The sequence below is a fragment of the Myotis nattereri genome (genome assembly GCF_964212035.1).
Source record: "Myotis nattereri genome assembly, chromosome: 7".
Taxonomy (NCBI): Eukaryota; Metazoa; Chordata; class Mammalia; order Chiroptera; family Vespertilionidae; genus Myotis; species Myotis nattereri.
Window position 1 is genome coordinate 85,120,756 of NC_138082.1, and position 144,179 is coordinate 85,264,934.

Below are 144,179 nucleotides of genomic sequence, written 5' to 3' on the forward strand. Positions count from 1 at the left end.
GGAGGCTCTGCTCTCAGAGCATTGAGAAAAGGGTCTGAAGTGCTGTGTGAGAAGCCCTTTTAGAAGCCTGGGATGCATCAGTGGCTTTGTAAAACCCACTGAGAAAACAATTTCATAACAGGGGTTGGGGGAAGAGGTAGGGAACGAACACCATACTTAACACCTGTCATGTGTGAGGGAGGCTTGTAGGAATTTAGGGTGTGTTGTCATACTGGATCCTCCAAGACTACAAGAGAGAGAATCCGTCCTTTGACTAGGAGGATGAAAATTTAGGCTTGAGGAAGATAAGCACTCGCCTCCAACAACACAAATAAAAAGGGGCAAGTCCAAGATTTGAACACAGGACAGACCACTGCACTAGGATTCCTCTCAATCATGAAGATGACTTCCTTAATGCTGGCCTTCCGTAGTTGTTTTGCACACATCATCTCATGTGGTCCTCAAAGCAAGTCTGTGGGTTAGGGAGGGCCCAGCAGTCAGTGCTGGCAGGAGAGGGAGCAACCATTGCTCAGAGAGTTCAAGAACCAGACTGTGTGCAGAGGTGTGGGCGAGGTTAAGAGGACCAACAAGGGAGCCGAGGAGCCAGGGATTAGCAACAGTGGGCCTGCCGCTGACAAAGACACCCTCTGGACCAAATTTCACTCAGTTCTCTGAGTCCTCTTCTGACTCAGTCTCCGCCTTGGCGCTGTCTGTCTTTGGCCTGCCTAGCCGGGTCTCAGTAAGAGTCCTGCCATCAGTTTTGTGAGAATCCCCCTACTCCTGATATCTGATCACCCTTCATATCTGATCAAGTTCCTCATCCCTCACCTTTCATGTCTAAATCCTGTCAGTTTATCAAGAACCCCCCTATTCTTTTTTTAAAAATACATTTTATTGATTTTTTTACAGAGAGGAAGGGAGAGGGAGAGGGATACAGAATTAGAAACATCGATGAGAGAGAAACATCGATTCAGCTGCCTCTTGCACGCCCCCTACTGGGGATGTGCCGGCAACCCAGGTACATGCCCTTGACTGGAATCGACCCTGGGACCCTTCAGTCCACAGGCAGACACTCTATCTGCTGAGCCAAACCGGTTAGGGCAAGAACCCCCCTATTCTTGATGCTTGATGTCTCCTCTTAGTCATCCTCCATCCACTGACCCCTTACCTGCTTCTTTTCTATAAATCCCCATTCGTCCTTTCTTGTATTTCAAGCTGAGTTCAATCTTTCTCCCCTATTGCAATAGTCTTGAATAAAATGTTCCTTTATTAAATTTTGGAATAAAATCTTACATTTTATCAAGTGTCAGAATAATGCTCTTTTCATATATATATATAATTGATTTCAGAAAGAAAGGGAGAGGGAGTGAGAGATAGAAATGTCAATGATAAGAGAGAATCATTGATTGGCAACTTCCTGCATGCCCCCTACTTGGGATTGAGCCCACAACCAGGGCATGTGCCCCAGCCAAGAACTGAACTGTGACCTCCTGGTTCATAGGTCTTTGCTCAACCAATGAGCCACATGGGCAGGCCTTTTTTTTTTTTTTTTTGTAATAAAGGGCAGGGAAAGAAAGCAGTGTTCTCAGAAGCTGGCTCAGAAGCTTTGTCCACCTCAGGAGAGGAGCCACCCATATGAGCTTAACCATGGAGAAATGTAGCCACTGTCAAAAATGCAGCCTGGCAAGGGCATCCGGTGGTGGGATAAATACCCTGAACTCTCTCTTCCCCTGTCCACTGGTCTCCCAGCAATGTCTTCCAAGGGCTGACCCAACCTAAACCCAGAGACAAGGCAGGCAGATGGGGAGTGAAGCCACAGGAAGAAACTGTCCACAGAGTTTAATCTCCTGGGTGGAGAAGGTTGAAAATGGGTTTGGGAGGGATGAGGCAAACAGAGAAAACCCTACTTGGAAATATCATTACACCCATTTAATAGATGAAGAAACTGAGATTTGATGAATCTGTAACTCAAGACTACACAGCTGAGAGGTAGGACTGCTAGTACTAAAACTTGGGGCTTTTGATTCCCAGACATAAGTTGTTTCCATCACTCCTATACCCATCGACCCCAAGTCTAGCAATGAAAAACCACCTATTGTTTTTAATCATGTCCCAGTTCTAGGGGTTGACTGGGCTTAGCCAGGTAGTTCTCACTTGGGTTCTCTCACACAGTTACGTGGATGGTGGCTGGGACCAGAGTCACCCCAAGATATGGTCGCTCAAATATCTGAGCCTGGGCAGAAAGACTCCTATGTCTGGGGCTGGAGCAGCTGGGGGCTCTTCAGCCCTCTTTCCTTATCTCTCTGTTACAACCCTCTCCCCAACCCTCTTCCCCTCCACCATTGAACCTGGGAGAACAGGGTGTCGGGTGGGGAGATTTTTCCTCTTCTGTAATACAAATTCCCTCAAAAATTAAAAATTTCCCTGTTGTCAAAGGGAAAGACATCTTTTCTCCTCTCCATCTTCCTTCAGCATTTTCTTTAGAAAACTACCCTTAGAAATGCTTTCCCTTTCCCATGCAAATCTTGTTAAAAGCTGATTAAGCTTCTTGCCAGTTTTGCACCCGGGCATTCTTCTCGAAGGCCTTGTCATCTCTGTGAAATGTGAGCCTGAGGAAGATAGAGCTCCTCCGTTCCCCTCTCACTGTGGGAGAGTGGCCCAGTCATGCAGTTCCAAGTTGTAATTTCCTGCTTGTGGAAGAGCTATGCGAAGTTCCTTTTTTTCCTTTAGACAAAGACAATTAGCAAATGCGTGCCATGGATTGTATCTGCCTGGCTATATAAAAGGGTAAGATTTTTATTTGTCTTTGCAATCTCTTTTGTGGATTGCTGGTGATGTGCTTCCCAGTCTAGTTTAACACTTATCCAATAATAAAACTGGTTTGTTCTTCATTTTGTGGAGAGGATTCATCTGGTTTGCAGGAGATTTTGTTTTTAATTATTTTTCCAACAAGAAGTCATGTCATTTTTTGTGTGTGGCATATTTCCAATAGCAATAAGCAGTGTTAGAAAACGAAATAAGCACATTCATTCAATGAATATTTATGGAGTACCTACTCTGACTCAGGTGCTGTGTGCAGGATGATAGCGGCCTGGGGAAGTTGCCCTTGGTAACCTCAGCCCCAAGCACAAAGCCAGAGGTGCTATGATTGGGCCCCCTCCTGGGAGCCCTGGAAAGATGACTGAGGCTGGTGGTTAAAACTTCAGAGGCTTTAATAGGCACACATTGAACAAATCTATCGGTTGGATGGAATAAGCAACTGCAGAACATATGGTGGATGATACTCAAACTGATAAATTCTATGGGAGCATGTATTGAGGGACCAGAACAAGCCTGGTAATGTCTTAGGTTGGGTCATATCGATTACCGTATTTTAGGTAAAATACATTTGAATATTGACAATTTTATAAGGTTCAACCTAACAGTCCGTTGGTTGTGTCTGGCCAGACTTTATTCCCTTTTTTTTGATACAAGACCCCTTTCCCACTCTCAGACCACAGAAGCTTGGGCGGGGGGGGGGGGGGGGGGGGCGGGAGGGGCTTTCACCACCAATAGCCCAGGAGTGAGCACATGACCCTGGCCTGGAGGAGGAGAGTCACCTCACCAACTAACCACAGTGATTGGCTCAAGAATGGGCACATGACTGAAGTCGGGCCAATAGGGATGACACAGCAGCAACAAAAACAGTATGTGTTGGCACTAAGCTCAAGTTGGGAGCAAGATGACAGCCTTTCCATCGCATGAAGAGATTCTGGCTAAGAATGGAGGCAACACAGAGTGAGAGAACCAGGAAACAAAGAGAGACCAGATCTTGAACTCATCACCTGTCACCTAGATGCAGCTGTGGCTAAATCCTCTCTCAATAGATGATAGATTATTTTTAAAAAAAAATTTGCCCACTTTTGAATCCATTCTGTCACTGGTAACAGAAAGAGCCCTGACATGCACTTAAGGAAGGCTTCCAGGGAACGTAATAAATGAGCTGAAGGGGTTGATTTGGGGTGGGAAGGGGGAGAGCATTGGAGTGAGGAGTTGGCTGTCCCTGGTTTAAGGCCTTTACCGAGTGGCTCTACCAATGAAATGAACTTGCTCTGCCCTGTCAGCTGCTCAATAAACCAAACAAAAACGTCTGTACTAGCCTGAATGTGAGCTTTACTGGGAGCCGAGCTAATGTATTATTGATGAGCCATAAATAATGGGGCATGCGTGATTTCCTATTCAGTGTTGAAGTACAAAGATGTAACAATGATATTTTAATGAGACTTTTATGGTCCAGGTTCACTGTTTACACTCTGGCAATGTGGGCTGGCTTTGTCCGGAAGGCAGTTTTTCCTTTACTTTTATTATTCCCTCCTCCATTTGTCAGCATCCTTTTGAGCATTTATATGAAATATTATGGTTAAAACAGATCAAAAGAGAGCAAATAAAACTGTACATGAGCTATTGCTCCCAAGGCCTTACCTCCCAACCTCCCAGGGGCTCCCCACATTTCTGCCCATAAGGCAGTTTGGCTTGGCATACAGAAAAGAATATTCACAACAGACAAAACTGGGTTCAAATTCTGACCTAGTCATCAATTAGCCATGTGACCTTGAGCAAGTTACTCTGGCCCTCTAGGCTTCAATTTCTTCATCTGTATAATGGGAAAAGTAATACCCATATTTCAGCATTGCTATGAGGTTGAAAATAATTCAGTGCAGTTAAATTGTCTGGACACATAAATTAAGATGCATTTGGCTGCAGAAAATAGACAAACCAACATAAACAGGGTGTGACAGCAATAAGGGTAGGTATCAGCTCACCTGGTGGAAAGCCAGAGAGAGAGCACGCTTCAGGGTGGACTAGTGCATGGCTCAGGCTCCTCTGCCCTTTCCTCTCCGTGGGATGACCTCAGGCGAATCTTGCTCTAGGCAAAATGCCTGCAGCAGGTCTGCAGCCTCACAGCCAGTCAATGCCAGAAGGAGACACACTTCGGAAGCTGACCCTCCTTCGCCAGAAGGCCGAGTCTATGCAACATTCCCAGCTGAGAGAATGAGGCAGCGGTGCTGCTGCATAACGTCCAAGGCCAGGTCGTAGCAGATATGCAGCCCAAGCCTGGCTCTCTCCTGGAACCCAGCGGCCACGGTGTGAGGAAGTTCAGGGCACGGGTGGGTGTTTTGGTCAAGAGCCTTACCTAGGTTCCCAGCTGGCAGCTTCAGCACCAACCACCAGGTGATACCTTCAGACTCTCCCGCCCCCTAGCTTTTGGGTCTTCCTCCTGAAACCCCAGACATTATGGAGCAGAAACAAGCCATCTCTGCTTGCCCTGCCTGAATTCCCACCCCACAGAAAATGTGAGAGATACTAAACGATTATAGTTGCTTTAAGCCACTAAGTATTATTCAAGATATAATGAACACAATATAATAATTTTAAAAAGCTATTAAGAGCAAAGGACAAGCTGGGAGACATTTTACAACATCACAAACAATAGACTAATATCCCTAATATATGAAGAGCTCCAACAACTCAATAAGAAAAAGATCAAAACCCAATGGAAAAATGGGGACATGGATTTATAGAAAAGGAAACACAAATGTCTCCTAAACATATAAAAGCATGCTCACCTTTACTTATATTAGAGAGATAAAAAATAAAACCTAATGAAATACTATTTTTATCTATCAGATTGGTAAAAATATAAAAGCTTTGTAATATATTCTGTTAGTGAGGTTGTAAGGAAACAAGTGTTCTCATGCATTACAAGTAGGAGTGAATAATTAACACAAAGTCCATGAGGGGAAATTTGACAATAGTTATCAGTATTACCCATGTACAGACCCTTTAACCTAGCACACTTCAGGGATTTTTCTTACAGACACAAAGGTATATATGAATGGATGTATGTACATGTTTGCAGAAATGCTGTAGTCACTTGTTTAAATCATTACAATCTACACTAATAAAAGAGAAACATGCAAATTGGTGTCACTCCGCTATGCACACCAGCCAATCAGAGTGACTATGCAAATTAACCCAACAAAGATGGTGGTTAATTTGCATATGCAGGCACAGAGTGAAGACTGAAGACGACTGAAGATGGTGGCGACCACAGAGCTGGAGCGAGCAGGAGGCTTTGGTTGCTCCCGGCAATGGAGGAAACCAAGCTTCCTGCAGGCCCTGGACTCTGCTCAAGGAGTGGCTGAGGGCCTGGGTCACTGGGGGCAACCCAGGCTTTCAGCCAGCCCTGGCCTCCACTTGAGGAGGTGGAAAAATAAAAAAAGGAAGGGCTGGGAGCAGCCGGAGCAGAGAAGCCAAGCCTTGCTGCTGTAGCCGGCCTAAAGGCCTGGGTCCCGGGTGCCGGAGGAAAACCAGTGCCGGCAGCCAGGGCAAGGAATGCCTATTGCGTGAATCTTCATGCAACGAGCCACTAGTACAGTTTATAATAGCAAAAGATAAGGAACAATGCAAATATCTAATAATGGGGGACTTATTATATAAATCATAGAGTATTTATAGCCACAAAAAGGAATGAGGAGGTACTTGAACAATGATATGGTGATATGGAATGATCATCCAGATATATTTTTAAGTGAAAAAACAGGAGTCGGGAGAGTACGGTACTTGGGCTTTTAAACAGGGGATGAACTTTTCACACACGTAAGCATAAATATAATTGCCTCTGTATGTGTAACATATCCCTGGAAAGATATAAGAATCTAATAACATGAGTTACCTCTGGGAAAGGGAACCTGGTGGCTAAGGACAAGAGTCAAAAGGGAGAATTTTTACTTCTTGAATTGATTAAATAATGGATAACCTAAAACAGCTTTAATGTGTCTATGAATCTCCTGAGAGGTCTTCTTAAAATGCAGAATCTGATGCCTTAGGTCTGGGGTGACCTGGAATTCTGCATTTCTAACAAGCTCCTGTGCCACAGTTCACACGTTGAGCAGGAACACGCTTTTAATTGTATGTTAGAATGCTTTCAACTGAAAGAAAGAGATATGGAATGCAGGTGCCACACAATCAAAGGTGAAATGCGGTCCTCTAGGTCGAGCCTTCTTCCTGTCTCCTGCTGTCCTCACCAGCCTCACCTAGTGCTGGGGCCCCCGTGGCCTCTGCTGGCTGCAGCAATTCCAAGGATTCACTTCTGGACACTGCAATGTCCAGGCAGAGGAAGGTACTGTATCTCCGCATGCCTCTCTCTTAGGAGAGAGGAAGCTCTGCCAGAGGTCTCCCAGAAGCCTCCTCCTGTCTGTGACCAGAACTGGGTTACAGACTCAGTTCTAAATCAGCATGGGCAAAAGGGCCAGGAATTCAGTGACTGGCCTACACTAGTCAGGATCTACTGCTGGAATTGGAGATGTGGGGAGAAACCTAATCAAAGCTGAGGTTCTGTTGGTAAGAAAGTGGAAGTAGGCAACCACGCAATTTGGTTAATTGATTGTACAGAGACCTGCATATTATAGCATATCTATGGATAAAATAGGGAATTGGGCAATTTTTCCAAGGAATAAATTAAGTAAAAAGTTTTAGGTACTACTCAATACTCATTTTAAAAGTTGTGTGGAAACAAGCATTTGATGATTTGAGCTGGGTGGAAAATTCTGGCACTATTGGAAACATAGTACCTGTCCTGAAATCTACAACCTTGTTGGGACAACAAAACAGAAAGAACTAAAGTGACCTACTCTAGAAGCAAATGAATTTTTTACCCACTTGGCCAACAGTTACTGGGTAATCACTATGAACAAAGTACTATGTCAAGGGCTGTGGGACAGTGGTCGGCAAACTCATTAGCCAACAGAGCCAAATATCAACAGTACAACGATTGAAATTTCTTTTGAGAGCCCAATTTTTTAAACTTAAACTATATAGGTAGGTACATTGTTATTAACTTAATTAGGGTACTCCTAAGCTGGCCTTTGCTAAAAACGTCCTCAATCTGATTGAGGTCCGTTTGCTGAGGTTGACCCCTTCCAACTCTCCCATCCACACTGTCTTGTAGCCAGTCTACCTCAACTCCTGCATGAATCGAGCTCGCTGCCCCCGCACTGTGTATCCCACGGCCCCCCTGCACCCCGTCTCCCGTCGCCTGACTGACAGACATCCCCCGCTTCTTCTAACGCCACTTCTTCAAAATAGACTCGCCCAGGCCGAAAACCGACTTCTGCGCATGGGCCACGAAGTTTCAATCGCACTGTAAGTGCCCGCCACATGTGGTATTTTGTGAAAGAGCCACACTCAAGAGGCCAAAGAGCTGCATGTGGCTCATGAGCGGCGTTTGCCGACCACTGCTGTGGGAGATCCAAAGATAAATGGATTCTGCAATTTTTTTAAATTTTATTTTATTGCTTACAGTCTTACAAAAGGTATTACATATGTGTCCTTTTTTTCCCCTGCCCTTGACAGTCCCCTAGCCTCCCCTGTCCCCCAGTGTCTTATGTCCATTGGTTATGCTTATATGCATGCATACAAGTCCTTTGGTTGATCTCTTACACCCCTCCATCCTGCCCCCCACCCCTCCCTGGCCTTCCCGCTGCAGTTTGACAATCTGTTTGAGGCAGCTCTGCCTCTGTATCTATTATTGTTCAAAAGTTTATAATGGTTTCTATTATCCATGAATGAGTGAGATCATGTGGTATTTTTCCTTCATTGACTGGCTTATTTCACTTAGCATAATGCTCTCCAGTTCCATCCATGCCGTTGTATTCTGCAATTTAAGACACATACACAAGTAATGATGGGTACAACATGTAAAAAGATGTATTAAAAAAGATGGTGGAACAAAGTGTATGAAGACCCAGAGAGGGAAACAGCCCTGGTGACCTGTAAGGCTATGGGAAGGGGAGGAGATACACCATCTGTAGCGGTAACCTTGAAAGATGGGCAGATTTTTAACCAGTGATGACCGTAGCCAGGAGGGAGGGATTGGAGAATGGGAAGATGGAAGAAACCAAGAAACCACAAGAGCATAGCAAGTGATGTGGGTGTGAGGAGGCAGGTAACCTCATTGAAGTCCTACTGTCATCTCTTATCAACACGAAGCCGTAAATGGCATCAAACAAGTGTCAAGTGATAGTTGGAGGGAGAGGACAAGGAGAGCTCTGGGCAGAGAGGCCTGAGCGGCTGTGTGAGGAACACTGTCCTCGGTGGGCAGGGTGGCCTAGACAGGGCAGGGAGTTAGGGGAGCCGACCCAGTTTCACGGCCTAACCCCTAAATATCAGTAGCAAGGACAGAAACAACTTCTTTAGAGAATAAATTGCAATAACAACAAAATGATACGGAGGGAGAATCCATTGATTAAAGGCGACCTGAAACATATCAATCTATCACAATGTGTGGATTTTATTTGAATTCTGATTCAAACAGGCAAACTCGAAAAATATTTTATGACATTTATGAGACAGTTGAGTACAGAATATGTGATGTTAAAAGTTATTGTAATTTTTTAGGTACTGATATTGTGGTTATAATTCTCACGATTTGTTTGTTTTTTTAATTCTCACCTGATGACATTTTTTCCATTGGTTTTTAAAGAAAGAGTGGAGGGGAGGAACAAGGAAGGGGGGGGGGCGGAGAGAGAGAGAGAGAGAGAGAGAGAGAGAGAGAGAGAGAGAGAGGGAGAGAGATATGAGAGACCTGTGAGAGAGACACATGGATTGGTTGCCTCCCGCCCCAGGATCCAGACTGCAACCAAGGTACATGCCCTTGACTGGGAATTGAACTTGAGACCCTTCAGGTCCACGGGCCCACGCTCTAACCCTGAGCGACCACTGAGTCAAACCGGCCAGGGCATCTTGTGGGTATGTTCTTTAAAAGAGTCCTTACCTTCTGGAGTTATATTCTGAACTATTTACGGGGGGAAATGATGTCTGGGGTTTTCTTGAAATAATGCAGGGAGTAGGGGAAAATGTACAAACTAAGTAAGATTGGCCATGATTTGGTCATTGTTGCAGGCGAGTGCTGAAGGTTCATCATACTATTCTTCCTACCTTTGCATATATTTGAAACTTGTCACAGTAGAAAATGCAAAACAAACGATATTAAAGTAGGGCGTCCTTGAACCAACGTGTTGGGGAAGCTGCACCTACAGCGCCGGGAGGCCACGCCCCTTTCAGCCCGCCCCTCTCCCGCGATCTGCTCTTCCAGGGGCCCAGGTTATAATATAGCCTCTCCCGACTTCTCATTTCCCCTCGGGAACCCATTGGCCTTGCGCCGCCCAAGTGGCTCTCTGTTCCCCCAGGCCCCACAGCCTTCTCAGGGTCCCCAGAAGACACTCAGGGCCTCCGGACCTCATGCTGCGACGGCACGGTTCCCCCCACGTTTCTGGGGAATTTGGTCCCGCCCCGTCCCATCCCCCGGGAGCGCGTCCCGTTGTCATGGCGACACTGCGCAAGCGCTGGCGCTCGCGAAATCCTGCCGGGGACCACCTCCAGTGTGAGCCGCCCTGGGACTGGGGCGGGGGTGGCCCCCATCCATGGCCTCCGAGCTGCTGGGGCAGCCTGACCCCCTGGCGGTGTCCAGCCGCAAGTCAGCCTGGCTGGGTCGCAGGAGAGGCCGGGCCTAAAGGATTAGTGGGGATGTGGTGGCCGTGGGTCGAGGGCCCATCCCAACCCCTAGCAGGGGATGGAGTAAAGCGAGCGGAGGGAGCAGGGAGCAGCGTTTGGCAGGGAGGAGAGGACCTGCCCGGAGGATGGGGGAGGGGACCGAGGGCGGGGGGCTAGGAGGGGGGCGCTGTGCAAAAGGAAACGGGGTCATCCTGGCGGTGAGTGAAACGGAGGAGGGTTTGCTCAGGTATCTGGGTGCATGTGTGATGCGAGGAGATTAATGGGAACTGTGGTGGAGAAGGGTCAGGAGTGTGGGGAGGTGTCAGGGCTGAAGCAGGTGAGGTGGCGGCTGGGCCGAGGGCGGGGGTGCAGCGATGCCAGGGAGCGGGATGGCCAGTGAGGGGAAAGGAGCAACTTCTTTCAGAAAGTGGTTGTTAAGCACCTCCGGGTAGTCAGCCTCCTTTTGCTCAATGCTGGGGACTTTTGGGGGATCTAGTTATGAACCTACTCAAAAACCGAACCACCACCCAAACACACAGGACATACGCGATTTTACATTAAATTTCAGGGCCTTCATAGAGCTGTCCCCGTCTGTACAAGGGCCCCGGGTTAGACACTTAGCTGGGAAAATACAGAGATGTGTGGGGTTTGTAAGGTGCCATTACAGGGCAATACATTGTTTTTGTGTAGCTTCCACTTCGAACCGGACATTCTTAGTGAAGCCAGGGCAATACATTGTTAATGCCAAAGGAGGAGGAGAGGCAGCCATTGCTAACGGATGTTAGAGTGTTGGGATCCGTGTGGACTTTACGAAGAAGGTGGGACTTGAAATGACTGTTAGGGAAGGCAAGACTGGCAAAGGGTATGATATGCCCAGGACCCTTCCTGGCTTCTCAGACAGCTCCTAGGAGGGGCCAGTGGAGGCAGAGGATGGCTGGGGCGTCTCCCCCTCTTCACTGCCACAGAGAGCAGCCCAGGAAGGCAGCTCAGAAATGCCCGTGTCCTCACAGTGTCTCCGAGATTAAAGGGTTTCATGGTCGCATCTGAGAATCTGCTTGGGAGAAACCTCAGAAAGAACAGGCCTGTGTAACTGTTTACTTCAGCATTTTCCAAACTTACTCAACCGTGAGGGCCCTTAACTTTGCTGCCACTCGCCTCTACTAACAGCGCAAGAAGCGTGTCAGGACTACGTTTTGGAAAAAGCTGTTGAGAGTTAGGACACAAAAGGGTGTCGAGCACTGGCACGATACTGGGTGCATGTGTGATGCAAGGAGATTAATGGGACAGCCGCGTGTGGGAATGGGGTGGCCGCGGGGACCGGAGGCCGGGAGGGCCTCCACACAGTGATGCCAGGGGTACACTTGTCAAGGGCTGAGGACAAAAGTGTGTGGTTTCTCACGGGTGACTGTCCTGCTACTGTGATCTTCCCAGGACATGACCTTCGGCTCTAGGAAGAACACTCCATTTTTCATGATAAAATGGCAGCAGTGAAAACCCCCGGCAGAGAACTGAAGGATGTGGAGGAACCATTCAATGACGTGTCGCCCCTCCTTTTGAAGAGCCTCGTGGAGGAGCCCCAGAAGAGGAGAGGAGTGCCCAACCACCTGCTAGAATCAAGTACGCGGCTAGGAGCAGACTTGCTTTACAGCTCACACCTCCCAGAGGCGCCGAGGCCCAGGAGGCGCAGTGGGTGCTTGGTGCTGATTTGTCCTGGTTCTCAACCTTCCTAACGCCGCGACCCTTTAATACAGCTCCTCACCTTGTGGTGACCCCCAACCGGAAAGTTATTTTCGTTGCTACTTCATAACTGTGATTTTGCTACTGTTATGAATCGTAATGTAAATATCTGATATGCAGGATGTATTTAGGCGACCCCTGTGAAAGGGTCGTTCGACCCCCAAAGGGCTCACGACCCACAGGTTGAGAACCGCTGACTCTAGATCATTTTCTGGGCGCAGAAGAGTTTTTTTAGGAACAATGACCCTATTTAGGTCCACTTACCGGATAGATTTTTGAGGTGTGAATTAGTCACCAAGTTCTATTGCTTCCACTTCCTCAAATAGCTTTCCTCTGTGTCCCCGCGGCCTGGTCCGCGGTCCTCAGCAGGTCCCAGGGCTATGGCAGTGCTTCCCACGCCGCCACCCTCTCCCCCAGACCACCCTGCACACCCCAGCCAGTTTCCTTTGTGGAACCCCGGCTGGCCTCTGCCCCCCTCCTGCTGGAATATTCCGAGAGGCTCCCCTTGCAGACAGGACAGAGTGACAGCTCCTCCGATTGGCATTTGGCCCGCTTTGCTGTTGGTCTGAAGTTGCACCATCCCCGTGCATGCCCCTCCCATCCCCAGCTCCAGCCCTTCCATAATACGCCGCCTCCAACACCTCGGCATTTTGTAATGTCTTGCCTTTTCCCCTGCACATCTCTTAGCCTGGAAAGCCTGGTAAATCCTATTGCTACTAAGTAAAATGCTAAAGCATTTTGCCTGCATTATTTTCACTTAATCTGCATGACATCAGCATTCTATTTCCATGTTCCTGTTGGGGAAGCTGAGACTCAGAGAGGTCAGACGAATTCCCCAAAGTGGAGAGTCAGTGTCAGCTGTTGCAGCCCCATGTCCAGCTTCCTTCCATCACACTAGGTTGCCTCCCCTCGTCTTCCCAGGCCCACTGCGAATGCTGGGAATGTAGTATTTGGTGTGGCTCTTTTGTCATTGTAGAACTTGACTAATCTGGGTCTGAAGAGAAAAATGCTCATTTACATGTATTTTGTGGCCCTAAAAACAAAAACAAAATCTTCAGTGTTAAAAAGAAATTATCAAGGAATGTTAAGTTCAATACTTACAAATTACCCAGTAACCTGCAGAGATGGTCAATCTCCCTGAAACACCATCCTAACCCCATCCCAGCCTTCAGTTTGGCCCAAAGCTGATGACAGCAGCAGCTCGCCCGGTGAGAAGCAGAAACACCAAATGTGCCACACCCACTTGAGGTGAACGCTGGAATCGCAGCAGGCGAAGGGATGATCAGGGTGTCCGTGGCGCACAGGACTGGGAGATGGCCAAAGTTGAAAGGTGATCATTTATTTTAAAAAAAAACTGGGCAGTGCTTTCATATTGAGGCAGTTTAGTGGTTAGAATAACACAGACCTGGGCTTAAATTGTTTTTTTAATCCTCACCAGAGGATATTCTTTTCATTGATTTTTTTTTAGAAAGAGAGAAGGAAGGGATAGAGGTTGAAGAGAGAGGGAGAGAGGGAGAGAGAGAGAGAGAGAAACATTGATGTGAGAGAGACACATTGATTGGTCTGGGGCCATGGTCGGCAAACTGTGGCTTGCGAGCCACATGCGGCTCTTTGGCCCCTTGAGTGTGGCTCTTCCACAAAATACCACGTGCGGGCGCGCGTACAGTGTGATTGAAACTTCGTGGCCCATGCGCAGAAATCAGTTTTTGGCCTGGGCAAGTCTATTTTGAAGAAGTACTGTTGATATTTGGCTCTGTTGACTAATGAGTTTGCTGACCACTGTGGGGGATTGAACCTGCAACTGAGGTATGTGCCCTTGACCAGAAATCAAATCCAGGACCCTTCGGTGCGCAGGCCAACGCTCTGTCCATTGCGCCAAACTGGTCAGGGCTAGGCTTAATTTTTAACTATCAGCTGTGGGCGAGTTGCTTAATCTTGTTGAGTCTCACTCAGCTCTCTTAGCTACAAAATGGAGATAATGCCTGCCTCAGAGTGGTGGAGTGAGATTGCAAACGCACGCCTGGCTTAAGGCACTGGAGGCACGGGAGCTATGGCGGAGTGGGTTCTCGGTGGCCGCCACACACCTCACTGGTGCCGGCATGAGGAGCCAAGGAGTTTTGTAGACCCGGGCACTTTTGTGAGCACAGCAGTTTTAACCTTCCTTTCAAAACTGGGGGGGGGGGGGAGCGGGGGGGCAGGGAGGGAGGTATTTATATTACAGTGACAGTTTGAGACTTTACTGTCCAGAGCGATGATTATTCAGAGCCTTAAGATTACATCAAATAACAGATATTGCGTAGCATCCATTTAAAAAAGATTTCTCTGTGTCACATTGTAGTTCTATTCAGAGGAAAACAATAACAGTTAAATACGCAGCAACACAATTAAACGGCATTTAGATTCTTTAAACTGAGCGTTCACTGCACAATAAGCACGCACAGTGTTAACCAGAGCAAAGACGGGTGTGTGCACGTTGTGAACTCGTGTTTTACTGCAGAGACTTGTACAAAACGTGAAGAGCAAATTATTTTATTTATTTACTTACTTATTTATTTCTTTTTATTCCTTACCCAGGGATATTTTCCCATTGATTTTTAGAGAGAGTGGAAGAGAGAGGAAAGGACAGAGAGAAATATCGATGTGAGAGAAACACATTGTTTGGTTGCCTCCTGCGTGCACCCTGACCAGGGCCCGGGCCAGGGAGAAGCCTGCAATCGAGGTACCGGCCCTTGACTGGAATCAAACCTGGGACCCTTCAGTCCACAGGCCAGCGCTCTATCCACTGAGCCGAACCGGCTTGGGAAAGGGCACATTATTTTAATAGGTAACAAATGATACACAGGGATTTGTATTGTGATGATGATCTCTCCCAAGTCATGTGTAAAAGTAGGAGGAGCGGCGCGACAGTTTATCTGAAACAGACCGTGCATGTTGTTGACAGCTCTGTCCTCCAGCTGAAGCCTTCATGTGCTGGAAATATCCTTAACTAAAAAGAGCCGTGTTCACAGGATCTGCTTTCATTTAATATTTTATGTCTCATCTCACGATGTACTTGTCTGCATTGTTTTTATAGAGGTTTATACAAAACTTCTGAACAATAAGGTCTTACAAGCAAAGCCTGGCATCCTGCATTTTGGAGGCTACCAAGTGGGAAAACAACAGCAGCAGATTCTGGTAGGTGCTGCGTAAGCGGAATAATTAATCATAACAATGAACGATGTGAATTCTCTGCATTCATAGTACTCATTCACCTAAAGAGCAGCGGAAGTGCAGGTGTAAATCGGGCCAGAAAGGTCGTTCAAGGACAAGAGATGCTGAAGTTGCACGTGTCCTTGGACCCGTTGCTGTCCCGGTGCCAGAGGCTCCTCCCAGCACTGTACATGCAGGTGTTGTTGCTGAGTGTCTCTGTACATGCAGGTGTTGTTGCTGAGTGTCTCTGAGAGGCAGGGACTGTGCTTTGCGTGCCTCAAAATTCAATTCAGTCCTTATACCAGCTCTGTGGGTGCTGTAATGTTCCTCTGTATACATGCAGACCCAAGATTCCAGAGTTTAAATAGCTGGCTCAAGCACACTGAGCTACGAAGTGGTGGAGGCAGACTCTTAGGCTGCCTTCCTCCAAGCCAGTGCCCGCCCGATGGTGCCTACACCAGCAGGGAAAGCAGGTTCCTCCCCTAAGAGGCCCCCCGACCAGGGTCCTGTTTCCTTTGCCCAGATCATATGCCCATGCCTAAATCAGTCATTCTGGCCAGACCTGGACGGCAGGGGCCAGCTCCACTGAACAGGCCTCGGAAGGGACAGTGGGAGCCTGCAGTGACTGCAGTCCACCACAGAGCCACACCGAGGGCCAGTCCTTGCTGCGTCCTCTCCAGTGACCTGGATGTTCAGACTGGAGTAGGTTATGGGTGACTACAGCATTCCCAGCTCCCATACAAAGGGGACCCAAACATTCAGATCTGCCCCCAGCACAGTCCCCTGAAGTCACACAGAGCAACACATGAGAATCACTCCACTGGGCCTTGGAACTGAGCCAGACAGGTCTCTGAGCATGTGCTGGAGTGGGCGGAGGTGGGCTCTGCTCCTGTGGGCCCTCTGAGAACTGGCTTTGTGTGATGTCACCTCTGGCCCTATCCCCAGCCACCACAAGAGTCTCTTCTTTTAAATGTAGTGAATTCTTAAAAGCCATGTCTTTTTAAAAAAGATTTTTCATTGATTTATAGAGAGAGAGGAAGGGAGAGGGACAGAGAGAGAGAAATATCAATGTGAGAGCAAAACATCGATTGGCTGCCTCCTGCACGCCCCTCAGCCGGGATTGAGCCCACAACATGGGCATGTGCCCCGACTGGGAATCCAACAGGCAACCGTTTGGTGCACAGGACAATACCCAACCAACTGAGCCACATCGGCCAGGGCAAAAGCCATGTCTTCACATGGATCGTTTTAAGATAGAATTCTGACTGCTGTGTTAGATGCTCCGAGTGAGGAGACTCTGAGAGACACTGACCAATGGTGAAGCTCCTCAGGGAGTGGGGTAGGTTTCGTCATAGCCCCCAGTGAGCAGAGGGGCGGTTTCCATGAGTCCTTATGCATTGAAGTGGGGAGAGAGGGCAGATCAGGAGAGGAACCTGCTAGGTGCCAAGGGTCTCCTCTCAGGAAAAGGATTAGGATTTGAAACTGTGACTAGGAACTTCACCCATCAGCCTATAAGGCAGCGGTTCTCAACCTGTGGGTCGCGACCCTTTTGGGGGTCGAACGAACCTTTCACAGGGGTCGCCTAAGACCATCGGAAAACACATATATAATTACATATTGTTTTTGTGATTAATCACTATGCTTTAATTATGTTCAATTTCTAACAATGAAATTGGGGGTCACCACAACATGAGGAACTGTATTAAAGGGTCGTGGCATTAGGAAGGTTGAGAACCACTGCTATAAGGGCACACTTCTTAGAACATGGCATCAAAGACCACGGTCAAGAATACATTCTGAGGCTTACTTTTCCTGGTTATTAGGTTTGGTGTTTAGATTATAGTAGGATAGATCTAAAATGATTATCATTCATAAATATTCATTGTTTATGATGAATAAACAATTCCCCACCCATCCCTAGCCCCCTCACTCTCCTCATCACCCTACCACTCCACCCCTACCCTAGACAGCTACAGTCTGCTTTCTGTTGGTATAGATTTGCCTATTCTGGACATTTCGTATAAGTGGAATGGTAAAACATGTGGTCTTCTGTGACTAGCTTTTTTCACTTAGCATGTTTTCCAGGCTCATTCAGCTTGTAGTATATATCAATATTCCATTGCTTTTTATGGCTAAATAATATTCCACTATATGGGTATACAACCTTTTTTTATGCATTCATCCACCACGGATTGACATTTGGGTTTGTACTTTGGGGCTATTATGAAGAATGAATGCTGTTATGAACATCACGTACATGTTTGGGGTGGGCATATTCTTTTGGCTATCTATCAAGGAATGCAATATTAATTTTCTGTGGCTGCTCTATAAATCACCACAATTTTAGGGGTTTAAAGGACAGAAAATTGTTCTGGATGCCAGAGTCCAAAATCAAAGAGTCAGGAGTGCTGTGCTCCCTCCAAAACTCTTGAGGAGCATCTTCCTTTGCTTCTTCCAGCTTGTGGTGCTCCAGGTTCTTTGTCTTGTGGCTACATAACTCCATCTGCACGTGACTTTCTCTTCTGATTCCCTGCATCTTCTGTCACTGAAACGGGCTCCTTTTATTGGACTTAAGACTCATCTGGGTAATCCAGGATGACCTTTTCTCCAGGTCCCTAACTTAATCATATCTGCAATGACCCTTTTCCCAAGTAAGGTCACTTTCATAGGTTCGGGTATTAGGTGTGCACATATTTTTTTGAGGCCACCATTCAGCTCGGTGTTGTTTTATTTGCATTTCCGTAAGGACTAATGATGTCAAACATCTTTTCATTCACTTACTGGTCATGATGTAAAAAAGGCTTGGGCGGAGAAGCCATTTGGGATAGTCCAAAAACAAAGTGAGAAGTGGGGCAGACACACTCTGGAAAGAGAGGAAGTCATGAAGAGAGGTGCAGGGGAGCAAGCTCGCGGCGTATTTGGAAGCCAGAGGCGATCTGGTTTACTGGGTGGGGGGTTTCTGAAGAATAGGCGGTTTCTGCCTTTTATACAGCACAGTGCCCAGCACACAGGAGGCACTCGGTAAACACTTATGCAGATACTGCACTCACTTTATTGCGTCAACTAATGGTTGTTGGTGCAAACTCAGTGCCAACAGGAATCCCCAAGTTGGGGTGTTGTGAAGAAGGAAACTTTAGTGCAAACAGCTCACATGTGATGCAGCGCATCTGTGGAGCAGCACAGCTTGGAGCAGCACAACTTCAAGGTGGCCCTGGGCAAGGTGGCCCCAGGGTGAGGCAGCTCTGCTCTGCTTTGCTTTAGTGTCTGCACTGGCTCCAGTCTGCTCTGCTCTGCTCTGCCCTGGTCCTCGCCTGCCTGCTCTGCACCATTCTGGTCTGCTCTGCTCCATTCTACTCAGGTTCAGTGAGACTTCTTCCATTTCAGCTCCATCCCGGGAAACACAACCTTCTGTCTTCAGAAGAAAGGGAAAGTGCTCTCTCCGAGTCCAGGTGCTGACTTATATAGAGAGGAGTCCCTGCCCCCTCTTCCCTGATTGCTCTACACTCACGCAAATGCAGACTCCAAGGCCTCACAGTTTACTGGCCCAAAAGGCACTGTCCTGATTGCTTAAGATGGAGTCGCTCTGCTTGGTTGGTGAAGATGCTGATGGGGATATTGCTGTGCAGCTCCAATTGGACAGGGAAAGCCTCAGTCCTATTAGTTGAAATACATCCCCAGGAACTCCTTTGTAAGGGCCGGCTCAGAGGGCAGGAGCACGGTGCAGGCACCCTGGTGGGAGGGAGGCAGTCGGGGCAGGCTTCTCCCTGGAGTGTGGCTTGTGTTGCTGTTTAGAAATGGCTGCTAGACTCTCTCTTTCGAGGTGAGCCCAGCCAGCCACCAGCAGCCCTCCTGGGTGGGTATCTTCTTCCTCAGGGTCCACAGTTAGAAGTGAGTGACGTGGCAGAGACTCGGTAATTCCAAATAAATACAGGGGAAAGCCTACACGATCACACTGCTTCTACTGGACATTCAGACAAACAGAAATAGATAAAAGTACAAAACGATTTCATCTTAGTAACATTCTGGGAGCTTTTAGGAGAGCCAGCCTCCTGTTTCCATCAGCAAAGTTAAGCGGAAGCTTAAGGCAATTGCCTTGAGATTCCTGCCAAACCAGGGGGAAATCCAACGCTGCCTTTATCTTGGTTTTGCTACAGGAAACTATGCAAATTGCCCAAGAATGGAATGATTGAACGTGGGTTTAAAACCACAATAGATTGTTCATTAACGTTTGAGCTTGATCCAGGCCTGGTGGAAGAAGTGAACACATTCTACGTGGATTCATACTGAAATCAATGTTTCAAAATACTTTAAAATTTGAAATAATGATGTCCAGTTTTCTCTTAAATTCCTTTTTCCTCTCTGTTAAGGCTTTGTCTGGGAAACTATATTTATTAATTAAATAACCCATTTCCCCATGAGACGTCCAGTATTGATGTCGCTGGCCCAAAACACAGTTGTTAGCGTCTTACAGCCTGACCTCACGTCACTTCGCAGTCCTCCCGGGCTCTGAAACCAGAGTGCTGGTCTTCAGTTTCACAGTGCAGCGCCGGACACGCCTCCCCACCTGGGACCCGCAGCCTCTCCCCCGGGTGCCAGGGAGAGAGGTGAGGCCCCGGGGTAAGCACATATTTCTGGAGCATCAGTTTGCTCTCTTGTTCTAGAGAAATATATTACAGGGCAAAATTTTAGAGTAAAATGCATGACCAACACTTTGAGAACGTAAGTCTGCTTGAATTTTGTCCCCAGATCCCTGGGGTTGAGTATTAACCTTCCCTGACTGAGAAGCTGTGCCACTGAGGGCAGCTATTAAAAGACTCCAACTTCGAATCTGAAATATGGGGTTTGGGAAAATACTATGGCAAGTGCTTGGGTTAAAGCCCCCTTTAACCCAAGCCAATACTTCACTGGGGGTGGGTGTTGCACTGCCCAGTAGAGGGGAGGGTGGAATCTCCAGAGGGGACACAGGAGGGGCCTGTGAGGAGCAGAGATCGGAGGGGGAGTGGAGAGAGCTGTGGGCAGTTCTTGGGAAATCTGAGTAAAACTGTTTAACCCGTTGTTTGTGTGGGGTTTTTTTTGTTGGCTGTGGGGATCCATTCTAAAACACTGAAGCAGAAGCTGAAGTTCATATGGTGTCCTGTGGAGGCAACATCAAGGTCATGAGGGCCAGGAGAAGGTCAGCCCCCAGAGGACAGGAGATCTTGGAGGGTTTGGGGACATCTGTTGACCCCTCAAATTGGAAGGCAGGGTAGGATCTTAGGCAGTTCTCACACTCAGTTACTCATGTTCTCAAATAAACTTTTATTATTCATTGAAAATACACTTTCTAGCCATGCCAGTGTTGTGCAGGGGTTGGCGTGCTGGCCTGCACACACAGAAGGGTCCCAGGAGCCAACTGAGATGTGTCTCTCTCCCATCCATGTTTCTCTCCCTCCCTCCCTCCTTCCCTCCCTCCCTCCCACTCTCTCATTTTAGTCCTGAAAGGATATTATTTTGAACAATTTGAAGCAACACTGACCTGCTGGTAAAATACAAAAAGAAAGATAGAAAGTGCAGTCTGGGCACTGGGCTGTGCTGAGCTGAGGCAGCTGGATGTAGCGGAGGGAACCCTAGAGCAGAGCTGGGCACAGGGTCCTAGTGCTGTGAGCAGAACCCAGCCGCCGTCTGCATGCAATAAGGGGCTGTCCTCAATGTCTCTTCAGTCCTCCTGGGCCCAGACAATAGTCTCCAGTAGGCGGAGAACATGACTATTACAGCCTGCAATGAGTATTTGCACCCGAAAGTTGAGAATTGCAAAACTTATAGAAGCTCAGTGTTCCCAGTATATTTTAGAAGTCAATCTGAGATGTCGATTTTGTTTTCTAAAAATGTAGAGAGCAAGTTGTTCATTTCTTGCTTTAATTTGTTAGATTTTTGTATTGTTTTAAGTTTGTTTAAAAACTCATTGGCAAACATGTCCCCTGGAATTGTCTCAGGAACATTTGGTTTAAAAGTCCTCGTGAGAGGAAGGACTGGCCCTCCCCATTGCGAGGGTCTCTTGGCTGCCTTTGAACACCCACCCACACCCCACTATCCACCGTCTGGAACCGTGGGCCCAGCCTTCAGGCTTAGCGAGTCTTCCTTTCACTTCGGATGTCAAGTAAAGGCTGAACATTTTCTTCCTCTTCTTACACTCCCTGTCTAGATAACCCTAAATATCTACATTTTTGTGTAAATCTGTTATTTCTTATTTTTTATTGATCCAAATGCTTAATTCCAGATCAATAATCTTTTAACGGTGAATATGGGAAATGGCAGCCCAATCATAGCCCCTGCACTATCTGAATGGGGTCTCTGAGAAGTCTGAGCGCGGCCCTCCCCTCGCAGGGGGGCCCGAGGGCAGCCGTCCTGACTAGGACTGGCCCACCCTCGACAGCTGCCGCTTTTTTTGTGCAGCGAGAAACACAGGGCCCGAGGGGGTCCTGGGGCCTTTGAATATTGTTCCCAAGGACACTGGGCTCAGGGCTCACCAGATTCTCACAGCCCTTTTGCTCCAGAGCAGAAGTGCCCGCATGACATTTCTACGCAGTATCCTGAGCACCCCTGGTGCTAACACCGGAAACCCTGAGAGCCGGGCTGCAGCCCTCTCAGCGCCCGCTGGCTCTCCTGGGCCCCTGCGTCCTCACCGCCTCCTTTGCCGCACTGTCCCTCCTCCTTCCTGACGTCGTTTAAAGTGCGTGACCACAATGCAACCCCCCTGCTCCCAGTCCTTCCTGGGCTCCAGCATGAGGCGGTCACAGTCCTCCCTCGGGGACAAGTATGGGGGCAGAGGTCTCTGGGAAGGTGCCACCACCCAGATTCCCGCTCCAGCACATGGTCCTCTCGGCCTCTCCTGGAAGGACCGCCTCTCAGGTGGAAGGACCTGGGCCCCACCTTCACCAAGACTGCCCTCTGCAGGCCCCTCAGAGGGCAACAGATGTCTTGGCAACTTTTGTGGGTTTTTGTAGGCTTTGAAGGAATTGAAACAAAGAGGAAATATGCCCAAACAGGATCACTAAAAGTGTACCCCGAGAATGTTGGCAGATGATAAATGGGAACCTTTAACAAACGCAAACACCAGCTTAACCTCAACAAGAAATACTGTCTGAAGTCTAATCCGGGGCTTTGAGAAAAGTGACGCCTCGGGCAATGGGTCAGCGACAGGCCCAGCCTCTGGCCCAGACTTTGGAAACCAAAGGCCTCTCAACTGTCCCTTGGCCCAGGGGCAGCCCAAATCCTCAGGGACGACTTCATTCCCCGGCGTTGTCCTGCGTCACTGGGTTGGCCTCCTGTCACCGTCAGAGCATCCCGACCTCGAGTTCCTTTAAGTTTGCCCCAGGGCTGGGTCGGAGGCTCTCCTGGCCACACTCTTTCTCCTGAAACTTTGACTACCTAAGTGTGTCAGGTCCCCAGACCAGTGGCATCAATCAGAGAACCTGCAAGCGTTGGTGGGTGGCTGGCTGCTTAGCTCAGTGAATCGCAGGGCTAAACGGAGTTCAAGGGGAAGGCACACGCTGTAAGCTGTCAGGACCCGGAAGGATACAGGCCCAGGGGGCACCCCGAGGAGAAAGGGTGGTTCCTCTGGCCCCGCCCTTCAGCTGGGCAGAAGGCACATGGGCACAGTTCACTCTTCATTCAATGGTGTTTGCTGTGCTCATTTTATTATTCTTTAAATGGCATATGAGAGGTTTACGGTCTTTTACAAATTAAAAAATACAGCATTATCTTCTCGAATTGCTTTTGGAATAAGATGGGGGATAACTAAATGAGGAAATGACTGCACATAGATGAAACGGTGTGTTTACTCTGATTGCTTCTTTTTCTCTCCCAGCAACTGATCAATATTTCCAATGAGGACATCCATGTTCATATTTTACCCCCACAAACCAAGTACTTCCAGATCAAGTACGTGAAAAAGGTGAGCGCGCTGGCTGGACGGCCCCTCTCTCGTGCTGTTCCTTGTCGGGCCCTCGTTTTCCGTCACCCGTCACCTGGGGACGGCGTGTGGAGGGCTGTCCCCAGATCCTGCGCTCTGGGTGCCCTGGGGCTTGTCCCCACCAGAGCCCCTTCTCTCCTAGGAGCACCGCCTTGTCCCTGGCTTATCCCTTGCGGTCACCGTCACGTTTTCTCCGGACGAGTGGCGATACTATTATGATTGCATCCGTATTCACTGTAAGGTAAGTCTTACAATCAGGCTTTCGGGGGTGGGGTGATGTCAAAACTAACATCTTCAAGGGAAGCAGAGGGAAGGAATGACGGGTGTGAAGTTTCCCGGCCCAGCGCCTGGCGGCCCTCTTCGGCCAGTCTGATGGCACGAGGGTCCCTGTCCAGCGGGTCCCAGCTGGGAGGGTGCGAGGCTGCTGAGAACTGGGGCAGAGCCACGAGACTCCAGACGGGTTCGCAGCCGGGCTCCCACCTGCCCTGGCCTACAACCCTCATTGATCACACGGCGCTGGGAGTTGGTGACGGCTTTTCCAAAGAGCGCAGCCACACTCTTTAAGTGCTAGATTAGAAAGTGAGCAGGAACCCCGAGCTGTGTTTATGAACTGAGGGGACGGGATCGTATCTTGTGTGGGAATGTCCTCAGAGGCAGCCCTGGGCTCTGCGGAGATGTGAGAGGGGGTGGCCTGACCCAGGTGGCTGGCCGTGCTGCATGACTTCTTAGGAGCCTTTCTCTAGGTCACCTAAGTCATGCTTTGGCCTCCAGCCAGAGCCAGCTCCGGTGCCACCCATCCTTCTCTTAAAACGGCCACTTCCATACCCCCTTGCTCTATATCCCAGCCCTACCTCCTGTAAGTCAAGAAGCCTTAAGGTTAACTAAATTTAATTTTTCAAAACTAAAATGGAAGAGTATGCTTTAGTAACAAATGAGTTTCAGGGTTTTTTTATTGATTTCAGAGAGGAAGGGAGAGGATGAGGGGGAATCATTGATCGGCTGCCTCCTGCATGCCCCACACTGGGGATGGAGCCTGCAATGCGGGCATGTGCCCTGACCAGGAACGGAGCCATGACCTCCTGGTTCATAGATAGATGCTTAACCACTGAGCCACGCCAGCCCAGCAACTTTCAATTTTAAAAAAGAAAAAATACCTAAAACTGAAAATAGAATATTGTTTCCAGAGAAATATTCTGCACCAAGAACTCAAATCCCTAGGCAGGCCTGTGTAGGGAGCCCAGCACGTGTCCTGCTCTCAGCAGCAATGCTAAGGATAGCCGGCATTTATGCAGTCCTTTTCACTTTTTGAGGCCACCATCTACTTTAATTCTCAAACACACCTTTAAGGAAAGGCAGAATATCCCCGTTTTGCAAAGAAAGAAACAAGAGATTAAAGGTCATGGCTGAGGTCGCACTGTATGCAGGACTAGCAGCAGGCGTCTGCACGCTTCCAGTTGTGTTTACTGCTCCGCTCTGGAGCAGCTGATTCTGCGCTGGTTTCCCTTTCTTCCCTACACCTTCCTGAAATAGAAGCAGACAGGCTACTGTCTTCATATCGACATGAAGGCATCACTGTCTTTGGCTTTTCTGCATAATAGTGAGCATTGTTTAACTGAAATATATTTAAAATTATTTACATCTTGGCATAGCAAGGAAAAATCAATATTTTAAATATTGTATTTAAATACTCAAGTTTCTTAAAAATATTTTTTCTAGAAATATTTTTTTAATGGCAGAGAACAAAATAAATATCTACCAGTTCATCTTTTAAAATCCTGGTCCTCGGTGTGGTAAACTGGACTTTCTCCATTAATTTTAGGATGATGAGACTTTGCTTATTCCCATCCATGCCTATCCTGTCATGAACACATTGGATTTTCCCTCATTTATAAACCTATCAAATGTTCTACTTGGTGAAAGGTGAGTTACCGAAACAAACTACCAAAATGTCAAAGAATGTGAAAAATTAAGAGAGTCATATATAAAGATTTCTATTTTCCCTAATAGAAGGTTATCTTTCTAGCTGAGTTAGACCAGACTTGTAATTGCAAAAGAAAAATAAACAAAGTCAAAATACTATGAGCGAGAAATGGAATTACTTTGGTCATTTAACTGGCAGGTGCGAGGTGGGTCTTCAGGCGTGGCTGGGTCTGGGAGTTTAAATCAGGATACAGGAACCTGACTCTCCCCACATCAGGGTCTGCAGGCTTCATTCTCAGCGGCCCCTCTTCCTGGGGGCACAGCTACCAGAGGCTCCAGAGACTGTTGGCAACATGGGTGGTTGGTTGGAGGGGCTGGAGGGGTTGGGGTATTTAAGCAAAAATCTCAGGACTAAGTCTTATTGAACCAACTCAGAGCTTGTGCCCCTCCATCAACCAATCTTTATTTTGAAATGAAGGGGGAAGTAACTGCAGAGATGACAAAGACAATAGACAGTCACTATAGACCCCAAACTTCAGATTCCTCCTCCTCCTTGTTGGGAAAATAGTTGATGATTCCAGTTGTAATTTATTTGTGTCTTGTTTTTTCAATAAATGTCTATTGAATATCTACTCTCAGGCATAGTGCGATTTGTCCCTAAGGATATAGAGATGTATATTGGGCTGTTAGATATTGAGATATAATGGCCATGCCAGCTGTTGAAATATTGAAATACTCCTCAACTGGTTGGGAAATCTATACTGTCCTGAGCCCTGTCCCCAACCCCCCAATCCCAGCTGCCCATTCCTTCTCTCTTGCCATTCCCTGACTTCCCAATGATGCAGAAATTAAGTTGTCAATACCTAGCATTTGGGGTTGAGGAAACACCTGCGGGACCTGCTCCCGCCTTTTATCCATTCTAATTGAGTGCTGACTGTGAAGTCCTGATTGAGTAGCCAAAGGTTCTGATTCTGGAGGTCTTGGAGTCTAGTGGGGATAGAGCCATGCCATCAGTAAACTGTACTAATTACTGAGTGCTGTCACAGAGGCACACATGGGGAAAGTCCCCGTTCATTTGGGGATGGCATGGTTATCCTAAGAGGACACCATGGAGTGGGCTGGGAGGGTGGCGTTCCAGGCAGGGAAGTAGCCTGTACAAAGGCTTGGTGGCAGCCGAGGGCAGGGGCTACATCTTTAGGAGCCTGAAGGGCCACTGAATAATTTCAGTCCACACGGGACCTGGCAAATACTAGATGCCTCTTGATATAGCCCCAGACGGTGAGCAAAGACACTGGGCTTCAGCATGCTCTGCAGGTCAGGGCCAATTCAAGTCTCTGCAGCCAGCACTGAGCAGGGAGGGGTTTCAAGGCTCTGGAGGTAGAGACAGAGCAACTGAACCCCTTTGGAGGTGGTGGGAGGACTGGTGTATAGGAGTTTCAGGACCTTTCCTTTTCACTCCCATCTGTTGTCCTTGAGAGAAACCCCCCAGATTAGGTCTGGATCTGGAACAATGGCCTTGGTTCAGCTGGTGGGTGCCCCTCTTCTCTCACCTCCCACACCTTCCCATGAGCTCTGACTCACCATCTCTGTGCACTCAATTTTTAAACAGCTCTTTAGGAATTGTAAATAAATAATACAAAGCAATATATAATAATCTGTACAAATTAAAGAATGATAAAAATAGTATAATAAACAATAGTTTTAAGACATAAAACATTACCAGTAACTTTGCAACCACTATTCTGAATTGTGTGATAATCATTTTTTGATTTATTTTAATAGTTTTGACACACACATATGTACCCATAAATAACACATTGTTTAGCTTTGCCAGTGTTTTATCTTTATATAAATGGGATCATACTGTATGTACATTCTTTTGTGACTTGCTTTTGTTCATTCTATATTCTGTTTTTGTGGTTCAGCCATGTTAATGCATATGGCTGTAGTTCACAGCTCTAGTGTCTTGCTGTATAGAGGTGCCATTTTTTTCTGTCCTATTGCTAATAGACCTAAGGGGTTGTTTTCACTTTTTTTTCTTTGCCCAACACTACTGTTGTGTTTCTTTGTAAATGGCCTGGGACACATGTTCTAGAGTTTCCCCTGGGGATATACATAGAAATGAAATTCATTGTTACTGTCGAATGTCAAATTATTTTCCAAAATGGTTGTACCCATTCATACACACACCTGCAGTGCATGAAAATTTGTTTTCCACATGACTGCCAACAATGGGTATTATCAGACTTTTACATTCTGGCTCCTTGTCCTTTTGTTTTCTGTTTATTTGCCCCAAAATATTCTGCCAGAACTATACCAGGGCTTCCTCCCTCCCACTCATCAGCCCTTCCTGCCTTCACCTGGTCCTTCTCAGGATTCCGTGCTCTGTGCAGGGAGCCAAGATTCACCTAACAAAGGTGAATCCCTTCTGGTGGGACCCACTCACTCTATGCATTTTGAGGCCAAACATAGCTATTTCCTTTAAATGGGCGAATATTGCAATTTTTACCAAAATCCAAGTGGCAGGAAAAAACTAACTTCATTCTTTTTTCCTTCCTTCCTCCCTCCTTCTCCCACACCTCTCTCTTTCCTCCCCCCTCTTCTTTTCTTCCTTCTTTTATTTACTTTCTTTTTTTCTTTCATTCTTTCTTTCCTTCCTTCCTTCTTTCTTTCCCTTCACAAATTACTTTTTGTTTAGACCATAAGCCAGGCTTATGAGAATGATGGTTTAATAAACTGGTGAAAATGACATGCCTTAAAATGCAGACATCAATCTTGGTTCTTACAACACAAATCTACCAACTTCCCTAGAGACTTTTCTAGAACTATTTTGTATATAATTCCCTTCATTTATAATCAGAAATGAACATTTCAGCTAAACTGTTTATTAAACTGAGTTATAATGTATAATGATATAATATTTTTAAAGATCTTTCAAACAATAAGCATGCTACTTTTTTCCTACTAACCCTCTGGCAGCCCACAGTGCCTCCCAAAGACTTTAGGCACTTTACATATGGGTTTCAACCAACTTGTAACTACCCAATCATCTTAGTCTGCATTCAATCCAGAATGTCTGGTAGCATGACAGTGTTGAGTACATGAATGAGTTTCACATGAAATGTTTCCTACTAAGCCTAGGCCGCCTTGGGGATTGCAGGTACCATTTGGGTAGATTCTTTATTTAGCATTATTCACTCAAGAAATCTTTATTGAATGCCTACTGTGTCTCAGGCACAGTGTTCGGTACTGAGGGTGCAGAGATGATTAAGACCTGATGTCATGATTAAACGGATGATTGTAATTTCTAATTCAGTGTATTCTGAGTGAGGGCACCTAACCCAGCTCAGTGTGAGGGGAATTAGGGGCATGTGAGATGGGGAAGCTCCACAAGGCTTCCTGGAGAACACGTCTGAACGAAACCAGCCAGCAGAAGAAGGGAGCGGAGTAGGAGAGAACAAGGTGTTTTAGGAAATTCTGTAGCTTGGGCAAAAGCAGAGGTGTGAAATGGTACAGACCTTTGAGCCTGTCTAGAATATTTGTGTGACTGGACATGGGTTGCAAGAGCTGTGGCAGGGGAAATAGAAAGAGGGCTGAGCAAGATAGGCCTTACAGGGATGTGTAGCTTGTACCCTGAGACTGTCAGAGAAAGACTTAAGCAGAGAAATGGCATGATCATGGCTACGCTGTAGAAACCTCATTTGGTGACCCATGCAGAGAAGTGAAGGAGGATGGGTAGGACTGCTGTGGTGAGCCAGGCACAAGACAGCAGAGCAGGGGAGTGCCTGGACACTTCAAAAATAACCAATGAGGGGGGTTCTGGTCAAGATGATGGCACAAGTGAACGCAGTACTTGAATCCTCCTACAACCACATCAGAATCACAACTAAACTATAGAACAGCCCTCATTCAGAACCGCCTGAAATCTAGATGAACGGAAGTCCAATAACTAAGGCTATAAAGAAGCCACATCAAGACTGGTGAGAGGGGCAAAGACAGGCTGGTCCCACTCCCACGTATGGTAAATAAAAGTTGGGAGGAATATCTTGACTGCAGTGGTCCCCCCTGAGGAGCAAGGGGTACAAGCTCTACACCAGAACCTCTATCCTTGGATTCCAGTGCCAGGAAGAGAAGTCTTCATAACTTCTGGCTATAAAGACCAAGGTGATAGTGCTGAGTGATACAGAGGAATGCTGGCATCCCAGGCATTTCTCTTAAAGGGCCGGCACATAGACTTACCAGACTCACTTGTTCTGAACTCCAGTGCTGGGGCAGCAGCTCACAAGTCACCAAGGATATACAGGGAGTAACTGAATTGTCTGGCATCAGGGTAAAAGCTGAGGGGCAGCTTTCTCCCAGACAGAAGGGCTGCAGAGGCCATTGTTCCTTTTCTGAGCCTTCCCCTCACCAAGCTGGCCTGTGAGTGCCATATCTGAATCTCCATCAACCTGGCTTACACTATTCGCCTGCCAGAGTGATTCCCTGAGACTCCACCACACCCAACTTATGGACCCACCAAAACTGTTTCCAGTGACTTTACCGAAAAAATGGCCTGTATTAGCTCATGCTGGGAACTGTCCTAAAATCTCTCAAACAAGCAGCATCTGGCCTTGGCGTACTATGTACCTCTTGCTAAGTGGCCCCAGGCCTGGTCCTAGCAGCAGTTAGCCTTGGTTCACAGCTTGGCTGCTGCTAGGCATCTCTAAGCCCTGCAACAAGCATCAGCTATCTGCAGATCTCTCTGTAGCTCATGCTGGGTGGCCCTATGCCAAGCACCACCTGTGTCTGCCCCAGAGCTAGTGCAACCAATGAACAGCTTTGGACCACATCAAAGCACCACCCAACCACCTCCACCAAGGGATATACTCAAGGAGCAGACTCAGCAGACACCAGAGCCCCACTGAAAAGTCCTGATCTGTGGGGTCAACCCCTGCACGGTTGAACCTCCACAGTGGTTGAGACAGTCCGTGCAGCTTATCATCCTGTGGTGAATCCCTCCCATTGAGGTGCCAACAGCAATCAAGGCTCAATTATGACAGGAAGGTGTATGCAACCCACAAGGGGGGGTCCACCTAGAGTCCCAGCTTGGATGATCAGGAAGGCCCTACAGGATACTTACTACATACGGCCAATCTACAAGCTAAGAAAACGTAGCAGCTCTACTTAACACAGAAACATAGGGAAGCAGCCAAAATGGGGAGATAAAGAGACATGTCCCAAATGAAAGAATAGAACAAAACTCCAGAAAAAAAAATAAAACAAAATGTAGACAAGCTACTAGACACAAAGTTCAAAAACAGTTGTTATCAGGATGTTCAATGAACTTAGGGTAAGAGTAGATGAACTTAGTGAGAACTTCAACAATGATACAGGAAACATGAAAATGGAGATAGAGAATATAAAAAATAATGAGTTATAATTGAAGAATACACTATAGGAAATCAACAGTGAAGTAGATGAAGCAGAGAATCAAATCAGAGATTTGGAGAATCAAATCAGAGATGGTATCAGATGGATACTATATTTATTGGGATGATCACTTAGTTATATAATGTCTAATGACTGGGTTATATGCCTGAAACTAATATAATTTCATATATCAACTGTGATTGAAAATAAAATGATTATTTAAAGGAAACAAAAGCAATGATTACAAATATTTAAATGTAGCTTAGGTCCTTAGGTCAGGTTTCTAAGAAGCAGAAATAAGGATTCATTGCACATGATTTATTAAGGCATAACCCATAAAGGAGTGAAGGATATGAATGGGGTTCCCAGCCCCCAGCCAAGGGTACTTCTCTGGAGAAGGTCAAGGTGAAAGTCATCAGCCACAGCACTCCTAGAGCTGGGTGATGAGTGCACCAGCTGGTGAAGAAGCGTGCCAACAGCATTCACTACAAATCTTCAGCAAGCAGGCTGATCTTGGACTTACACATCCACTTATCAGCACTCCATCCGGCTTCATCTAGCTCTGGTATTGTACTTACATGGAGTGATGATATGGATTCCATGAACAGTTGAGCTGATATAAGCTATTGCCTGGCAGAGGTGATAATGTCCTGGTAGATTTTATCAGGATTGGAGAATGCAGGGCTGGTAGACACCAGGTGACCCATCACTAGGCTGCCTTCCCTCCCCAGGACAGGGAAGGAGGCCTGGGCAGCCTCCAGAACTCCCACTGGGTCACATCAAGGAGGGGTGGTGGGAGTGGTCCTGCCCACATGAGAGCTATGAGAGTTGATTGTCTGTAGAAAAAATTTAAGACAACAGAACCTACTAGAAGTCATTCTGCTTTTGAATATCTCTACGCACCAATTTAAATATTATCAGCGATAAAACACTCCTCCCTACAAGCCACTGTTGGAAGCATAAGCAGCAGCGATCATCTCCTCTGCGATCTTTGTCTGACTGTGGTCTCCACGCTTGCCGCCCTCACGTTTGTTCCTGAGTGCTTCCTCACCGTGTGGCCCATGGAGCCTGCTCCCTCTAGTGCTGTCAGCTCCTGCTCTTCCTCTGCCTCGGCATGAGGCCCTTACCATCTGCACAAGAATGCCTCCTTCAGAGGCTGTTTGTGAGTTCAGGCTGTGGGACCAGAGCAGATGTGCCTCTCAACCCTGCCTGTCTAAGCTTGTCCCAGCTGCTCAGCAACTTCTGAGTCCAACCTCACCCATTTCTGCCCGCCCCTCCGACCAGAGGGCAGCTCCAGTCAGCACCTCCTTCAGCTCTACCATCTATTGTCATTGTCTTCATAGATGGGATGCCAGCTGCTTTCAGTTTGGCCCCTGGCTCATTCTACTCCCCTCCTAGCCCCTTTTTTCATTTGTACCTCCTCCATGGAAAGCCGAAAGCCCAGGGTGATCTTCCAGGAATTTTTAGGTTGTTGGAAGAGAATGAAGAACTGGTCTATCAAATCTTCAAATCTTGTTTATTAAAGACTACTTTATAATCCTTAACCTGTCATTGCTTCATCATTCATTCATTTACTTACTCATTCATCCATCCATTCTGATTTTGGCCTGCTGGCTTCCAATTTGTGGCTTCTGATTTAATTAAACTATTGACCTGCTTGGTTTGGTCCACATGGATGTGGTCCCAATGTTTTATTTTTAAAAAACATTTGAGTTAGCTGCCAACATTTAAAAACCAAAAGATTTCACATCACATTTTAGATTTCTACATATAAGAAAGGAAAATCCAGCAATACTGGGGCCACATTCCTGGATGATCACCGTCAGTTCAGCTGGGATGGAAAAGAAGCACCTCTTAGAGGGCAGTGCCTTGGCCAGCTCGCCACACTCCCCACCACTCCCTATCACCTCACACTAAGCCCTCTTCACTCATTTCTGCTACCTGCCTGGCCCACAGGACTTTCAATAAGGAAACTGAAAAGGAGACGAGGAGATACAGTGTTGTGTTTAATGCATAGACCGCTAAGGTTCTGGAGTCATTCTGCCTGGATTCCAATGCAGGCTCTACTTCATGATGGCTGTGTGACCCTGAAAAATGGCAACCTCTCCGTGCCTCTCAGAATCCTCATCTTTAAAATGCAATTCCTTGCCGGGGTTCTTGTCCCAGCATCAAGAAGGGTTCAGGAATCTGGAAAAGGCTGTGCGTAGATGACATAGGAATCCAGGGACTAATAAAGAGTCCGGAGACGTGATATAATTTTGAAAGGCATTGGGGGTCAGAGGACCTTCAGCTAAAGGAACTGAAGAGTCCCTCCTTGTCTAGGACCCTTGCTTTTATTAACACACTTTGTCCTAAGGCAAGGTGGAGATAATACACTTCAAAGGGTACAGAAGCATTGTCAGTTTGAGGCAATAACATGTGGATTAAGATGCCCTTTAGCTGTCTGGCAGCCACAATCAGTTTCCTATTCAGGTTGGGGGAAATGCCGTTAGCCATTTCCAACAGGTGACTACATGTGTGACTCAACCCTTTTGAGTCCCCAAGTTTCATCAACCTTTTGATGAAACTCTTAAAATTATGACATGCTGGAATTGGTTCCTGGCAATTCACAAGCATAACTACCTTGTAGAATCGTTCTGAGGATTGAGTTAAAATAGAACTTTAGCAAGAATAGTTAGAAGTTTTTAATATTAAAAAAATTTGTTAATCCTTATCCTAGGGTATTTTTCCATTGATTTTTAGAGAGAATGGGGCAAGGGAGAGACAGAGAGAGAAACATCAATGTGAGAAAGAGACATTAATTTGTTGCCTCCCATGTGGGGGATCGCGCCTGCAACCGAGGTATGTGCCCTTGACCGGAATCGAACCCATGACCCTTCAGTCTGCAGGCTGACGCTCTATCCACTGAGTCAAATCGACTAGAGCAAGTTTTTAATATATAGTAGTAAAAACACTGCTAAGCATACAGTTAGTGATTTGTATTAGCCATCATCATCATCATCATCACCACCACCACCACCACCACCACCAAAGAGAATTTTACCTAAAGAATGCACAAACGAGACCCAGCCAGTTTGGCTCACACAGTAACAAAGGTAGACAACATAAATTCTAGTTGCAAAGGCTGGTGGTCAAGTTGAAGGTGGGCTTATGGCAGATGGGGACGTGGAGGCCCCCAAAACAGCCTGCCAGAAACTGCACACGCTAACGGCCCAACGGCAGTTCCACGGGGGCACCGAGCAGGGACTGAAGGGAGGGTGTGCCTGCAGGTCTAGGAGGGACGAGCAGCTTCTCGCTCTGGGCTTTTGCATGTTAGGAAAAGTTTGGTTGAGATAATCTGCATGTCATAAAATTTACTAATTTAAAATGTACACGGCAACAGTTTTTGTATATGCAACTATCGCCATCATCAATTTTAGAACATTTTCATCACCCTCAAGAGAAACCCCACACCCATTCCTTATTTTCCCTCCAAACTTCTCAGCCTCTGGCAAATTCTGATTTACGCTCCATCGCCATAGGTTGTCTATTCTGGACACTTCCTTATGTGGTCTTTTGTGACTGACTTCTTTTATTTGGCATCAGGTTTTCAAGGTTTATCCCTCTTCTAACATATATCAGTACTGCATTCCTTTTTATTGCTGAATAACATTCCATTGTGTGGATGGACCACATTTTATTTATCCATTCATCAGTTGGTAGACATTGGGTTGTTACTACTTTTGGCTACTTTGAATTCCTATTGTGAACATTTGTGTGTATGTTTTTTTCAATTATAGTTTACATGAAATATTATTTTTTTGTGTTTTTTGAAATCTTTGTTGTTGAAAGTATTACATAGGTCAGTGATGGCGAACCTATGACACGTGTGTCAGAGGTGACACGCAAACTCATTTTTTTGGTTGATTTTTCTTTGTTAAATGGCGTTTAAATATATAAAATAAATATCAAAAATATAAGTCTTTGTTTTACTATGGTTGCAAATATCAAAAAAATTTCTATATGTGACACGGCACCAGAGTTAAGTTAGGGTTTTTGAAAATGCTGACACGCCGAGCTCAAAAGGTTTGCCATCACTGACATAGGTCCTCCTTTTTCTCCCATTAACCTCTTCCAAACCACTCCCATCCCACCCCCAGACCCTCCCCACACCATTGTCTGTGTCCACGGGTTATGCATATATGCATACAAGTTCATTGTTTGATCTCTTCCCACCACCCTCCCCTGCCTTCCCTCTGAGGTTCAACAGTCTGCTCATGCTTCTATGACTCTGGGTCTTAAGTACAATTTTGTATTAGTTTCAGGTGTACAGCATAGTGGTTAGACAATCATATATTTTACAAAGTGTTTCTCTCGATATTTCCAGTACCCATCTGGCATCATACATAGTTATTGACTATATTTGACTATAGTTATTTGACTATATTTCCTTTGCTGTACTTTACCTCTCCATGACTATTTCGTATTGAACTACCAATCTGTACTTCTCAATCCCATCACTTTTTTTCACCCAGTTCCCCACATGCCCTTCCCTCTGACAACTATCAGTCTAATCTCTGTATTTATGAGCCTGCTTTATTTGTTCATCTATATTGTTCTTTAAATTCTGCATATACTAGTAAGTGAAATCATATGGCATATGTCTTTCTCTGGCTGACTTATTTCATTTAGCATAATACCCTCTAGGTCCATCATGCTGTCGTAAATGGTAAGATTTCATTCTTTTTTATGGCTGAGAATATTCCATCATTTATATATGAACCACTATGTTTTTATCCAATTGTCTATTGATTTTCACTTGGGTTGTTTCTATATCTTGGCTATTGTAAATAACACTGCGATGAACATAGGGCTGCATGTAATTCTTTTGAATTACTGTTTTGTGTTTCTTCAGATGTATATTCAAAAGTGGGAATTGTTGGGTCATAAGGCAGTTCCATTTTTAATTTTTTGAGAAACCTCCATACTGCTTTCCACAGTGGCTGCACCAGTCTGCATGAGGGTTCATTTTTCTCCACATCCTTGCTGACACTTGTTGGTTATTGACTTATTAATGCTGGCCATTCTGACAAGTGTGGGGTGATACCTTATTGTGGTTTTAATTTGCATTTCTATGATGATTAGTGATTGTGAGCATCTTTTTCTGTGTCTATTGACCACCTATATGTCCTCCTTGGGGAAGTGCCTACTCAGGTCCTTTGTCGATTTTTATTATATTATTTGTTCTTTTGATATTGAGTTGTATGAGTTCTTTATAAATTTTGAATATTAACACCTTATTAGTTGTATTATTGGTGAATATATTCTCCATTCAGTGGGTTGTTTTTTCCTTTTGTTTTGTTTTTAATTGTTTATCTTTTTATTTTGTTGATGGCTTCCTTTGCTGTGAAAAACTTTTTAGTTTGATGTCTTACCATTTGTTTATTTTTCTTTTGTTTCCCTTACCCAATGAGATATATCAAAAAAAATATTACTAGGAGACATATTTGAGATTTTACTGCCTATGTTTTCTTCTAGGAGTTATATGGTTTCAAGTCTTACATTTAAGTCTTTAATCCATTTTGAGTTTATTTTGTATATAGTGTGAGAAAGTGGTCTACTTTCATATTTTTGCATGTATCCATACAGTTTTCCCACACCATTTATTGAAAAGACTGTCATTACTCCATTGTATGTTCATACTTCCTGAGTCAAATATTAATTGCCCATGTAAGCATGGGTTTATTTCTGGCCTCTCTATTCTATTCCATTGATCTAGGCTGTTTTGATGACTATAATCTTATAATGTTGTTTGATATCAGGTAGCATGATACCTCCAACTTTATTCTTCTTTCTCAAGATTGCTTTTGCTGTTCAGGGTCTTTTGTGGTTCCATATAAATTTTAAGATTATTTGTTCTAGTTCTGTGAAACATGACATATTTTGATAGGAATTGCATTGAATTTATAGATTGCCTTCGACATTATGGACATTTTACTGATGTTACTGCTTCCTGTCCATGAGCAGGGTATATGCTTCCATTTATTTGTATCTTCTTCAATTTCTTTCTCCAATGTCTTATAATTTTCAAAGTACAGGTCTTTTACCTTCTTGGTTAAATTTGTTCCTAGGTATTTTATTTTATTTTTGATGCAATTGTAAATGGGATTGTTTCTTAGTTTCCCCTTCTGATAGTTCATTATTGGTGTATAGAAATGCAACTGATTTCTGGATCTTTATTTTGTATCCTGCTACTTTACTGAATTTATTTATCAGTTCTAGTAGTTTTTGGTGGAATATTTAGGGTTTTCTATATACAGTATCAGGTCATCTGCTGTATATATGTTTTTATGCAAATATTATGTGAGATTGCTAGTTTATGTGATAATTCTGTGTTTAACATTTTGAGGAGATGCTGAAGTGACTGCACCATTTTTTATTCTTTTTTTTTTTTCTCAAAACACCTTTAATTTAAAAACACCCAGCTTCAATACCAACTCAAATCCAGAGGTATTTTAATCTCCCTGCCTGCTGACCTCAGAGTCCTCAACGGGTCAGGGATAGGGCCACTGTGAGGAGCATGGAGGAGGGAAGCTGGAAGTGGGGGCTTACCCGGAGACTTGGACCCAGGTCCCATTTGGGGGGAGCCAGCTTGGAGTGCCTTGGGGGACAGGCAAGAACCTAGGACTACCTTGGTTGCTGGCTGGCTCACTGGCCTCCCCTCAGCATCCTGTCCTCTTGAGGAACCATTTGCACAGGATCCCAGGTGGGGCTCAGTGTCCCTGTGCGGCCACAAGGGCCCTCAGCCCAGGAGGGCAAGCACACAGCCTGCCCTGGGTTCCAAAGAAGCAGCAGGTAGGTTTCCAGGGTTGAGCAGATCACAGCAGGGCAAGCGGCCAGCAGGCCAACTGCCTGGGTAAGGTGGTTACAGTCCATTTGTCTGTCTCCCAGGGGCTGGTAGGTGGTAGGATGGCTACTGCACCAGCCGGTAGGTAATGTATCTGCCTGCGGTTTCGCTGGGCCGGATGATCTTCACTACCTGCCCTCGCTTTATCCCAAAGTAGCGTGCCACGGGGTCTCCAGCCTGGATCCTGGGCAGCTGGTTTTCTCGGAGTTTATATCTGGCCAGTAGCTCCGTCACCTCCTCCTTGGTCATGAGGACATGCTCTGGGACCAGCTCGTGCTCCGTGATGTTGATGAGCAGCTCCTGCTGCAGAAACTGTTCCAGGATGTACTTGGGGGCCATGTCGACCAGGGACTGCTTGGCAGAGGGTGTCATGCCCTGTTGCACCACGATGAGGGCTCGGGTGATGTTTTCCTCCTGCATGCGCTGGCAGTACACCTTGATGGTCTTGATCCCCACTTTGGGCTCCTCTGGGAAAAAGACAAACATCTGGTCAGTTGGGTCATCATTGTGGGCCACCAGCACTGTGAGGTCCGTGTGCCATGGCCGCCCTTCACTTGGCTTGTCCCCAAACTGGGCCTTGAACTCCTCTAGTGTCTGGTCCAGCTCATCCTGAGTCACCAGGTAGCCTCGGTCATGGCACAGCTGCATAATGGTCTTGCGAATCTTCCACAGCCGGTACGTCTCCTCCTCGTCATCCATGCCGACCCACCATTTTTTATTCTTAAAAATGTATGAAATGTATGAAAGGTCATATATATATATATATATATATATATATATATATATATACACACACACACACACACATGTGTGTGTGTGTGTGTGTGTGTGTGTGTGTGAGTATATAAGTATGTATATGAAAGGAGAACCTTTTGTTTTATTTATAATTTTTTATTTAATTATTTTCCCCATCACCATATGTCCCCCCCTAATATTTTGTTCCACCTCCACCTCCCACCCCATTTCAACCCTCTCCAGCTAAAGAAAACATACTGCACATTATGGAGAAGGGCAAAGGTGAAGGGAGAGCACAAAGTCAGCAGAAGGAAAATTCAGAAGGATATATTTCTCTTTGCATCTAGAATTGATTTGGACAAAATGGCCAGAAGTTGTAGGTTTGCATTTAGTGCCACTAAGTTTGTTTTCTTACGCTGAGGCTGTGTTGTCTGGGCAGAGCCTCTCTGAGGCCTGGATGGCACCAGTACATTTCCACAAGGTCAGGAAGTGGACTTGTGTATATTCATCAGTTACTTTTCCATTGTCTGGGTTTGGTGCTTGTACATTTTCCATGTGGACATTTGCCAGCTACCTATAAACAGCCTGGGTGGGTTACGCTCTAGTGAGATGAATTCTGACAGCTTCTCTAAATAACAGAAAGTTGCATTCCAGTTTCTGTCAAATGTCCCAAAATCAAGCACTGGTGCAGAGGACGTCCAGCTCTCTCTCTCTCTCTCTCTCTCTCTCTCTCTCTCTCTCTCTCTCTCTCTCCCCTGTGAGTGGAAGTTATGCTTTATAACTGGGTGAACCTAACCATCATAGCGGGTTAAATTTTGTCATCGCTTCATATCTCAGAAAGCTCTGTGGATAAAGTACAATCTTACCCTTTCTATACACACAAGGAAACAAGAACATGCTCATGTTAGGTACTGAAATTTTATCTTTCCTTCTCATGGTCTTGGAAAGACTTGTGTGAATTTATTATGCTCTGTGGTTTCTCCCGCAGAGTCGACCTGGCACCAAATAACTGGTTAGAGCAAATCCAGGCAGTTGGCCAGTGTTCTCTCCACGAGTCATCAACTGACCCTCCTTTGCTACAAGCTGACTCCTCTGCCAGTTGGTTCACGTGTGCTGCAGACAAGCTGCCATGAAGTCAGCGGGGTGCTCCCTGGCTTCCCCCTCACTTTCCCATTTCTACTCTGCACCTGGTCCCATGGGCAGGGCAGCCATGCTGCTCTCACAGCAAGTGGAACCGTGTGCGCATCTCAGGGCTGCAGACAACCGGCAGACCACAGGCCACATCCACAACACTAACAGAGAAGGTCCCTGCTGCTCCATTCAAAGCCAGGATATTTTAGTCTCTGGAACTTTCCCATCATTAATTTAAAGAGTTTACCAAAGGATGCTTTCCCTTAAGTGGTGAGACTGTGTCTGATTTTAGAAAGTGTGGGAATAACCAAGGTCAGAATGGGATGTCCAACTGGAGCCTTGGGGGATGGGAACTTACACCAGCCCTGGGAGGGCAAGATTGATGCGAGCAGTTGGCCCAGCTGGAGCAGCAGGGGGGCCCGAGAGCCAGCTGTGACTGGCTTAGGATGAGGGTGTCAGGAGAAGATAATGTTGACCTTCAGGAGGATACTAGAAGCCCGCTCAGAGAAGGAATTGACATTTCTCAGCTCACCAAGGGAAATACGCTTCTTACTCATGCTAAGGTCTCATGTGTCCTAAACTCAAAGTGGATTTGAAGGAACAGCAGCGCTTCATGAAAACATTCTGACAAGGATGACCTGAACTCATCAAAAAACTTGTTTTTTACTTCAGCCCCTACTAGGGTTATTAAGCAGGAGTGACGTGCATTTTAAAATTGCTTTGAAATTTCGATTCAGAGAAAGCATCACTATTAACTCACAATAGCCTGAATTTTTACTGCATGAAAAATTCTCCCATATTTTGTAGTTAAAATGCCGTTGATTTAATATCCCTTTGCTGACCTAGTATTGATTGAGTTACTCATCTTGACCATGTCTTTTTTTCTAAATTTTAGCAGGAAAAGAAAATTATCCAACCCCTAAATCACAAGGATCTATAATAACTAGAGGGCTTATGTGCTTCACTCTTCGTTTATTATTTTTTTATTTCATTAAAAAAAATCTTTATTGTTGAAAGTATTACACGTGTCCACCGTTTTCCCCCATTGACTCCTTCTAGCCCGCCCCCGCCCCCCACCCCAGGCTTTCACCACCCAGTTATCTGTGTCCATGGGTTATGCATATATGCATACAAGCTCTTTGGCTGATCACTTCCCACCCACCCACACTCCCCCTTCCCTCTGAGGTTCCACAGTCTGTTCCATGTTTCTATGTCTCTGAATCTATTTTGATCATCAGTTTACTAGTATTTTGTTCATTCTACATATGAGTGAGATCATGTGATACTTGGCTTTCTCTGACTGGCTTATTTCACTTAGCATGATACTCTCCAGGTCCCTCCATGCTGTCTCAAAGGGTAAGAGATCCTTCTCTTTTACTGCTGCATAGTATTCCATGGTATAAAAGTACCACAGCTTTTTTATCCACTCGTCTACTGATGAGCACTTGGGCTGTTTCCAGATCTTAGCTATTGTAAATAACACTGCTATGTACGGAGGGGTTCATACATTCTTTCTGGTTGGTGTTTCAGGTTTCTTAGGATATATTCCTAGAAGTGGGATCACTGGGTCAAATGGAAATTCCATATTTAAGTTTTTGAGGAAACTCCATACTGATTTCCATAATGGCTGCACCAGTCTGCATTCCCACCAGCAGTGTACTAGGGTTCCCTTTTCTCCGCATCCTCGCCAGCACTTGTCATTTGTTAATTTGTTGATGGTAGCCATTCTGACGGGTGTAAGGTGATACCTCATTGTCATTTTAATTTGCATCTCTCTGATGATCAGTGACTTTGAGCATTTTTTCATATGTCTCTTAGCCATCTGTATTGTCCACTTTGGAGAAGTGTCTATTTAGGACCTTTGCCTATTATTTTATTGGATTGTTTGTATTCCTTTTGTTAAGTTGGATGAGTCCTTATATATTTTGGATAGTAACCCTTTATCAGATGTATCTTTGCCAAATATGTTCTCCCATACAGTGGGAAGCACAAATTTATGGTCATCATCTAGAGCAAATGAAAGTGTGTCCAGGACAGTAATTAAACATGGAGGATTTTTCTTGTTTCGGGTCTTCTAGTCTTTGTATAAATTCTTGGACTGATTCATTAATTTCAAAAGCATATACATTTGTGGTTTCTATGAAACTAAGTATCATGATATAAAGCTGTAAGAAACTTTAAAATATTATTATAAAATATAGCCGTGAATTAATTCTCAATTCAATATTTAAGAATATAACAAGGAATTTCAGTGTTTACCCAAAGCACATTCCTAGAAGAAGCAAAGGCAGAAACTGTGGGTGGCCCTAACCTGTTTGGCTCAGTGGATAGAGCGTCAGCCTGGGGACTCAAGCGTCCCAGGTTCGATTCTGATCAAGGGCATGTACCTTGGTTGCGGGCACATACCCAGTAGGGAGTGTGCAGGAGGCAGCTGATCAATGTTTCTCTCTCATGGATGTTTCTAACTCTCTATCCCTCTTCCTTCCTCTCTGTAAAAAATCAATAAAATATATTTAAAACAGAAAATAAAAAAGAAATTGTGGGTGATGGTTGGTCTTGGAGAGACACCCTCAACTGAAAGTGTTTTCTGGGCTCTCCTCCTCTTTGCTTGGTTTGCATGCTGTTGAACCTCATACCAAGTACTGTACAGGCGGCCCCATCTGGTCACTGCTGCTTCTGCTCTGATGCCCAATGTCACTGGTTGTGATACCTGCACACACACACACACACACACACACACACACTGTTCATATGAATTCAGGAATGTGATTATTTAATGGTGTCATAATATTTAGAGTAGAGTAACAAGCAACCATTCCATTGCATTGTGACTTTTTTCTTAAATAGTTGCTTTCTCTTACAAATGCCCACATTTTCTCAATAAGAAGTCGTATATACTACAATTTTACACCCCAAAGTATTTGAGTTTAAGCTGCTTTGCTTTAAAAATGTGTTTCCTATTCCACTGCCAGGTGACCTTTCTGTTCTGATACTTGCTGGTGGGTTGGCCACAGGGACCTGCAGGCTGGCAGCTGCCTGCGGGCTGTTTCAGGCCAAATGTCATGACAGGTCATTCCGCCTCAAGGAAGTCTGATTGAACGCAGTTAGCACGAGGTTCCTCCGACCTCGGCTATAAAGGTGCCAAAGCTACCAGTGGTTCTGGTGTATTCTTATCGTCTCTGAATAAATGCTATGTTTTCCTCAACAAAGTGAAATCCGTCTGCAGGAGGCTTGTCCCCTCCTTCCCCCCAAGGCCAGACCTCCCTGCTCTCTGGCCGCGGGCCCTGCTGTCTCCAATGAGCCGCCCCTGGTTCCACACCTCACCCCACATCATCTGCAACTTTGGTCAGTTGTAAGGTGTTATTTTCTATTAAATGTATTATTCATATTAACACATATTTTTAAGTGGAGGTAGCTGTAAAAGGTATTTTATACTGTATCATTCCACTGATGTGAGCTACCTAGGGCCGTCAAATTCAAGGCTGGTTGCCAGGTCCCGGAGGGAGCGGGGGATGGAAAGTTATTGTTTAATGGGAACAGAGTTTCAGTTTTACAAGGTGGTAAAAGTCCTGTGGATGGATGGTGGCGATGGTTGCAAAAAACAATGTGAATCTGCTTAATGCCGCTTAAAAATGGTTAAAATGGTAAACCTTTTATGTACATTTTGCCACAATTTTTGAAATATATAAATAGGGTATATAGTATCTCCACAAGTGACAGAGTGTATCCCTGGTCACTTGTACCTTTTCCTGAACCCATTCCTTTCATTCCTTTCCAATCTCCAGAGAAAATAAGATAAGCAGCCCAGCAGGGTGGCTCAGTTGGTTGAGCACCGCCTGGTGCTATATAATTAACTAGCAACTAAAGGGATGTCTGGCCCTCTGCTAGCATTTATTTAGGGAAGGGACAAGAAAGAAATTTGAATTTATATTAAATTATTTTATAATATTTGCTTACTATAAGGCAAATCTATGCCCTCTTCTAATGGGCACAAAATGTGTACATGATCATAACATAAGTTTAATTTTGTTTTTTGTTTGTGTTTAAATCCTCACCCGAAGATATGTTTATTGATTTTTGAGAGAGGAGGGGAGAGGGAGAGAGACACCAATGTGAGAGAGAAACATTGATCAGTTGTCTCCTTGTATACGCCCATTTCAGGGATGAAACCTGAAATCTAGGCATGTGCCCTGACTGGGCATCAAACCCGCAACCTTTTGGCGTACAGGATGACGCTCCAACCAACTGAGCCACCTGGCCAGGCCCATAAGTCTAGTATTTTAAAGGTTTGGGTTGGGTTTTATTCAAAATAGGGAATCATTCTCTTAATTTTTTTTTTTAATCTTCATCTGAAGATGTTTTTCTATTGATTCTTAGAGAGAGTAGAAGAGAGAGGGAAAGACAGGGAGAAGTATCGATGTGAGAGAAACACAGTGATTGGTTGCCTCCTGTAGCCGTGTCACCGTGAGCAGGACATTTATTCTCTTTTGTGCCTGTTTCCTCATCTGTAAGTGGGGAGATCATAGTACTACCACACAGGATTAGAACCGTTGCTGTCTGGGAAATGTGGAGCAGGCTGGCACCCAGGAATTATTGTTCTGGCGTTGACTGTTGTCATTGTTGTAGTTGTTTCTTATACATTGAGTCTCTATTCTTTGCAACCAAAGAGCTAGCTATATGTTGACACTGCAATGCCCAGGGTCACTTGTGCTGAGCCGCTTGGGAAGGGTCTGGTGTCCTGTAGAAGAAGGCAGTGCATGCGTCCACTCTGTGGGTCCAAATCTCACCTCCGCCACCTACTACTGAGGTCCTTGGACAAGTTACCTAACCCCTCTGTGCCTCATTCCCCCCCCCCCCCCCCCAGTCATTCTGATGTAGACATCTCAGAGTGGAGTTTGGAGATCACTGTGTTATGGGTTAGCTCAGCGAGATAGACCACTGACTCAGAATTTAAATTTTAAGAGCCTTTATTAAGCTGACCAGCTGACTGCTAGCCGTGTCCTTCCCATAAGAGCCCACAGCTTGCAGTGCAGACCAAGAGTACAGCAAGACCTTTTATCTGCAACACTGCAAAGTATATTTTTTTAAAAAAAAAAGAAAAAACAAACTGCAAAGCGGTTCATTAGCCGTTCCTGGTACTGGCAGGGTAAAAAGTTTACATAAAATTTACAAGCAGGGTCACATCTGCCTGGGTTCAATCATAACGCATTGCTTTTCTGGTGAGGTAATTAGCCATTTTTCTTTCCCATGGTCCCTGTCCCTCAGTCTACTCAGTAATTCTTTTTTTTTGTCAGGCCCCTGCCCCTAGCACAACTGTACTAGTCCACCCTGCCTGGTGGCCTGTAATTCTATTCAGTTCCGTAGGCGGAGGGGAACTGCCAAGATTGCTGATATTTTCTATTTTTCTTTTTTTTTGCAGCAAAAGATACATTATTCCTCTGCAGTGCAGCTGCCCTGTAGATTTTGAGTTCCGTGTTGCTGTGATTCAGTCTCATCCGGCCTTTACTATTGAGCCAACGTCAGGTAAGGAGAGGCAAATTTTCAAGTTTCCAATTTCCTTAGAGTTCTTAGACCAAAGAGAATTTGGAGAGTAGGTCTCAAGTTACAAAAGAGAATAAACCACACTGGGATATGTGCCGGGGTTCTTGTCCCAGCATCTAGAAGGGTTCAGCAATCTGGAGAAGGCTGTGTGTAGATTAAATAGGAGTCCAGAGATGAAGCATAATTTTGAAAGGCATTTGGGCGTCAGAGGAGCCTAGCTGAAGGAGCTAAGTTCTAAGTTCTAAGGTCTCAGGTCTCCTCGTCCCAGGGCCCCATGCTTTTTATTAACACAATTTGTCCTGAGGCGAGGCAGAGATAAACACTTCAAAGGGTATACACAAGCATTGTCAGAATGGGGGAATTAGCCTATGGCTATTCGGGTATTTGGCCAGTAGGAGGCAATGACATGTAGATTAAGATGCCTTTTTAGCTGTCTGGCAGCCAACAATCATCCCTTTTCAGGTTTGGGGAAATGCCATTGCCACTCCAGATGATTCAGCCCTGCTGAACATGCTGGAATTGGTTTCCGGCAGATATGATATTTTCAAATGCCTAACGGTGACAGCTTTTACATATCTGGCACAGTGTAAATTGGAAATAGACACTTGGAGATAAAAACACTTAGGATCATTTGTGTCATGCAGATAATTTAAAATAATGCCCAGGTACATTTTTTTTCCAAGATCAAAACTTGAATTGACTGTAATTCTAATTTTGCCTCTTGGTACCTTATATTCATCTTTCAATTCAATGTCAAATAAAATGAGAGTATTATTTCCCCCAAGCCTCCGAGTCTTAGTGAGGTTCTGATGAATGTGGACAGTCCGTCTCTGCATGCCCCAAGGACCTGGGTCCCCGTGCAGCTCAGGGCCTTTGGGAGAGAAATCCCCCCTGAAGTGGGTGCTGCGCCCCAGCTCCCGGCATGTGGTGTCTGGGTTTGGGATGTAAATAGCTGTCCACAGTGGTCCGCTGTGAGCACTGGAGGCTGTTTTTAAATGTCAGGGGAGTTGTCCATTTGTTTCCTGCCCTTTCATCTTTGCAAGTGCATATTTTGTCCAAAATGAGGGTTCAAAGCAGAAACTTTGAATCACTTCTATATTATAAAATGTAACTTGATTATTTCCTAGAGAACCAGGAGCCATTCTGAGATTTTTGCAATACACTGTAGCCACTATTTATATTGCAGAAAACGGCTTGATTCTCTTTACAGAGAGAAGAATTTTGTTATTTTTAAACTTTAAAAAGAAGATAAAAATAAATGGTTACAAAAAATAAACTAAGCAAGGTAATATTTCTGCTTTTACTACAGTTGATGTTCTCACAATCGGCCTTTTGGTAGAACAATAATAATAACACCTAGTGAGGCACTCTTCTATTCTAGGCTATACATATAGACAGAGATACATTATATACATACATTCAATCTGTACCAGAACCACATAAGATCTACCATTATTATTTCTATTTTATAGACATAGAGATGAGGCACAGAGAGGTTAAGTAACTTGTCCAAGGACACTCAGTAGTCAGTGGCAGAGGTGAGATTTGGACCCACTCAGTCTGGTTACAAAGTGTGTGCGTGCACTGCCTCATATGCACAAACTGAATTTCACCTTCACTCTGGAGAGGTCATAAAAATTTCACCCACGAGGTGTGTCGGTCAAATAAAATAGCTCCTGTGATCTTAGTCTGGACTCTACTCAGAGAGGTAGAGATTGTAGCAAGAAAGAGAGGGTACTCCCGCCCACAGTGGCCCGTCAGACCACACTGAACCTAGGGGTTGTCCCTGAGAGCCACATTCTAAAGCAGGTCGCTGAGTCCTGGTGAAAGGACCTCGGGTCAGGGAAGGCATGGGGATGACAAGCCTGGAAAAGAGAAAGGGCACTGGAGGCAGGTTAGCTGTGTCAGTCTTGAGAGTCGCCGTGGAGAGGACAGGAATGGGCTTGTGCCCTGAGACTCCAGAGGGAAGAGCTAGAACCAGTGCATCATCTAGAGGCTCAAAGATGATCTCACTGCTTAGCCATCACTGGAGACTGGTGGGAATGCAGCAGAGGGCAGTCAAACCTCCGATGGGGGCTTCAACTCGGTCAGTGCCCCAAAGTGTCCAACACTGCGATGCCCAGGATGACCTGGGCTCAGCAGCCCCGGGCTCAGCCTGCCCGGCCTGGTGGTCTATAATTCCATTAAGTTCCACAGGCAGAAGGGAACCGCTGAGCTTTCTGGGCAGTCTTGATGGGAACGACTTTGAGGAAGGCCAGTGGAGCTGCAGTGAGAAGGTGTGACCGAAGTGTGGGCAGGCAGGGGAGCCGGAGATCATGGTGCTGGGAATGAAATCATTTAGGCCTCGAGAGTCTGAACTAGACTGGTGGCAGGGGCAACAAAAAGGAAGGGAGAATTTGGGAGAAAGCTAGAGAATCTTATGGCCAAGTCATTCTTTAAAAAAAAAATAATTCCCAAGACACAGAATATTAGTTTACCAAAAGGGTTTTGAAGCACAACCTATTAAACACCTGTGGCTGTGTCCATAAACAGAGACAGTGCTCGCACCTATGAATAACAACTGTACGTGAAACACTAAAACACCACGCAGGCCTTGCCACAGGCGCTCAGGTTGCGCACTGCACAGCCACACAATTCAGACCAAGGGTGATACCTGCGCACATTTCCTTCTCCATCTGATAAGCTTTTGTGGTTGCTCTGGTGCTTTGTTGGTTGCTTGTCTTTTAAATTCCTCCTTTAAGTAAATTAAATTGAATATACCAGTTTGGAGTCGAAAGAGAGATGAGAACTAGGGACATAAATGTTGGCACCGCCTGAATATTGACGGGTCGTCGGGCTGTGGGACTGGCCATGAGGTCACCCAGGGATTGAGTAGACTGAGGCCCGAGCCCTGGACACAGGCACTCCGAGGACAGCAAAGGGAAGTGGGTCCGGGGCAGAGACCAGGGAGGGAATCAGGAGAGTGTGGTGCAGGAGAAGACGTGAGTGATGAGTGAATGAATGAATGGATGGGTGAAGGAACAAGGGCAAGCCCGCGCCCTTGAACTTGGGGAACCCCGCCTCTGTGGTTTTAAATGATCTGCTTCATGTGGATGGTGCTGCTGACCTGGCTTTACAAGCTGGTCTCCTAGGCTGACCACTGAGCCTCCTGGGTAGCTTTTTTTTTTTTTTTTTTTTTTTTGAGGCTTCGCCCATCACTCTGCTCCACTGGTCTCGGCATTTTCTTGCTTTGGTTTCCCACTTTGTTGGTGTAGCGATACATCTTGGCTGTTATTCTTTTGAGGCTGTAGAATTCAGTGATGGCTTTTATTCACCTGCAGTGAAACCTTTTGGCTGCGTGGACAGTGAATGCAGTTTGGGCGGCACGTAGCCCACGGGAGCTTTGGGCTTTCCGGGCTTGTCAGGCATCTAGCTTGACCCATAGGCCTTGCAGTTGGACAGTCCAGGGTCACTTTTTCGGCCAGTAAGTCATCTTACCTCCATTTCACAGGTAGACTAGGAACTATAGGCTGATTTTACACAGTGAGCAGGAGTATTTTGTACACACTGTTTCAGATACTTCTTCGCCTTCAACTGATTGCCTGAAGGCCTGTGGAGCTGCCCATTGGCCCATTATGTTATAAAGCAACTTTGTCTCTGGGAACTGGAAGCACCCAACATCCATGCCTCCCAGGCATTTTGTGCTCAGCCTTGCCCAGTGCCAACATTTGAGTAAAGCTAATCCCCCTTACAAGATCTGAACCTGACATAGCGCCCTTAACTTCAACTCAGCTGGCCATCCGACCATCCTCATGCATGACGACTGCACTGCCAGGAGTTGGGTCTAATGGTGGCGCCCAGATTTCCCTGAGCTTGGGGGACATGAGTAAAGGATTCTGTGACCTGCCTTGTACTGTTGACAAGAAATCATACACAATTAAAACAGCAAGACACTGTTGATAATTTTGGAAGAGCCAGCAATACATGAGTTTGGTCAAGATCTTATTACTGTTGGAGACCAGCCACATTCCACAGAACTGTGTTACACTTGTTTACTTTTGACTACTGTGAGCTCTTGGACATCCACCTGGTGTCACACACTCAGGGAGAACGAATCCAATTCACATAAATGGTAATGTAGCATAAAAATGGCTAGTTTAGCAAGAGTTCCTGGGGCTATATTGCCCAGTGTTCTTATTTCAATACTTTCATTCTCTTTTCTTTTTCAACTATGATGAACACATCAGGCATTTACAAATAGTTTCCTAATTTCAAAATGTACATTTTTATAACTTTGTATGGATTTGGACATAATCCCAGAGCCTTTGCTCTCACTTTGGCCTCAGGCTACTTTTTGGTTATAGGCATTACCCACAGCCCGGGGCCACCAATTCAGCAGGCAGCACATCCAGCGAAGAGCAAACCCCTCCCCCGGGATCAGCACAAGGAGGACACCGTAAGCACTGCACCTTGCTGAAGAGGCCAGGTCCCCCGGGGGCCTCCTGACTTGGGCGGCCCTTTTGGACTCAGCCCCTAGTCCAGCCACAGCCTCTCTGTCGAACCCATTCATGCTCCTACAATAGCTGCCATGCGCTGCCCACCTCCCAGCACTTAGCTTTCAAAAGGAAGTGAGTGTCACACCCTGTTTGCCTCTTTTTTTCTCCAAAAACCCCTTGACTAACCTATCTTATCGCGTAACAAGCCTCACCTGCGGGGTCCGGAAGCCGTAGGGCGTCCACGGGAAAAGCCACTCCTTCCCGACAGGAATGGGAATAGGAAAGGTCACCCCGCTGCTCCTCCCTGCCTCACCACACGCCTGTGATGGGCGAACGGACAAGGATTGCCAAGGGGAGGGCAAGACCTTGGGATCTCCAGACAACAGGAGGCTCCGTAAAGTGTTTCTTACTGGTGGTCAGGACGATCGAGAATAGCGTCATCCCAGGAAATATTTGCTGACTGCAGGGCTACACAGAGGGATGGAGACGCAGTGGTATCTTTGGCAAGTGACACAGCTGAGTGAGATACACCAGCAAAGCGCTTCTGACAATCTCCCAGTTCAGCAAGCGGAAGACTAGCCAGGCCACACGCAAGGATGGAAAAGAATGCTCAGGAGAAGTGGAATCAGGAGATCAGACTTTTTCATGACTTTCTCCAGCACCAAACCTAATGGTGAGGGAGAACCGCTGGGGACAGTTAATATATAAATGCAGACGCGTTCCCTGTGTCCCTTATTGAACTGGTCGATGGTGGCGTGCTGAAGAAAGCGGGGAAGCCAGATAAGCAAGTGGTGGCTCTTGAGGCACAGACTCCGGAGCAGCCCTGTCCCTTCGGCGGCGAGGCTACATTTCGCTAGGCGCGCAGTACGCCCTGGGGGCGGCAGTGCCTGCACGCAGCCGCTGGCACGATGTTAGCACTCGCTCCCGCCGACTAACTGTTAGCCACATGCCGGGCACCTCATTACACGCACTGCCTCGTTTCACCCCCCGCCCTGTGAGGAGGGCCCATTGTCAGCACCTTCCACAGCTGAGGACACTTGAGGTGCTGGGAGGCCAGCTGGCCGGACTGCAGACTTAAGCCTTTGGGGCCACCCTAAGCTGGAAGAGGAATGGCACCAGGAGGCCGTGAAGTAGGAGAGGGGGCCAAATAGAATGTAGCACAGACTAGAGCTTAGGAAACTTGTATTTTGTGAAAGAAAAGTTAGAGAAATTAATAGTAGCTCTCAACCAAGCTTATGTATTCTTCTTGCCTTCAAGGGCCCTTGGTATCACCTGTTCAAGATGACATGTCGATTTGGGCTGGGTACACGCAGTTGACTACCGTGGCGGTCAGTGAACTTCACCCAGGGAACGATGCCTGTGCCCTGACCAAACTCTGTACCCTCCATTCTGAAATGCCAGTGCCACTGGGTTCGGGGAGAGGTGAGGCAGTTTTTGGCCCAGCCTGGGTCCTGCCCAGAATGGCAGCCTGTCTCTACTGGGGAGCAGGCCCTTCCGTGGGCCCCACAGAGCTGACTGGTGAGGGCAATGGTGCCAACAGAGGGAAAAAGAGGCTCGGGGTGTAAGTAAGTGTGGGAATATTGGGCTCAACACATATAAATATGTTTCTTTAAACGTGGCCTCATAGAAAGGAAATGTGTTTGTTATAAAAAAATCACAAAACTGCAAAGAAGTACAAAATCCAATTTGAAAAATATTACCCATAATATCGCCACCCCAGAAAAAGCCATCGTTGGCATCTGTTGGGGACTGTTACACGGTCCATGCTTCTGTGCAACGAGCAGAAATGGAGGGGAACTGCGCACAGACAGTGATACAGAGACAGGTAACAATAGTAAAAAAGCAGGACCTATCCACAATAATAAAAGCGTAATGTGCTAATTAGACCAGACATCCTTCAGGATGAAGCCGGGGCTGCGAGGGAAGCCCAGGTCCCGGGTGCCAGAGGGAAGCTGGTGCCAGCATGGGGTGAGGGGGGCGGGGGGAGGAGGCCTACTCTTGCACGAATTTCGTGCATCAGGCCTCTAGTTGTACATAAAAATACTGATTTTGTCATTTGATATTGATTGAAGAAAAGCAGATGAAACCGAAGGAATTGATGAACTTCCTTGGTATAAGTGATATTCATTCCTAAAATGTATGACTACAAGTAAGAAAGATTATAAAACATGAAGAGGTCAGAGCCACTTTCTATTTCAATTGCGGGCTTCAACTTCAGCCAACGTCTTGGCTGTGGACGAGGGGGAGTTCGCACCCGTACACTCTCCCCTCCCCTCCTTACAGCTCCCAATTCTGGTTGGCTATGCCATCCAGTTCTGTAGCATTTGTATTCTGACTAATGGCCGTAAGTGCCTCAGTTACTTCGTTTCTATTTCAATGGAACTAGGAGCCCTGGCCAGTGGACTCAGTGGGTTGGAGCATCATCCCTTACACCAAAAGGTTGCGGGTTCATTCCAGGTCAGAGCACATACCTAGGTTGGATCCCTGTTTGGGGCACATATGGGAGGCAAACAATAAACCTCTCTCTCCCTTCCTCTCTCTAAAAGGCAATAAAAAAACATACCCTCTCATGAGGATTAAATGAACAAATGAATGGAACTAGGGTTTCACCTCCATTCTTTGCTCCCTGTTTTCTCCATGTCTGTGTTTCAGTTCTTTTTCTGGCATTTGGGTTTTCTCGTCTAGTGGCTTGCTAACCGAGGTCCCTGGGCGCTGCACTCCTGGAGTGCTGGCATGTCTGGGTGCTGCACTCCTGGAGTGCCAGCATGTTTGAGGTCTCTCTGCTGTCTGTCATCTTGAAGGGCAACTTGGCTGGTAGAAAAGGCAGAGGAATGAGGTGGGAGAAGGGATGATGGTAATAATAACAGTAATAATAACAGAAACAATAGCGAATGTCTACACACGTGGCAGACTCCACTCTGAACGTAAACGCACTCAATACCCCCAACAACTCTTGGGAGTTGATTCCGTGAGAATGCCCACCTTCCAGATAAGGAATTGGCAGCAGAGAGTGTTAGGGAAGTTTCCCAGGGGTGGAGCTGGGATTGGCACCCAGGGCATCTGGCACCACACTCCAAGCTCCCTGGGAGAATGTCTCCCACAACTGCCCGGTGCCCACCTGGGCCGGGTGAGTGGTAGGAGAGTCTACAACAGCATCTGTCCCGTGAGCAATGGCAATTCTGTGGTCGCTCACTCTCTGCGCGCCTCCCCGTCTCCTCCAGCCGCCTTCTGGAGTGGGCCTGGGGTCTCAAGATGCTAGAAGTTGCCGGGTAGCCGGTGACTGCATCCGCTCCCCTCCCTGCTGTCTGAGCTGTTGGGGTTGGGTCTTTGTCATGATCCCCACTTCTCCAGGGCCCAGCCACACTCCCACATTTTGTCACGTTAAGCAAAGGGGAGTTGGATGTGTTTTCAGGGCTGTGACTCTCACTTGAGGGGAAATCTGCTGCCCCCCGAGCTCTCAGGTGCCATGTGCCTCAGTGACAGTAGCCGGCAGGCGTGCTGCTCTGCTGTGCTTTGCGGTTGTGGGCATCCCCTTGCTTAATAGATCTCTCTTCTCTTTCATTTGGCACTTTTCCCCTTGTTGTTTTGGTGAGTGTGACGGGATGGTAGTCAAGTTTAAGTAGCTTCTTTTCTTCCTTGTTCACCAGAAGTGCTGCTGGGGTTGTTTCTGCAGGGTTCGCATCCTCCCACTTCCTCTCCAGGCCTTCGCTCAGAGCCCGGTCCTCAGCACCTGCCCAGCATCAGGCACTGTGACAGGAGCTGAGGTGCCAAGGGAACAAGACAGACACCCCACTCTGCTGGGGCTGGCATTCTAGTGGGGAAGAGAGACCAGCACCCCAAGAATGGCATTGCCCAGAGGAGAAATGATTGGGAAGAAAAATAAAACCTGGTGATGGGATCAGCTCACGGCTCTCACCCAGGCGGTCAGGAAGGTGTCTGAGAAGGAGTGTCAGCTTCGACCTGACGGAGTGAGGTCAGGCCGGAGCGGAGCCGGGGAGGAGGATTTCAGGCAGAGGGAGCCGTCAGCGCGAAGGCAGCAAGGCCAGGAGAGGCTCGCATGGCCATGTTGGTGGGAAAGAGGGAAGCCCAGCGTGTCTGGAAGGTGTGAGCAAGGGCAGGAGGCCATGAGACCAAACTGGAGAGGGTGATGGGGACTCAGTCGGTAGGAGTTAGGGTTTGGTTCTCAGCTGGGTGTGAGTCCATTGGAGGCTGCTAAGCAGGTGGTGGCATGACCTCACTTGGGGGAGAGTGTGTTGGAGCAGCAGACAGTCCCTGGGGAAGGCGGCTGAGGTGGGCCTGGGTGGGTGCTGCCATGGAGATGGGCGGGGTGGTGGTGGAGTGGACAGGCTGAAGGGCGGACGAGCTGGCAGGGTCAGCAGGGGGCTCCTGGTTTAGTTTGCGCAGTGGGCGATGCGGGGGCTCTTCACTACGCTGCCAGCAGCTCCTTGAGTTCAGCAATAAGCACTCCTGTGCGGTCACCCAGCCCTCCCAGGTGGCGCTGGGCACGCTGCCCGGCACAGTGGCAGGCAGGACACGTGTGCTGCACGCACTGCTCCCCGCAGTGGTTGTGGGCCCGGCGTCAGTGACCTGCTGACCGGCTGAGTTTTCCAGCACCTTCTCCTCAGGCTGCTCCTCGGCTGCCCACCCGAGCGGCAGAGCCCGTCTCTCAGCCTGCTCCCAGGGCTGTGTTCTGGATGTTTGGTGGACGGGGAGGAAGGGAAGATTTCAATACTACGTATCCCTGGTTCCAGTCACCAGCGCTGGCTGGAGGGAGAAGGGATGAAAGATTAAAATGAGGATACGTTTTTCCAAGAAGCATTTCCTATTCTTGACTTTTTTTTTAAAGTGTATTTTTATTAATTTCAGAGAGGAAGGGAGAGGGAGAGAGAGAAATAGAAATGTCAGTGATGAGAGAGAATCATTGATCGCTGCCTCGTGCACGCCCCACACTGGGGATGGAGCCTACAACCTGGGCATGTGCCCTGACTGGGAATCGAACCGTAACCTCCTGGTTCATAGGTCGGCACTCAACCACTGAGCCACACCGGCTGGGCTCTTCTTGATATTTCAATGATCATTTCTTACACAAGAAGTTACAACTTGCTCATTTGGCTCAGACATCAGGAGAGCACATTGACAGGACACACACCGTGTGCCAGGCATTATCACAGACCCTGTGCATTCTTTTCTCCTCACCCCATTTTACAGATGAGAAAAATGAGGCTCAGGTAAAGTAACCACACCAAGTCACAGGGTTCATAGAAGGCCGAACAAGGGTGTGAGTCCAGGTCTGTATGGGCTCTGGCCTTTCCTTGTCCACACGCTCTGGGCAGCAGTGATGGCCTGCGATTGTGCCAGGGAGGCGTGTGAGTCAGGTGGAAGGAGCACCTTGCAGCCCTCCCTTCTGTAACCCAGTGAGTCAAACAGCTGGTAGAATTGTCAACAGCTTGTTCATGGACAGTTTCTAAAGTATTAGCTATTAAATTCCCAGCTGGGGCTTGGCGAGGTTAAGAAGTTTGCCCCCAGCCGAAACCGGTTTGGCTCAGTGGATAGAGCGTCGGCCTGCGGACTGAAAGGTCCCCGGTTCGATTCCGGTCAAGGGCATGTACCTGGGTTGCGGGCACATCCCCAGTGGGGGGTGTGCAGGAGGCAGCTGATCGATGTTTCTCTCTCATCGATGTTTCTAACTCTCTATCTCTCTCCCTTCCTCTCTGTAAAAAAAAATCAATAAAATATATTTAAAAAAAAAAATAAAGAAGTTTGCCCCCAAATCATAGCTAGCGAAAGCCTAAATTTGGAAGATTAAGGCTAATACCTGCTGACACTCCACGCAAGTGGGAGAATGGTCTATACTTCCTGAGCTCTTCGAAGAAAAATGTTACTTAAAAATTATAACGACATTGTAATAACACTATATGGACACGTAAGAAAATAATTTTTTAAAAAATAATCCCCATCCTGGGCCTATGCCCTAACAAATAATGTACTTTTTACTTTCCCTTTTCTTTTAGTAACTGCCAATATTTATGCCTGTTTTACGTAATTGTAATCAAGGCAAATATATAGTGGTATTTTCTGGTGACTTCATTTATAATTTCTAAGTGTTGTTACATTTTCTTCATAATACTCTTTTATTGATAAACTGGGGTTTCCTTAGCCTTTTCTCTGCCTCATCACCCTCCCTGCCCTGGACTTACCATTATCCCTGGTTGTGTTAAGGGTAATGATCTGACTTGAATGGAAGCCACAGAATCATGGTTTGGGGAGGTTTTAAATGAAGTAGTAAATTTTGGGGCGCTCTTCTCACTTTTAAAACATGCAACATTCTCTCATTTCTCCCACCATTCATTTTTGCCAAGCAATAAGCTAGAGCGCTTGTCACACCTTTGTAGCTGTTAACATTTGTCAATGGGCTACGACCCAGTTCTGTTAACAGAGCTGTGTTACCTGGTGTCCCTGTTGATGGGAAAGGCCGTGTGTACTCCGGTTGCCTAGGTGACAGCCCCAGTGTGCTTTATGTATTCGAGCTGGGCTGGGAGCACTTAAACATAAATCAGCCAGGTCAAGGCAAACATTAATCCTTGCTCCAGAGCTTGTCCTTATTTTTTAAGTTAACGAGCTGGAGCAGAAGCACCAGAATGTTCTTAGTTTAAAGTCCCCAGTGAATTGCAGGTCAAACAGGTGTGTTTTCTGGTCAAGTGGGTGGCCGAGGCACTGACCTGCCGGGCATCATGGCCTTTCTCGGCTGATAGGCTGACGGACAGAGCGAGCGCTTCTGATTACCTCTTCCCTCCGCGGTCTCTTGAATCACTAGTGCCTGCTACTTACAGATTTTCATTTCTGCCCTCAGGAAATTTACAAATACCTATTTCTGAAGCACTGGGCTTGGGATCCATGAAGATAAAAGAGTTTTGGGCCTGTTGTCTGCCTTGGGGGCTTGCAACCTAGTTAGGAGCTTGTAAGCTCTGAAAGGCAACCGTTCAGGCAGTACTGGAGTCCTGTAGGGCTGACAGAGCTGAGAGGGGGTTCCCTCTCCTGGACAGAGAGTCAGGAGGAGTTTCGTGTAATTGGCGTTGAAGTTTGGATTCATTTACTCATTCAGCAAGTATTCATTGGGTCGGAACACAGTTATGAGGAGGCGCCTGCTTTTGTAAAATTTACACTCAGATCCAGGGGGAGGTAGACGGTAGAGGGGTAAACTTTGTTTTGTTTGTTGCTATTTCTTGAGTGCTATTTCTTGAGCGCCTGGCATACAGTGAGTGCTCCAGGAATGCTTAGCTGGCAGCGTGGGGTGTCCATGTGGTTAAGCATAGAGAGCACGGGGGGGGGGGGGGCGGGGGGGGGGCGGGCGGGGGTCAGGGGGGTGCAAGGTTCAGAGGAGAGTGAAACGGGAGGGAGGGGCGCCAAGAGTTTATGAGAGAATGTGCAAGGCCCTGCAGGGGCAGGAGAGACCGAGGCGCGGGGTGGGGGGGGGGGGGATCATTTGGAAAGCAAACGGGAGAGCCTTCAGTGGAGGCCGATCATTGGCCCGTCTCACACGGAACACGCCGACCCTCCCCTCCGCCCCCTCCCCGCCCTCCCTTTCATTTTTCCTTCTATGTGTGTTAAGCACTTGCTGTGTTCTATCCCTGATGGCCACAGAGGCACAGGGGGGACTAAGAGATGGTGGGATATTTGACTTGGAGGAGAACAGCTGTCCATCGTGAAAGTTTTAAAGTGAAGAATCCAATTACACAACAATATAGGGAGTTTCATTATGTGGACAAAAACGTTCATGTGTGTTCCGAGCTTTTCTTTGTTGCTCACAGCATTCACATTGACATCTGGTAATTAGTTCAAAGACAGCAGTTCTGGGAGTTCATCTGTGATTTACTGATACTGATTGATATGCATGTATTTATGTAACTGACACAATCCAATAATTATTATGTAAGAATCTATATATATGAAAGCCTATGTGACCATTATAACAGAATGACCAGTCGCTATGAGGCTCACTGACTACCAGGAGGCAGACGCTCAACGCAGGAGCTGCCCCCTGGTGGTCAGTGTGCTCCCTCAGTGGGAGCGCCGCTCAGCCAGAAGCCCGGCTCACGGCTGGCAAGCGAAGCTGCGGTGCTACCGAGCTGCAATGGCAGGCGCAGCAGGGCCAGGATGAGCGGGAGCAGCACAGCATCGGCCCTGGCTCAGGCTCCTCCCTGGCCACCTGCAGCTTTGGCACTACTACATCTCTCCTGGCCTGTGGGGATCGGGCCGAAACTGGCAGTCCAACATCCCCCCTGGGGTCCCGGATTGTGAGAGGGCGCAGGCCAGGCTAAGGGACCCCGCCCATGCACGAATCCATGCACCGGGCCTCTAGTTAGTAAATAAAATCGATGTAAACACCAAAAGGCAATTCACGTGTTTTTATTGAAAAGACTATGTAAAGAGGATAGAAAACTTGTGCTTATCCTGGGAAGAATGTGTGTGCACAGGGACTTTGGACTTTGCAGAAGAGAAAGTATCAGTTTTTTCTCATTTCTTCCCTCAGGGATAATCCCAGCTAATGGGAAGGTGAACGTGGCTGTCAAGTTTATGCCCTTTCAGTACGGGATGGCACAAGTAAGAATGCAGTTGAGGATTTCCCAGTTCAACTCTCAGCCCTACGAGTGTGTCTTCACCGGAACTTGCTATCCCAACATGGCTTTAAAGTATGGCAGCCGTGGACTGTTTGTGTTTATCCTTAAGCCCTTTTTAAAATCCAGTCTCCCTTCCATTCTGTTTTCCTTCCTTCTAACAGAATGCCATCGAAAACTTACTTCAAATGCACTTTAAAGTATAATGGTAATGCATAGAATGTCTCTATGCTGTAGCACCAATTGCTCTGCCAAGAGGGGAAGCACTGACTGAGATAAAGGGGCTTGGGGGAGGGGGGGGAATATTCTCTCACTGATGATTACTGGTGTGCTGGTTGAATTTTTGACCAGATGTATATGTTACTGTTCACTCAAGAAATTAACCCATAAGGCCAGAACAACATAACTCTTCAAAGTTTCAATACACTATTATAACCTATTGAGTGTCTCTCTGGGCAGTCCCCACTGCTACTCCCATGGGAAACCCTGATCACACCCGCAGCAGAGGAGCCGAAAGAAGTCCCGTCTCACAGTGACTTCTCCGTAAGGCTGAAAGGGAAACGTGCCACGCGGGAGGTTGTGTTAAAGCACCATCAACATTCAAGTCAGAGGAAAGATGTGAAATGGGCTTAGGTTGTAGATCACTACAAATTTTTTCTGAAGTTCTGCTTTCATTTGAACGTGAGCTCGTATTTTTATATCCCCATGTATCTAGTTAACATTATGTTTTATCCTAGTATGCATGATTTTATCAAAGTTAAAAGGAAAATTTGCCACAGTATAAATACTAATTTTGGAAAATCCTTATAAATATTTCAAAAATGATAAAGAAATAGCTTGATATTCCTCTTCTTGTCACACATAGATATACATTACCTATTTACATCATAAGGCATATTAAAAGTGTAACTTCATGATTTATTATGTATTTATATCATGATTTTCTTCCTAAAGACATCACTTGAGTAGGATTTTTTTTTAATATATTTTATTGATTTTTCACAGAAAGGAAGGGAGAGAGATAGAAAGTTAGAAACATCGATGAGAGAGAAACATCGATCAGCTGCCTCCTGCACATCTCCCACTGGGGATGTGCCCGCAACCCAGGTACATGCCCTTGACCGGAATCGAACCTGGGACCTTTCAGTCCGCAGGCCAACGCTCTATCCACTGAGCCAAACCGGTTTCGGCTTGAGTAGGATTTTTACTTACATATCTTTCCACAGACAGGTTCTTAACTACACAAGAGCATTGTATGGAAATGCTGATATACACTATTTCTAAACTGTCATTTTTGGTTTCCCAACTCGTTTAATATCTCATTTTGCACACTCAACGTTTTCAAGGACTATGTTTCAATACCTTCATCTCACCCCACATGGCACATAACATATAAATTTCACCATGAAGGAGAAAATTATCCTGCATCCATGTTCTCTGAAAGTTTCATAGGTTGCTTTTTGTTTCACTATTGGGCGTGTGATGGACTTACTCGTGTCCTAAATTTGGCATGGCCAAATGTAACTCTCTGTCACTATCTTAGATCCCTTCATTTATTTTTTTTGTCAACACTAGCAGTTAGATTTCTTGAGGAGACTGTTTTTTAACACCCTCATTTGTTATTGTTGCTCCCCTATATTTACAGCAGAAGTGATGCCAAGGCTCTATAGAGATGTGGAGGCTGAGCCACAGCTCTCTCCCTAACCAAGCGCCTCATCTCTGCACATCACAGCATGTCCATCAGTGTGTGTGTCACCAGCGACAGGTGCTCCCATGCCATGGGCCTTGCGGGATGCCCTTACCTGGGCGCCCATGCTGTGCACTGGGCCTGTTCAGTAGGTGCTCAGCAAATGCACATTGACAGAATGAATGAATGTTAGCATAGTCTTAACTTCTATCTGTAATACCCAGGAAATCTGTAATCCTGTAAAACAGGTGTTCAGGTATTCTTGCTTAAAGAAATGCTCCATAGGTAGCACTTAGGAATGTAACAGAGTCCTACTACATCTCCTTAAATATAATTCGAATAGTTTCCGTGGTCACGTTAGCAGCACTATATCTACATATGGCCAAAGCCAGTTTGCAGTTGCAGAAAAGATCTCAAACATTTGAATCACCTTTTGAAAGATCTTATTACAAACAGTGGTCATAATCATTCTTTTGCTGTGAAGATAAATCAATGTAAGATTTTTTTTAATATAGTAAATTTAGCTAATGAAACCCAATAGCCTAAAAATAAATTATGCTAGACGATGAGAGCAATTTTTAGCATATCATGTTTCCACTTGTTTTGTTCTTTGTGAATGTAAGTAACAACAGCCATTGGTAAACTATTTTGATGTAAATGGTTATCCTTTGGTATACTGACATTGAATTTATTTTAGTAGACCAATGTTTTAGCACACCAAATTGACCTTCAATTACTAACTAATGGACCGTAAGTCATGGTATTATTAGAAGGAAGATAGAAATGGGAATCTTGAGTTGTTTGATTATATACTAATTTAATATGTTTTAAACTATAGATTAGAAGAATTTGAAAGATTAAATATTCTTTCTAAGAAAGTAGACGTTCCTGCAGAGAAGACAATGACACAGATAAATTTTCACCGACTGCCAGCAAAGTTAAAACCTCCAAAGGTTAAGGTAAGTGGGCATCATGTTAACCATAATGGGAGGAGTGAGAGAGAAGCAAAATAATGACTTTTTCTTCCTGATTTGGTCCCAGGAAATTGAATATCAGAACTTGAGATTTCCAGTAGATTTATCAAATCCATTTGCTGTGGCAACTGTTTTAAACCAAGAACCAGGAAAATTGAAAATTAAAGAATTAAGAGAAGGTAACCAGCTGGGCAGCACCTGGGCAGAATAGGAATGAATTATTGCCCGTGGCATTTACTACTCATGCGCAATAACAACAAAACCCAATTAGGTCGCTGAGTTTTATATTTAGAAATGTGTTTTCCTCTCAGCAAATGATTCTGATTTGATTACCGGTATAATCATTGTCTGCTCCTGTCCTCAGTTTTGGACCAAGGCAATGAGATTTCAAAAACAAGACAGATGAAGGAAGCACTTTTTGAACAGAAAGTCAGACAGGACACTTGCGAAGAGATTGAAAATCACCTTAGATGGTAAATATTGAGCAATTATTTGTATCAAGTGACAATGCTTTGTTTTGAGTAATGGCTTTTTTATATGAGACTGAAATGTCATAACTCTTGAAAATTTTGGTTCTTTCCCTCCACTGGACCCTCTATTTCAGAGCAAAGTTACTTTTGGGAATAAATCAGTGTGACCAAGCTATGCCCTTTCCTACGTGTGGCCAGCCAGTGGCAGAACCAGCGTGCACATGAAGAAAAGGGACACTCCTTGCTGCCCGCTGCTGCCCCGGCCGCCCCCAGTCCCACCACACCAGGAGCCCCATGGGTCTGCTGGGAGCCCAGCAGTACAGGCTGGGGGAGGCTGCTGGGGGAGGTTTTAAAACTCAGATGTGAGACTGCTGCCTGTGCTCCTGCAATCAAGATGGAGCCCTTTTCACAATTTCTTACCAGGTCACACCAGGCATTTCCATGTGTTCAGATTCAGCTAAAAAAAAAAACTTCAGAAACTCTTAAATTAAGCTAAAAATAAAGACTCCAGTAAAGGTCTTTTAGAAGCCATCTTGTCCATTCCCCTGCCTAAGCACTCCTCACCCAGCCACCCTGCTTGCATGGGACGGGGAGTGCTCTTTGTTCTCATGGAAATACCTTCTACGTCAGCATATGTCTATATTCAGGGTGTGACCTCAGCTAAATAGGAAGTATGCCAAGTAACTGAAGAGCAGTTTTAATAATTTTTTATTACAGTTGACATACAATATTATATTAGTTTCAGGTGTTCAACCCAGTGATGAGACATTATATAACTTACTAAGTGATCATCTCAATGAATCTAGTACCCATCTGTCACCAGACATAGTTATTACAATATCATTGACTATATTCCCTACCTTGTACTTTACATCCCCATGACTTTTCTGTAACTACCAATTTGTTCTTCTTAATCCCTTCACCTTTTTCACCCAACCTCCCACCCCTCTGGCAACTGACAAAATGTTCTTTACAAGTCTGTTTCTGTTCTGCTTGTTTCTTTATTTTGTTTTTTAGATTTAATTATTGTTAGATATGTATTTATTGCCATTTTATTATTCATATTTTTAATGTTTTTCCCCTTCTTCTTAAATAAATCTCTTTAACATTTCTGGTAATACTGGTTAAGTGGTGATGAACTCCTTTAAATTTTTCTTGTCTGGGAAGCTCTTTATGTGTCTTTTGATTGTAAGTGATAGCTTTTCTGGGTAGAGTAATCTTGCTTGTAGGACTTTGCTTTTCATCACTCTGAATATTTATTGCCAATCTATTCTGATCTGCAAAGTTTCTGTTGAGGAATCAACTGACAGTCTTATGGGAGCTCCTTTGTAGGTAACTCTTTATCTTGCTGCTTTTAAGATTCTCACCTTATCTTTAATCTTTGGCATTTTAATTATGATGTGTCTTGGTGCAGGTCTCTTTGGGCTCATCTTGTTTGGGACTCTCTGTATTTCCTATTGAATGTATGTCTATTGCCTTCAACAGGTTAGGAAAGTTTTCCATCATTATTTTTTCACATTTCCTCCTATCTCTCTTCTCCTCTGGCACCCCCATGATGCAAATGTTGGTTCGCTTGAAGTTGTCACAGAGGCTCCTAATACTACCCTCACTTTTTTGGACACTTTTTTCTTTTTTTCTATTCTGATTGGGTGTTTTCTATTTCCTTGTCTTCCAAATCTCTGATTTGATCTTCTGCTTCATCTACTCTACTGTTGATTCCCTGTAATGTATTCTTCATTTCAATTAGTGCATTCTTCATTTCTGACTAGTTCTTTTTATGTTTTCTAGCTCTGTTTTTGTTTCCTACCTCTTTGTTGAAGTTCTCAGTAGTTGATTTATTCTTCCCCTGAGTTCATTAAGCTTCCTTATAACCAGTGTTTTGAACTCTGCATCTAGTAGATTACTAGTCTCCATTTTGATTAGCTCTCTTTCTGTTCTTTCACTTGGGACATTTTTCTTTATCTCCTCATTGTGGCTGCCTCCCTGTGTTTGTTTCTATGTTATGTAGATCTCTCAGGCTTCGTACATTGGCCTTGTGTCATAGGTGTCCTGTAAGGCCCAGTTACACAGCCTTTCCAGTCATCCAAGCTTGGCATTCCAGGTTGGTCCCCATGTGGGCTGTGTACACCCTCCTGTTGTAGTTGAGCCTTGATTGCTGTTGGCACCTCAATGGGAGGGATCTACCACAAGCTGACCAGCTGTACACACTGTCTGCAAACACTGTGGAGGGTCAACTGTTCAAGGGTTGACCCCACAGAGCAGGACTTTTCAGCAGGGCTCTGGTGCTTGCTGAGTGTATCCTTTGATGGAGATGGTTGGGTGGAGCTTTGATGTGTTCCAAGGCTGGTGCCCACCTACCGGCTCAGTGGGGAGGGACTCAGAAAAGAAACAATGGCCTCTGCCAACACTTCTATCTGGAGAAAGCTGACCCTCCAGCTCTTTCCCTGATGCCAAACAATTCAGTTCCTCCCCATATGTCCCTGGTGCCCTTCCAGCAGCTCTCCCAGTGCTAGAGCTCAGAGAGAGTGAATCTAAGGAAGTCTGTGGATGAGTCCTTTAAGAGGAACACCTGGGACTCCCTCTTCCCTTCATCTCACTCAATCATAATCCCCATTGGTTTTTACAGCCAGAAGTTATGGGTACTTCTTTTCCTGCCACTGGAATCCTGGGCTGGCAGGCCTGGTGTGGGTCTGGGACCCCTCACTCCTCAGGGGGGACCTCTGCAGCCTAGATATCCCTCCCAATTTGTATTGCCACATGTAGGTGTGGGACCTGCCCATTCTACCAGTTTCAATGTGGCTTCTTCTTTGTATCCTTAGTTGTAGGACTTCTGTTTAGCTAGAATTCAGGCAGTTCTGAATGATGGTTGCTCTATAGGTTAATTTTTATTTTGATGGTGTTGTGGGAGGATTTGCATACCAAATTTACCTATGCACCATTTTCAAAGAGCGTTTTAAAAAATATTAATTCCCTATTATAAAAATGAACACATTGTCATGGTAGAAAACTTGAAAAATATTATTTATAAAGTATTGGGAGGGGAAAATAATCACTATATTTTATCACTCTATATATTCTTTTCAAATAATTATAAAAAAATAAAAAATAATCAGTATGATGCAATGGCCATGTCCTTCCTTCTGTGTTTGAAATCACATCCTAAATTCAGTTTCTCCCAACTTTTTTTGTTGAAAGATGTTAAACCTGCCAGTAACACCCGTATACAGTTGATGGAGGTTCCCCAGTTGTTAACATTATGCCACATATACTTCCCCTTACTTTCTACACACACACACACACACACACACACACACACACACATACACACACACACACACACACACACACACACCCTTTTTCTGAACCATTTGAAAGTAAATTGCAGGCACCATGAAGACTTCAGCATGTAGTTCCTGAAAAGAAAGACATTCTCTAACATTACCATAATCAATTCTGGGAAATTTAACATTGTTACAATAATATTGTTATAATCAGCCCATACACAACATTACCCAGTTGTCCCATTAATGTCCTTTATACCTGGGTTTTTGTTTTTGGAGAGGAGGAATCCAGGGTCCAATCAAAGCCCATACAATTTATATTTAGTTTTCATTTTTCTTTAGTCTCCTTTAATCTAAAACAGTTCTCCAGAAACACCCTTTCATTCTTTTTTTTTAAATATATTTTTATTGATTTCAGAGAAGAAGCGAGAGAGAGAGAGAGAGAGAGAGAGAGAGAGAGAGAGAGAGAAACATCAATGATGAGAGAGAATCATTGATCAGCTGCCTTTAGCATGCCTGCAACCCGGGCATTTGCCCTGACCGGGAATTGAGCTGTGACCTCCTGGTTCAATCACTGAGCCACGCCAGCTATACCCATTCCATTTGTAAAACCAGAGCTACTACTTATTTTTAACATGTACCACGTTTCATGATAAATATATTACATACCAGATATCTTTAAACTGTGATAAAATGCATAAAATTCACCATTTTAATAATTTTAAAGTGTGCAGGTATATTCACAATACTGTGTGACTATCACCATTAATTAGCTCCAGAACATTTGCATCACCCCAGAAAGAAACTCTATACCCATTGAGCAGTCATTCTCATTCCCTTCTCCCCTAGGCCCTGGCAACCACTATAGATTTGCCTATTCCGGACATTTCATACAAATGGTATCACACAATACGTGGCCTCGTGCAGCTGGCTTCTTTCATTTGACATGTTTTCAAGGTTCATCTATGTCATAGCATCTATCGGGACTTCATTCCTTTTTATGGCTGAATAATATTGCATAATATGGACAGACTGCATTTTGTTTATCCATTCATCAGTAGATATTTGGGTGGTTTCCATTTTTTGGTGATGGTGAATAATGCTGCTATGAACATTTATATACAAGTTTTTGTATGAACATATCTTCAGTTCTCATGGGCAGAGAGCAAGGAGTAGAATTGCTTGGTCATGTGGTAATTCTATGTTTAACATTTTGCAAAGCTGCCAAGTTTTCCAGCATGGCCAACCATTTGATATTCCCATCAGAAATGTTTAAGCATTCCAATTTCTCTACATCCTTGACAATACCTGTTGTTTTTATTATTATTATTATTATCATCATCATCATCATCATCATCGCCATACTAGTGGGTGTGAAGTGGTACATCATTGTAGTTTGATTTTCATTTCCTTAATGACTAATGATGTTGAACATCAGATTTTTAAAAATATATTCTTACTGATTTTAGAGAGGAAGGGAGAGGGAGAGAGGGATGAAAACATCAATGATGTGAAAGAATCATTGATCGGCTGCCTTCTGCATGCCCCCCACTGGTGATCTAGGCTGCAACCCGAGCATGTGCCCTGACCAGAATCAAACCGTGACCTCCTGGTTCATAGGTCAATGCTCAACCACTGAGCCATGCCAGCTGGGCAAACATCAGATTTTTGTATTCATAAATATTTCAGCACGCGTCACTAGAAGATAAGCTTAATTTTATCTTCTAGAGCACATTATTCATCTTAATTATGTTGTTTAAGTCTACAACTTTTCTTCCCCATGATGTCTCCTCCAATATTTCAGCATCCCTTTTCCGTCGTAGAGTATAGCTAAGAGACTCCATTCTGATGGGTTCTGGAAGTTGTGTGTGTTTTTTTCTTTCCAGGCAGGTGCACCTTGGTAAAGAACATATGGCTTTTAAATTTATAAAAGACCTTGCTGATGAGCAGCAAAAAATAAACGAGAAATACAAGGTCAGAATTCCTTCTAATTGTATATCATGTAGTTCACTAACTATTTTGAATTCCCGGTATAGGCAAGATGCCATATCAGGGGAAAGAAAACTTAATGTTAAGTTGGGAGGGGAGGAGGCTGATGACCAGTTAATTGTTACCTGTAAATCAAGGCTGGCTGTAAGTGTCACAAGAGACTTATACTAAGTATTAGGGGGATGCAGAAGCCAGAGAGGAGAGAGAACTCATCTAATTGGAAAGCTTTCTTTAAGACATGATGTAATTTTGAAATATTGTAAAGAGGACAAAGGCATTCAATTGAGAGTGATGGAATGCTTCAAGTTTGGGCTGGAATTCTGGGTGTGAATTGCACCCGGATCTGCAGAGCATGAAGGCAAGGGAGGCCCAAAAACAATAACTAGGAGCCAGGCCAGATCCAGATTCAAATGAAAGTTCCAAGTCAGAGTCATTCAAAGAGGTTGAGCAGAAAGGGGAAAACTGGTTAGGGGAGAAGGTCACATCTGACTCACCAAGTCAGCACTGCAGGTTCAGGGAAGGGAGAGTAAAGAGGGGAACTATGGGACTATGCAATACCCCTGGGATCCCTGTGGCATAGGCATTGTTAAGTGCAAGGCAGGCCCAGAGAACAGCAAGGACAGGTCCATACTGGCTGAAGCACAGGGGACACAGGGACCAGAGGTGATAGGACTTGGCTAGGGCTCCATGTTGCAGGGGCTCAGACTTGATTGATAGGACTTATGGAATCATCACTTATTCTATTAGTCAGCTAGTGCTGCTGTAACAAAATACAACAGGCTATGTACCTTAAACAACAGGAATTTATGTTCTCACAGTTCTGGAGGCTGGAAGCCCAAGATTAAAGTGTTGGCAGGATTGGTTCCTCCTGAGGTCTCTCTCCTTGGCTTGTAGATGGCCATCTTTTCCCTGGGTCTTCACATGCTTTTCCTTCTGTGTCCAAATTTCCTCCTACCCTAATGACCTCATTTTAACTTGATTACCTCCTTAAGTAACATATCTCCTGACTAGGAGTTAGGATTTGAACATATGGATTTGGAGGGACACAATTCATCCATAATACCCTGGTACATGCATTTAAGCGTGGGAGTCTGTGTTCCCCACACTCAGTGCTACACATAGTGGCAGTACTGGGTAGGAGGGATTGGGAAAATCATGTATCTTGTCATATGTGAATATATTTCTCATATAAAATATATCTTCTTTCTAGATTTGAAGTACAAATCAGATATTTGAATAAATTTGTTCCTTTTTTATTTTTAAAGGATGTTAAATCATTACATTTGTAAATCTTAGCATTAGGAAAGGCACATATTAGATTGGCATTTAAATTTAGTTTGGTATGTTATTCAGATCCTTTGCACATGATTTTAAAAACAAAATATCAAGTGTTTTCTGTGAACCCCACAATGGAATATTTTCTAACCGTTTTAAAGATGAAGGTGACACAGACATGCCACAGCCAGGTCAATGTGAGAGGTAAGGCTGTAATCGCCAGCATTTGGTTGACAGACAAACTCAACGGTTTATTCACTTGGCCAGTGCATTGAGTGAATGCCTAGTGTCTGTAAGATTCTGTGCTAGTGAATAAGTGATGGTCAGTTCAAGAAGGTCAGTGCAGAAGTGGCACAGAACCATTAAGAGATGATACAAAGTGTGCTGAGTGCAGTGATAGAACTAGAACCTATAGATAAATTGGAAATGAAGGCTAAGGTTTGTAGGTTCCCAGCTTGGGTGCATGTGTGTTAAATGAGATCTCAAATATGGAAGAAATGCTGGTTTAGTGGCAGATGAAAAGTTTAATTTGGGCTGTGTTACATCTGGGGTGACTGGAGGGCTTCCAGGGGGTAGCTGAAGGAACATATCTGAGCTGGAGACAGAGGCTTGGGAGTGACCAGGATAGAGTAGAGACTGGCACCAGAACAAGTGTGGTGACCTGTGGAAAGTAAGTATCTTGAGAAAGATGGTAGCTCAAGGCAGGAATTCTAGAGAACTTCATGATTTAAGGGGAGAGCAGCGGACGACGAAGGAGATAGAGCAGAAATGGTTGGGAGGCCAGGGGACCTGGAGAACCCAGAGAAAGCAGACGTGGAGGGATCAGTCAAGTGCAAAGAGGATTCCAGGATCATGAGGCCTGAAGAGTGCACATTGGATGTGGCCACTTGGAAGTCCCTGTGTGCCTCGAGTGATAGCAACTCCAGCAGACTTGAGGAGGGAAACGCCGAATCGGACTTCTCGGGAATGGGTGGGAGTGAGTAGTTTCTTGAGAAGTTAAGATGAGCAGGGGCAAAGAGTGATGGAGCCATTACAGAGGAAAAGGCTGAAGAAGCTTGGGAAGAGGCCGTGGTCAGACGGAAAGATTGAACAGGAGGAAGGACTGGAGAAGGCGGAGTAAGGAAGGCTGCAGTCAGGCCGGGCTGGCATGCAGAGGGGGAGCTGCTGGGGAGTGCTGGTGGTCTTGTCTTCCCGGTGACGCAGGAAGCAGGCCACTGCAGAGACTGTGGGGGCAGACACTGGAGAGAGGCTTGCAAAAGCTATTGAGGGGAGCAGGAGAGGAGCTGTCTCGTGTCCTTGCTATCAATCAGCAGGGCAAGCAGAAGGAAGAGCAGGCCACCCTGAGAGCCCAATGTAGTGGGAGAGCAAGTGTTGCGGGGACACCGTTCAGTGTGTCCAGACTTCATCTGGTAGCTGAATCCTGGCTGGTAACCCAGTGGCGGGGAACCCTGGAGGCCCAAGGCATGTGGCAAAAAGGGAGCGGGAGAGGGTGGGAGCACATGGAGGGAGTCAGCATTCTAGCTGGAAGGCACAAACCCGAAGGATGACAAGCTCATGGGAGATCGATACACTAACTTCAGAAGTGTTCACCATATAGTAAGTAGAGTCTTAATCAAAATGTAAGGAATCGCCCTCCTTTCTTCTCGCTAACAACCTGTTTGCCAATCCCTTCGCTGGCTGCCTGTTTTATTTTACGTTTAGTGGTTGTGAGGGTCTGGGTCTCTCCCCACAAACTCTGTGTTTAGAACTTAAGATCCACAATCTCAGACTCCCTGACGTGTGCAAATTAGAGCTGGACAGATCACCCCTACCCCACTCCCACCCCCCGGGGACAATATCGTACCCCTCTTATCTCTGAATAGGGTGTTATTGTGGTAATCAGAATAGATTTCTTCTGGTTCAGTCTTTAAAAATGATTATGATCAGTATACCTAAGGGCCAAACTAGTTTTGGACATTACCTAACAAACAAGTAATAAACAGCACAGACAGGCAAAAACTGTTGCAGTGTGCACGGTGGCGGGCATGGGCAGACACTGGTCCCAGCCCAGTCAGCCTTCCTTGGGGTGACCCAGGCTCCTGGGGTATAGGAAGGAGATCTGGGGTTGGGGGGCCACTGGAGAAGCAGTGGGGGAAGGGGAGCAGGAGGGGAGGAAGGGAAGCAGGCGGGGGTGGGAGCAGGAGGGGGGCCCTTAGGCCCAGGAAGGAGCAGACCCCACCAACCTCCACCACGCAGGAAAGGGGAGGCATCGTTTGCCTTTTAAAGTACCTTTAAAACCTGGTACTTGGATAATCAGCTCTGAGGAGCTTAAAACTGGGACATTGCATTGCTTTTCAAAGAAATCTCTGTAGTCCTGTGGTTACATGGTTCCTTAAAATCCTTCCTGTGACTTCTAAATGCCTTGGAAACAATTTCTAGACACTTTCCTCTAGTTACAAAAAGAAGGTATTAGTTTTGTGCTTCTATAAAAACTTCCTATGTGTAAACAGTGAGTATAATTACAATGATACCTTTAACCTAGTTATGTTGCCACCCCTCCCAACAGAACTTCTTGGGTGGATTTGACCAATTGTATAATGGGGCTCTAGCAGGTTTTTTGGTTTTTTTAAAAAATATATTTTATTGATTTTTTACAGAGAGGAAGGGAGAGGGAGAGTCAGAAACATCGATGAGAGAGAAACATCGATTAGCTGCCTCCTGCACATCTCCTACTGGGGATGTGCCCGCAACCCAGGTACATGCCCTTGACCAGAATCGAACCTGGGACCTTTCAGTCCGCAGGCCGACGCTCCATCCACTGAGCCAAACCGGTTTTGGCAGGGGCTCTAGCAGTTTTAAAAAGAAATAAAGTTGTGTGCATTTGTATTCAATTTTAATATTTTTGATGATTAAAAACCCAGCTAGATAGAGGAGATCCTGTCTTGGAGGAGGAATTTCAGCGACTGACGACGGAAATTAACCAGAAGCGGGTTGTTCACAATCTGGAAGAAGTGGGTAGCTTTCCTTTATTTTGAATCTAACTATTGGCAGCTCTTTAAATGCTCACTTTTAAAAAGCTCAACAATGTTAAATAAATCCTCTTAGCAAGAGATCCTTAATAACCTTTAAAAGGCTTATGTTTTCAGAGTGTTTTTACTACATACTCACAGTAAAACATCACAATTCACATACTTTGGCTTCTCCTTCCCACCCTCACTTTCTCCTTCTGTTCTCCTTTGGCATTTCCATCCCCTCTGCTCTCCATGCCGCTGTCGCTGTCGGAAGGTCGGAAGGTGGGCCTCTGGGCCTCTCTTCATCGGCCCTCCCCTTGGTGGGAAGGATACAGACAGGAAGCCAGAAGCCAGACTTCAGGTCCCAGCTCTACCACAGGTCTGGGACCTTGGAAAAGCCCTCTGGGCCTTGATGCCTTCGTTTCTTCAAATGTCCAATGGGGACAGTAGCCCCTCCACCTGAGTATCCACTGCCAGGTGATAGTTCCTGATTGAACCCCAATTTTTAATGTTAATGGCAAGATTCTTCCTAATCTCCCACCTTCATCACCCCCACTTTCTTTTCCTGGGTTTGCCACATCTGAATTATTTCAACCTCTTTTCTTCTCCCCCACATTTAACCTGGCCACCAAGTCTCGCCAATGGCTCTTCCACAAGGTCATACCCAAGCCCAACCTCCAGATCTCACCCCCACTAATCCAGCAGACTGTCTGTTCATATATCTGTCCCTCTGCCCTCTCCTCTCCAGCCCACTGCATGTGCAATGTGAGACATTCATTTCTGATATATTTTTCTCATATTATTTCCCTGTTCAAGAATCTACAGTGCCTGAGGCTCTGGCTGGCCTCAGTACACCCTCAGGCACCCTGTCCCCTGCATTCACTGACCCAGCACCTCCCACTGCGCCCATGATATGCAGGCACTGCTGGTGCTGGGGGAAGGCTGAGCATGGCAGTCCTCCACCGGCATCATACAGTCTGCTCCTCTACGTCAGGATACAGTGCTGGCACCCACCACATCTGACTTCATTCTTCTCCCTCAGGGTCACATGTGTTTGCTTGAGCTTCCTGAACTAGACTATAAATTTTTTAAAGCCCAAAACTCCCACTTTTAGATCCAGCCCAGTAAGTATTCCCTATGATGATGTGTATACTAAAGCGCTTAATAAATGCTTATTATAAAGCAGAACAAACAACAAGTAAACTAGTTTGGGGATCACATGCAAACATGTTTATCACATGCTTATATTAGGGGTTACATTGTAAATCTGAGATGTGCTTTCATGTTATGTCCACAGAAAAGCAAGAAATTTGAACCTGATTTTGATCCACTTGTTAATAACACTTGGGTCAGCAGGTTCAGGGCACAGAGACGGTTTCAGCAAGCAGCACGCAAGGTAAGTCTCAGCACCAGATTGAAATTTTAATTTGCTTAGTCATCAGCACAAGGAAATCAAACACTGAGTTCTTTTGTAACTGCTTTATTGAGATATAATTTGCATACCATAAAATTTACTCTTGTAAAGTGTACAATTCAGTAGTTTTTAGTCTATTCACAGAGTTTTACAACTATCACCACTATCTAATTTTAGAACATTTTTATCGCCACAAAAAGGCACCTGGTTCCCATTAGCGGTCATCTCCATCCCCCGGCCCTGGAAACCACTAATCTACATTCTGTCTCTGCGGATTTGCCTCTTCTGGACATTTCATATAAACGGAATCATACAATGCATGTCCCTTGGCAACTGGCTTCTCTTTAATGTGTTTTCAAGGCTCACCCATGTGGTAACATATATCAGTACTTCATTCCTTTTTGTGGATTAACTAGCATTAAATTCGTGCACCGGGGAAAGGGTGGTGGGAGTTAGGTGGAGGCGGGCAAAGGTGGGGGGAAACAGGAACAGAAAGAGGCTTTGCTGTGGGCGTTGACACACTGCCGTGTGCAGACGATGTTTTGCTGAGTTGTACACTTGAAACCCGTATGTTTTGTGAACCAATGTCAACGACGCAATAAATTCAATAAAAAAAATAAAATAATCTCTTGCATAATTATTATCAAGGCTACAAGGTCAGGCTGGATTTCTCTTTGTCTCTTCAACATGTCTCCTTTGGTCCTTGCCCAGGGTCTTTGTACTTGCTGGTTCCTCTGCTCAGAACCTTCTTCCCAGGATCACTCTCTCCTTATCACTCAAGTCTGAGATCAACCCTCACCCCCTCAGAGTAGCCTCCGCTAATTATTCTTGCATAATGGCCAGACCACTCCCTTCCCAGCCCCCAGTCATGTCTTCGTGCATTTACTCTCTTATGTTCTTCATGGTGTTGATCTTGTTTAAGTGTTTACTGTCATCCATTCCACCCCCCACGCCCCAGTTTACACACACACGTGGACCATCACCTCTGTGCAGGCTAGTATTTGTTTGCTCCCACTGTATCTCCAATGCCTTGCACAGAACTGGCCACAGAGTAGCCACTTCATAATATCTGTTAAGCCAGGGGTGGGGCATGTCCAGCCCGCGGGCGGTATAAGGCCCTCGAAATCATTTGGTCTGGCCCTGCCGAAGTATCAGGGGTGAGTTAATTAAATGTTTGACCAAATACAGCAGGCTAGTTTTTAAGTTGATAATTTTGTATGGCCTATGGTTTATGTTACAAATATCCAAATGGCCCTTGGCAGAAAAAAAAGGTTCCCCACGCCTGTGTTAAAAGAATTTTCACAGGATGGAAAGGAGTGTTGGTTACGGAATGAATAATCATTCCAATAACTAGGACAGATTTGCGCGCATCCGCTCTGAAGTCAAAGCACAGCAGTGTGCAGTGAGCATGGCCCATACTCCACAGCCCCATTTCTACAGAATTGTCCCTTCCGTTTGTCCTTCAACTCTGAACACGACACAGTGGGAGCACTGCTATTCAGATACACTGGAAAAAGGAAATGCAGAAATAGTCATTGTTTCCACTCTGGAAATATGGGGAAACCGAGTCTCGTAAACTGGGTAAGGCAAGGCTAGATGACAGCCCGGTCTCGTTTGTATTCAGGGAAGTCAGCATCACCCTGGTGTTGAATTCCCAGCCTCGGCCTCAGGCAGCAGCTTGCCACTCTCCTGGTGAATTCTGACTTACAGCGGTGGCCTTAGCCCTTAGCGGTGGTTGGGAAAAATGAATTAAATCAAATGACGAAATGAGCATGTGTCAACGACTCGTTTGAAACCCTTATTCTTTCTGATTCTAGATCATGGTTCACCGACGGTTACTTAAAATGCTGGACATCATGCGTTTCATGGACAGAGAGACCATATTAAAGAGGCTCAAGCACAGCAGACAGTCGATAGCACAAGGTGAGATACGGCCGGGAAGTCAGCGATGCTTCGGCCAGCTGTCGTCACAGCATGAGGTTTCTTTACAATGAAGTTGGCTGCGTAGAAATACGATGTTTTCATAAATCACACGTATGTTTTCTATGGCTGCTAAACCAGTCACCATAAATGTGTGGCTCAGAACAAACGTGTGGAGGTCAGAAATCTAAAATCAGGGATCCACAGGGCTGGGTCCCTGAGGCGCCAGTGGAGAATGTGTTCCTGGCCTTTCCCGGCTTCCGGAGGCCACTGGCACACTTGGCTCCTGGCCACTTCCTCAAGTCACTGACCTCTTGCCTCTGTCATCACGTCTCCTTCTCTGACTCTGACCCTCTTCTCTCCCTCTTTTATGGATCCTGTGATTACTTTAGGCCAGTGGTTCTCAACCTTCTGGCCCTTTAAATACAGTTCCTCATGTTGTGACCCAACCATAAAATTATTTTCGTTGCTACTTCATAACTGTAATGTTGTTACTGTTATGAATCGTAATGTAAATATCTGATATGCAGGATGGTCTTAGGCGACCCCTGTGAAAGGGTCGTTCGACCGCCAAAGGGGTCGCGACCCACAGGTTGAGAACCGCTGCTTGAGGCCCACCCAGGTTACCCAGGACAATCTCCCCATCTCAGTCAAGATCCTTAACTTAATCATGCCTGCAAAGTCCCTGTACCATGTAAGGTCGCCAGAGACTGGGACAGTCAACACGTATACTTGCTGGCTGGTTGGCTGGGTCTGGTTTTATCTCAGCCTAGCATTTACACACACAGTGTTTTACCTCATATTATCTTTGCTATTTTTAAAAAGTTCCAATCCACAGGTGGGCTGGGGCTGTTGGAGGCCCATCCTCAGTAGCTCTAGGAGCCCAACAGCCACATCACCATCTCCTTCCAGAAAATGTATTTCCAATCTGTGGCTCAGGTGCAGACCCACAGGCGGGCCTGGTCTCTCCAGCCCTCCTCCCTCCTGAGCCCGAGCCCCTGGACCTGGCTCAGGCTGCCCTGTCCTCCCCAAAAATAAAGTGAAAATAAAATGACATTTTTTATACTTTGGAGCGGGGTGGAGGTAAAGGACAAAGGAGACATTTAAAATGGGAATAAATACATGCACACATAGATACTGTGATTGGAATGGCATGTAGCAGGTACCACATGGTGTGTGACAGATAAGCAACTGAAGATGGGGGTTTCACATAGAAATACCTTAGGAGTCTCCCCAAAAGTGCTGTTTTGTTTTTCCCTCATAGAGAAGACTCCCTCCAAATACCATCTGCTGCGGCACAGTCAAGACAATCACTCCAGCTGGGGCTTTGTGTCACCCAAGCAAGTGCTGCCCTTCGCCTTCCCATCCCACAGTCCTCCCCAGGGCTTCGATGAGCTGGTGGGTGCTGCTGGGCTGGGGAGGGGCCGGGCTCGGTCAGATGGTTGTTCGGCAGACACCAAGGCAGGCCCTATCGCTGTCTCGGTCCCTTTGCCTCCTCTGAGAGGCTCCCCCGGGAGATCTGTGCCCAGGGACTGTGGCCAATGGGAAGCCAGGGGTCATGTACCACCACGGCCTGGCATCCGACACACTTGTGCAGAGCTTCTGAGAGCCGGGGCTGGCCCTTTCCAGCCTGGGGCCCAGCAAGGGCACTGAGCGGAGCTTGGCAGCCCAGGTTCAGGCCCGAGAGCAGCTGGGCAGACGGAGAGACCAGAGGACCTGGCCTGGCCGGGAGGCAGGTCCTGCTCCGCTGAGTCCTTCTGCGGCGTGAGCAATGGAGAGGCCAGAAGGACGGCCCAGAATCCCACAGTCTAAGCTCTAACCCATCAGGCTCATAATTCCCCCGTCCTCCTTCCCTCCCTACCCCCCTCCTGCCTGTTCTCTCTCTCTCTCTCTCTCTCTCTCTCTCTCTCTCTCTCTCTCTCTCTCTCATCCTGGCAAGAGGTGTGGTATTTCATCCCTCTTGCCCAATGGGTGCAATGATGCATTATAATAAAAAGAACAGCCCTGCATTACATCCACCATGAGTGAGGCAGTGTCCTAAGGGCTTCAGTTGAACCATCTCTTTAATCTTCAACAAATCTATGTGCTGCGTATCATCTCCCAGATGAGCAGGAAACTGAGACACAGGGACATCGCCAGAAATAAAATGTTGCCCCCGTTCACATAGTTGGCAAAAGAAAGTGTGTTTAAGTTGATATTGAAAGTGCATACGCTGAAAAAAAAAAATCAGTTTCAAACACTAAACTTGCCATTCACATCCTATAATGTGTGTTAAGCATTGCAGGACTGACTAGAAATTCCATGTATTTTCTGCATTAGAAAGTAAATGACTTAAAAGATTAGAATATTTTGTTCCTAGGAGGAAAAAAAAATCTGATTTTCCAGCGAGAACAGATATCTGACACCTAATCATTGAAGGCAGAGATCGCCACCGCGCTCATTCCTTTTGAGCAGCTCAAAGCTTAGGCATTTCATTCGCTGCTTTAATTAGTTCTACAAAGGCTGCTCTGCTGCTCAGAGCTGATGCAAAGCAGACTGCTCAGCATTCTTGCCTTTAAAGAGTTCTCAAATTCATTTCACGAATACTCTATTTTATCAATTTTAAAATAACTTTTAAAATGTATTTAGCATCTTTGCCCAGCCAACGTGGCTCAGTCATTGAGCATCAACGTAGGAACCAGGAGGTCACGGTTCAGTTCCCGGTCAGGGCACAAGCCCGGGTAGTGGGGCTCAATCCCCAGTGTGGTGGGATGTGCAGGAGGCAGCCGATCAATGATTCTCTCTCATCAGTGATGTTTCTCTTTCTCTCTCTCTCTCTCTCTCTCTCTCTCTCTCTCTCTCTCTCTCTCTCTCCCCCTTCTTCTCAAAAATAACTAAAAATATATTTTTAAAAATATTTAGCATCTTTGAAATTAGGAAGTGTCTTATAATTGATGGCATATTAACATGCATCACACTAATTTAATTATGGTGTCTTAGATCTGGTGAAATACCGTGTTTATTGAGTGCCATAATACAGCAGGCGCTGTTTCAGATTCTCTAGGTGTCTGAGGCAGCTTGGCCTGCAGGACGTTGATTGGTAGTGCTTTAGGGATTAGCAGCTGTGGGAGGGTGGTGGGAGCGGGAGCAGGAGTGGACAGAGAGAGAAGCAGCACTGCAGACCTTCTTGACAAAGGCCTCAGCTGAATTCATGAGGAGCTCTGATGCTGAGATAGGGTGAGAGGACCCAGCATTAGACCTGTCGCTGGAGGTGGGCTGCCCTCGGAGGGGCACGTGGCCTTCCCTGAGGCAGCGCCTGCAGCCCGGGCACCTCCTGAAGAGGGCTGACCCCAGAGAGTTGTTTGTATGAACTGGACTCCTAGCAACTGGGGGACTGAAACCTTTGAGCCTAAAGGTGATTCTGGGTGGCACCTTGCAGCATCCACCACAGTAGAAAATGAAAATGAAGAATCACTTCTACTAAGAGACAAGGAGGGAAGGTTGGCCACCGCCACCTCCAGGCCCCACACGTGCAGTAGCGACTGTGGTCGCGGGAAGGGATGCTTTAAGAATAGAGCTGTTCACTTCATGTTCAGAGTGTCAGGGCCAGCAGCACAGCCACCGTTGCTTAATGTGGTTATGTGTCAATTCCTTGCATTTTCCCCTTTCAGGCTCCTGGCGGCCTTGGACCTGTCCCAATTAAACCTTCAGACATTCAAGTCAAGCACCATCATTCCTTCTTCAACCTGCAGGTCAGACCGACTACATGGTATCGTTAATTAGGCTCCTTATGACATGAACGAAACCTTTGAATTGCATTATTTTAATAGCTTATTTTACTATGGACTGTACTGTGTCACATACTGTGTGTACTTTCCTGTTGTCATTTTATGGTATGTGTGAAGCTAACAGACTCTGTTTTCCTGATGTGGCTTATGGGATCCAGGATCCTTCCTTATTCTGTGGAAATACCACCTATTATGCACACATGAAGGCACACAGGTTAGAAACTTTAAGAAAAAGCACAAGATGAGGTGAACAAAGTTAGTCAGTCCTCCTTGAGTATATATGACCACTTCTGCTTTTGAAAATATAAATATTTTTATTTTTTCAACTACAAAGAAGTATAAAGATAATTCTTTATTGTTGAAAGTATTACATATTCCCTTTTTTCCCCCCATTGACCCCATCCAGCCCGCCATCATCCCCGACCCCAGGCCCTCACTGCCCCACTGTCTGTGCCCATAGGCCATGCATATATTCATGTAAAGTCCTTAGCTGATTTCCTCGCACCCACCCACCCTCCCTCGCCTTCTCTCTAAGGTTCCCCACTTCCATGCTTCTGTGTCTCTGGATCCACTCCATTCATCAGTTTATTTTGTTACTTAGATTCCACAGATGAGAGCGATCATGTGATACTTATCTTTCTCTGACTGACTTATTTCACTTAGCATGATATCCTCCAGGTCCCTTTATTATGACTCAAAGGGTAAGAAATTCTTCTTTTTTACTGCTGCATAGTATTCTGTGATATAAATGTACCACAGCTTTTTTATCCACTCATCTACTGATGGGCACTTGGGCTGTTTCCAGTTCTTAGCTATTATAAATTGTGCTATGAACATAGGGATGCATATATCCTTTCTGATTGGTGTTTCTGATTTCTTGGGATATATTCCTAGAAGTGGGATTATTGCGTCAAATGGGAGTTCCATTTTTAGTTTTTTGAGGAAACTCCATACTGTTCTCCACAGTTGTTGCACCAGTCTGCATTCCCACCAGCAGTGAAGGAGGGTTCCTTTTTCTCCACATCCACACCAGCACTTGTCATTTGTTGATTTGTTGATGGTAGCCATTCTGACAGGTGTGAGATGGTACCTCATTGTTGTTTTAATTTGCATCTTTCTGATGATCAGTGACTTTGAGCATTTTTTCATATGTCTCTTAGTCATCTGTACGACCATTTTTGAGAAGTGTCTATTTAGGTCCTTTGCCCATTTTTTAATTGGATTGTTGGTCTTCCTTTTGTTAAGTTGTATGAGTTCCTCATATAGTTTAGATATTAACCCTTTATCAGATGTATCTTTGCCAAATATGTTCTCCTATACAGTGTGGTCCCTTTTTGTTTTGTCGATGGTTCCTTTTGCTGTATAGAAGCTTTTTATTTTGATGGTAGTTCCATTTATTTATTTTCTCCTTAAGTTTCCTTTGACTTATGAGATGTATCCATAAACATATTGCTATGAGAGATGTTTGAGATTTTGCTGCCTATGGTTTCCTCTAGGATTTTTATGGTTTCCTGACTTAAATTTAATTCTTTTAATCCATTTTGAGTTTATTCTTGTGAATGGTGTAAGGTGGAGGTCTATTTTCATTTTCTTGCATGTACCTGTCCAATTTTCTCAACACCATTTATTGAAGAGAATTTCTTGACTCCATTGTATGTTCTTGACTCCTTTGTCAAATATTAATTGAGCATAATGGCTTGGTTCTATTTCTGGGGTCTCTGTTCTGTTCCATTGATCGATATGCCTATTATTATGCCAGTACCAGGCTGTTTAGCTTAGAGTGGTTTGTAGTATGAGTTGATATTTAGTATTGTGATTCCTCCAACTTTGTTTTTCTTCCTCAAGATTGCTGCAGCTATTCAGGGTCTTTTTTTATTCCATATACATTTTTGGAATATTTGTTCTAAATCTGTGAAATATGCCGTTGAAATTTTAATAGGGATTGCATAGAATCTATAGATTGCCTTGGGTAGTATGGACATTTTAATGATGTTGATTATACCAATCCATGAACACAGTATATTCTTCCACTTGTTTATATCTTCTTCTATCTCTTTTTTCAATATCCTGTAGTTTTCTGAGTACAAGTCTTTTGCCTCATTGGTTAAGTTTATTACTAAGTATCTTAATATTTTTGTTGCAATGGTAAATGGGATTCTTTGTTTAATTTCTCTTTCTGAGAATTCATTATTGGTGTATAAAAAAGCCATCGATTTTGGGGTGTTGATTTTATATCCTGCTACATTGCCAAATTCATTTATTAAATCTAGTAGTTTCTTGGTGAAGTCTTTAGGGTTATCTATGTACAATATCATGTCATCTGTGAATAGTGAGAGTTTTACTTCCTCCTTTCCAATTTGGATGCCTTTTATGTTTTCTTCTTGTCTGATCACTGCAGCTAGAACTTCCAGAACTATGTTGAATAAGAGTGAGGAAAGCAGACATCCCTGTCTTGTTCTTGTTCTTACGGGAAATGGTTTTAGTTTTGGGGTATTGGGTATGATGGTCGCTGTAGGTTTGTCATATATGGCCTTTATTGGGTTGAGATATTCTCCCTCTATTCCCACTTTGCTGAGAGTTTTTATCAAAAATCGCCATTGGATTTTGTCGAATTCTTTTTCTGCATCTATTGATATATCACGTGATTTTTGTCTTTCAATTTGTGTGATCTATCGCGTTTATTGATTTGTGAATATTGTACCACCCTGCATCCCTTGAATAAAACCCACTTGGTCATGGTGTATGATCCATTTAATATATTTCTGGATCCAATTTGCTAATATTTTGTTGAGCATTTTAGCATCTATGTTCATCAGGGATGTTGGCGTGCAATTCTCTTTCTTTGTAGTGTCTTTATCTGGCTTTGGAATTAGGGTAATGCTGGCCTCATATAAAGAGCTTGGAAGTGTTCCTTCCTCTTGGATTTTTTGGGAATAGTTTGAGGAGGATAGGTGTTAGTTCCTCATTGAATGTTGGGTAAAACTCTCCTGTGAAGCCATCAGGACCAGGACTTTTGTTTGCTAGAAGTTTTTTAATTACTGCTTCTATTTCATGAGTTGCTATTGGCCTATTCAAGTTTTCCGATTCTTCCTGATTCAGTTTTGGGAGTTTGTATGTTTTTTAGGAACTTGTCCATTTCATCCACATTGGCCAGCTTGTTGGCATATAGTTGTTCATAGTATTTTCTTACAATCCTTTATGTTTCTGTGGTGTTAGTGGTTACTTCTCTGTTTTCATTTCTGATTTTATTTATTTGGGTCCTCTCTCTTTGTTTCTTGATGAGTCTGGTTCATCAATTTTGTTTATTGTTTCAAAGATGAGCTCTTGGTTTTCATTGATTTTTGTATTGTTTTTTTGTCTCTATGTTATTTATTTTTGCTCTAATCTTTATTATTTCCTTTCTTCTACTTACTTAGGTTTTCTTGTTGTTCTGTTTCAAGTTGTAGGGTTAAATAATTTACTGTTGCTTTTTCTTGTTTTTTGAGGTGGGCCTGTAGTGCTAGGAACTTCCCTCTCAGGACTGCTTTTGCTATGTCCCAGAGATTTTGGGTTGTTGTGTATTCATTTTCATTTGTTTCCAGGAAGTTTTTGATTTCTTTCTTGATCTCGTTGGGAACCCATTCATTGTTAAATTACATGCTATTTAGCCTCCATGTGTTTGGATGTTTTGGGTGTTTTTACTGTAGTTGATTTCTAATTTCATTCCACTGTGATCTGAGAAGATGCTTGATATTATTTCAGTCTTCTTGAACTTGTAGAGACTTGTTTTGTGTCCTAACATGTGGTCTATCTTTGTTAATGATCCATGTGCACTTGAGAAGAATGCATGTTCTGCAGCTTTGGAGTGAAATGGTCTATAAATGTCAATTAAATCCATCTGGTCCAGTGTGTCCTTTACAGTCACTGTTTCCTTGTTAAGTTTTTGTCTGGAAGATCTATCCAGTGAAGTCAGCAGAGTGTTAAAGTCCCCTACTATGACTGTATTGTTGTCAATTGTTCCGTTAAAGTCTTCTAGAAGATTTTTATATATTTAGGTGCTCCGATACTGTGTGCATATATGTTTACCATGGTTATATCCTCTTGTTAGATCAATCCCTTTAGTATTATGTAGTAACCTTTATTGTCTCTCTCTTTTTTTTGCCTTTATTGTCTCTTGTGATGGCCTTCATTTTGAAGTCTATTTTATCAGATATGAGTATTGCTACTCCAGTGTTTTTTTATCTTTTCCATGTACATGGAAATGTTTTTTCCATCCCTTCACTCTCATCCTGTGTGGTCTTTTGTTCTGAGGTGGGTCTCTTGTAGAGTATATAGTTGGGTATATAGTATATAGTTGGGTCATGTTTTTGTATCAACTACCCTACACCTTTGATTGGAGCATTTAATTCATTTATATTTAATGTTATTATTAATAATTACTTATTTATTGCCATTTTAATTCTGTATGCCTAGTTTTCTCTCTCCATTTCTTCTCATTACAGCAATCTCTCTAGCATTTGTTGTAATGCTGGCTTGGTGGTGATGTATTCCTTTAGCTTTTTTTTTTCTGGGAAGCTCTTTATTTGACTGTCTATTTTGAATGATAGCCTTGCTGGATATAGTATCTTGGTTTCAGATCATTGCTTTCCATTACCTTGAGTACTTCATGCCATTCCCTTCTGGCTTGTAGAGTTTCTGATGAGAAATCAGGTGTCTGCCTTATGGGAGCTCCTTATAGGTAACAGTTTGCTTTTCTCTTGCTGTCGTTAAGCTTCTCTCTTGTCTTTAATTTTTGGGATTTTAATTATGATGTGTCTGGGTGTGAGCCTGTTTGGGTTCTTCTTGTTTGGGGTTCTCTGAGCCTCCTGAACTGTGTGACTTTTTTCTTTACCAAATTAGGGTAGTTTTTTGCTATTATTTCTTAAAGCATGTTCTCTATCCCTTTCTGCTTCTTCTGGCATGCCTGCTATTCGAATATTGGTACGTTTCATGTTGTCCCACAGTTCCTTTAAGCTGTCGTCCTGTTTTTTAACTGTTTTCTCATTTTGGTTCTCTGATTGAGTGATTTTTTTCAACCCTGTCTTCTAATTCACTGATTTGACCCTCACCTCCCTCTAATCTGCTGTGTATTCCTGCCAATGTGTTCTTTATTTGTGCTATGTCATTTTTTATTTCTGTATTTATAGTTACTATATTATTTCTCATGCTGTTGAGCTTCTTTACCATCCTTATTCTGAACTCTATGTCAGATAAATTTCTTATCTCTATTTCATTTAGCTCTTCTTCTGGATAATTCTCTTGTTCTTTCATTTGTGGGTTGTTTCTTTGTCTCCTCATTTTGGCTGCCTGTTTGGATTTGTGACTATGTATTAGGTAGATCTGCAATGCCTCTCAATCTCTAGTGCAGGACAGTGTCAAACACTTTTTCTGACTAATTAGATCAGGCAAATACTCAAAGCCTCCAGAGACTGCCTCGATCTACAGCAATGGTTCTCAACCTTGGCTGCACATTAGAATCACCTGGAAATATTTTTAAAATCCTGATTTCTGGGCTTCATCCTCCGGAAATCCTGTTTCTTTGTTATGGGATGGGGCCAAAACATTAGTAACAAAGAAACAGAATTTCCGGAGGATGAAGCCCAGAAATCAGGATTTTAAAAAGATTCCCAGGTGATTCTAATGTGCAGCCAAGGTTGAGAACCAATGATCTACAGACTTATAGGATTCTGTCTTGAATTGCCCTCAGGCAATCATCCACAGGTGTTGCAAGAGGTTTTTTTCAATAGGGTGGGGCAATTGCTTCTGCCTAGAGGGCCAATTGTTATTCTCAGTTTCTTAATGGGCCTCAGCAACTTTGCACTGTGGGGCAAGGTGTTTTCTAATAGGGTGGGTCAACTGTCTTCCCACAGCAAGGCTGCCTGTATAACAAATGTCTGTGTGGGAAAGATGACCTCCACAGCATGAAGGAATGACAGCACAGGAAACCAGGGTGTCTGCCTTCTGAGCTCTAACCCCAGAGCCCCTGATCCTGCTCACACAGTTCCAGTCCACTCTTCCCTCCCTTTGCTGGAGAGCAAGGTGGTTGGCTCCATAGGGAATTCTGTGCATTGGCCCTTTAAGAGGGTGCCTGAATTTCCAGCTGCTTCTCCCTGACAGACAGCAACCCTGCTGCTTTTCACAGCCAGTTATTATGTGGGTACCCTTCTCAGCTCTGGTGCTCCCTGCTAGGGGAGCCCAGGTTGAGGATTAGACCCCAGAGTTGTCAGTGACAACCCCTTCCCCCAATCTGAGGTATCTTTCTAGAACTTCAGTTGCTGTCTGTGGGAGCCCAGCCAGCCCTTTCATGCCTCCACCCCTCCTACCAGTCTCTGTGGTCTCCACTTTCAGTCCACAGTTAACAGGGTTCTCTCCAGCAAGTCTTCCATTGATTATTCAGGAACTTTTTCTGTGTTTCAGTTGTAATTCCAGTTTGGTCATAGGAGAATGTCTGTGCAGCATCCACTTATTCCACCCTCATTTTTAATCCTCCCCTGAAAATATAAATATTTTTAATTACTAACCAGTAGTTGAGGTCTTTCTAAGCATGTGGCACTGAAGGGTACTTGTGGGGACTGGCACCAAGTCACCCAGCACAGTCAAATGAACCATTGCCACAATCTTGTGGCAACAGCATGGAGCTTGTTTTCTTTTACCACCAGGCAGCTCAGAAGTGTTATCGTTGAGAGTAGACACCATTAAATGGTCACAAACTTTTAGGAATATTGAATCAGTCATCTTGTTTCACCCCCAGGTTCCTCAATTGTACAAAATTAGGGGGTACCAGCCATTCTCTGTTCAGTTGTCTTCAGCAAGTTACAGACCTCAAAAGCTTGCTCGAGCCCTGAAGCAAGGAGCTGAGGTAACACATCCCCCCTTTGGGAATTGCCCTCACCTTTCCCCTCTTGTCCCAGCATCAAGACTCACACTGCTCTTGGTCCTTGCACAGGATGAAGCCACCACCGTGATAGCTCTGCCAAAGCAGGACGTCACCCCTCAGTCCCCTGGCAAGATCTCAATCTTGAACATGAAGCCACCCAAGGCCTTAGCTGTGTCTCCAGATTATGACCCACTTTACATCTTTGTAAGTGACCATTGGCAGAAGTTTTGTGTTCTGTGTTCCTTTATTTCAGCAGTTGCTTTATAAGAAAACAGATGTATTAATTGGGAATGTTTTTACCTCTTTGGAATGTCAAGGTTTAAACAATATGTCATCTTCAAAATTGCTTGCTTGGAGAATATCAATGCTTCTTTTTTTTAGTAATCCCAGCATTTATTTTTATAACAATAGCTTTGTGATCTTTTCTAATTATATATCATATATAATATATTAGAGGCCCGATGCACGAAATTCGTGCAAGGGGCTTGGCCCTCGCAGCCCCGGCTTTGTCTGGACAGTCGTCCGGAAGGTTGTTCGGCTGTCTGGTCTAATTAGCATACTACACTTTTATTATAGATTACATGTATATACATGCACACACACATAATGTTTTAAAAAAGAGAAAGAAAAATCACAAGGGAAAAAGAAAGTAAAATTACCCCAAATCCCATCATTCAATGTTGGTTCCTATTCCACCCTTGGGCAGTGCATCGCTGCCATACTCACGCCTCTGCCTACCAGCTTTCTCTGTCCTGCTTTGTTTCTGTGGCTGCACATGCTTACCCACCAGAAGCACCCTAACCATTCCACTTCCTGCGCATTAGTCTTCATGGACCCTGCTTTTCTACCAAATTAAGCAGACACTCCTGGAACTGTGAGGCCAGTCATAATGCCCAACCCCGTGCGTCCCTGTCCCCCAACACACATCCCTGCCAAACTCTATGTCCCTCCCATCACCAGGTCTTTGCTTATTCTGACCTGCGCTCATGGGGTTCTCTCTCCGACTCCACATTTCCAGCTGCCCAAGTCCCATCCAGACAGGAAATCTGGTGAAGTTCTACGCCATGATGGCATCGCATACACACAGAGAACAGGGGGCCTCAAGCGCCACTTGAGAAAGTCCCCTTTGTAAGAATCTTCATGTGGGCAGAGGTGCTAATGGTCACACCCCAGGGCACCCAGCCAGTTGGTGGGGAGCTAGGACACCGCCTGCCTGTCTCCTGCCTGTCCTGAGGGCTCCCCTCAGAGCGGTGCTGCTTCTCTGTGGAGAGCTGTGGTGTTGGCCGTGCTCTGGCATTTTCTTGTCTTGTGGGTTGAGGAGAATGCTCCTCAGAGACATGGAATCTTAGAACTAGAATAACCTCGCAGGACATTTAACTCAGTGATTTTCAAATGTCCTTTAGTACCAGAAGCCTCTCAACAGCTGAAATTTTATAGAGAAAGGCAAAATGTAAAACAGATAAAGCTCTGGTTGCTCGGATGGCAGTGGGGCAGGGGCTCTCTGAGGGGCCATCCCAGCAAAGCCCTGGGGTCCCCGCAGCAAGGTCTGAACAACCAGTGTTTGTTCCCCAGCCCCTCCCCCCCCCCACTGCCATCTTCTCATTGTTTTCAAAGTGAGAACACTGCTCTGACTGGTTTGGCTCAGTGGATAGAGCGTTGGCCTGCGGACTGAAGGGTCCCGGGTTTGATTCCGGTCAAGAGCATGTACCTTGGTTGCAGGCACACCCCCAGTGGGAGGTGTGCAGGAGGCAGCTGATTGATGTTTCTCTTTCATCAATCTTTCTAACTCTCCATCCTTCTCCCTTCCCCTCTGTAAAAAATCAATACAATCTATTTTTAAAAAATAAATAAATAAAAGTGAGAACACTGGTCTGGAAGAACTGAGGGATTTTCCAGTCATACCAAACTTCCTTAGAAAACATCAGTAGTTATTTATTAATTTATTAATTCCACTAATACTTAGGGTGTGCCTGCTATGCATAGGATAGGAACCCAAGTAAAGGAGCAATTCATCCAAGAGGCACAACAGCCCTAAATATCTATCCACCTAATGCCAGAGCTTCAAACTGATGCAGCAAAAACTGATTGAACCACAAAGGGAAAAGTAGAGAAATCCACAATTATAGTTGGTGAATTAAACACCCCTCTCTCACAAACAAGGCTCAATGAAATGGTAAAGATTCAAATTAAAGGAAGTATTTTTTTCTGACTTGGATAGATTAAGTCAGAAATAAATAGCATAAAAATATCTAGAATATCCCCCCAAAATTTGGTAGCTAAATTATATACTGTAAAATAGCCAAAAGGCCAAATAAGAACTCAAAAGAAATTACAAGGTATTTTTAACTGAATGAAAATGAAAACATAACACAACAATTTTGTGGGAAATTTATAACACTATTCACCTACATTAAAAAATGAGTTCAGGCAAGACCCCTCTTCCGTCTTTCTCCCTGGCCCTCTGCAGCAGCTTGCAGAGCTTGACTGGACCATTCAATGCTGGCTCCACACTAGGCTCTCCTTCCCCCACTTCTATGCCTCCCTGGTCGGCTGCAGTTCCCTTAAATCAGTGGTTCTCAACCTTCTGGCCCTTTAAATACAGTTCCTCATGTTGTGACCCAACCATAAAATTATTTTCATTGCTCCTTCATAACTGTAATGTTGCTACTGTTATGAATCGTAATGTAAATATCTGATATGCAGGATGGTCTTAGGCGACCCCTGTGAAAGGGTCGTTCAACCGCCAAAGGGGTCGCGACCCACAGGTTGAGAACCGCTGCCTTAAATTGAGAGACATTTGTTTCTTGGCAATGAGATTGGGTTTCTACAAGCCATGTGTTTTTGTTGTGATTTTTTTTTAATGTTTTAGAAAATTATACAAACAAACAAATAGAACAAACTAGTTCTCAACCTACTACTTCTTAAACATCTGAAATTAAACAACTGTGAAGGGGCAACAGCTATGTTGTTGTTTGCGACAAGAATGGAGCTGTTGTTAGAAAATCCTGGAAGGGTCACTGCAAGGCTCTATGTTCTCATACTTTGGTATAATTGCTCTGTGCCTCCATTAGTTCTGCTGGAAAACTAATAAAAAACAGGATCTTCCCTAAAACCAGATACTACCTCTCCATGGAGCCTTCCTCAATTAAAAACATCACCAAAACAATGTTAAATGTTGACATTTCCTGATAGAGCAAATGGCACCCTCTTCTTTGCCTTCTTTTCGAAGTAGTTTTTCAAAAGCTACTTCTGTTTTCAAAGCCAGAAGCTTACTTGCTTTTTAAAACCACTTTGCTTATTTAATAAATCCCCCTAATTCATTGAATTAAGAAACAAATACTTTAAGCTGTTTTAAGCTGTGATTTCAGTTGTACTTGTTTCCATGTGATGAGCTGAGTGCAGCCACGTGGTATGTCATGCCGGAAGAGGGACACTGATGAATGGCTGACATTTGGGACTGCCAGTGTGAAGACACCTGCTCTCCTGCTCCTCCCCAGAGACGCTGCCACGGAGGCCCTGTTAGTGCGAGTGGAAGCCACCGAGAGCAGTAGCAGTGCCTGCCCTCCGCCTGGCTCATAGGCCAGTAAACAAACGAGAATCGTTTTCTCTCTCTCTCTCCTGCAGAATCCCAACCCAGGATTATTTGCTGTGAAGCACCCTCTGGCCTACACAGAAACCTTGATAGATTACTATCTGTGCACTCACCCCAAGTACAAGTTCACCAAGGAGTCCCACAGCGGGTCCAGCATTCCTCTCACCCAGAAACAGTTTCTCCATCACACGGTAATGCCGTCCCCAGGCTCTTTGGCAGAGCACGCCTGGGGCTGCAGGGAAGGGCGGGGAACAGGGATGGAGGGGCACCACTGGAATTGAGACAAAGAAGGCTTGCAGCCACAGCTGAGGAACGAGAAAGCTAACAACGATGGCTATGTGCACGCTCGCTCGCACTGACAGCCCTCCAGAGGTCCTGGGGGGGCGGTGGGGGGGGGGGGGAGTCACACCACTCTGGCCCCATCCAGACCCACCTCTACGGCTGCAAGTTGCCCTTTTTCAATATTCACACTCTCTCTCTCTTTTTCCCTTGAAGATGACACTCCTATGCATTTTTATTCCTATTTCAACCCCGCAAAAACCATCACATGGCAGGCATAACCCCATGGCCTGATTGCCTCTTTCTTTGTCCCCAGTAAGTGTAGAAACCTCAGAATGGACAAGGTGCTGCTGGTATGACAAATGCACACTAAGGAAGAAGCTCCAAAGAATTCCTTCTTTCCCCAGATAACCAACCCGAATATCCAGTGACACCTCTTGGGAGTTGCCCTCAGGACCTTTACACTCAATAAATCCCTAACTCGGGTCATTATCGATGCCCTACTGTTGCCAACTACACCTCAAACAGCTCCTCCTCCGGCCTTACCTTTTGAATCTCCCTCTAGCTCCCGCTGCCACCACCATGCTGTCAGCCCTCTCTAGAGAACTTCCTTCGATACGCATCCCTCCAATCACGTTGTTTGTTAGGTTGAACTCTCTCTGCAGTCCTGCTGCCCCTGAGACTAGCTCCAAGCTCATTAGCTTGGCCCTCGGGCCTTTCACAACCAGCCTGCCTCCCCAGATGTATTCCCTTCAGCCCCCCTCACACTCAGCCCTGCGGGCGCCCTCCTGGCAACACCCCCTTGGACCCCCCTGCACTTGCAGGTGCTTCCCCTGCCTAGATGCCCTTTGATGAACCACCAGCCTCTTTGACTGTGGCTTCAGCACCATAGTCACCATAACCAAGCAGATGGTAAAGCCACATCTGCCCTCCCGCCAGGGCCTGCTGAATCATGATGTGCCTGATGAATCAGGGGAAGGAACGCTCCGTTGGCCCCATGTTAATTGTGTGCTGCATTGTTGAATGCCTTTTGCTGGAGCACTTGTCTTTTAGCTTCATACAAATTCAATCAAACTGAATGAAATTATAAATTTTGGAATTAAGATTTAAGCATAAACTATAGTCAATTGAATGAAATGAAAGTCCTTCCTAGGCTTCACCTCACCAAACAGTTCCTTTACATGCAGTGCCCTGTGCCGGCTTCCATTCCAGGACATTATTCCCGGAATAATGCACTGGAAGAGGTTCCAGCCCCTGGTTCTCGCATCTCTGCCCGACACCTCCAAGACAGAGACAACACAGAGGTAAGCACAGCTCATGTCTCACGGAGGCTGTGGTCCCAAAATGTGACATGCCAATCGGTGGCAGGTTATACTTTCTTAATGCATGAGGGAAGTTTGCTAGTCACCGAAAAAGATGATGTACACTGATTTTCAAATTTTGAATTGGTCTTAAGATACACGTTAAAAACAACTAGTGCCACAGGTGGCTAGGTGGCCATCCTATATAATAAAAGTCTAATATGCTAAGTGTCTGACCATTCAACCAGTTGGTATGATGCACATTGACCACCAGGGGGCGGACACTCGACCAGTATGTTAGCTTGCTGCTGGGGCCCAGCCAATTGGGATGGGTGAGACAGGCTGGACATGCCCTGGAGCCCTCCCACGGTCCCTCCCTGGCCCCGATTGTGCACCATTGGGGTCTCTCAACCTGGACTGCCCCCTCTCACAATCCAGGACCCCTCAGGGGATGTCAGAGAGCCTGATCCCACAGGCCAAGGCAAGGGACTCCACTGGTGCACAAAGCTGTGCACCGGGCCTCTAGTATTTTAATAAAAGTGAACAACCAATCCATACAATTCAGCTGAAATATTCATGGTTAGTTTTTCACATTTTAAAATTGCCAAGATGAGCCTTCTACACCGTTCCAGTCCGGTTCCAAAGGATCCATGTTTCCCTCGTGCCACAGCCTGTGAGAGAGCCACAGCAAGGCCCACAGTAATCATCATGTAGAGGCATAGCTCAGCTCCGGATTCAGCCTATCACTCAGCTCCAGAAGCAGAATGGGGAGATGAGAATATTGTTGGACCAAAGAAATTTGAAGTCACCCTCTTTGTCCAATCTGCTTATATAACACCTCTTCAAAGCCCTGAGATACCAAACAAGAAGACTGCTGCCTTTTCCTTAAGGCTCTGCCTGATCAAGAACCCACTTCTGAAACCTTGAATTTGCATCTTCAGTTCATTATCCTTATAAACATAGTTAAATAAGTTGTTGGTGAGCAAATTTGACTAGTATCCTGAAATGATTGTTATCACCTTATGTTCAAATCCTTGCTTCAGAATGAGGCCCACCCCAAGGCGACAGAGCCCTGCCATGGCCCCAGGCTCTGCCACCACAGGATCAGCGGGGACCTTTGCCCCCGGCTCCCCACAGTGTGTCCAGTCCCTCTCCCTCAGCAGAATGCCACGCCGCTGCCTCCCGCGGCTGTAACTCAGCCACGCCCCCGGCCACCTCCGAGCCCAGCCCTCCTGTCCAGAGGGGGGGATTGGACCTGTGGCAAGACCCTTCTCAGCCTTGACATTTTCATTTAGGAGGAGGAGGAGAGCTAAGCCAGGGTGCAGCAACCTCAGGGGTACCACCGTCCACCGCCCCTCCCCGGGGCCGGAGCAGCGAGTTGAAATCCAGTGTGTGACTCCAGAACGTTTCATTCACTTCTTCCTTTTTCGCCTACGGAAAAGCTTTTCCTGAATTAAGGAAAATCCAGACTTGCTTCCAGAGATTTTCCGAATACCATCCCTTTGGGGTTTCTCCTTAATGTTTCTCTACTCCTCCTCCCGCCTGGAGAGTAACATGACGCCAAGCATAGGACATGTAGGACTTCAAAAACAATCATTCTTTTTCTCTGCATTTATTCATACCTCATCCACCCCACTGCCATCTCAAAATAAACTAAGCTGGAGCACTTGTCTTTTAGCTTCGTACAAATTCAATCAAACTGAATGAAATTATAAATTTCTCTGTTCTTCACTTAAGCATATCTCCAAAACCCAAAATCCCCATAATGGCAGTGACGCTGCAGACAGAACAATGTTTTGGCGTCTGAGAGACCTGCTCCATTACTTGCTAGCTGTCACCAGCTCTATGTCCTTGGGCAAGTTACTTGTTACTGAAGCACTTTGTGCAACAGTTTCCCCGCCTGTGAAACAACAATGGCGATGGCATCCTCACCCCACTGCTGTGCGGATTAAAGTGAAATGATGATGTGAGGCATTAGCACCATCCTATATAATAAAAGACTAATATGCAAATTGTCCCCTCGACCAGGAGTTCAACTGGGAGTTCGACCAGGGAGCGGGGCTGGGGAATCACCCAAGGCCCTTATCCCCAGCCAGGGCGGGCCAGCCAGAACCTACCTGTGCATGAATTCGTGCACCGGTCCTCTAGTCTTCAATAACTTCCTGCTCTTCTACCTTCCATACCCACCCACTACAGCTTGCAATCCCCCTGTTTCCACCAGATGGCGACGGTCTGCCATCACCTGACCACCTCATTTTGCTGTGGGGTCAGGACACTTCAAACTTACCCTTATAATTCGTAAATATAGCTGGTGTCAGGTAGTCAGGAGACTGACTACGTGAGATGAGAAATGGTGAGAGGTAGAGACTGCCCTGTCCACCAACTGGCCCCACGCACAGGCCTCCAGAAAGAAGGGGGGGAAATCTCCCGAGGCTGTTCTTTCGAAAAGCAGTCAGAATGCAGTTACCTGGGGCTTGAATTAACCATGAGTTAAACATGAATTCTACGTGAACTAGAGAAAAGTCCCCGACCATGAGCTGTCACTTTCAGCTTCTGGGTCTGAGTGCTCTGTTGGGCCAGATTGTTTCCAAATAAACCGTAATTGGTAACAGATTATAAAATCAAAAGAGGATTCTATATTCCTTTCCTGGATTTTCATGATACAAGATTCTAGATCAGGGAGTTGTTGTTTTTTTTATTTCTAATAGGAGTTATAAAATAATAATGGCATTTCTTTTTAAATTCCTACCAATCCATTAATGATACTTCAACTTTGCAACCATTTTGCTTGAATAAATTAACCTACTATTTGTGAGGCGTTTCCCTTGTGTCTTTTTCCCCTGAGAGTTACCTATTTGCTGTTAAACCCTGTGATATAGTTAGTGTTTATTCCAAGTCATTTTGGTATTCAGAATAATCAAAACACCTCAACTTGGTTTTACTCTTTAATAAATTTAGAGAGAATTTGTTGAATATCTAGGACTTTCATAAAGTCGATGGCAACTGAATGAGTTATCTAATCCAGTGCCCAGACTTCTGGGTTTTATAGGTGAGTGAAATGGCCTGAGGAATTTTGGGACTGCTTTAGCATTGTCAGCATTTACTTTGCTAAGTAAGGCATTAAAACAAGCAAAGCAGAGCAAAACACCCATCCACCCTCTGTCGTTGCCATTACTTCAATTTCAGAAGAACAAAAAGTAAGAGGAGCCCTGGCTGGTGTGCTCAGTGGTCAGAACACCTACCTGGGCACTGAAGAGTCGTGGGTTTGATTCCCCGTCAAGGGCACATACCTGGGTTGTGGGTTCGATCCAGGCCGAATATTGGAGGCAGCCAGTTAATGTGTCTCTCTCCCATTGATGTTTCTCCCTCCCTCCCTCCCTCCTGTCCACTCTCTCTGAAAAGCAATGGAAAAAAAATATCCTCAGGTGAGGATTAACAACAACAACAACAACAACAACAAAGTAAGAGGAACATAGCCTCAAAACTTTAAAATCGGGTAATCAGGGAAAGCATGGGGCGGTTGCCAGTCCGTCTTCCCAGTGCTGCCTGCTTCGGAGATAGTCCGGGCTTGCAGCTGCTGGGCCCTCTTCCGGGCAGGACCCCCCGACTGCCCCTGGGAGGCCCAGCGCGCTGGCAGCTAGAACCTGCACTTGGCCACGGTCAGGCAGTAAGCCACTCCCTGGGTTCCTTTCAGTGAGGAAGGACATGAAAGCCAGTGTTGGGCGCTCCCTGTACACATTGCCCCTGGGGGGCTTCTTTCTTGGCCTCTTCAGCAGATAAGCCAGGGTGTGTATGTAGGGAATACACACACACACATACACATGTACATACCAAAACACATGCACACACACATAGTGTGTACATGTGTACGTATACATGTGCACATGAACACAGGTACATATACATGTACAGTATATATATATCAGAAATCATGACTTCACACCAGCGCTTATACAAATTCTCTACCCACAGAGTATTGCCTCCTTCCCCCGCTGGTATTTGTACGTTCCTTCTCTCACTGTGGGAACCCCGGCTCCTAACACAGTTACTTGCTCAGTTTTACAGCACATCTAAACTCATCTCATAATCACCGCGCCTGTAACCACTTTAATAAGCAAGCACAATGGAGTTCGGATTTATTTGTAGTTTTCCCCTCTCCCCACCACATTCAAAGCAGGAAGTATATAGTCAGGTACTGTATTTGTAAATTGCTTGGATGACTTCTCCTTCCCACCTCCCTTCCTTCCCTTTTTCCCCCCTTTCTCTTTCTCTTCCTCCCTCTCTTTCTCTCCTGTCCCTCCAGTGTGGCTATGGAATTCATGTGAAGCATTATTTGTCTCCGTTTGCTTTCCGTTTAGGGCTTTTTCTTTCCTTTCTTATAGATTTAATGTCATTGTTTTATGTGTAGAGCAACGACGTGCTTTCCAAACTCAGAAGGACAGGAAAGGCACAGGGAGCAATGCCACACCCTCCCGCCCCCCTCCCAGCCTTTGTGGCAACCAACCAGCTTGGTCTTCTAACTTATCCGCCCTTAGCTTCTCTTTATAATGCTAAGCAGAATATATGTATTTTCCTCACTTTCCCTTCTTTCTTATACAAAAAAAAAAAAAAAATCTATGTTTCTGAACCCTGGGAAATGTCTTATTTGGCAACATATTCTTGGATTTGACTGGGACCTGTCACACCCCGCCTTTGCCCCTAGGAAAACGTCAGTGGGATTTCAGGAGCACAGGAGGACAGAATGGTAAAGGCCTCCGCGGGGGTGCAACAAAAGTGCTTTAGGAAATTACGCAAAGACCCCAAGACTGCTAACGTGATCGTTTACCTTTGGCTGCTTGTGTGATTTTCCCACAGCTGTGACTCCCTCAGTTCAGTTATGCTTCCTATCGACGTCCCTGCGACTCTTAAAGCCTTACCGGAAGAAGACAGGCTGGATACAGTCGAACGGTACAGTCCTCACCTTTGTCTCTAATGTAGTCTGTTTTCCACAATTATGCTGGATGCTGCGAGAGATTTCAGAGGAGCATTCAGTGCCTGAGCTTGCAACCCAAATGAGACCAGGCTCACAGCCAGCCGAACCCCTAAGTAGTTAAGGTGTTAAATTCATTGCAGGGGATACACAGTCTCTAGGGCTCAAATGTGCTGATCTTTAGGTGTCTGGGAGCTCAATGGAGGGGAGAGCAGAGGCAGTGTGGGTGGGTGGGAAGACTTCAGTGGTTGTGTAGATTTGGGTCAGTATTTGAATGACAGGTAGGACTTGGAGAGGGATAAAAAAAAACAGGCCCGAAACCAAGGCACTTACATTTAATTTCACTGATGAGCATCCAGCAGCCAGCGGAAATATGTCCTTGAAGCTCCTATTACTGTGCCCACTTAAGCATTTTTATATGTAAATAATCAATTAGTGAAATGCCCAGTATCTGAGACATAGCTGATCTCCTGTCATCAGTTTTACTGATGTGTGAACAAAGTTTTACTGTGACATAACCACACCCATTTATTGGAGTATTTTCTACTTCCTTTCGTGCTACAAAAGCAGAGTTGGCAATTACACAAGAGACGGTGTGACCTGCAAGCCCTTCACAGAAAAAGCCTGCTGACTCCGGCCTGAGGGACAGCAGACCACAGAACACTAGGCTCTTTCCCTTTCCTTTCTTCTTTCACCATAAATGATTTATAAACATATTGTTTAATTTTCAAACAGTTGTGGATTTTTTTTAGTTATCTTCTTTGCAGTTGAAATCTATCCAAATTCCATTGTGGGCAGAGATTGTACTCTGAATGACTTCAATCTTTGGAACTCACTCAGGCCTTCTTTACAGGCCGGGATATGGTCAATATTGGTAAATGTTCCATGTACACTTGAAAAGAACATGAATTCTGTAATCCTGTTTTAAACATTGCTTTTTATTCTCTGGTTATAAATAATGACTCCTACTGTTGTTCTTTGGTGGAAAGCAATTTATCAGGCCTCTGCTTCTCTTAACATGGACTCAACACAAGTAGGTAGAACTAACATTGAAGACCACAGGAGTTGCATAACTCTTAAATGATTCAGTATTTCTTTTATTTTGGGAAGGAAAAACTGTTCCAGCTAAACAGTTTTCCTATTCCTTTTCAGTGAGCTCTGTGAACAGAATATAGAAATTATGTTGACTCCAGAAATGATCGAAGTGGAATTCCCTATGTTGGAACAAAAGGACACCAAAAAGGAGAAGTAAGTGGATGCTTTTATGCCTACTAAGAGGTGGCCTTGGATAAAATTTGCCCAACACGAACCACAGAACTGTCATGTTGTCTGAATCTACATATCTCGGGTTTTAAGAGAAAGAGGTTTCCTATGCTTTTGGTAATTAGATATGTATTTTTATTTTAGGCACGCTGCATTCCTTTAAATGCTGTTAGCAAATACGCCTTTAAAAATTGAATCCAATTTTTCCAGTTGCTTATCAATTAATCTCAGAGATGTGTTTGTTTCTTATTGATAGCTGAAGGAGTTTCATCCCATATGAGGGGAGTTTCATTCCAGGCTCTGGAGCCAAATGAGACCTATGAGTCCCAACTCCACCATTTATGACATGTGAGATCGCCAGCCAGGTTCCTTAACTTTAGTAGCTGGGTCTCAGTTTCCTCATTGGTAATACGCAGAAAACAAACTCTCCGAGGCAGTTGTGAGGATTAAATAAGATTCAAATGTGAAGACACCAAGCTAGTTGCTAGATGTGAACCAGATGCTTGGCAGATGTTAATGTCTCCCTTTGCCTCTACATCAGGGGCCAGCCAGCTAAGCAAACATCATCATCCTTAAGAAACTGGTATTGATTAATATTTTCATAATGGACATAACCACCTGTCGTTCATATGGTTCATAAGTTTGAAATTCCAGGTATACTTTTAAAAATTCTTTTTATTTAAAAAAAAAGTGCTTTTTGTTATTAAAAATAATCAAAAACTGCCCAGCTGGTGTGGCTCAATGGTTGAGGGTCGATCCAGGAACCAGGAGGTCATGGTTCGATTCTTGGTCAGGGCACATGCCCGAGTTTTGGGCTCGATCCCTAGTAGAAGGTGTGCATGAGGTAGCTGATCAATGGTTCTTTGTCATCATTGATGTTTCTAACCCTCTCCTTCTCCCTTCCTTTCTCTGAAATCAATAAAACACATTTAAAAAATATATATGTATATAAAATAAAAACATAACCCTACCACCTAGAAGCAGTAACTTATACATTTTGATGTATGGCCATCCAAATATTTATTTAAGTAAATAAATGTACATATGTTTTACCAAAATTCAATCATATTATTCATATTATTTTGTCTTTTTTAATATATATATATTTTTAGTGATTTCAGACAGGAAGAGAGAGATAGAAACATCAGTGATGAGGTAGAATCATTGATTGGCTGTCTCCCGCATGCCCCACACTGGAAATCGAGCCCACAACCCAGGCATGTGCCCTTGACTGGTATCGAACCTGGGACCCTTCAGTCTCCAGTTCGACACTCTATCCACTGAGCTAAACCAATTAGGGCATATTATTTGGTCTTTTACACTTTACAAAAAATATTTTCTTATTGATTTCAGAGAGGAAGGGAGAGGGAGAGAGAAATAGAAACATCAATGATGACAGAGAATCATTGATTGGCTGTCTCCCGCATACCCCACACTGGGAATCGAGCTCACAGCCCAGGCATATGCCCTGACCGGGAACCAAATTGTGACCTCCTGGTTCCTGGGTCAAAGCTTAACCACTGAGCCACGCCAGCTGGGCTACACTTTTATTTAGCAATCTATAAAAGGCTAAGTGACTGACCGACTGGCCAGTTCACTGACGCGCGCTGGCAATTTTTTTTAATATATTTTATTGATTATGATATTACATATGTGTCCTTATCCCCACGTTACCCCTATCCCCCCTCACCCTCCCCCCCCCCCCCCCCCGCTCATGCCCTCACCCCCCTGTTGTCCGTGTCCATTAGTTAGGCCTATATGCTTGCATATAAGTCCTTTGGTTGATCTTTCCCCCTTACCTCCACCCTCCCCTACCTTCCCTCCAAGGCCCGACAGTCCAATCAATGCCTCTCCATCTCTGGATCAGTCCTTGTTCATCAGTTTATGTTGTTCATTATATTCCACAAATGAGTGAGATCATGTGGTATTTATCCTTCTCTGACTGGCTTATTTCACTTAGCATAATGCTCTCCAGTTCTATCCATGCTGTGGCAAATGGTAAGAGTTCCTTTTTCTTCTTCCTCTTCTTAAAGAATACCTTCAGCATTTCATATAATGCTGGTTTGGTGGTGATGAACTCCTTTAGCTTTTTCTTATCTGTGAAGCTCTTTATCTGACCTTCAATTCTGAATGATAGCTTTGCTGGATAAAGTAATCTTGGTTGTAGGTTCTTGCTATTCATCACTTTGAATATTTCTTGCCACTCTCTTCTGGCCTGCATGGTTTCTGTTGAGAAATCAGCTGACAGTCGTATGGGTACTCCCTTGTAGGTAACTAACTTTTTTTCTCTTGCTGCTTTTAAGATTCTCTCTTTGTCTTTTGCTCTTGGCATTTTAATTATGATGTGTCTTGGTGTGGTCCTCTTTGGATTCCTTTTGTTTGGGGTTCTCTGTGCTTCCTGGACTTGTAAGTCTATTTCTTTCACCAGGTAGGGGAAGTTTTCTGTCATTATTTCTTCAAATAGGTTTTCAATATCTTGCCCTCTCTCTTCTTCTGGCACCCCTATAATTCGGATGTTGGTACGCTTGAAGTTGTCCCAGAGGCTCCTTACACTATCTTCATATTTTTGGATTCTATTTTCTTTTTGCTTCTTCAGTTGGGTATTTTTTGTTTCTTCGTATTTCAAATCTTTGACTTGATTCTTGGGATCCTCTTGTCTGCTGTATATTATTCTTTATTTCAGTCAGTGTATGCTTAATTTCTAGTTGGTCTTTTTTTATATCCTCCAGGTCTCACTAAATTTATCGGCGGTTTCCATAAAATTCTTGAAACACCTTATAAACGTGGTTTTGAACTCTATATCCAGTCATTTGCTTTCCTCCATTTCTGTCATTTGTGACCTGTTTCTTTGTCTCCGCATTTTTTATGCTTCCCTGTGTTGGTAGAGTGGTTTTGTGTGCTAGGTGTCCTATAGGGCCCAGTGGCTCAGCCTCCCCAGTTACCTGAGGTGGACACTCTTGGTGCACCCCTTTGTGGGCTTTGTGCACAGTCTTGTTGTAGTTAAGCCTTGATTGTTGTAGGTATCACTGGGAGGAATTGACCTCCAGGCCAATTGGCAGTGAGAATCAGCTGTGTCTGCAGTGGGAGAATTTCTGTGCTGAAGACACCCTTCTGGGGCAAGACTTTCTTCAGTGGGGCTTTGGTGCTCACTGAGTCTGCCCCCTGAGTGTGTTCCTTATGGATCTGAGGAGTTATAATTGGATGGTCCCACTCTGACCACTGGGTACACTGGCTCTTGGATCTAAGGAGGTGCTAATCTAGTCTCTGCCTGAGGTTACCCAGCAGGAGCTACAAAAAGATCTGCAGATTCCCCTTCCTTTTTTGGAGTTTGGAGGTGCCCAGATGAGGCCCACCTGTGAAGCAATGCAAGCTGCTGTGGGGCCTTGGGCCTTCTCTTGGAAGTTCTGGGTCTGTTTGGCCCAGCTGTAATTTGTTAGGTAATTTTCAGGTTGCAAAGGGCCAGGGCATTCATATGCAAAAGCCTCTGCCACAGCCTGGGTGGGGCGGGGTCTCAAGGAATCAACAGGATGGAGCAAGCAGCTATGGCAGATCCTCAGCCCTGCCCTAAGGGGCCACGCGTCTCAGTGTCCCAGTAATTTAATTGCTGCAAGCACCTCTGAGGGAAAGCCGCCCTCAAGTTCCGAGTTCTGCCCGCTTCCAGACAGTCCAGTTTCTCCCCGTATGAGTCCTGGGTCCCCAGAGACTTCCCAGAACTGGAGTTCAGAGCAGTCGGGAGCTTGTGACTCCCTCCCGATTCAAAAAGACTGCTGTGTCCTCAGGTACCAGCCCCTTTCCGCGTGCGCTCGAGCCTCCGTACCTTTGCACTTTACTTCCGCAGCTCCTGACTCTCAGTGTGCTTTTCTCTTTCCTTCTAGTTGTAGAATTTCCACTCAGCCAGCTTTCCTGTAGTTCTGGATGATGTCCGTTTTGTCTTTTTGTTGTATTTGTGAAGTTGTTGTAGGAGGTAGCAATTTCGGTGTTTACCTATGCCGCCATCTTGCTTTCTCCGGCAATTTAAAAATAAACACTGAGCCCTAACCAGTTTGGTTCAGTGGATAGAGTATTGGCCTGAGGACTCAAGGGTCCCAGGTTCGATTCCGGTCAAGGGCATGTACTTTGGTTGTGGGCATATCCCCAGTGGGGAGTGTGCAGGAGGCAGCTGATCAATGTTTCTCTCTCATCAATGTTTCTAACTCTCTATTCCTCTCCCTTCCTCTCTGTAAAAAATCAATAAAATATATTTTAAAAATAAATAAATAAATTAAATTAAATTAAATAAAAATAAACACTGACTCATGCATGCGTGATACATATAAAGCTCTTGCTGGTACCAATCGCACACGTGTGTTTCAATCTGTCATTATCGATCATGAATTTGATTGTTTTTGTTGACATTCTGAGGCTGAAAAAAAGTGGCAGCATTGATAGAATATATCTGAAGACCAACTATTGGCACAATAGAAATGCAGACTGCCTCATGCTCACATATTATTGATATTATTGTTTATTTATTAATCAACTTATAGATTATTTTCATATGTATTTTACTAACTTTCTTTCATCTATGGCACTTCTATTATAGAGAAAGAGCAACATTAAAATATTTCTTCTAATTAATTTCCTTTCAATGTACATGAATACATGCACTGGGCCACTAGTATATCATAAACATATATCTATAAATACAAACATACATCATTATATTTCACTGGTAGATGTACCATAATTTAGCTAACCAACCCTCTTATGATGATCATGTAAATTCTTTTCAATGTTTTGCTGTTACCAGTAGTGCTTCAGTAAACATCCTTGTGCCATAATTTCTTGCAAACTTATCAGACTGTTTCCTTAGGATAAATTCCCAGAAATGTTAATGCTACAACAACATGCATTGTAAAGTATCTCAAAAAACTCGTTAGTCGGGACACTCGTAAGTCAAGGCACCCATTATTCAAAATAATGATGGCAAAGATACTCAACAGCACCTCTCCTTTCTGGAGTCTTCATCTGAGTCAGAGATAATTGTGTGCCAACTTTATTTACAACCATGAAGACTTAACGAGCCAACAGAGCATTCAGAAGACAGCGTGCTGGGATGTCTGTGAATCACTTCTCTCTCCACTTGGCAATAGTACTGGGAGATGGGGATCGCCACCATTGTTACATCTAGAAAGGGAGACCGATCGTTTAGGCAACCTGGCCATGCTAAGAAACTGTGCAGTGAGATGAGAGCCAGGTCTGAATCACTTAGCCAAGTGTTTCACTAGCAACTAAATTACCACTAATATCATATATATATTCCTTAAACCTTCACTGAGGCATTGGTGAGTAGCGGGGATGTTCTGTGAGTGTCCTGATGTATCCTTGTCTGGTCCTCTGATATTTAGAGAGGTGAGAGACCAGGCACAACCACCGGAGAAGACAGGGGACAAGGTGCCGGAGGAGATGAAGAATGTGCGGGCCAAAGCCCTCAACTCATACCTGATCCTAGAATAAAGCCAGCTGGCCGGCTCTTCTCATCGGCTTTCTGCAAGTCACTGTGGTCCTTTGTGTCCATTTATGTTCCAGCCACTTTTGCAATTAAAGTTTCTAGAGGAAAAAATGAAATGTGGATATATGAATGATGTGTATATTTTTGTTATAACTTTTCTTTTTAAAAATAAAATGTCATTAGTATGATGGCAATGGCTAAAGCTTCTAGGTGGGAGACTTCGTAGACAAAGACTTCGAGCCTGGAGTGAGCCTGTGCGGAAAGGGGAGGAGCCAGGTGCTGAGAGTCCGGGGGAGGGGGGCACCAGGGCCAGAGGAGCGAGGCTGTGGGGAGGGCCACTCTCCCATCTCCGCATGGAACCAGCCCCTCACTGACTGGCTTTGGCAGCCATTTCGGGAGAGATCAGCCTTGGCATATCTACATCGCATATCTACAATATCTACATTGGCTCCCCACGTAGCTAGGATTTGGCAGACCCTGGCGAGGGGGTGGGAAATGGAGGGGACATTGTGGGGCAGAGCTTGCAGGCTGGTTTGAGAGCAACCGGAAAAACACCCCTCTGGGGGCCCTGTAAACATGTCAGTAAAAATCAGGCCTTTGATTGTGTTTGTCAACATGGCTGCGTTCGCTTACACGAGCTGGTAAGGCTTATGGCAGTTGGACTATAATCCTCATCCGAGGCTATTTTTCCATTGATTTTTAGAGAGGGAGGAAGAGAAAGGGAAAGACAGAGAGAGATATCAATGTGAGAGAAGCACATCAATTGGTTGCCTCCTGCTCAAGCCCCCACCTGGGCCCAGGCCAGGGAGGAGCCTGCAGCCAAGGTACGTGCCCTTGACTGGAATCGAACCTGGGACCCTTCAGTCCGCAGGCTGACCAGCTCTACCCGCTGTGCTCAGCCACGCGCCCTCTCGTGGGTCCCGTGGCAGGCCAGGTACATACCACTGAGCCAAACCGGCTAGGGCAGCACTTGGACTATATATAACAACCCATACTGATCCAAATATGCCTGGATGTATTTCTTCCACTATTTTTATGCGTACACTTAAATTGCTGATATCAGGCTGTATATACAATTTTGAAAGGACTTTTCATTAATTCATTGAGCCTGACATTTTTCTGGGATTTGTTTTTCCACCATGAAACCAAAACCAAGACCATCCCAGCCCCATGTGCAAAACAGAAGTTTTTATCACTCAGTTATGCACCAGTTCCTGTGGGGAATGCCCTAGGGCGGGGGGCAGAGGGAGACACCAGCAACAGGAGGCAGAGCCCAGTTGCCACTCCTCAAAACTAGGTGTACCAGGGACAGCAGTGCCCAGTCACAACTGAGTTTCAGGTACACTACAAAGAGCGTTTTACGCCCCAGTAGCATATGTACTATTTGGGACATATTACACTAAAAAAGTAATTCATTGTTTGTCCTAAACTCATAGTTAACTGTTCTATATCTTCATTTGCTGAATCTGACAACCCTACTCAACACCCAGTGGTTTTGAGAAATAATGTCTGAGTGGATACTGAGCAAATGAGACAGAGGCAGTAATTCACACGCGAGTTGTGTGTGAGGCACCAGGCAGACTTTCCATCCAAGTAGAACAGTTTTCTGTGGGGCCTCACATGTGCCAGGCCCTCTGCTGACCGGTGAGAGCAGTGCTCCCTCCGTCCTCACTCCCTCCCCAGAGAGAGGCCGCATTACTTCCCCCAGGAGAGAAACCCAAAGGTCCCGAAGCCAGGGGACTCCCCACGCTGGTGAGGCCCCAGGAAGCCTGTGACTGTGAGGCCTGGGCAGAGTCAGGAAGGGACTGGGAGGCACTCGGAGCCAGGCCAGTCGGAGGTGCTGGGCTGGAGGGGCGGCGGGAGCCAGGGCCACTGCCTGCTGCCGCCGGAGGACACCGTCTTCATTCAAGGGACACAGCAGACCCTGTTTCTCTCTCTGCCTCCCCCCTCTCCTTGTCGCCAATCTCCTCCTCTTTTTTAAGCTACAAATGTATCCCACATTATCAGCTTAAGGCAGCAATTTTCAACTTTTTTCGTCTCCTGGCGCACATAAACTAATTACTAAAATTCTGCAGCACACCCAAATATATATTTTTTGCCGACCTGACCCAAAAAAAGGGGGTATAACTTTGATTCATTCACACCAGATGGCTGTGGATGTGTTGGCTGTTGTCATGTTTTATTTGACAATCGAAGGGAAAAGAGATCAGTGCCCCTAGCCAAATAGTCAGGTATTGCATGTTTTAAAAATGCTTGCGGCACAGCAGCTGAAAATCGCTGCTTAAGGGATAAAATGAGGTCACATTACTTTTACTATGCAAAGTCCAAAATTCATATCTCCCACCCCACCCACAGCAGAAAATGGTGCACTTGCGTTCCCGGGGGCCACCGCTGCCCCTGGCCGGGTCCTGACGATCACTCAGGCGCCCTGGGGCTGGGCTGCCCCCACAGGGAGTATCTCCGCAGTCTGATGGGTGCCCATCCGCCGTGGGGCAAAGGCTTAAGCCACCCCTGCTGGCCGGGCGCGGGAGGGGACAGCGGGCGCTGCACATGATGCGGGCGTGGCAGAGAGCGCAGAGCACATGTGCGCTCGGGCAGGTGGTTGGGAGCATGTCCCAGGGCTGGGAGAGCAGGGGAAGACACAGCTCGATCATCACATTAAGAGTGTACTAAGCACCCAGAAAAGACAATAAACAAGTTTTTAAAAATGTAACATGTACCAAAAAAAGAGCACAAAGTGAAAGAGTATGGCTCAATAAATGTTCACCATGTGAGCATACTTGAATAACTCCAAAAAGAGTTTATTACGGGGACTTACATAGGAGGCATGTCCCAGGCGGCACTGGAAGCCATGATACCCTCTGCACCGCCTGGCAGGTGCTGGGGGCATATAGGACAGGGCAGGAGGGATAGGACCCTGGGGCCTGACCCGCCCCAGGCAGGGGGAAACCGCCTATCCTGCTCCCCAGGCCAACGATTGGCCTGTCCCAGGAACCAGCACAAACCGGGGCACCACGGGGCATGGGGGAGGAGTCAGACAACCTCTGAGGGGGTTCAGGGAGTGACCCTCTTCTGTCCCGGATCTAGCTGGCAGGTCTGGCTGCGCCCAGGCAGTGGTCACAGCAGGAAACGGGCTGTCCTCCACAGCAGATGTGCACACACACATCTGTACACAAAAGTGTACACTTACACACAAGCTCCATTGGCGTGGCTGAGCCATCCAGGAGCCAGGCTCCCGGTGGTCCGGGAAGGGACACAGCTACAGCCTGCCCTGGGCAAAACCCAGATTTCACACATGCATGATGCCAGGTGTGAGAAGTGCTACAAAGGAAGACTGAAGTAGGTGAGGGGAGCGGGAGTGGCCCCCCAAAGCCTGCCAGAGGAGGTGCCGCTGAGCGGAGACCTGAGGGAAGGGGACAGCTTTCTGGGCAGAGGGGCACGTGCAGAGGCCCTCAGAGGCGTGTGCCTGGCCTCCCAGAGGACCCGTGAGAAGGCAAGGGGCTGAGCACAGTGAGCTGAGGGGAAGGGGGGCTTGAACGCAGAGACGCAGTTGCAGGTCTCGCGGCCAGGACACGACTTTGGATTTCATCCTAAGTGAGATGCCGAGCCTCGGAGAGTTCTGACCAAGGGAGCAACATGAGCTTTTCCTGTTCTGAACAGACGTTATGGGCCCCTGTGGGGAAGGGACCATATGGAGCAGGGGTGCAAAAAGGAGGCCATGAGGGGACCCTGGCACCAGACGCTCCAGTCAGAACGCGGGCTGTCTGGCACCAGGGCCTTTTGGAGGATGGCAGGCTGGCTCACCTCAGGGTCGGTATCATGTGACACCAACAAAGGAAAACACGGGTGCTCCGGATGCAGCACAGGGGCAAGGTGGCGAGGAGGCACCCTGGGACACGTGTCCCCTGCCCGCCATCCTAAGCCAGTTTTTTTTTTAAACTTTTACTTTGAAATAATTTCAGACAGAAGGGAAATCTATAAAACTGATACAGAGCTCCCACATACATGCGACCGAGCTTCCCCCAACGTTAACGTCCACCCGGTACAACTATTAGAAGCAGGACATGGAAGTTGGCACCATGCTCCTGGCCGATGCCCCTTTATTTTCCCAGGACGCCACACTGCAATCAGTCCGTCTCCTTCGTCCCTTCTAGTCTGCCATAGTCCTCGACGTCTCTTCTTATCACCATGACCTTGACACTTTGGGCGGTAGTTTTCTAGGATCTCCTACAGCAGTGATGGCGAACCTAAGACACGTGTGTCAGAGGTGACCCGTGAACTCATTTTTTTTGGTTGGTTTTTCTTTGTTAACCCTTTGCGGTCGTATTAAATTTGGACATGGGTGTCGTACTGGTCGGAATTAATTTCCATTGGAAGAGCAGTGATACATAACATGCAAGATTATGAAGGATAAACAAGATTTATTAATTCTTTTTTGGAACTACGTCACTACTAGTAGAATCACTACAAACGTTATCACTTTCTACGTCAGAGTCAGTATTCAAGGTGCCAAAATAAAACTCCTCATCGTTACTTTCAGATTCGCAGTACACTTCTTTCGGTAACTTTCTTTTTGCCATTTTGGAGTTTTATTTTGAAATATCTTAACAAGCGAGAATGCCTAATTACAGTTAAACGTAATTTGTAAAGCTTTATTTGAAATTCTGCGAAGTACCTCCGAAGCTTGCCGATTTCTTCACTCTCTAAAGGCGACTGACTCGCCACGGTGTTTTGCATGGCGAGTGTGGAACGACCGCGTTTGTTTATATTGAGTTTCGATATCTCCGATTTGTCGGGGCAATGTTTTGGTTCGTGACAAGGTCGCTCGGACACTTAAGAGCTTTCAGGGAAATTATGAACTGATACATGAATGAATAGAGTTAAGATTCATATACGGTTCCTTGCTGTGGTGGCTGAGAGCAGACATACGACCGGAACGGTAAAAAAAAGCTTTGGTGGCTGAGAGTAGACAAACGACTGCAAAGGGTTAAATGGCATTTAAATACATAAAATAAATATCAAAAATATAAATCTTTGTTTTACTATGGTTGTAAATATCAAAAAATTTCTATATGTGACACGGCACCAGAGTTAAGTTAGGGTTTTTCAAAATGGTGACACGCCGAGCTCAAAAGGTTCGCCATCACTGCCCTATGGTGTGGGTTTGTCTGATGTGTTCTCACGATGAGGAGGAGGTTATGCATCTGCAAGAGAGCCACAGGAGTGGCGTGTCATGCTGGGTGCCTCTTAGCAAGGGTGCATGCTGTCAGTGGGTCTTACAGCTGGTGATTAAACTTGACTAAAGAGCTGTCTGCTGAGTTTCTCCACTGAAAAATTTCCAATTTTCTCTTGATAGTTAATATCTTAGAGGAGATGATTTGAGAATATGCAAATGTCCTATTTCTCCTCAACTTCAGCACCCACCGGTGGTTCTCGTTTACAACAGTTATTAACACGGTGTCTGCTTAATGATGATTCCCATGACCTGCCTCCGCCCTCCCTCCCTCCCTCCCTCATTCATTCACTCATTCATTATTTATATCAGATTAGAACGATGGATATTTATTTTATTATATGAGTTATACTTCAATACCATCATTACTTATTTTGCTGGTCAAACTGTTTCAACTTTGGCCACTGGGAGTTCCCTCGGGTTGACTCTGTCCTTTAAACATGCCCCCATCCTTTTTAAAGCATTTTCTCACTTTCTGGCATTACAAGATATCCCGGGTTTATCTTGTATTTTCTCTGCCTCAACCCTGGAGTCAACTATTTCTCCAAAGAGCCTTGGTTCCTTTTATGGGAGAATGCTGCTAAAATAAAACTTTTCTTCCCACCTTCTAAGTTTTTCTAAGTTAATCTGTCTTAATAAAGACAGATTAACAGGAGAAAATCAAATTTGTAATATGTATGCACTGGGAATGCACATAAGCATGAAAATTCCCGAAGACCTTAAGGTAATACTGAGTACAAGAGGAAGTGGGGTGCAGGGGCTGAGATTTCAAAGGAACTAGGTAATTTACAGATTGAGGAGTTGTGGAACACTTATAGCAGATAAATTCTTGGTAGGCAACAGGTCCTGGGGTAACCCTGTCACCGGCTTCCCCGGCAGGCAGCCCTCCCGTCCATCACGCTCAGTTCGATCAGACCAAGGTGGGCATCCCGCGACTTCCTTCCTGGAACAGGCCTTTCCAAGCGAATCTCTCCTGCAGGAAAGAGGGAGGGTCAAAGGTTCTTTCTGAGTCTTTTGTTTTTTAATAACCAGCTTAAGATCAGTCTCCCCATATCCAAAGGACAGTTGTAGGAGAGCAAAACTTTGGTCCCCTTCCCTTAGAAGCCAAGCAGCTCATTGCCACTGGGGTCTCACTGCTTCTGGTCTCTCTCAGTGGACAGAGCTGGGAATACATGTATTCATATAACCCACAGGCATAACCACACCTGTATGTCTATCTGTACATCTATCTAGCTTATAAACCCTGAATTGATGCTGCTACTTCTGATTCAGTCCAGCCTATGAGGTTCACTTTAGCTTTCCCCCTCTCCTCGTTGGTAACTTCTTTCTCTAGCAATGCTAATCCCACTCTCCTTGTCCACAGTGTGACTTATTCGTCCAGTGTTAGCATATCCACAGAGTAATGTCGGAATTGCAGCCCATCTCCCTGTGGGAAACGCATGTACTAACCAGATCACAGTTCTTACTTGAGTTCATTTTGTCTTTGACGTTGCAGGGTCCAGTTAGAATACAGTTCTCCTCGGTTACTCAGGTCGGTCCTTTTCTTTTTCTCTCCACTCCTATCAGTGTGGTTATGTTACACATCTGGGATGCGGTTGGGTTCACGGTTTATATCCACCTCGGGGTCCCCCGTGTCCTCATGGGTTTTAGCTGTTTGTTTATATGTGGGCATGTGACGGGTATGTGGAGCATCACACTGGTTCTGAGAGCCAGACTCAGGCAAGTGTCCTGCCCCCTCATTCTTACTCCCAGTTCCCATTCCCTCATCTTATTACCCCCGTGAGACTATCCCCTGTAGGGAATCAATCTCTGTAGTTTCCAGTTTATCCTTCAGATTGGTAATCTTTTTTTTTTCTAAATATATTTTATTGATTTTTTTACAGAGAGGAAGGGAGTGGGATAGAGAGTTAGAAACATTGATGAGAGAGAAACATCGATCAGCTGCCTCCCACACGGCCCCTACTGGGGATGTGCCCACAACCAAGGTACATGCCCTTAACGGAATCGAACCAGGGACCCTTCAGTCCGCAGGCCGAGGCTCTATCCACTGAGCCAAACCAATGAGGGCCTGATTGGTAATCTTTTCAAGGCTCCCAGGGGCCAAGAACCCTGACCTTCCCTCTGCATCCCTCCTCCGCACTCACCAGCCTCAGCAGTCTCATAGGTCTGCCCTCACACCTGCACCTTTGCGCCTGCTGCTCCTAAGACTGCACCACCTTCTGGCCTTCAAGTCCTGCACAGCTCGGTCTTCCCCAGGCCCCTGGCCCTTGGGCCCTGCACTGCTTCCAAGGTGGAACTAAGTCATCTCCCAGTGTCTAGTCCCCACGGCTACTGAGAGGGAAGGGCCCTGTCAGGCTTACTCAGGGAGCTGCCTCCCTGGACGTCCACCTTCCACCTCACTAGCCGCTGCACTCAGCACAGCCAGTCAGCAGTTCCTGGGCCCCTGCAACCCCACCTCCCCCAGCCCCGCCTTCTTCCTGGCAGCCAGCACTGCATTACTTGTGTGAGCTTCTGGCTTAGGGCGTGTTACACTGACTTTGAACCTGTTCTCATGTCAGTGCATGTATCTGTATCCATCTGTTTCCCCACCCATAAACCAGAGCCAATGCCTTTCATTTCTCTCCCTGCCTTCCAAGGCCCATCTCAGCTGGGGCCCCTGGAATGGGCTGAGTATATTGGGGCTCTGGTGCCACCTGGTGGATGCCACAAGAAAGGCCTCTTCTGCCTCCTAAGTAGTAGCCTAGGATTCCCACCAGGAAGCCAAGCAACGCGACTTCCAAATATGAATGATGGTCTCTGCTTTCCTCCCTTTTTTCAGACAACCACTAGGTGGCAAAGGCAAGAAGACCTTCTATATATTGTCATCTGGGATAAGCCCCACAGAAAAAGTTCCTTCCGTGAAATCATTGGCCACGTGAAGTTTGAGGGCTTCCTGTGGGATCAGAGCCAGGTTCCATCGACATCCAGATATAAGCAAGGGCTGGCTGAGGGCACGAGGCGTCAGGGGTAAACAGCTGCCCTTAAAGACTGCCAGCTCGCTCTCCTGCATCGCTCCGGTTATCACCCCATTCTCTCTCTAAAGCCCAAACTATGTAAAACCAAAGAACCTCAGGATAAGTTACTAAACTGCTTCATTTTACAAGTAATTATAATTGCTTCCTTTTAGTGTGTGAAGCATTTTCCTCACAACATTCTGAGACACAGAGCAGTTGTTACTATGGTGATTTGCAGATGGGGAAACTGAGGTACAGAGAGGTTCATGGATTTGCCCAATAAACAAAACGGCCTGGTTTGGGCTGCCTGACTCGTACTCCACTCTTCTCTCGATCACATGAAAATCAATGAAAATATTACAGATTTACATTTCTTTACTTTCTATTTAAACTTTCAAATTTGGGGTCTCTAAGTGTAAAGATATTACATAATGACGTTTACGTTTTACTTAGTTATTTGTAAGTGCCTTTCTGGACGTGCTTTCTCTAAAAGCCCTGGCTCTAAGAGCAATCGGTCTGGAGCTAGAGAAACACAGTGGTAAGTTTGTCCCACAAGGGCAGTGGCCGCGTCTCACCCATTTCTGCACCCCAGCACACAGCGAGACGTCTGGCACAGGTAGGCTCTCAATAAATGTTTGTTGGATGAAAGAATGTAAAAGAAATACGGGAACTATGTGTTTAATATCTGTTCACCTTTCCATGGACATACGTGTTCATAGAGTATATTTGTTATAGGAAAAAAATGAGTTAAACCCAGTAGAGAATTTAAAATCCAGAACATCAGAGATGGAAGGACATGGAACATCATCTAATCCCGTCCTGCTAAATATGGGTGTGGTCACCACAAATTTAGCAAATTCATGCAGTTTTCTCGACTTTTATTAAATAGGGGGAATAGCCTTTTTGACTTTATGGGATTGTTATGGGGTTAAATGAGATGTTACAGCACAGTACATACTAAACATTAGCTATTATTAGGATCTCAATGTTTATTTGTTGAGGAAGTATCTTCAATTAAATGTTTTATTTCAGATACTTCGTTTGCAGGAAGTTTGTTAAAGCCATTGTGAAAAGACTTCAAAGGAAGCGATGCAAAAAAAAAAAAAAACACAAAAGATATTAAGATGTATATAAAAGGTTGTCAGACAAAGCTTACTCCCCATTATCCAATAGCTCAGCCCTTACACACACACACACACACACACACACACACACACACACACACACTAGCCCAGGTACAGCCGTCAATCTCTCAGCAGCTAGTGGCCCACAAAAGGAGGGGCCTTTCTTGAAGTGCTTACTCTTCCTGGTGGCAGAAGTTGACCTGAGTTGAGGCAGAACCTAGGGTCAGGCTACTCTCATGACCCAGATTTCCCGGAGCCCCACGCTGGCCACCCTTGGGACACCAATGGTTCTGCTGCTCCCCCTCCCACTCTGGCCTTCCAGAAGCTCTGCTTCTGCTTTGGGCTGATACATTCACCTCAATTACAAGCCTGACCAGAGGCCCCAGGCCTATCCTATAACTTCCAGCTAACGGCTGTGGACCTTAACTAAACTGTTTGCCCACCTTCCCCTAGAGCAGCGGTTCTCAACCTGTGGGTCGCGACCCCTTTGGGGGTCGAACGACCCTTTCACAAGTGTCGCCTAAGACCATCGGAAAACACATATATAATGACATATCGTTTTTGTGATTAATCACTATGCTTTAATTATGTTCAATTTGTAACAATGAAATTGGGGGTCACCACAACATGAGGAACTGTATTAAAGGGTCGCGGCATTAGGAAGGTTGAGAACCACTGCCCTAGACTCTAAGTCTAGAGTACTTACCAAGACTAATCCCACCTTGCCATGGAGTGCTGTTTACTTCCACCACCACCAAAAATCAAGCTTGGTTAGCAGAAAGGCTCACAGGAGACAGAAATGTTGTTACCACCAACATCGGCTGTTCACAGTATGACCCACAAGTAGGAGGAGCCCCAGTGAGCAGTCATGCAAGGAGAAGAGCGGAGGGAGCCACAAGTCTAGTCTGCACTGGGAGTGGGATGCGAATGTGGTAAGGGCAACTTGGTGTGAAATACCAGGCCTGAAGTTTGAAAACAGACAATGAGTCTGAGTCTTAACCAAACTGATACTGTCTCAGCAACTGCTCTTGGTGGACAACTGACAGATTTGGATCTTGCATCACTAAGGGAGCCTGCTAAGAAGCAGGAAATCAGGTGGTTTGAAAGTATAGGACAGTGATGGCGAACCTATGACACGCGTGTCAGAGGTGACACACGAACTCATTTTTTTGGTTGATTTTTCTTTGTTAAATGGCATTTAAATATATAAAATAAATATCAAAAATATAAATCTTTGTTTTACTATGGTTGCAAATATCAAAAAATTTCTATGTGTGACACGGCACCAGAGTTAAGTTAGGGTTTTCCAAAATGGTGACACGCCGAGCTCAAAAGGTTCGCCATCACTGGTATAGTAGGTAGCAATTACTGGAAAAATAAAGTCATGTCATTGATACCCAGTGAGCTGATATTACTTAATCTAACTGCTCACACTACAGTCATCGCTGGCTTCCAATGGCGTATTTTGGAAACTTTCGCCATCAGGGAGAGTAGGCATATTAGTCCCAGCTCCCGACGGCAAAAAGACACTAAGCAGCACTAGTTCTGTGGGAAAATGGGACCACGGAAGCAGACGGGGAGTGTGCAGCCCAGCCGAGGCAGGGAACCCTGGACCTCGCTGGCCAGTGTTGCAATCTGCAGCATGGCATGCTAAAGTTAGCAAGAGCATGCGGTATACTGTGGCGATAAGGGGAGCTGGTATCTCACAAAAGACAAGAAAAAAAGAAATCATTTTATATTAGAACAAGATTTATTTAAGAACTGTTAGGTTGAAGTTAACTTGGAAATAATTGTATGGTTTCATGACATTTCAAAGACATGCATTTCCTGAGCCTGCCTCTAATGTGATCTGCTGCGTTATCACCCCCAGCGTCAAGAAGAGCAATCTATGTGTCCAAACCACGTAGATTTTGGTCCCAAATACAATTCCGCAGCCAAAGGAACCAGGAAGCCTTGGGAAGTATCTGAATCTATATCTTGGAGTAAAGATAATGAAGAAGGGCCTGGAATACCAATGTTTTGCCAAAAAAACAGTTGCTTCCCACACGTGCCCCTGCCGGTCAGGGATCAAACCTGCAACCCAGGTGTGTGCGCTTGGCCAGGAATTGAACCCACGACCCTTCAGTGCACAGGCCGACACTCTAGCCATTGAGGCAGTGAGGCCTGGGCAAGGTAACTATTTTTAAACTGAAGTTTTTTAAGCTTAGGAGACACAGGATACTTAACCTCACTGCTTTAGCCCTGACTGTGTGGCTCAGTGGGTTGAAGCGTCATCCGTACACCCAAAAGGTGGTGGGTTCGATTCCCATTAGGGCACATACCCAGGTTACAGATTCCTCTCTCTCTTTCTCCCTTCTTCTCTCTAAAATCAATAATAAATAAAATAAAAATAGCTTTATTTTAAAAAAATAAAAATAAACTCGCTGCTTTAATCAACTGAATAGTAATTAAAACATAGTAACTCTTAAATTTTATGCCCAGAAGCCCCACGAGAAAAAAAATTTTTACACATTCTTATTGATTTCAGAGAGGAAGGGAGAGGGAGAGAGATAGAAACATCAATGATGAGAGAGAATCATTGATCAGCTGCCTCCTGCACACCCCACACTGGGGATTGAGCCCACAACCTGCATATGCCTTGATCAGGAATTGAACTGTAACCTCCTGGTTCATAGGTTGATGCTCAACCACTGAGCAACACAGCCAGGCATCCCTTCAGAAATATTGTATGAAGAAATAGAAAATCTGAGTAGACCTATAATAAGTAAGAAGATTGATTCAGTAATTAAAAGTCTTCCAGCAAAGAAATTCCTGAATTCTACCAAATATTTAAAGAACAAGTAATGCCAATCCTCAAACTTTTTCCCAAAAATTGTAGAAGAGGGGACACCTTCTAATTCATTCTGTGTGGCAGTATTGCCCTGATATCAAAAATTAATATTGTTGCCCTGACTGGTTTGGCTCAGTGGATAAAGCGTCAGCCTGCGGAGTCAAGGGTCCCAGGTTCGATTCCAGTCAAGGGCATGTACCTTGGTTGCAGGCACATCCCCAGGAGGGAGTGTGCAGGAGGCAGCTGATCGATGTTTCTCTCTCATCGATGTTTCTAACTCTCTATCCCTCTCCCTTCTTCTCTGTAAAAAATCAATAAAATATATTAAAAAAAATTAATATTGTTACAAAAATCCTCAACAAAATACTATCAAAACAAATCCAGCAGCACACTAAAAGGATCATACACCCTGACGAGGTGGGATTTATTCCTGGAATGGTACAAAAATCAACCACATTAACAAATTAAAGGGGAAAACACATGATTATCTCAATTGGTGCAGCAAAAGCATTTGACAAAATTCCAAACTCTTTCATGAGAAAAAAAACTCAACAAACTAGGAAGAGAAGAAAACTGCCCCAAAATAATAAAAGCCATATATGAAAACCCCACAGTACACATCATACTCAACAGTGAAAGACTGCAAGCTTTCTTCTAAGATCAGGAACAAGACAGGAACGCTTACTTTCCCCAGTTCTACCTAACGTGGCACACGAAGTTCTAGCCAGAGCAATTAGGCACAGAAAAGCAATAAAAGCAGCCAAATTAGAAAGGGAGAAGTAAAATTATCTCTGTTCACAGGTGATGTAATCTCATATGCAGAAAACCCTAAAAATTCCTGTCAGAGCTGGTAAGTGAATTCGGCAAAGTAGCAGGATACAAAGTTAACACACAAAAACCAATTGCTATACAACTAGCAATAAATAATCTGAAACGGAAGTTATGAAAACAATTTTATTTAGAATAGCAGCAAAAAGAATAAAACACACAGGAATTGTGTTTTCGGTGAGAGACTTGTATAATGAAACTATAAAACATCGCTGAAAGAAACTAAAGAAGACACAAATAAATGGAAACACATCCATATTTGTGGACTGTATGTGTTGCGTACCATTGAGTCAGCTCTGACTCCTGTAGACTTTATTAATGAGTGAAGTCCACAATGTCCCATCCTCAACAGCCCTACTCAGCTCCTGGGGACTCTTGCCTATGGCTTCTTTTATGGAGTCAATCCATCTCATATTTGGTTTTCCTCTTTTCCTGCTGCCTTTTACTCATGGGGTGGAGATTTAATATTTTTAAGGTGTCAATACAACCCAAAGCAATCTACAGATTCAATGCTATCCTTATCAAAATTCTAATGCTATTTTTCCCAGAAATATAAAAACCTGTATTAAAACTTATATGAAATCTTAAGGGACCAACATGAACTTGAAAAAGAACAAAGTTGGAGGTTTCACAGTTCCTGATTTCAGAATTCATTACAAAGGCTACACTAATCAAAACAATGTGGTACTATCATAAAGTGAGACCAATGGAACAGAATAGAGAGGCCAGCAATAAACCCTTGCATACATGAGAAAATGATTTTTGACAAGGATGGCAGGACCATTCAATGAGGAAAGGACAATCTTTCTAGCAAATGGTGCTGAGAAACTGGATATCCACATACAAAAAAAAAAAGGGTGGACCCTTGCCTAGCATCACATGTAAAAATTAACTAAAACTGTATCAAAGACTGAAATCTACATTAATAAAAGACAAAGATGCTACTTGACGTACCTTCGCTATGCCCAAGCCACACCCACCAGCCAATCAGAGCAACTATATGCAAATTAACTCAACCAAGATGGCGGCTGGTAGCCAGGGAGCTGGAGCAAGCAGGAGGTTTGGTTGCCCCAGCGATAAAGGAATCCAAGCTTCCGGCCCGCCCTGGCCTGCTGTGGCCTCCACAAAAGGCAACAAAGTTTCAATTATAGAAGCTAAATAAATCTCAGATACCTGCTTCCAGCCAGCATCCCCTGGGAGCTTGGGTGGCTGGGGGCTGTGGCCAGCCTGCAAACAGCCATCAGCCCCTCACCCAGGATGGCCACACCCTCATGGGGTGAGGGTACCTGCTGGGGGGCTTGGCCAGCCTGCAAACAGCCATCAGCCCCTCACCCAGGCTGGCCAGGAACCCCAGTGGAGACCCCCCACCCTAAAGGGGGTGTGGCCAGCCTGAAAATAGTCATCAGTGCCTCACCCAGGCTGGCCAAACCTCCATGGGGTGAGGGTCCCCACTGGCAGGGGGAGCTTGACCAACCTGCAAACAGCCATCAGCCCCTTACCCAGGCTGGCCAGGCACCCCAGTGGGGACCCCCACCCTGAAGGGGTGTGACCAGCTGCAAACAGCCATCAGCCACTCACCCAGGCTGGCCAGGCACTCCTACGGGACCCCCACCCTGATCCCGGACACCCTTCAGGGCAAACCAGCTGGCCCCCACCCTTGCACCAGGCCTCTATCCTATATAATAAAAGGGTAATATGCAAACTGACCCTAACAGCAGAGCGACTGGGAATGACTGATCACTGTGACACACACTGACCACCAGGGGGCAGACGCTCAATGCAGGAGCTGTCCCCTGGTGGTCAGTGCTCTCCCACAGTGGGAGCTCTGCTCAGCCACAAGCCAGACTGATGGCTGCCAGCACAGCGGTGGTGGTGGGAGCCTCTCCTACCTCATCGGCAGCGCTAAGGATGTCCGACTAATGGTCCATTCCAACTGGACCAGTAATCTTGCCTTTTGTGAAGTGCATAGAAACCGTGCTGGGCACATGGAATGCACCATTTAAGTGTTAAGCACATAAATCACTCCCACTGGTCCTCGCCATCCTCCTCAACAGCTTAGACTTCCTGGTCCACCATCATCACTTCTTTGCAAACAGCCCCACCTCCCTTGCCTATTGCTCCCCACTCTGCACTTGACTTTCAAACTCCATCTACCTATCCCTGCACCTGAGCACCTGAACACTGTTGGAGAAATTCGCACAACAGTACTAACTAGTCTCAAATCTCAAATAGGCACTCAGTTCTCTACAACAATTATTACATTTTCCTGGTGGATTCTTTCTCCCTCTTTGAATGAAATTTTCCCTTATTTTCTGCTTTCTTTAAGCCTTCACCAGGCACTTCCCTCTACACTCTTCCTCCATAAGTCACTGAGGAGAAAAGAAGCAATCAGATAAAAGCAACCTCATCTTCCCATCATGAAACCACTGGCCTGGGCCCAGTAACCACCAGTCTCCTCTGTTCCCAGCTTTATTGAGATATAGTTTATACACAACACTAAGGTTAAGGTGTGCAAAGTGTTGAGTCGATAGCAGCTTCCCCCTTGTTATCGTGTAGAACTGGTCCTGATCTCTCTTCCTCCTCCTACCCATGTCTTCTTCCTACTCAAGGAATTCCTTCCTGTGGGATCCCCTCTTCCATTTATCTCTCACAATGAGATCATTTCAATAATAACATTTCTCAGTGACATAATTATCATAAACATGCCATACAAAGCAAAACCCTTCTTAAACGCTATCTTTCACAGCTAAAATAGTTGGCTATATTCCCTGCCTCCACTTCCTAAACCCCTCCTCCCATTTTCTCGTCACCCAATCAAACTATCCCGCTCACTTTCCACTGAACAGTTCTTGCCTAAGTCACCAATAACCGGCCATTGAAGTTAGAATACAATGCAAGGGCCTAAAGCATCCAAGTCCCCGCCAACTACATTGGAATTTTTGCTCTTCAAACACACTCTTGTTCCTGTCCTTGGGCCATGGAACTGGCTGTTTTCTCTGCTGCGACAACTTTCATACAGATCATCATCTTATCCTCCCCATTACTCAGGACTCAGCCCAAACTTCATCTCTGTAGAGAGAGGCTTTCCCTAAACACTGTAGCTGAAGAATCTCCCCACCCTATCGCTTTTATCCTAGTACCAGTTTTACTTCCTTAGTAGCCTTATCCCTCCCGGAAATTATCTTATTTTCTTATGTTGTTAAATAACACATTAAATAAATGTTTTTACTGCATTGATTCTAAAAGAAACCCTATCTCCATCAGCAGTCACTCCTCATTATCCCTCCCTCATCCTTTTACAGCCTTTCTGTTTCTATAGATTTGCCTATAGATACTGGACATTTCACATAAATGCAATCATACAATATATGGCCTTTTATGATGAGCTTCTTTCACTTAGCATCACATTTTCAAGGTCATCCATGTTGTGGTCATTCCTTTTTATGACCAAACTAGTAACCCGGTGCACGGATTAGTCCACATTGAAAGGAAAGTAATGAGAAATATTTTAATATTGCTATTTGCCCTTTCTCTGTAATGGATGTTGGTCGAAGTCTGCAGGGCAATTGGTGGGACAATCTGGCCCCTCGCCCAGCTCCCTGAGCACCTGGGAGCCGGGTGGCGGCCCACCCTCCGCTCCCCCACTGGTCACCATCTGCGGGACGATCAGGTCCCGCTGCCTTGGCCTGGCACCACCTGCTCACCTGCTCCACCATTCCACCGCGGTCCGGCTCTCATCAGGCCCATCAGGGCTGGCGTGCCTCCACTGCTGCCTGCTGCCAGCACACATCACCAACACCCACCATGTTCCGCGCTGTCCCCTTGTAATCAGCGCACGTCATAGCGAGTGGTCAAACTCCTGGTGGAGGGGGCAATTTGGATATTAGGCTTTTATTATATAGGATAATATTTTATTGTGTGGATTATACCATACTTTATTTATTTATCCATACATCAGTTAATGGACATTTGGGTTGTTTCCACCTTTTGGTTACTGTGATTATATGTGAACTTTTGTGCACAAGTATTTGTTTAAGTACCTGCTTTCGATTCTTTTGGGTATATTCCTAGAAGTGAAATTGCTTGATCATATGATAATTCTGTTTAACTTTGTGAGGAGCTGTCAAACTGTTCTCTACAGGGGCTGAACCGTTTCATATTCCCACCCATAATGCACGAATGTTTCAGTTTCTGCACTCTCACGTTTATTTTCTGTTGGTTTGTTGTTTTTATGACATTCTAGTAGGTGAGGTAGTATCTTACCGGTAGTGTGGATTTCCTAATGACTACTGATGAACATCTTTTGATGTGCTTGTTGGCCATTTGCATATCTTCTTTAAAGAAATGTCTGTTCAAGTCATTTGCCCATTTTTTAACTGGGTTGTTATCTTTTTGTTGTTGAGTTGTTACAAGTTCTTTATATATTCTGCATACTAGACCCTTATCATATATATGATTTGCAAATATGTTATCCCATTATGTGAACTGTCTTTTGACTTTTTTTTGTCTTTTGACTTTCTTAATAATGTTCTTTAATGCCCAAAAGTTTTCATTTGATTAAGTCAAACTGGTCAGCCTATTTTTTAATATACACTTTTATTGTTCACAGTATTACAAATGTTCGCCATTCCCCTCATTTACTCCCCCTCTGCCCAGCCCCTACCCCCTCAGGCCTTCACCACCCTATTGTCTGTGTCCATGGGCTATGCGTATTCTATATGATAAAAGGGTAATATGCAAATTGACCCTAACAATGGAATGACCTGGAACGACCGGTCACTATGACGTGCACTGACCACCAGGGGGAAGATACTCAACGCAGGAGCTGCCCCCTGGTGTTCAGTGTGCTTCCACAGGGGGAGCGCCACTCAGCCAGAAGCCAGCTCATGGCTGGCCAATGCAGCAGCGGTGGCAGGAGCCTCTCCCGCCTCATCGGCAGCACTAAGGATGTCCAACTAATGGCTTAGCGTTAGTTGGACATCCCCCAAGGGCTCCTGGGCTGCCAGAGGGATGTCTGACTGCCAGCTTAGGCCTGATCCCCTGGGAAGCGGGCCTAAGCCAGCAGGTGGACATCCCCTGAGGGTTCTTGAACTATGAGAGGGCACAGGCTGGGCTGAGGGACCCCTCCTAAGTGCACAAATTTTCGTGCACCAGGCCTCTAGTAAGCATATTAAGTTATTTGGTTTATCTCTTCTTGTCCTCCCAACTCCCTGAGATATGTCAGTCTGTTCCATATCTCCATGTCTCAGGTCTTATTTTGTTGATCAATTCATTTTGTTCATCAGATTCCACAAATAAGTGAGATCATGTGATATTTGTTTTTCTATGATTGGCTTATTTCACTTAGCATGATAGTTTCTAGGTCCATCCATGCTACCTCAAAGGGTAAGAGAACCTTCTTTTTTACAACTGCATAGTATTCTATTGTAAATGTACCACAGCTTTTTTATCCATTGATCTATTGATGGTCACTTGGGCTATTTCCAAATATTAGCTACTGTAAATAATGCTGCTATGAACATAGGGGTGCATACATTCTTTCTGATTGGTGTTTCGGGGTTACTAGATTTAATAAATGAATTCAGCAAAGTAGCAGGATATAAAATCAACACCTAGAAATTGATGGCATTTTTGTATACCAATAATGAACTCTCAGAAAGAGAAACTAAAAAAACAATCCCATTAAAAAAAAAAAAAAAAGATACCTAGGAATAAACTGTAGGAAATGGACCTCTGTGATCCATCTCCAGCATGGTCAGCTTTTAGATGGGATTTGCTGAATTTCCCCAGGGCAAACAGAATGTAGGGAGGAGGAAAGAGGATGTAAGAACAAAGGGTACATGGGCCAGCATCATAGTGGAAACCACCTGAGGGGCCTGCCTCAGCTAGACAGGAGAAGGAGGAGGCAGTTAGAAAAGGCCTCAGCCCAATTTTTTTTTAAATGACCCAAATGGGAGACAGCAAGACATAGGTGATGTATGAGGAAACAGGTTACCCCCCATGGTGCTCAGCCAATGAGAACCGAAGGAGGGACTGAATAAATGGGCTATGTTTGCTGCCCCAGATGTGCCTGTATAACCGGATGGGACACCCACTCTGGAGAGTGTATTAAAAGCCTCATTTTCACCGAAATCGGTTTGGCTCAGTGGATAGAGCGACGGCTTGAGGACTGAAAGGTCCCAGGTTCGATTCCAGTCAAGGGCATGTACCTGGGTTGTGGGCACATCCCCAGTAGGAGATGTGCAGGAGGCAGCTGATCGATGTTTCTAACTCTCTCTCTCTCCCTTCCTCTCTGTAAAAAAATCAATAAAATATATATATTTTTTAAAAAGTCTCATTTTCACCATATTTCTATCTCTGAGTCCATTATTTGAATTCAGACAGGTGAGCATTTCTCACAAAAACTTAACTAAGGAGATAAAAGACCTAACTAGAAAAACTATAGGATGTTGGGAGGAAAATACAAACAAGCGGAAGTGTGTACCATGTTCTTGGATTGGAAGAATTAACATCATTAAAATGTCCACCTACCTAAAGCAATCTATAGACCCCGAATAGCCACAGCAATCATGAGGAAGAATGAAGTTGGATGGATCGCAATACCGGATATCAAACTATACTACAAAGCCATTGTAATCACAGGCTGGTACTGGCACAAGAACAGACATATAAGCCAATGGATCCGAACAGAGACCCCAAAAACCAATCCACACCATTATGGTCAATTAATATTTGACAAAGGAGGCAAGAACATACAATGGAGTAGACAGTCTCTTCAACAAATGGTGCTGAGAAAACTGCACAGACACATGCAAAAAGATGAAACTAGACCACCAACTTACACCATACACAAGAATAAACTCAAAATGGTCAGCCTATTTTTAAAGACACATTAAAAAAATTTATTATGGAAGTATCCAGACATATATAAAATACAGCACAGTCTGATGAACACCTTCCCCAACTTGTCATGAAGCTTCAACAACTACCAACATTTTGTCAGTGTTGTTTCATATATGCCTGTTTCATTGTTTTGTTTTGGCTGTAATCTTTTGAACTAAATAGCAGACATCATGTCTTTTCACTTCTAAGTACTTCAGTATTCATCTCTAGTTGAAGGGCTTTTTTGTTTACATAAATATCATGCTTCATCTCACCTAACAAAATAAACAATTTATTAATTTCACCTAATACTCAATCCAAAGGTGTCTTTGGGGAAATCTGAATATGGCGTCTTTTTTTGACAGTTAATAAACTAACTTAATTCAGGACCTAATAAAAGCCACACGTTGGATTTAACTGCTATCTTTCAAGTCTCCTTTGCCTCCATCTTTTTCATGCCATTGATTTGTTAGAAAAAACACATCATTTGCCCTGTAGAATATCCCACATCTGGATCTGGCTGAGGTCACATATTAAAAGATGTTATAGCATCATTTGCATACAAACAACTGAGCAGCCAAAATTGGAGTCTCAGAACCAGAACAGATCTTAATAATAACAGCTAGTAGTTACATGGCACGGGTTGTGCTGAGCACTATATACACATGAACTCGTTGACACCCCACAATTACACTAGGAGGTAGTAGGTACTCTTATGTCCATTCTATTGGCTATACAGTATTCCAATAAACCTTTATTTACAAAAACAGGTGGCAAGCCCATCCCTGACCTACTCATAGAGCTGCTGGAAGGCGAGGTGACAGATGTGACGCTGCTCTATGGACTGTACAGTGTGAATCACCTAAGAGGAACTGGGGTGCGGGGCAGAGGGCGTGGTAATTGAGGACCAGAGCACCCCGCCGGAGGTGCGCTTCCTCCCAGAACGCTCACGGCCCGGCAGTCGGGCGGGCAGGGGCTCCCACAGAGGCTGGGCTATGACCCGCCTCCTAACCCCGCGGAGCCCCGTATCCTCCAAAGTTAAACCGAGGGGCCAATCCGCCGCCAGGACGCTGCAGGTCGCAGGCCACCCGCATGGCACTCAGCTGGGGGAGGAGCCTCCTGCGACAGGCCCCGCCCCCTTTTCCCGCCTCCCGGCGTGCTTTGTGCCCGGCCCCGCCCCCTATCCCCGCCCCCGCCGGCGTGCTTTGCGACAGGCCCCGCCCCCTGTCCCCGCCCCCGGCGTGCTTTGCGACAGGCCCCGCCCCCTGTCCCCGCCCCCGCCGGCTTGCTTTGCTCCCGGCGCCACCCAGAACACACGTTGCGGCGTCCTAGGCTGCGGCGGTGGAGGCGGTGGAGGTGAGCGTGCGGGCCTGGGTGGTCGGTGCGGGCACCCAGGGGCCGATCGCGCCCCAGGTTCCTTGCAGGTAGGGAGTGGGAGTCCCGAGCGGAGCCTGGGGGCCCGGCTGGGAGCCGCAGGAAGTCTCAGCTGCCGAGGGGTGCGTGCCGACGGGGCGGCCTGGGCGCAGGTGCCGGGCATCGGGACCTGGCCAGGACCCTTCCTTTCCTAGCTGTTTCCTCATCGGAAAAAAGAGCCAGGTGTGTGACTAGGCATTCATTAAAATAAGTGCCCCACGTTTTTATGTGCAGCATCTTATTCTCTAATTAAACACTTCCCTCTCTCACACACACAAACTTTTTGTAGACAGGAAGCTTCAACAAAAGTTAAATTAATTGTGAACTTTCCTGAAATATTCACATTTGAAATAATGGGTTGCCCGGGCTGTTTTTCAAAATAAACCAGTTAAAGGGGGAATATGGGTGGGAGTAGAGATGAAACAAGATTGGCCATGTGATTAAAGTTGATGTAATATTTTTTCTACTTTTGTATGTTTGCAATTTGGCATTACAATTTTGGTTTAATCCTTACACAAGGATATGCTGTTTTTAAATTGATTTGAGAGAGAGAGGGACATCGATGTGAGAGAGAAACATCAATCAGTTGCCTCCGTCCCTGCCCTGACCTGGCCATGTGCCCTGACCAGGCATCAAACTGGCAACCTTTAGGTGTAGGGATGACTCTAACTAACCACGCCTCCCAGCCAGGGATAAGATTTTTCCTAAAATGAAGTTTGCTGTGAACACCTGACCACCTGTGCTCAGATACTGTGCCTGTATCACTAGTCCGCCAGGGCTGTCATGACAAGAACTGGATGGCAGAGATTTATTTCTCTAATGATTCTAGAGACTGGAAGTCCATGGTCGCGGTGTCAGCAGAGCTGGTTGCTTCTGAGGCTTCTCTCCTTAGCTTGTGGGTGATCAGTTTCTGGCTTGTCAGCTCTCAGGATCTTCCCTCTGTGTGTCCTAATCTCCTGTTCTCGTGAGGACGTCATATTGAATTAGGGCCCACCCTAATGACCTCATTTTAACTTAACTACCTCTTTAGAGGCCCCGTCTCTATAAATACAGTCACATTCTGAGGTACTGGGGTTAAGACTTAAGTATATGCATTTGGGTGGACACAATTCAGCCCATAACAGCCACTTTACTAGTTTGGAATTTTGACCAATTCACTTAGCCTGTCTATGCCTGTTTTCACTGCTTTAAATAGGGGCAAATGTAGTCATTCGGTCATGGAGTTGTGAGCATGTCATTGTGAGATTATACGTGCAAAGCTGTCAGAACTGTCTAACACACAATAGTGCTCAGCAAGTTGAACATAGGCTTCACCTGTAAATTCGTGGTTGTAGTGCTTCACTCGGGTAAATAATGGAGTGAGGCAGTTGGGCACTTACTAATAATGCTGTGGGAATAAAAGTAATAATTGCAGAAATGATCACGGCTGTCCACTACTGTGTCAGACACTAATTGCTTTATGTGTGTTCATTCATTTACTCATCACAGCCACCGTAGTGGTGGGTCATTTTCACATGCCTGTTTGGCACATGGAGAGGCTGATGAACTGAGATTGGAACTCGGGCTCTCACCACTGTGTTGTATTGCCCTAGTTAGAAAGGATGTGGCCCTGGGAGGATTTTCAGTCTACAGGCAGACCCAGGGAGCCGTTGGCTGACTTCTCTTTTTCTTGGCCCAGGTGTACAGCAGTGGCAGCATCCATGGCGGGTCCCCTGTGGCGGGCCGCGGCATTTGTGCAGAGACATAGGACAGGCCTATTGGTGGGTTCCTGTGCGGGCCTGTTTGGGGCCCAGATCTTGTACCACCTCTTCCCAGATCCTGTGGTTCGATGGCTATACCAGTACTGGCCTCAGGGCCAGCCAGCCCTACTCTCCCCAAAACTTCAGAGACTCTTCCAAGAGGTGCTACAGGACGTTGGCGTCCCATCAGGCCATTGCTACAAGGCCTTCACCACTTTCACCTTCCAGCCAGTGAGTGCTGGCTTCCCAAGACTCCCTGCTGGGGCCGTGGTGGGCATCCCCGCCAGCTTCCTGAGTGACACATTGACCAACACTGACCGCCGTGTGATTGTACATGGGCAAAGAGTGGACTGGAAAAGCCCAGAAGGTACCCGGCTGAGAGATGCCCTGACCCTGTCCCATGATGCCCAGAAGTTTGCCTTGGCCAGGGAGGTGGTGTACCTGGAAAGCGGTACAGCTGCCCTGCAGGCCCTGCCGGCCCCCGCTTGCCTGGCAGGAACTTGGACACTGAGCATGAGTGCCAAGCATGCCCTGGGGCTCTATGGAGGCCCCATGAACTTAAGAGTTGCCTTCAACCTGGTGGCAGCAGTGGTAGGCTTTGTGGCTTACGCCTTCTCCACAGACTCTCTCACCCATGCCCTGGAAGCCTGGCTGGACCGCCGCACAGCTTCCATGTCTGCAGCCTATGCCCAGGGTGGAGCGGAGTTCTATGAGAAGGTTCTGTCTGGCAACCTGGCCCTGCGCAGCCTCTTGGGTCCACCTGGAGAGAAGCTGTATACGCCCAGTGGGAACATCGTTCCCAGACATTGGTTCCGCATCAAACATTTACCCTACACGACCCGCCGGGATTCCATGCTGCAGATGTGGAGGGCGACACGCAACCCAGGCCACTCCTGAAGGGATCATCTCACGGACAGTTCCAGCTCGTGCAGGCACAGCCCTGCCATTGACCCTGGGGGCTCTCTGCACCCACAGCCCAATGTTATTGGAGTTAAACAGCCTGGATTCTACCTCAGCCCACCTCTTCTGATCTAAGCGACTTTGGGCACATCCCTTTATGAATCTGAGCCTTGGTTTACTCCACTGTAAAATGGGGATGATGTACACTTCTGGCAGGATTGTGGGTCCTCTGGCCAAAAGGGTGTGGCATAAATAAACGGTATGTCCCTCCTTCTAGGTCTTTGAAACCAGTAGGCTGTGGGGATGCGGTCATACATCTCACCACCAGAGGTGCTTGCAGGATGTGAACACTCCTACAGCGAAGAACCACCCCGTGGTTTGCCTGTTGGTCAGATCCCAGTTTCCTTCTGTGGTAGAGATTAAAAGCTTTGAGGGGCGCCCAGCCAGCGTGGCTCAGTGGTTGAGCAACAACCCAGGAACCAAGAGGTCACCAGTTCAATTTCCAATGAGGGTACATGCCCGGGTTGCAGGCTCAATCCCCAGTAGGGGGTGTGCAGGAGGCAGCCAATCAATAATGTTTCTCAGTATTTCTATCTCCCTTCTCCCTCCCTCGGTCTCAAAAATCAATAAATAAAAACATTTTTTAAAAAAGCCTTGAGAGGTCAAGATGAGAAGCTACTGTGCCTGTGAGGCTGGGAAATATGAGCTTGCAGTAGGGCTTTAAGGGTGGTGTGTCCAAGTGCAGCTGGCATGCTCAGAGAGGGCTGGGAAGTCAACAAGGTGTGGGCCCCAGGAGAGCCCCTGGGCCTGAAGGGGAGACGTGTGGCTGGAACCTGGTAGGACCTATGGTGAGGGAAACCTGGCTGGAGCTCTGGCCAAAGGAAGAGGAAGGAACAAGCCGTTGCTAGACTGTGGCCCTGCAGGGACAGAGCCCACTGATGTAATATGGAGCATGGTCAGGACTCGGAGAGCAGAGGAAGTGAGGTGGGGCATAGGGGAGATGGAGATGGGATGAACTTGGCTCACAGGAGACCATGATGAGAGCAGAGGGGTGGAGGTGGACTGTCGACCCGGCCTGGTGTCCCATCCTGAGCCTGCTGTTTTCCTTGAGCCCTCTGGTAGACAGAGCCAGCGCCCACCTTTGATCAGATGGGGCTGGTGAGGAGAGTTGTGATCAGCAAGCCAGGCCTCCTGTGTTGTTTTTGTTGGTGATTATGTTTCCCTGGAAGAGTTGAAGGATTTGGGCCTGGTATCATGTAACTCGGGGAAGGTCCATAGCATTACGGGAGGCCACGCGGTGGCCCATAGTTCCTGCAGCGGACTGTGATGGAGAGGAGCATGATGAGGAGACGGGCCTTCCTGCTGGGTCCTTCGCTCTGGGCTGGCACTCTGCTCTGGCTCCATTCTGCCAGCCTGTGGTTCCCCATATCAGGCCTAGCCAGACTGTCGTTGGAGGCAGAGCACCCCGTCTCTCAGGTCCCTGGAACAGTGTTGGGCACAGGCTTGATGTATGCATAGAAGAATGGATGAGTTAGTGAACGGGTGAACAAGCCCCACTCAGAAATACCACCTTCAGTGGCCCCTCAGCATGTCATCCAGCTGCTGCTGCTGCTGTTGCTGCCACAGGGGACCACCTGGTCTTGGCTGGAGACTTGACTGTTTGGGGTCTGGATTCAATGTGCTTCACTTTCTCACCACCCCTGCAAGAGCCAAGATGGTGGCATCAAGCCTGCCTTCCCAAATGGTAAGATAAGGGAGCCCCATTATGTGTGTGTGGGGGGGGGTCCCCCTAAAACTGCTGCTCACTTGGCTCCCTCTGCTCCATGTCAAATTTTGTCTCTGCTCGTAGGCTGTTCCCACTCCCTGCATATGCTCTACACGGGCCCAGCTCCGAACCTTGGCTCAGAGCCTCCCATCTGTGAGCTGCCCCTCCTCATCGCCGCCTTCCACACGTTCCCCGAGCCTGGCCCAAGCCTAAGCAATATGAGTATCCGAAACCCTCTCTCTGCAGGCCCGCCCCTGGCATCTCCTTGTTAGCCCGGGCCTGCTGGCCTGCCCCGCTGTCCTGCATCCCACTTCCCCCAGCTCTATGGTTGCTTAAGTGCCTCCTCTCCATCCCCACACAGGCCTTTACCATGGCTCCGTCCTTCACCTAAAGCTCTTTCTCCTGCAGGATTACTCAGGGACCCGACTCCATAACCGTCCCCATTCATGCCCTGTTGCACACCCTGTACCTCTGCCTAGCCCTTACTGCTAACTGTAATTAAGAAAGTTGCCCTGGGGTTAGTGGCTTAGCATCTCCTGCTGAAATGTACTGTCTGCAAGGGCAGGTTGTATCTTGTTTATAGCTCTGGACTGAGGTTCTCCATAACATTTTTAGTACACGATTGAGGCTCTGAGACGACAGCAGACAGTCCTGGCTCCTCGGAGTCTCAGCAGTTACAGTAAGGCTGGCTGGACGCGCGGACGGTACGTGACCCCAGTCCCGTCTTCCCGACTTGGGACGGGGCCTGGTCCTGATCTCCCATCGTTGCTGATTTCAGTGGGGAAACCAGGACACTTCTGGGTCACTTCCTGCAGGGCGCGGGTGGCTACTGAGGCAGGGATGCCAAGAGGCTTTAGGGGAAGGTGACCTCCAAATTATTGTGATATATTGGGCCCCTCCACACAGCTTGGGGGTTGATCACAAAAAGGTTAAAACACATGCTCTAGGGCTTCGCAGCTGGGCCAGGAGACAGGAAGTTACCCAGTGAACACGGCCCCGCATCTTCTCAGTCATCAGCACGCTGCCTGGGTCCCTAGGGGACATAGTTCTATTGAGTCCTGCCCCCCACATGTTCATAGTTTTCAGAGCTACATCAGTACACGAATACAACCTCCACCACACACATACACACCCGAGCATAGGCAGAATACAGGGAGGGGAGTCCCAGGTGCTGGCGTTGGCTCTGCCCATCCCTGATCCTACTCTGCTGCCTCCCTCCCCACCAGCCAGTGCCCGCAGTGCAGGGCCCCATGCAGCCGTGCCTGGAGCTGAGCACACACATGGAAGCCATCCCCCGCATCATCACAGGCTGGGTCCCAAATGGATGTGTAGGTCCTCACATCCCTCTAGTAATGTTTATGGGGCCTTTATTATACTCCAGACACTGTGCTGGGTTCTTAGAGGCATTTAAAAGAACTTATCCCCAAATTAGGACATGTAGTTGATATTATTTCAATTATACAAGCAAGCAAACAGCACAGAAAGGTGAAGAAATATACCCAAGTCATAAAGCTTTGTAAGTGGCAGAACCAAAGTTTGAAGCTAGCAGTCTGGCTCCAGATCCCATTCTTGAGACCCAATGTTTATACTGTCCTATTTATCCCAAGGGTTTCATGGTGCAAACTTGCACTCTGGACTCTATAGCCTTTCTCCCCATGCTGGTTAGAGGTGACTCTAGCCTCAGCTCTTATCAGGAAAAAAAAAGTCACTGAAAAGAGCCTTCTGGAACTTCCAAGGAGACCCTTTCAGGTAACGGAAGAGGAAGGGCCACCAGATATATTTAGTGCCGAGGTGGGAATGGGGTGGAAGGGCAGTGTTACAGAGCCCTAGGAGGCTCCAGCTGAGGACAGGGCACCTGAGGAGGCAGAGGGAGAGCACAGACTGGGCAGCCAGTTATGGGTTCAAATCCTGGTCCTGCCATGTGAGCAGGATGGCCTTGAACAAGTGATTTCACATCTCTGATCTTGAGTTTCCTATCTATAAAAGTGGGGTATTAATATGTATCTTCATTGTTTTGGCAAAAATAATGAGATAGTTTTAAACTTTAAAAGAAGATTGGTTTCCTAAACTTTAGTATTTTTAAGTGGTACAAGTACCAAGCAGTTCAGGTCTGTGAGTTGCTGCCCAAATACCAGCAGTTCTTTGAGACTCGAACCCCCAGGGAACTCACTGCTGCCTAATACAAGTCTGTGCTTATAGCTTTTCAAGTCCCAATGAGGGCAGTTCTTCAGGTCACTACCAGTTGACACCTTTTGGGAAATTACCTGGCAGCAGCTGAGAGCAAAGGACCCAGGTGGCCCTAGGGTGCCAGGACCTTTGAGGTGCCCGGACTGAGCAGTCTTGAGAGGACAAGGGACGTCTGGAAGACTGGAGAAGAGGGCGTTAAGATGAGAGATCGTCCTTTACACCCACTATATTGGTAGTTTTTAAATACTAGCACAGCGGTCGGCAAACTCATTAGTCAGCAGAGCCAAATATCAACAGTACGATTGAAATTTCTTTTGAGAGCCAGATTTTTTAAACTTAAACTATATAGGTAGGTACATTGTTAGTAACCTACCTATATAGTTTAAGTACTGTTGATATTTGGCGCCTCCCCCCACGCTGGTATCCTGTGGCGTCACCCAACTGACCGACACCCCCCACTTCTTCTAACGCCACTTCTTCAAAATAGACTCGCCCAGGCTGAAAACCGACTTCTGCGCATGGGCCACGAAGTTTCAATCGCACTGTACATGCGCGCCTGCACGTGGTATTTTGTGGAAGAGCCACACTCAAGGGGCCAAAGAGCCGCATGTGGCTCGCGAGCCGTGGTTTGCCGACCACTGTACTATAACATCGTGTGTTAGTAAGGTTTTGGTGAAATTGACACAAGCATATACTCTTTTTTTATTGCTTAAAGTATTACAAAGAGTATTACATATGTCTCCTTTTTTTCCCCCGCCCTTGACAATCCCCTGGCCTCCCTTACCCCCCAGTGTCTTATGTCCATTGGTTATGACAAGCATATACTCTTGCTGACTTTTATTTTTAATCCTCACCTGAGGATATTTTTCTTTTTACTATTTTTATTTAATACTGTAAAAAATGTCAACCAATAACATACTGCTTGTCTTCACATTCGTATGGATTTTAGGAAATTATTGCCTTTTCCCCTGGAGAAATAACCTAGACAAAATATAAAGTTGTACCACACTGTGAAATCTACAAATTCTAGACATCAACATCTTGAAGACAATCTCGAGGAGTAGCGGGGAGAAAAGTGTTACAAGAGATGAGACAAACACATATAAAGACAGCAAGCTGGGGAAAAGACCATGTCAATGACTCTGACCCAGACAGAAGATACCCTTTTCTCCTGGCACCCACCCCACCACTTCAAATGGGTGATTTTTTGGTCTATGGTCTAAGGAACTCTCTTCAAAATGGCACAAGAGTTGCTTTGAGTAGAGGTGTAACAAGAAAGGTTCAAGTATGAGTAAAAGTTACGCCAAAGTCCAAAGTCAGGGATGAACCCACAGTGAAAAGGCAACTCGGAAGTGTTAACATCTTGTTACTTCAACAAACTGCGTCTATGGGACCCAAGAGGGAATCTAAAAAGGATATGAGGCTTCAAATCAGCATATATATGGGGTCCCTACAAATCCCATAGGGATACTTGCCTGACTAGATCGGCTTATTCCCTGAAGCAACAGAGACAGACATGGAGACTGCCACTTCTTAACTGCCTTTTCTCCGGGTCCAGCAACTGCTTCCTCCCATGTTGCTGCAGGTGTCTATTGCCTTACGCTTGACATGAAAAGGCGAACTTTGAGGTGCCAGGACTGAGCAGTCTTGAGAGGTCAGAGGGGTCTGGAAGTACAGTAGTCAGCACAAGCTGTGCTCTCATAATGGCTTCACCTTCCTTCGGTCCGGAGAACCTATCCCGGAGGTCAGTCTGAAGTTCGTTTGCAAGCCTGGGGACCCTTCGCTATCCCACAGGGGCAGCAGGACAGAGGGGGTCTTCAGTATTGCCCAGATGTGAAATGTCCACCAGTTTAAAAAACAAAATCAGTTTTTCTTGGGGCTGGGTGGGCTCCCCATCCAGTTTTAGCAGGATGTGGCTGTGGCCATGGGCCCCTGCTGAGCCCTACGACCATCGAGTGGGTGGGCACTGGTGCCAGCACCGAGGTAGGGAATGTGTAGTAGGAACCCTGCACATCAGGGCCCAGTATCTGCAAATGGGCTCTGAAGGAAGAGCTGGCTGCCTCCCCTTGGCAGGAGGGAACCTGGGGAGTGGGCATGGAAGGCAGGATCTCAGATTCATACGCAGGAGCTGGCCCATGAAGCCAGAGTTGGGCGAGACCACACCCCTCTTCTGCTTGATGTAATGGAAGGCGTCCTTCGGGAGCAACTGCCTGGTCTTCAGGAGGTAAGCCTTGCAGATGGTGGGTGACCCGGAGTCCCAGCCTCCCAGCGGAAGGATTTCAACTGGGCGGACCTGGTCATAAGCTGGCCTGTAGCTGATGCTGAGCACGGGCTCCCCACACTGGCTGATGGGGCTCTCTGGGTCTCAATCTGCTCTTGTGAGATGGGTTCTACCTCCACGCAACAATCAGGATATTCCGAGTGGAAAGTCTCATATCCCCCTTTGAGGAAGTAGATCTGCGGGCTGGCAGGCAGGCAGGCAGCCAGCAGTGAGGTGAGCACAATGCGTACAGCACTCTCCTCGCCCAGCTTCTGCCCGTGGCGGCTGCCCTGGTCCAGCACACCAGCACTACCCTCCCCCACCCCCCCCACCCCCCCCCACCCCCACCCCCCGCCACGGGAGCAACACAGAGTTGATGTTGACGCTGAGCGAGCCGCACCTGCTGGAGGCAGTGAAGGCCGGGTAGGGCCGCAGTCCAGCACCAGGCAGCCCCGCGCCTGGTGCCCACAGCCAGGTTGCCCACGGGAGAAATATAGGAGTGTGGGCCGGGACTGCGGCCAGCCTACCAAACCTGGAGCCTAAGCCGGAGCAGTCGCTCAACTCTTCTTTCCGCCCTGGCCCGACCACTCGTTGCCCCAGAAACCAGAGGATATTTTTCCATTGATTTTTAGAGAGCGTGGAAGAGAGAGGGAAAGACAGAAATATCGATGTGAGAGAAACACATTGATTGGTTGCCTCCTGCATGCACCCTGACCTGGGCCAAGCTGAGGAGGAGCCTGCAACCTACCTACTTACTCTTGACCGGAATCGAACCTGGAACCCTTGGGTTGGCAGGCAACACTCTATCCACTGAGCCAAACAGGCTAGGGCTTGACCTTTTTTTTTTTTTTTAACTAAATTTATTGGGGCAACATTGGGTAAAATTATATAGGTTTCAGGTATACAGTTGTATAGTATATTATCTGTATATTGAATTGTGTATTTACCAACCCAAGTTAAGTAGCCTTCCATCACTGTTATAGGTTCAATCAGCGAGATAGACCACTGACTCAGAATTTAAATTTTTAGAGCCTTTATTAAGCTGGCCAGCTGACTACAGCCGCGTCCCTCCTGTAGGAGACTCACAGCTTGCAGTGTTGACCGAGAGTACAGCAAAGCCTTTTATCTGCAATACTACAAAGTATTTCTAAAAAAAGAAAAAAACTAACTGCAAAGCGGTTCATTAGCCGTTTCTGATACCGGCTGGGTAAAAGTTCACATAAAGTTTACAAGTACAAACGGGAGGAAAGCAGGGTCACACCTGGCTGGGTTTAATCATAACACATTGCTTTTCTAGCGAGATAATTAGCAATTTTTCTCTCCCATGGTCCCTGCCCCTCAGCCCACTTAGTAATTCTTCTCTGCCAGGCCCCTGCCCCTAGCACAATCACCATTTATCCCTTTCCCTTCTTCTACCTCATCCCCCCCACCCCCCTGGTAATCACCATACTGTTGTTTGTGTGCATGAGTCTTCTTTTTCTCCTCTTTGCTTAATCCCTTTACCCTTCTCACCTAGCTCCGCACCCCTGCCCCACTGGCAGCCGTCAGTCTGTTTTCTGAATCTATGAGTCTGTCTCCACTTTGTTTATTTTGTTCATTAGATTCCACCTATAAGTTAAACCGTGTGGTACTTGTCGTTCTATGACTGGCTTATTTCACTTAATATTCTCCAGGTCCATCCAAATGGTAAGAGTTTCTTCTTTTTCATGGCTGAGTAGTATTCCATCGTGTATATGTACCACTGCTTTTAAAGTGTGTGAGAGTGTGTGTGTGTGTGTGTGTGTGTGTGTGTGTGTGTGTGTTGATTTGAGAGAAAGAGAGAGAAAGGGTGATGGGGAGAGAGATACATCAATGTGAGAGAGAAACATCGATAGGCTTCCTCCTGCAAGCCCCCTAATGGGGATTGAGCCTGCAACCCAGGTATGTGCCCTGACCAGGAATCAAACTGGTGACCTTCTGGTACATGGAACAATGCTCAGCCTAATGTGCCACACAGCTTTTTTTATCCACTCATCTATTGAGGGACACTTGGGCTACTTCCAAATCTTAGCTATTTTAAATAATGCTACAATGAACACACGGAGGTATATATTCTTTAGAATTAGTATTTCAGGATTCTTTGAATAAATTCACAGAAGTGGAATTGTGGGGTCATAAGGAAGTTTCATTTTTAATTTTTTTGAGGTTATTCCGTACTGCTTTCCACAGTGGCTACACCAATCTGCATTCCCACCAACAGTACACAAAGGTTCCCTTTTCTTCACATCCTCACCAACAATTGTTGTTTGTTGATGTATTGATGGCAGCCATTCTGACAAGTGTGAGGTGATATCTCATTGTGGTTTTAATTTGCATTTCTCTGATGATTATTGACACTGGGCATTTTTTCTTATGTCTATTGACCATCTGTATATCCCCTTTGGAGAAGTGTCTATTTAGGTCCTTTGCCTGTTTCTTAATTGGATTTTTGTGTGTGTGTGTGTTGAGTTTTATAAGTTCCTTATAAATTTTGGATATTAAACCCTTCTCAGATATATCAATGAATATGTTCTCCCATTCAGTGGGTTGGCTTTTCATTTGTTGACTAGAGGCTCAGTGCACAAAAATTTGTGCACTTGGGAGGGCGGGTCCCTCAGCCCAGCCTGAGCCCTCTCGCATTCTGGGACCCCTCGGGGGATGTCCACCTGCTGGTTTAGGCCCGCTCCCCGGGGAATCAGGCCTAAACTGGCAGTCAGACATCCCTCTGGCAGCCCGGGAACCCTCAGGGGATGTCCACTTGCTAGCAGGGAGCAGGCCTAAGCTGCAGTCGGATATCCTTAGCACTCCTGAGGAGTCAGGAGGGGCTGAGGGCTGTTTGCAGGCTGGCCACACCCCCTTCAGGGTGGGGGTTCCTCTTGGGGTACCTGGCCAGCCTAGGTGAGGGGCTGATAGTTGTTGGCAGGCTGGCCAAGCCCCCCAGCAGGGACCCTCATCCCATTGGGGTGTGGCCAGCCTGGGTGAGGGACTGAGGGCTGTTTTCAGGCTGCCCACAGCTCCTTCAGGGTGGGGGGAGTCCTTCTGGGGTGCCTGGCCAGCCTGGGTGAGGGGCTGAGGGCCGTTTACAGGCTGGCCATGCCCCCTGGTGACCCAAGCTCCCAGCCTCTCCTTTTTTTCTTTTTTCTTTTTTTCTGGGATTTATTCATCTTCTATAATTGAAACTTTGTAGCCTTGAGCGGAGCCCAGGGCCGGCCAGGGCAGGCAGGAAGCTTGGCTTCCTCCATTACCGGGGGCAACCCAAGCCTCCTGCTCACTCCAGCTCTGTAGCCGCCACCATCTTAGTTGGGTTAGTTTGCATACTCACTCCTGATTGGCTGGTGGGCATGGCTGGTGGGCGTGGTGGAGGGACAGTTAATTTGCATGTTTCTCTTTTATTATATAGGATGGGTGCTGGATTTTATCAAGTGCTTTTTCTTCATCTATTGATATAATCATGTGTTTTTTATTCTTCATTTTGTTTATGTGGTGTTTCATATTTATTGATTTGCAGATATTTACCAACCTTACATCCCCAGAATAAATCCCACTTGGTCATGGTATATGACCTTTTAATGTATTCCTGGATCTGGTTTGCTAATATTTTGTTGAGGATTTGAGCATCTATGTTCATCATGGATATTGGTCTATAATTTTCTTTCTTTGTAGTGTCTCAATCTGGTTTTGCATTTGGGGTAATTCTGACCTCATAAAGTGAACTCTGGAGTCTTCCTTCCTCTTGAATTTTTTAGAATAGTTTGAGAAGGATAGATGTTAGTTCTTTAAATGTTTGGTAAAATTTACCTGTGAAGCTATCTGATCTGGGAATTTTTTATTACTACTTCAGTTTCACTAGTTGTAATCTGTCTATTCAGATTCTCTGATTTGTCCTGATTCAGTTTTGGAAGATTGTATTGTATGTTTCTAAGAATTTATCCATTATGTCCAGATTGTCCAATTTGTTGGTATATAGTTGTTTATAATGTTTTCTTAAATCCCTTTTATTTTGTGGAGTCAGTTGTTACATCTTCTCTTTTATTTCTTTATTTTAAAAAATGTTTTTATTGATTTCAGAGAGGAAGGGAGAGGGAGAGAGAGAGATAGAAACATCAGTGATAAGAGAGAAACGTTGATTGGCTGCCTCCTGCAAGACCCCTACTGGGGATTGAGCCTGCAACCAGGGCACATTCCCTGACTAGGAATTAAACTGCGATCTCCTGGTTCATAGATTGACACTCAACCACTGAGCCACCGCAGCCGGGCTCCTCTTTTATTTCTGATTTTAATTATTTGGGTCCTCTCTCTTTTTTTTCCCGATGAGTCTGGTTAAAGGTTTGTCAATCTTGTTTATATTTTTAAAGAACCAGCTGGTTTCATTGATGTTTTAAATTTTTTAGACCGTATTTCATTTAGTTCTGCTCTAATATTTATTTCCTTTCTTCTGCTCACTTTGGGCTTTAATTATTTTTCTTTTTCCAGTTCCTCTAAGTATAAAGTTAGATTGTTTATTTGAGATTTTTCTTGTTTCTTCAGGTAGGCCTGTAATGCTATGAATTTCCCTCTTAGGACTGCTTTCACTGTGTCCCATAGATTTGGGGTTGTTGTGTTCTCATTTTCATTTGTTACAAGGTATCTTTTGCTTTCTTCCTTGATCTCACTGTTGACCCATTCATTGTTTAATAGCATGTAATTTGGCTTTCATGTCTCTGTGTGTTTTTCTGTTGTTGTTTTGGTTTTTTTCCTGTGATTGATTTCTGCCATAATATGTGATCTGTCCTAGAAAATGTCCCATGTTCATCTGGCTGGTGTGGCTTAGTGGCTAAGCATTGACCTATGAACCAGGAGGTCACATTTTGATTCCCAGTCAGGGCACATGCCCAGATTGTGGGCTCAATCCCCAGTGTGGGGCATGCAGGACGCAGCCAATCAAAGATTCTCTCTCATCATTGATATTTCTATCTCTCTCTCCTTCTCCCTTCCTCTCTGAAATTAATAAAAAATATATTTATTTTTAAAAAAGAAAATGTTTCATGTTCACTTGAAAAGAATGTATATTCTGCTGCTTTGGGGTGAAATGCTCCAAAGATTTTATTTAAATCCATCTAATTTGTGTGTCATTTAAGATCACCATTTCTGCCAGGGTTCTTGTTCCAGCATTAAGAAGGGTTCAGGAAATCTGGAGAAGGCTGTGCGTAGATTAAATGGGAGTCCAGAGATGAAGCATAATTTTGAAAGGCATTAGGGGGTCAGAGGAGCCTAGTTTAAAGGAAACTAAGATCTCCTCATCTCATGGCTCCATGCTTTTTATTAACACAATTTGTCCTGAGGAAAGGCAGAGATATACACTTCAAAGGGTCAGGGTTTCATATACAGAGGCATTGTCAGAATGGGGGAATTAGCCTATGGCTGTTCAGGTGTTTGGCCAGTAGGAGGCAATAACATGTAGATTAAGATGCCTTGAGCTGTCTGGCAGCAAACAATCAATTTAATGTATCCTATTCAGGTCTGGGGAAATGCCATCAGCCATTCCCAGCAGGTGACAACATATGTGGCTCAGCCCTTGTTGAGTCCCCAAGTTCCATCAACCTTTTGATGAAACTCTTGAAATTATGACATGCTAGAATTGGCTTCTGGCACATTTCCTTGTGGTTTTCTGTCTGAACTATCTACCCATTGATGTCAATGGGGTGTTAAAATATCCTACTGTGACTCTATTACTGTCAGTCTCTTCCTTTATTCCCATTAAGATTTGCTTTACATGTTTAGGTGCTCCAAAGCTGGGTGCATAAATGTTTACAAGGGTTATGGTCTCTTGGATTGCTTCCTCTATCATTATGTAGTGTCTTTCTTTGTCTTTTACTATAGCCTTTGTTATAAAGTCTATTTTGTCAGATATAAGTTTTGATACTCCAGCTTTTTCTTCATTTCCATTTGCATGAAATATATTTTTCCATCCCTTTACTTTTAGTCTGTGTATCTTTTGCTCTGAGATTGGTCTCTTGTAGACTGCTTATATATGGGTCTTATTTTCTTACCCATTCAATTATCTGATATCTTTTTATTGGAGCATTTAAACTGTTTACATTTAAAGTGATTATTGATAGGGAAATATTTATTGCCATTTTATTCTTTTAACTATGTTTTTCTCCTCATCCCCCTCCTCCTCCTCTTCTTCCTCCTCCTCCTCCTCCCTGCTCCTGAATTCTTGATCTGGTGTCATCCTTTCCTTTGCTCCCCTTGGTTTTAAAACAATAGAACACAGCAACATTAAGCAGATGTTGCTTCTATAATTAAGTTACAAAGGATTTTTACTTCTATCTTGCTAGTAGAATGTTATCTTCTCAGATACATGCTTTGATGAAGCAAGTTGCCTTGTTGGAGAGGCTCACATGGAGAGGAAAAAAGGGCAGCTTCTGACCAGCAGCTGGCTAAGAACTGAGGTCATCAGCCCAACAGCCCCCAATAACCATGTGAGCATGAAAGAGAATCCTTCCCCAGCCAGCCTTTCAGATGATACCCCATATAGGGAGCGGCTATAGGGTTAAGCATTGGACTGACCTGTTGGCAAAGCCACAAACAAGTCCCAGCTTAGAGGGCACAGTTCTCTTAGCATAATTAGGCTGGACCTTATGATACTCCCTAGATCTTATCTGGGAAGTCATGGGCTGAGGGAGATGTAGCAAGTGCTGCCAAAACAAGTGAAACTCACAAGAACATTGTAACTATGGTGACCACTACCTTGTTTACCTCTGGCTACAAAATAAAGGCTCAGCTTGCCTCTGGATCTCTCACTCTCTCTCTGTGGCCCAAGCCAGGCACAGGAGATCCACCTAGACCCAGCTTATTCTCTTTGTCTGACTTTTCTACATCCTTCACCACCCCCCACCACCCTCAGGCTCACTGAACCCTTGGCCGAGCTGGCCCAGCACAACCCCAGCCTCAGCAACACCTTCATCTCAGCCCATGACAGACCCTAAAGCAGAGGACACAGCTAAGCCATGTCTGCATCCCTGATCCACAGAAACAGTGAGACAACAAATGTGGGTTGTATTAAGCCATTTAGTTTTTGTGGTATTTTTTATGCAGCAGTATACAACTAATACACATTATTAATTGGCATAATGTTTTTAGAAAGTAATTTGGCAAAACTTGATAAAATCATAAAATTGCTTTTTTGATCTAGTAACTTTAAACCTTGAAATTTATCCTAGAGCTATAATCTAACAGAAACGAAAAAGTATATGCCCAAGTCTATAATAATAAAAGTGTAATATGCTAATTAGACTGTACAGCCGAAGGACCTTTCAGACGTCATTCCAAATGTCCTTCCGGACAAAGCCACGGTGGTGGGGGCTGAGGCAGAGGTGGTTAGGGGAGATCAAGCAGGCAGGTGAGCAGTTAGGGGTGATCAGGCAGGCAGGCAAGCAGTTAGGGGCAATGAGGCAGGCAGGTGAGTGGTTAGGGGCAATGAGGCAGGCAGGCAGAGTGGTTAGGGGCAATGAGACAGGCAGGCAGGTGAGCGGTTAGGAGCCAGCTGTCCCAGATTGCGAGAGGGATGTCCGAATGCCTATTTATGCCCAATCCCACATTGGGCCTAAACCAGCAGTCGGACACCCCCTGAGGGGTCCCAGATTGCGAAAGGGTGCAGGCTGGGCTGAGGGACCCTCCCCTACCACACCCCCCTTCACAAATTTTGTGCACCAGACCTCTAGTATGTATATAAGAACATTAGCTATAACACACAAAAATAGGAATAATGGAAATCTTGAACAGTAATGACTTAGGAAATTGTGGTACATCCATTTGTTAAATATTGTCCAGTCACTCCAGTTTGGCTCAGTGGATAGAGTGTTGGCCTGTGGACTGAAGGGTCCTGGGTTCGATTCCAGCCAAGGGCACGTACCTCAGTTGCAGGCTCAATCCCTGGCCCTAGTCAGGGCATGTGCGAGAGGCAACCAATCGATGTGTCTCTCTCACATTGATTTTCTCTCTCTCTGTCTCTCCCCCTCCCTTCTACTTTCTCTAAGAAAAATATCCTCGGTAAGGATTAACAAAAGTAAAAATAAAATAATACCACTTTAAAAACTGTAACTATGAAGATAATGGTAAAAACATGGAAATATTAGTCATAAATATTAAATATTTAAAAATATGAAACACTGCTTGCACAATGATTGCAATAATGTAAACATGATAAGACCTGGAAAGAAATTTCACACACTGAAAGTAATTCTGTTATGGTAGAATTTTGAATGACTTTATACATTCAATATATATGGTGTCCTAAAAGAAATGTATACACACATTTTAAATAATTATAAAGGCAGTGTTTATTAAAATATATTTCATTTTCAAAATTGAGCTGTTAGCTGTTAGAGTTTGTATACATTTTTGGGACGCCCTGTATATATATAAGGACTTAGCACTGTGTATACTTATATATATGTACAAAAACTTACTTGAGGGGGAGTCCATGGGCCCCACTCCCCCTCGCTGCATCAAGGTGACAGATTCTGGCATCACTGCTTTTGGCCTTGTATCCTTGGGATGTAGCCAACCTTCTGTCTGTCAGTTACTGTGTCGGTCATGAAAATGTGCTGCTGGGATCTGCTGTGGGAGCAGAACGGACTGACAGCCCCAGCTGTTGTTTCTCCAGATCCACCACCACATTCTCACCCAGCCATCCTCCCGCGGGCTGCTCCCGCCAAGGGCTGGTCACTGTGGCAGTACTAACCCAGGCCCATTCCAGTGAACTGTAGGAGTCCACCAGGGAGGGACTAAGGCTCAAGGACGTGCCAGTGGCCTGGGCAGATCTTTCTTAGAACTGCTCTGACACCTGAGACCCTTCCTACCCAGCCTCCTTCCTCCCCTCTCCCCGCCACAGGTGCCAGACCTGCATGGTGGTCTGAAGGCTCTCCCCACCTTCTCCTGTCCCTTCCCCCTTTTCTCTTCACAGGCATTTCCCCCAACACATCTCTTACCCTGTCTCAGTGTCTGCTTCTCAGAGGACCTGAACTAACAGGTCACCCCTCACTCAGTCGGGTGCAAGGAGGCCCTGCGGACACCCTGCCCTCATGGAGCTTGCAGCCCTGCAGGAGAGACTGGCCCGTCAGCCTGCAGTGACAACACACTGAGATCCGCGCAGTGAAGGAGCGTGAGGGGCAGGCTCGTGTGGGAGCACAGGGGAGGGGCCCCTAACAGCCTGGGACGGGAGGTGGGCCGGAAGGACTTCCCAGAAGAGGGGACCTGGTGCGGAAACCCCTAAGTGTGAGTTAAAAGAAGCTAATGCTAATAATATCAAAGGCATATAACAGTGACATACCAGACGCTTTCCATGTATTGATTTATGTAATCCCCACAGCAATCCTATTATCTCCCTGTTTCTGATGGGGAGATCAAGGCATAGGGAGGGTACGTGGTTTCCCACCCGCCAGTGCTAGACCTGGGATCTGGGAAAGGTAGCTGGCTCTCGTTTTCGTGCTCTTAGCACTATCCCGAGTTCGCGGGTGAGACAGGCTACGTATGTGCACATAGCCTCTACCCAAGCCAGAACTGCGCCGGTGTGTGTGGTTTTGTGTAGTCAGGGCCCAACCAGGCGACTGACGTCGCACAGAAATTTCAATAAGAAAAGTTCAATGTGAAGAATCATTATTCTGTAAGGAGTTATTACCGTTATAACAGGGGATTAGAGTGAAGAGGGATTAGTTTATAGAAATGAAGAGAACTCTAGGAATACATGAGGAGCAGCCCATGCCCCTTCCCTGGCTGAGCCAGGCCTCATTGGAGAAGGTGCCGGCATGGCTCATGCTGAGAAGAACTTGCTGGAAATACCCTCTTCGGGGTAACAGGGAAGACATCCCCAGCAGGTGCCCCACTTCGGAACTTGATTCAAAGTCGCCTGAGGGAATGCTGGGGTCCCTGGGGAGGGGCCTCACCAGCAGCACTCTGCTGAGAGCCACGGAAGGGAAGCCAGGGCCGCCGCAGGGCCCCGACACCCAGGAGGGGCCCAACACCCAGGAGGAGCAATGGCCCTGCAAGAGCCTGGCACGAGGGGCACCATGGAGCCAGGAAAAGTCCAGTCCTGCCCCAGGGTCCCTCCAGCGCCCTATCCTAACAACATCCAACACTGTGCCAACTGGGGAGAGATGCTTAGCATGCCCGTCTCCATTTTCTCAGAACAGGCAAGGAAGAATGGATTTGTAAGTGAAAGGCAATAAATCAATAACTGCTCCAGTTGTGGGGGACATCTGTAATACTGTCAACAATAAAAAATACAACACCCAGCATGCTAGCACAGAGTGCAAGGGAGGGTGCGGGGAGAGGTGAGGCTGAGGGGCCTGGCAGGAACCGGAGTACACAGGGCCTTGGGGCCACGGCGAGATTTCCAGGGTTTATTGTAAGTGCAGTGGGAGCCTTCCCTCATTGATGATGCCTCCTCGGAATCACAATGTTGTTGTTCTTACTGATGATGATGATGGGTGAAGCCTTTCAACCCACCGGGATGCCTGAGAGCTCCCTGACTGAGGCAGGGTGAGGAAGTGGAACGAAATGGTCTGTAAAGCATCACAGATTGTTCAGAACAAAGGCTAATGGAGGTGAGCCCCGCGCTTGTGGCTGGACCCTGCCCGCTCCTTCCCGCGTGCCTCTCCCTCTGCTCTCCGCCCTGCACCCTCTAACTCAGCCCCGGAGCTCTCGCAGGCTGGAAGCACACGCTTATTATTGCGCTGCCTGCGCCCCCTGGACTCAAAGCCTCCCTGGCCCTGGAGTTCTTCCAACTCACCCCTGAGAGCCTTCCCCTACCCCCGCCGCCCCCCCCCTCCTCCCGCCCGCCCCACCAGGGCCCTGCTCCCTGCTGCACATCAAGGGTAAATCACATCCAGGATCAACCCAGGTTCTCTCCGCCTCTACCCTCCCTCTCACCCACCTGCTGCACGGGATGGTTGCGGGCACTGCAGGCCTGGCGAAGGGACAGACTGGAGCCAGAGCCCACGTGGAAAGAGGGGAAGGGGCGACAGCACACAGACAGCAGTGTCCCCGCTTCATAGTCAGACCTTCTGATGATCGTACAGATTCTACTTGTCATCAAACAAGACCTGCCAGAGCCTGACACCTCGGACTGACCGCTGCATGGGCAGGGACCCTTACAGCCTGGCCGTAATCTGCGTCTTTCCCACGACACGGTCAGGTGGACACTGCTCACTGGCTCGGTTTTCCAAGACCCCAAGTCAATGTCAGCGTGGAATTTTGTGTGCCCCACCTGCGAGCAAAGGGCCCGGCCCCTGTTCCCAACAGAGGGCCTCCCTCACTTTCCTGGGTCCCCGAGCTTCACTCCCGTGACCTCCCAGCGCTGGCCATGGGAGGCCCCTGCCAGTTCCCCCTGCTCCTGGGCCATCCTGCGGGCCTGAGACAGGGGCCTGTCCACTTGCTGAGGCAGGAAAGAAGCAGAGTCGGGGTCCGAGGAGACTGGGTCCACTGGGGACCGTTGTCCAGGGGCCGGATCTGGGCCACTCCAGGCAGCCTTTGGCCTCAGGACCAGACACCTGAGTTAAGATCCTGGCTCTGGCCCTAACCAGTTTGGCTCAGTGGATAGAGCGTTGGCCTGCAGACTGAAGGGTCCCAGGTTCGGTTCTGGTCAAGGGCATGTGCCTGGGTTGCGGGCACATCCCCAGTAGGAGGTGTGTGGGAGGCAGCTGATTGATGTTTCTCTCTCATCGATGTTTCTAACTCTCTCTCTTTCCCTTCCACTCTGTAAAAAATCAATAAAATATATTTTTTAAAAAATTAATAAAATATATTTTTTTAAAAAATAAAAATAAATAAATAAAAAAGATCCTGGCTCTGCAGCTTACTTCCTTGGGCATGTTACTTCCCGCACTGTACCTCCGTTTCCCCGTCCATTAATGACACCGTGACAAGGCCCACGCCTGGGTGTTGTTAAGAATTTAATACGATGATATTTGTAAAGCACTGTGAACAGTGTCTGGCACAGGGGCAGCTGAGGAAGTGAGTCTTGTCTCTATTAGCCAAGGCACGGTGGTTGGGAAGTGGCTCAGGTGGCACCTTTGGAAATGGCTCACGTTATCACCTGAGGTGAGCCAGGGTTGGCAGTGCCGCCCTCCACAGCGTCCTCAACCCCTGGCAGTCTTATTCCCGTGTCTGACTCCCAGACCAGCTTGGAACTTCTCCAAGGGCAGCCCAGGGCCATCCACTCTCCTATTCCCAGCGCCTACAGTCGGTGCGCAGGAAGTCTGCGGAATAAGGAGTGACTTGTGCTGGGAGTGAAGAGGTGTGCCCGGTACGTGGACCCAGCGGCGCTGGCCTGGTACATGGACCCAGAGGCGCTGGCCTGTGAAGC

The 144,179-nt window shown here is 45.9% G+C and overlaps 3 protein-coding genes across 4 annotated transcripts; 2 read left to right on the forward strand and 1 right to left on the reverse strand.

Annotated features, from left to right (window-relative positions):
• The first annotated feature begins 10,349 nt into the window (after positions 1-10,349).
• Positions 10,350-101,856, forward strand: CFAP221 (cilia and flagella associated protein 221). Its single transcript, XM_081095455.1, has 24 exons — positions 10,350-10,402; positions 11,944-12,129; positions 15,323-15,423; positions 23,285-23,371; positions 23,532-23,630; positions 25,209-25,309; positions 44,890-44,993; positions 58,017-58,176; positions 60,627-60,747; positions 60,830-60,941; positions 61,127-61,235; positions 66,400-66,487; positions 70,678-70,767; positions 72,065-72,163; positions 73,999-74,104; positions 75,366-75,499; positions 77,752-77,832; positions 84,638-84,745; positions 84,833-84,967; positions 88,388-88,546; positions 89,847-89,938; positions 94,790-94,882; positions 96,057-96,152; positions 101,555-101,856. The coding sequence occupies exons 2-24, from the start codon at positions 11,991-11,993 to the stop codon at positions 101,661-101,663; spliced, it is 2,523 nt and encodes an 840-aa protein (XP_080951581.1). The 5' UTR covers positions 10,350-10,402; positions 11,944-11,990; the 3' UTR covers positions 101,664-101,856.
• On the reverse strand, positions 37,530-38,303 carry LOC308522202 (DNA-directed RNA polymerases I, II, and III subunit RPABC1-like; the record flags this gene model as incomplete). Its single annotated transcript, XM_081095456.1, has 1 exon — positions 37,530-38,303. The coding sequence occupies one exon, from the start codon at positions 38,301-38,303 to the stop codon at positions 37,671-37,673; it is 633 nt and encodes a 210-aa protein (XP_080951582.1). The 3' UTR covers positions 37,530-37,670.
• Positions 101,857-122,883: 21,027 nt separating the features above from the next.
• On the forward strand, positions 122,884-126,218 carry TMEM177 (transmembrane protein 177). Of its 2 annotated transcripts, none has more exons than XM_081095297.1 (2): positions 122,884-123,144; positions 124,640-126,218. In XM_081095297.1, the coding sequence occupies exon 2, from the start codon at positions 124,662-124,664 to the stop codon at positions 125,595-125,597; it is 936 nt and encodes a 311-aa protein (XP_080951423.1). In that variant the 5' UTR covers positions 122,884-123,144; positions 124,640-124,661; the 3' UTR covers positions 125,598-126,218. The 2 variants fall into 2 exon arrangements, with proteins under 2 accessions (XP_080951423.1, XP_080951424.1); XM_081095298.1 differs by having other exon boundaries at positions 122,896-122,904; positions 124,640-126,212.
• Positions 126,219-144,179: the final 17,961 nt, after the last annotated feature.

Bases quoted from the DNA above. Each gene is read 5' to 3' on its own strand.
- CFAP221 (XM_081095455.1), top strand. From the start codon at position 11,991: ATGGCAGCAGTGAAAACCCCCGGCAGAGAACTGAAGGATGTGGAGGAA. The intron at 12,130-15,322 runs GTACGCGGCTAG...TTGTTTTTATAG, and splicing joins CAACCACCTGCTAGAATCAA to AGGTTTATACAAAACTTCTG. The intron at 74,105-75,365 runs GTGAGATACGGC...TTTCCCTCATAG, and splicing joins CAGACAGTCGATAGCACAAG to AGAAGACTCCCTCCAAATAC.
- TMEM177 (XM_081095297.1), top strand. From the start codon at position 124,662: ATGGCGGGTCCCCTGTGGCGGGCCGCGGCATTTGTGCAGAGACATAGG.